Source organism: Siphateles boraxobius, unplaced genomic scaffold, assembly GCF_051911475.1.
Source record: "Siphateles boraxobius isolate OS27281-9 unplaced genomic scaffold, OSU_SipBor_1 15, whole genome shotgun sequence".
NCBI lineage: Eukaryota > Metazoa > Chordata > Actinopteri > Cypriniformes > Leuciscidae > Siphateles > Siphateles boraxobius.
In genome coordinates, this window is record NW_027508755.1 from 2,560,001 (window position 1) to 2,688,853 (window position 128,853).

Genomic DNA, 128,853 nt, shown 5'->3' on the forward strand with positions numbered 1-128,853 from the left:
AATGTAACACTGATCAGTGTTGGAGTTAATGAGATAATTAAGTGATTGAATAATGATTGAGCATCATTAATAAACACCTGCTGTTAACAAGCAGAATCACTGAAGAAAAGAGAAACACAAGAGCTACTTCCAGTCACAGCCTTAGATGAAATCAACTGAAGATAAAATACACGAAATCTCTCAAGATCTGATTAAACAACTCCACAAACAGCATTACCAGCTTCACTTATTACCAACCAGGTTTACTTTATGTCTGGTAGACATCTACAGAAGTTCTTATTGAAAATTAACAGAGGTTAAGATGTTGTTTATTTATTGAAAATAATAGTTTGGTTTGATGTCACTATTATGGTGATAAGTGTTTGCTTCAGTTGGGCTATTGACTTTTTAACATCAGTTTTTCTCTGCTCAGTTGTATCAGATTGTTATGTTGAGAACAGCAAGAGAAAATGCAATCAGATTCTATAAACTGTTTGATGATTAGAATATAATATTGTGTGAGCGTTTTACACGGGTGATATGTTATTCATTTTGTTTTCTTGTTGTGATTCTACAGCAAGAGGTCCAGCACATGTTTATCAGAACATCAAATGATTTTTAAAACACCATTTTCACATGTTGTACTTCTGTGTTTTTTACTCACACACAGACATCAAGAATCAGCATATGAATCTCAACAATGGTGACATGCTTCATGGTGCAATGCATTCTGGGTGCATCATACGAAACTTATCCATGGCTCCCAGAATGCATTGCACCATGAAGCATGTCACCATTGTTGAGATTCATATGGCATTGTTGAGCCCCACATGGCTGTGCTGGCTGGGAAGTGACATTGGGGATGGGACAAACCCACCCAAATCAATAGAAAAAAATATGAGAAAGCTCAACTTAACTGGTAGGTTAAAGAGTAAGGTTTTTAATGTACTTACATTATGGTAAAGGTGATTTCGCAGTCTTCAGTTTTTTTTTTCTGGTTCTTGACGGACAAACTAATTTGTCAGATGTCCTTATATACATATGTGTCTTGTCAGTTTTGGGCAAACAGGTCTGATCCGTCATTACTACAATTTGCCTGAAACATTTGGGTAAATGTGTAAGCTAGATTTATGCCTATTTTTTCACATCTTCATGGACACCACAATGATTTCCCTCGTGTGGTAATATTTTTCCTTGTTATAGTGTATGATTTGCAAAAATAAAAACTGCTGCATCTGTGTTGATAAGAGAATCAAAGTGTATGCGCGTTGTGCAAGCGCTACATTATGGCCAAGCATGCGCGCTTAAAATACCATAATGAACAACGCGCAACGTGCCACTGACTTATGCTGCGTTCACACCGGACGCGAATAGCGCGTCAGGCGTGAGTGATTTCAATGTTAAGTCATTGCAAAGACGCGTTACGCCCGTAAAAAATTCCTGCGGCGGGAATGAGGCGTGGAGCGTGGCGCGGTAGACGCGAATGCGCCTCATTCGCGCGTCAAGTTCGCGCGAATGGCGCGATTTGAGCGTCTGGTGCATTCTGTGCGCAAATGGTGCATTTTGTGCATTCACGTGTTTGACGCGAATTCGTGTCTGCCGCCCGAGTTGAAAAATCTGAACTTTGGCGTCAATTCGCGCCGCGTTAACCAATCAGGAGCCTAGCTGCCTGCTGTCACTCAGGAGGTAAAGTGACGTAAACTCCCGCTCGGAATCTTTCATTCCAAAATCACTGACAGCTATGGACGAAAAAGGGACATTCTAAAACGCTTAACGTGAAAAAGGCTTAACATGGCTTACTGTACTAAGACAGTAATATTAAAAGACCAAACTCAGTAAACATCATATTAATAAGCTATACTATGTGCAAAAAAATAAATGAGCCCAGAATATGAACTCAACGCGTTTAATTACATGTTAAACATTTTCCTCCCATAGAAAACCGTTATTAGAAAAGGCTTAACATGGCTTACTGTACTAAGACAGTAATATTAAAAGACCAAACTCAGTAAAAATCATATTAATAAGCTTTGCTATGTGCAAAAAAATAAATGAGCCCAGAATATGAACGCAACGCGTTAAATTACACGGTAAGCATTTTCCTCCAATAGAAAACTGCTATTAGAAAAGGCTTAACGTGGCTTACTGTACTAACACAGTAATATTACAAGACCAAACTCAGTAAAAATCATATTAATAAGCTATACTATGTGCAAAAAAAATGAGCCCAGAATATGAACTCAATGCGTTTATTTACACGTTAAGCATTTTCCTCCCATAGAAAACTGCTATTAGAAAAGGCTTAACGTGGCTTACTGTACTAAGACAGTGATATTAAAAGACCAAACTCAGTAAACATCATATTAATAAGCTATATTTTGTGCATTTGTGGTGCATTAATGGTGCGTTCACACCAGACGCGAATAGAGCGTCTAGCGCGAGTGATTTCAATGTTAAGTCAATGCAAAGACGCTTTACGCGCGTAAAAAATTCCTGCGGCGCGAATGAGGCGTAGAGCGCGGCGCGGTAGCGCGAATTGAGCATCTGGCGCGTTCCGCACGAAATATTTATTTAGTGCATTCACGCGTTTGATGCGAATTCGCGTCTGCCGCCCGAGTTGAAAAATATGAACTTCTGCATCAAATTCGCGCCGCGTTAACCAATCAGGAGCCAGCTTGCTGCTGTCACGTGGTGAAGTAAATATTTAACCACATAAAACCTTGATTTTAATATATGAGACATTCATTTTGTATGCTATTTATTCCATATCTTATCTAGATTATATGAAACACTATTATTATTCTAATATTAAGAGAATCAACATACTTCAGTGCAAGAACATAGTTCGTGTCTGTGTTGTGTGAGGGAAAAAAAACACAGGACAGTTTAATCACTTTTGTAGTAGCCTAGGCTGGCTCCATTTATCATCAAAACAAAAATAAATTACAGATTAGGTGGGTGAGGGCGAGGGTGATCCTCGCTCTGATGCGGGACAGCAGGTCATTGAACTGGGCGCGGGCCAGGCGGAAGTACCGCTGAAAGCGGCCCTCATCCAGGCGCAGCTCCTGGGGCAAATAGTGAAACTCGCCGAACTGGTGGACCCAAATACGGCGATGATGATCCATACGCCACTTTTCTGCTCTCCAGAGCAAATACAGAACGGTGACTCTCTCGATAAATGACCCATCAACAACAGACATCTTGTAAAAAGATTGCCGCCAACGGGGTTCGAAACTGTTGAAACTTTCGCCTCTGACGAGCGTAAATTTCGCTTCAAACTTTTGTTTTTACGCGCGTCAGTTTCACTCTTGTAGCGCAAATTAACACAAAGTGGTCAAGCGTCAAACTAGACGCGTTAGACGCGAATTTGACGCGCTATTTGCGTCCCGTGTGTACGTTTTTTTTTTGGTCAGTGGCGGAATTGTTTTCTGGAACTGCAAAATAGCACTAGGGAATGTTTGCACCGAAACACATCTCCTTTTTGCGCCGACCCGCCCAGGGAGCGCAAGTTCAATTCCTAGTTTACCGGCATGCGTATGTGGAGGGAAAAGCTTTGCGCGGGTCCAAAATAGGAATGATACATGCGTAAGTGTACAAAGTCATTTGCGCCGGGTGCAAGATAGAGCCCATAGACTTATAACCCATGTATTGTAATTATACTCTGAAAAAAAATTTTTTTGTCAGTTCAACTTAGAAAATGTACTTCATGTGGTAAGGTCTACAATTACTGGGTTTGTTTTAATGAAATACAGTAGTCAACATTCAAAGTGAATTAAAACCTTTAATCAAAGTTGTCTTAGGAAAACTTTAAAGAACTTGTTTAATCCACTTCTAATGCTGACTACTGTGTTTGATTTAAGATTAATGATCAACTAATAATTCAACAAACTTGAAAAAACAAAGTTTTACTGAAGCATAACTGTCAGTAGATATAACCTAATTTCCCAGATAAGTGAAATTAATTGTTTGTAACTTCTTTTCTGTTTTATAAAATGGCATTCCTTTTCCTTAATGGAAATAGACTCAAAACATAATTAATTACCTTTGTGTTATTGAAGACATTTTTCCTTAACAACTTAATTTAGCTTACTCCGAATTAAATGTGTAGTTTGGTCAACAGTGTCATTCAACATCATGGTCAATGTATTTAATGAACTACTAAGTAAAGACTTGAGTCAGTAATGAACGTAAATCTCTGAGTTCCCACAGTCTGAACACAAGCGCTACTCTTCAGCACAATATTGAATAACAGAAACTCCTCCAAATGTCCAACTGAACATTAAACATCGACATAAACTACCAGCATCTTTCCCTTTACTGAAAACACATAAAATGACATTTAATCCCTAAATTGTGAACTGTAGTTCCCAGCATGCTTTGCAGGAGACTGCATTAGGAGAGTAAATTTAGGGATTAACCCAGCTAACAGACCTTTGTTATAAGAACATTCTCCAAATATTCAGTGTTGGTTCTGGGAACGTAAAAAACATCCAGTTTTCTTGACTTTAGGAGAACGCGTTTTAAAAAGTTCCTCAAATGTTCTTTCAACTTAATTTTGATTAAAAAATTCAATATTTGAGAAAAGTTAATTTCTAAAATTCCAAAAAGATAAAAAGGTCAATTTCCGGAATTTTAAAGGTTAGTATGATCAAGAATCAGCATATGAATCTCAACAATGGTGCTTCATGCCGCAATGCATCCTGGGAGCCACCATAGTATTAAACTAATGACTCCCAGCATGTATTGCAACATAAATAATGTCACCATTGTTGACATTCATATGCTGAATCTTGATGTCTGTGTATTTTTTTTTTTATTCCAAAAGTGTATTTAAAAATGAAAATTAAGAATGTCTGATTGGTGCAGACAAAATATTTTTGAGGAATCTTTATTAATATCAAATAACTATTTTTGATCAGTTATGAGTTTTGTCAATAATTTTTCATCTGAACGTTTCTGTTTTGCTTTTTTGCAACAATTGATGTGCTTTTGCAAACACTGTAAAAAAAATGACATTGAAAGCAAAGAATTAAAATGCCCAACTAAAGGGAACACTGATCACCATAATGGTGATCTCATTTCCCCCCCATTTTTTTCATTAAATCAACATTAACATCTAAACCTCTGTTCATACTCAAAAATAACTGTAGACGAATGACAGAAATACATTTTGCCTAGTTTGAAGACTGTTTTAATTTCTTTTCTGCTGATTTCATCTAAGTCTGTGGCTGAAGTCAGTTGTAGTTCTTGTGTTTCTCTTTCCTTCAGTGATTCTGCAAGTTATCATCTGGTGTCTTCAATGTTGGTAATAAAAAATAAAGCGTTCTTATCTTAATTCATCTTTGATGTCTGTCTGTTAATCTAAAATATTTTTGTTAAAATTTTACTCATTTTAAATGGTTGACTTTTAAGGAATTAATTTGATTAATTCTTAATCAATTCTTATTTGCTAAATTTAATTAATAATATTGCTTGTAATCTGTTGTCACAATTTTATTCAGTACTGTCACGATTCGCCACGCACTTCCTGGGTTTACTTGGACTACATTTCCCACCTTACACCTGCACTGCACTGATTGCACACACACCTGCACTTCATTTACACACACATAAAAGCCACTTCCACACAATGCTTCTCTGCGAAGTATTGCGTTGCCCCGGCTTTAAATTCCAAGCGTTTATCTCTGTGTCTGCTGATCTGATTACTGACCAGGACTGTGTACCCCGACCTCTGATCGTTCTCTGCCTGTCTTGACTCGGATTGCTCTTTGGACTTTGCCTTTTGCTGCCTGCCCTGACCTTTGCCTGTGACCTCGTCTTGCTCTTTGCTCTCTCCGTTGGTTCTGTCTGCTGTTGATTTACCCTGCCTGTTGACCATTCTCAATAAAGCTGCAATTGGATTCCTCTGTGTCTGCGCCATCATTACAGAATACTTCGCCAAAGTGAAGTGCAGGTGTGTGTGCAATCAGTGCAGTGCAGGTGTATGGTGTTTGGTGTAATCAGTCCAGGGAGGTGTATGATGGGAAATGTAGTCCAAGTAAACCCAGGAAGTGTGTGGCTAATCATGACAAGTACATATGCATTTTAAACAAAAATAACAGACAGACGTCAAAGAAGTAATAAGTCTTTATTTTTATTGCCAACATTGAAGATACCTGATGTTAACAAGCAGAATCACTGAAGGAGAAAACTGTAAGTTTGTGTCACCATTATGGAGACTAGTTAGATTTTTTTTTGACTGATGTACCTGACTGAGTCATAACAGCCAGATGAACAAATAGAAAAGCTATTCTGATGGTGATGGTTGTTACTTATCAATCATTATTTCACAATCATTTGGCATGAATCACTGAAGTTTATTTGATCTGCAGCATGCTTTATAATTTTCACCATTGTTGAGAATCACAGGCTGATTCTTGAAAAGATGTAGTAAATTACACTCATAAAATTTAAGTACACTCAACTTAAAAAATGTATCTGGATTTAGATAATTTTATTTTGTGCAACCCCTTGACATAATAAAATTAAGTAAAGTCAACATAACATTTTTTTTCAGTGTATTGTATTATGTACTATTGTATTGAATTAGAATTTCTCGTATTTGCATTTGCATATCTCATTGATTGTTATTTTCCTGTTTATCACTGTGAAGCTGCTTTGAAATTACTGTAAAGGTATTTTGTGTAAAATTATAGCATGTTCCAGGTTAATAACTGCAGTAATTTCACAGTAGGACTTATCTTGTATTGAACTGCGCTCTCAGAAATCTGTAAAATCTACAGTACTTTACTGGCCATTTTAGTCAGGTTTATACAATTACAAAGAGCTTGGTTTTACTCTGAGTTTACAGTTTTGGAAAACACAAAAATTACTGTAAACAAACAACATCTTGTTAAGATTATTTTCCTTACCCTATAATGGCAGTTAATTTTTCTTTTTTTAAGCATAAAAACTCACTTAATTTTCATTAATTTCCCCAGAAAACAAGACTAAATATCTTATATATTCTTCTTGAGGTCACAGCTGTGGTTCAAGGTGAGGTTGTGTGTTTGCATTCGGTTAATAATTCATTAATAAACGGTGAGCTCTACGTGATGGAGCTTGAAGAATAAAGATGACAGTGTGATTTGAGGGTGTGTTCTGTGGGGAAAGTGAGAGACAGCTGAGGAAACATCAGAGATCAGGTGCTATTGTGTCGTGCTTTTCAACAGGAGCTTGTTCAGTGATGCTCGATTATGTCTGTGTGCAAACACCATTGTGGATGGACGAGAAATCAGATCAAACCACTTCAAAAATAATGTCCATGCCAAACTTCACGCTTTGATTAAATGCAATGCTTAGATGGGAAATGCTGAGAGGGAGTGCCCAAAAACACACGAAAAACATATGCAACACTGAATTCTTTGGCTATTCGTATGAATCAACCCAAATCTTAAATCTGTCATATAATATTAATGAAATACAAGTCCATACACTTTCATGACTGTTTCTTAATACACTTTTTAAAGAGTGCACTTCATAATAATGTCAAATTAAAAGTTTTATTTAAAGTGCATAGTAAATCATTATGTTTTAATAAACATTTGCCATGCTTCAAAGAAGTACAATTATTTTAATGTGTCGACAGCCGTAAAAACTAATTAGTTCAGTTTACTTAATTAAATTGTGCAAACTCGTTGCCTTAATTTAAGTAAGCATAACTTAATTACATCAAGTTCTTCTTACTTAATCTATTTAAGTTTTGTCAACTTAATTCTATCTGTGATTCGAGGAAGTGTACTCCCAGAGTGCATTGCGGCATGAATAAATTAATTGCTTTGTTTTACCATTTTTGGCTTTATTTAACCATTAAAATTGTATTTGCTTTAGTTATTGTGGTTATACTGACAAGAGACAGCAAATAAAATTGCAATGGTCTAATTAATTCATTTTAAAAAAAACTTGTTACCATTGTTGTGGTTGCGCATGCTGAATGTTGAAGTCTGTGTGTGACTTAAGCAAAATTGCAAGATATTGTCACAAATATAGAGGGGTTATATCAACCCAATTAAAAGTTTATGCCATAAGTGTTTGCAATTAAAATGTAAAAAGATCATTATTTAACATGATAATCATGTTATACATCATAAATACATTCATTAAGAACATGGAAATAATTTAAGTATAAATACTGTATATATAATATTTATTACGTCACTTCCTTTGAAATCAAATAACTGTGATTTCATGTTGCATCACTGCATCAATTGGAAGAGAATTAGAAAAATATAAATGAAGTTCCAAGTGCCCAACCAAAGGGAACACTAATCACAATAATGGTGAGGAATTTTAGGTTGATTTTAGGAAATAAACATGAATTTATGAAGTCAACTTATGTGACGTTCTCCCAAAATGTTTAGTTGTATTGACAACGACATTCAACAAGACTGGAAAATGAGCGTATGCAACTAAGAAGAATGATGACTGCAGAAGTGGAACAAATTAGTGAAAAGTCTATTAAGAATTGCCCCGCAGCAAAAACCATTTGCCCAGCAAGGTTTTTTTTGTTTGTTTTGTTTTTGTTTTTGCTTTGGCAAAATGGTACTCAAACCAGTCAAGTAATGTTTAATAGGATTTTCTGAGTAATGAAGGCATAGCATGCAAACAGTACAGATTACTAATTTTTTTTAAGTAAGTTCAACACATTGTCGGAGATTAATTAAAGTTAACTAAACAATAGTTAGTAAGAACAATGTTAGATTTTACAGTGTACTTGATTATTATTTTAAGCTGTGTTATTTTATTTTGAACACATTTAAAGTTCTATATGTACTAAATTGCAATGTCATCATTACAAATGTGTAATTGCACATTTATTTTACACATTTCAATAGAATTTACCATAAAGACTTGTCAGTACATTCAGCAGTAAACTTTAACCATATTTCAAATACTATAGAATTAATTATGAAGTTACATGTAAAAATGCACTTAAGTCAATATTAAGTTCAAAATCATTTAATAGACATTTAAACTTTTTTAATGAATTTACATTTTTAACTAATTTAAATGTTTTGCTTACATATTCTTTTAAAGTATACTATTTCTGTCATAAGCACTCTTTTTACAAAATTAAAAAATATATATATAAATGAAAAAGTGTTGATTGGGACACTTTTTCCAGTCATCTCAATAGCAAAAAAGTGTCCCGAATCAGCCTGAATTCACCCCCTAATTATTACTACTGAGGATGATGATGTGCAGAATTATATGAATATCTGCATTTCTTTGACACAGATCATTTGTGGAGCCATACACTTTTACTATTGTTGTTGTTATCATTATTATTGTTATTAATATATGATCTAGACAGTCATGCCCAGCTCCTTCACTCTCAGTCAAAGTTTGAATGAATCCACATTTATGTGCCAACATTGCTGCAATTTCCTAATTTTTATCAGACAAAATGCGTCACCATCCTGTTTTTATGACATTTGTTCATATTGCAACATGTACAGTCATACAGCCATTAACCTACAGTCATTTCAAAAAGCATTTTTTCTTTTCATTTCACTGTAAATGATTATTTGTTGCTTTCAAAGTATATTGCTCCTGTATTGCAACAATTTCTCAACAACATTACTCAAGAAACATTTATGATCATTATCAATGTTGAAAACAGTCGTGTAAATATTTTTTTTCACGATTCTTTGATGAATAGAAAGTTCAAGAGAACAGCATTTATCTAAAATAGAAAGCTTTTGTAACATTAAACACTAACGTTCAAAGTTTGGGGTCAGTAAGAATTATTATTTTTTTGGGGGGGGGGGAAAGAAATGAAGGATGAATTAAATTGATCAAATGTTAGAGTAAAGACATTTATAATGTTACAAAAGCTTCTATTTCAGATAAATGCTGTTCTTTAGAACTTTCTATTCATCAAAGAATCGTGAAAAAAAATGGTAAACAACTGTTCTCAAAATTGATAATAATAATGAATGTTTTTTGAGCATCAAATCATCATATACTGATTTCTGAAGGATCATGTGACACTGAAGACTGGAGTAATGAATCTGAAACTCAGCATTGATCACAGGAATAAATTACATTTTAAAATATATTCACATAGAAAACAGCTGTTTTACATTGTCATAATATTCAAGAATATTACCTGTTTTCTTTTTTTTCTTTTTTTTAAATCAAATAAATGCAGCCTTGGTGAGCAGAAGAGACTTCTTTAAAAACATTAAAAATCTTACCGATCCAAAACTTTTGACCGGTAGTATATATATATATTTTTAGCATATAACCATATAAAATCATTTGGGTAATACTCTAATAACAGTAGACTGACAATATAAATAATTTTTTGTAAATTATGTAAAATTAAGTACTGTAAGAAAAGACAATCTTAATTCTTTCCCCTTTTGTTACACAAATGAACTTACAAACATTCAGTTTAGTTTAATCCCGTTCTTTCTCGAGAGAATAATGCTTACATTGTCCTCATGTGAAAGGCGTATTCAAACAGCCTTAAGACGTTATTGATTGTCTGATTTAATGTGGTTTAAGAATAACAATTAGGTTTCTTTCTTTAAATGCAGTCCAAAGATACTGTTACTGCACCTCTATTTTTGCAACAATAAAGAAAATTAATGAAGTTTTACATTGTGCTGTTCTCCCTTTTGCCTTTTAAGGTTATTTTCTTCTCCAGCCTCCAGAAAGAGTTGACACATATGTAAGTCTTTTTTATTGATAAAGACTTTTGATTAAAATTGATATGTATTCATTATGTTTGATAATAATACAAATATGTTTTAATTATCTCTATGACCAAATAGACCTAGATTTATATAAGTTAAACTTTCATGGGTTCTACTGAAAAACACATAAAATAACACTTAGGGCCCTTTTTTAAGGATCGAAGCGCATGGTCCTAAGCGCACGGCACAAGTGCACACTGTAAAAAAGAATATGCTAGACAATAGTGGCATTATTTAGCTCAAGTCAGATCATTGCTGAATCAGATCAGATCAATTGTGTAAAACATTATGAAACAGGTTTAATTTAGCTATAAGCAGCTCTCCAGGAAACAAGTGCACATTATTCAGTTCAATAAGGTTGTTGAAGTTGCTAAATTCGCCAATTATGAAATAAATTCGATTCAGCTATAAAACAATAGCGTCTTTGTTCAGCTCATTTCAGTCAAATTGCTAACAATGAATATTAAGAGTTTTTTAAACCCCAACAAAGCAAACCAAAGGTGACATTGGCAAGGAACCCAAACTCCACCAAAATAGAGAATAGAAAATAGAGATAAAAGAGAAACCAGGCTTAGTCTTTCTTATCATTTGTCGGGTGCTATAATATCCGGAAAAAGCCATACCAATTCATCTCAATGGTAGCTTGCATAACCACTTGGACGTAGGCACTTCATGGATTGAGCTATATCTTCAGAATAAATAAGTTGTAAATGCCATGTGAATGCTAACGTTATCAGAACTCCTGTCAGCCAACAGAGAAAAAGCAAAAGTCTCATCGAGAGCCCTCGAATACGATCAGTCTCTGGAGAAAGATCTACTGTTATATGATGTTTGCAACCCAGGCTCATTGTAAAACCTTGCCAATTCACTGCAGTTCCCAGCTGAAATGAACACTAGATGCAATGAAACGGCAATAATTTTTATTCCTTTTCTCACAAATTATAATTGCAGGAGCAGATTATCGATTGATAAAGACAATACTCATTATGTTTATGTTTAATGTAAAATTCTGCCAGATTCACGGCCATCTGTGTAAATGCACTTTTAGTGCCAGCCACTGGAAAGTGTCACGAAGTGTGCAAGAAGCATATCATTTTGCTGGAATGTCGCAAAAGACACGTTTTTCCTATAGTTGGAATCACTGGGTTGGATTGTTTTTTTAAATAAATGGCTAATTTTAAGGCTGATGTCGAGAGAGAAAGATGATTTTCGCACCCAGGATGGTGTAATTACTCAGATAGCAAGCTACCATCGAAACGATGTTAAATCAATGTTAATGTGTCAACGTTAACTGCATGAATCAACATTACGTTTGCACCCGCAATTAATGTTAAAACAATGTTGAAATTTCATCAAGAAATCAATGGTAATGGCATTGAATAAATGTTACAATGTGATGTTGGTTCAACATCATGCTTGCACTCTCAGAAAATGAAACACAACGACTATAACAACCTGAATCAACTGTAAATAAAAGAAGACAATAAATCTCTCAAGATCTCAGCAGAAGTTATTTTTGAGAATTAACAGAGGCTTAGATATTGATGGTTTATTGAACATGTTTGGTCACTATTATGGTGATCAGTGTTTAATTTAGTAGTTCGACCCTTGGCTTTTTATGTGAGTTTGTCATCTTTTTAACAGTGTTTTCCAAAACACATAACTTGTTGCAAAGGCAGAAACAAAGATGATCAGACGATATAGTTTGCAGCACCATAAAGTAGAATAATTCACTAATCTTATCCCTGACCAAACGTGGTTATTAATTAGAATAAATACACAAACAATACTTTCTTTTTTGCCACACTCTCGACCACTGCACTCCACTAAAAAAAAAAAAAAGAGAAGAGCGTAAACACATTCACCCATTACCAATAATTATGCAATCAAGATTCCCACATTTGGAAATATATATCGAAATTGCCCCAACTGGAATGACACGTAAATATATACAAGGAAAAGTACTGTTATGTAATTTTGCAGATAAAAATTGTTTGCATACTTAACATTATTTAAAATAATCATAGTAAATGCACCTGCAAATGTGTGCAAACAGTTTTACTGTTCATTAAGTGTGTTATGTCACTGCGTTTATACTGTGTACACAAAGCTTAACAAGAGCACACACAGGGGATGAATAGCATGCTAACAAGACCCAGACTTCTAACGTTTCAAAAAGTCAAGATTGTTTTAATTCATGTCCGCCTCGTAAAATTCATTTTAACTCCCCTCGCACCATCTTACCATGTGACCTCTCCAATGTCTTTGTGGAGCCCATCTGAATAATGAACCCAAAGGTCCTGAAACGGCTCAACTCAAAGATAAGGATGCGCTACAGATAAGCACATTATCCAAATTGTACACACCCATTGACATCTTTTAAGATTGTCTAGAGATAATCCATATCATCTATGATCTGTAAACAGGATAAGATATCAAAATCATCACATATAAAAATGATTTACACCGATCAGAAGATTGGATTGAAATTCCATAAACCTGTGATAAGACTATGCAGACTAGCCAGACTATAAGATCCCTTATGTAACAAAAGTATATGGGAATATACTGCAAAATATAATGCGATATATTAAATAATACATTTTGATATATGGGAAACTAGTGCTTATATTTTTCAAAGTAGCAATATATGCATTGACCATGTGTGGCTATATTAATACATATAAAATATTTATAAATTAAGACAAAAATAGCATTATATAATAATCACTAAGGTTTATCCTTTATTGTGTACATTTATTCCATATACATGTTCCCATATAAATGTGATTGTATGTTCACACACATTCACAGAATTAGTTAAAACAGATTTCTAGTTCCCAGCATGCTTTGCTTCTGACTGTTAAAGGAGAGCAAATGTTAAAATTAAGTGTTATTTAATTTTGCTCAAAATACTTTAGTACATGCAGGTGTGCCTGTGTTTAGTTAACTTGCTTAATGTAAACTTTTATCATGTAAATAATAAAAAAAAATGTAAAAAATCTGTATTACATTATATACTTCTCTGTATACAGAATGTTTATTCTGCATGAGTAAATATATCTGCAATATATTACACATGCAGGACCATATCTGATCACATATACATCTATATATTATGAAGTGTATAACTGAATATAAAATTACATACATTATGATATATTACCATATAATATATTGATCATTCATGTATAGGGAAATATATTTTCTTTTCGTAAGGGATGGCTGATGCTATGGCTTTGGAGTCAATAAGCCAAGTCATTTTATTTGTAACACTTAACAATAAGGTTCATTAGTTAACATAAGTTAATGTATTAACTAACATGATCTAACAATAAGCAATACATTTGTTACAGTACACTGTAAGCAATTGATGTAATTGTGACAATAAATTTTACAACAACATATTGTATTCATGTTATGTATGGACAGTCCTGTAGTTGATTTTACAGCCAGCCTCAGCATTGTGGTATCGCTGCTGTCTGAATTTTGAACGGTACCGGAAATTCCATAATCAAACATTTTTGGAAGAGGGAATACACCTCAGTAATGTAACATGAAATCTTTTTATATATATATATATAAAAAAAACACATAACGGCTGTGTACAGGTAGGACATGAAACATGTGTGAGGCATACACAAGAGAAAGAACGGCTAAGACGACCTCATCCCCAAAACAGAATGTGCTACAAGGTTCTGGTGACATACAGCCGATAGTAACGCACAAGCGGAAATGTCCTGCAGCGATACTCCCCTGAACAGAGCCCAAGAGATGGCTAAGCCCCTCGTGGAATGAGCTCTGATGTCCCCTGGTGGCTGCACTCGCTTCGATTCATATACCAAAATTATAGCATGCACAAGCCAATGTGAGAGGCGTTGCTTAGATATGGGACACCTCCAATGTGAAGGAAGGGAGGCATTTCGGCATGAAGGCCGGATTAGGCTTAAAGAAAACCTTATCTCCACCAAGAGAGAATTTAGTGCATGAGAAATGGACCGAGGATGCATGTTTAGCTGATGCCAAGGCCAGGAGCAAAGCCGTCTTGAAAGACAGCAGCTTTAGGGAAATATTTCCCTGGGGCTCAAAAGGGAATTGAGACAGAGCCTCCAGCACCATGGAGAGGTCCCATTCAGGGACCATTCTTCTGATGACTGGCAAAGAGCGACGGGCACCCTTCATAAATCTGCGGATTAGAGGATGCTGCCCAACCAAACCCTAACCGCCAAAAAAACTCAGGAAAATCCATGGCGGGCAGCTGCGGAAAGGGAAACAGGTGAGAAGATGCGAGAGTGTGCGGGCGGCTCAGAAGCAAACACTGCTAAACTTTGTAGAAAAACAGCTGTCACTCCCGGCGGAGGCTGATCTGGCGATTTGTACTCCTGCAGACATGTAAGGTTAGCAGCGTAAATCCAACTGAACTGTGTAAGTGCAGAGATCGCAAGAAGCGAATGTCAGCTGGAGAACAGTAGCGCATGCAGGCGTTATATTCCCTCAGGTAAGGGGGTGGGGCCTTACCTGGCATTGGCTGCGCGCTTCTGTCTGTCTTGCCTGACTTGGTGCAATTGGATGCTTCTGCAGAGGTCAGGTACGGATGCCCTTCCCATAGGTGGATCTCAAACACGAGATGATCAAAGAGACAATAACGATAGTTCAAATAACGTTAGCCCAGATTGTAACAATAAGCATTAGCCCGGTAAGCTTCCTTGGCTCAGGTTAATATTGCATTGATTACACGTGCTACCGGACAGGCTGTTGTAACGTAATTAGGACTTCTGTTTTGCTGTCTTGTAATCGAGGGTCTTGAAGTCATGTAAGCTGTCTGTATCTAAAGTAAACTGCGAGTGCGCAACTTAAACCAACCAGCATCGTTATTATTCAGAGTGCGGCATTAAGTCAGATTCTCCTTTTAACCAACTATCCTTCTTTTTTGTTTGCCAGCCTAAGCAGCTCCATGTCTTGGACATGACGTTTGAAGGCTTTCTTTCAAGTGACCTTGCTTTGTTTATTGGTTATTTAGTTGAGGATAAACATTTATCTTCATCTCAACAGGTTCATTGATCAGTTTAAGTATCAGGGGAATGATGCCATCGACAAACCAGCTGATGTTTCACCAGGTAGCAATAAACTTACTGGACATGCAGCCCAGAACTGGTGTTTCCTTCGTTTGCTACCCCTCCTGGTGGAAGATAGGATTAAGAATCCATGTAGCAATGCTGTTTGGCAACTTGTGCTGCAGCTTAGAGAAATTGTAGAACTCATTTGTGCACCAGCAATCACAACAGATCAGGTCGCTTATCTTAAAATACTTATTGACGATTACATATACGTTTGAAGGCAGCGCTTTCCTGATCAGCCCCTAAAGCCCAAACACCATTATCTGCTTCATTATCCACAGCTCATTACAGAGTTTGTCCACCTAATTCGTCTTTGGACTCTCAGGTTTGAGAGTAAAGCAATCTTTCTTCAAGAGTTGTGCTAGAAAGTTACACAATTTCAAAAACATCTGCAAGACAGTTGCCGAGCGACACCAGCTCTTCCAAGCCTATATGAGTGCAGGCGAAATGTTCCAGACGAATGTGTTATTTGAAAAGGGCACAGCTTTCTATGTAAATTACTACAGTGACAATATCAGACAGGCTGTTGTTGGTTTGAATTTGGAATTTAAAGATACAGTAGCATCTCATGCGGTGACAGTGAAGGGCACTTCATACAAAAACGATTGCAAAGAAGAATTGGTGGTTGGCAAGATAGAGCCGGCCATTGTTCACCATAGCTCTGTGGTTTTCATCTCAGAAAAAAAAATTGTTTGTGAAGTTTGGTGTCTATTATGTATTAGGGACAGCACATGAGCAGTTTGTTTGTGTGAGGCATGATGATCTGCTTGATTATTATCCTTTGCCAGCCTATGAGATGTGTGATATGCCAATACTCTCTCTCCATCACTCATTTGTAGAAACACACTAATACAATGATTGCTGCTTCAGAGGAGATCAGCAAGACTGTCCACACCCCAGATACTTTGGCATTCTTGAAGACAGGCCTTGGTGTGCAGAGGAGAGAGGACCTCTACTATTTAAAGGAAGATGATCTTCTGATCTACCTCCATCCAATCCAGTGCAGAAGGCTCAGTTGTGCCTTTACACCAAAAGGTAATGGTAATGGTAATGGCTTAATGTAGCTACCATTCTACTATAGATCTCACTTTCTTGCAAGTTCTGACTAGCGGCATGGAAAATATTGAAATAAATGCAAAAATGAATGTAAATGTTTTTGATTCAAGTAGAAAATATCATAGTGGGTGTTAAAATACAACATTAGTGTGTCTGGATAATATTGTTCTAATGATCAATATATCTTATCCAGATTCCTCTTCAGCCCTGTCTCCTCTGGGAAGTCCAGAAATCTTGCAAGAAATGAAAAAGCAAATGCTTTTTGAGAGAGGAGGGCTCCAAAGATGACATAAACATACTTACATTCTCCAGCGCCGTGATCTCAATGCTGATCCTTCAACACAGCATATCCAAAATCAAGGACGACTGGCCATTTCTGTTTTCCCTGAAGGACCTGTTCTCTCACTTCAGGGAGCTAACTTTTATTTCCATCCTGGAAAAGCTGCCAGCAGCCGTTGAGCAAAGAAGCAAAACTATAATTGAGTACTTCAAACAACACCAGACAACAGCTGTGGGTGAAGTCTTGGAAGTGAAGAAGAGAATGGCAGCAAGGCCATCTGCATTTTACTTTGCCTACTTGCCCACTTTAAAGAGAATGGCATCTTTCATAAGGCTGATGTGAGCATAACTTGCACCTACACACACACACACACACACACACACACACACACACACACACACACACACACACACACACACACACACACACACACACACACACACACACACACACACACACACACACACACTTGCTTGTTCTCTCTTCCAACAGTTATTTTGTAAATTGCTCGTGCAGTACCATTTTGTTTGGAAATATAGTCTCTACACAGACTATCTATTCCAAATTATTCTAATATTCCATAGACAGTCTGAGCCACTATAGGGAGTTGTTAATCCGCTGGCTAGCTAACATTGTTTTACTGTTTTAGACTGTGTAGCATACCTATATTAAAAACATTAGCCGGGGTTTTTTTTTTTCATTCTGTGTTGAGTAGACCATTTTGTTTGTCTCAAATTATATGTGGCTGGCTTGCAGACTGTATTAAATATTAAAATAATAATAATAGATTTTTAATTGGTATTTGTTGTGTAATTGGTTATACATTTTGTAATGTTTACATTTTTTATTACCTAGACCTCTGCCACAGCTGCTGACATCCAGAGAGAGACCCTACCCAGCACACCTTGCTTAATTGTGCAAGGTATATTCTTATTTTGTTAAAGGAGTACTTTTAAAGGAAAATTACCCCAAGATTTACTCAACTTCAACCCATCCTAGGTATATATGACTTTCTTCTTTGAACCGAATACAATCTGAGTTAAAAAAAAAAAAACACCTTGACACTTCTGAGCTTTATAATGGCAGTGAATTGCAACCATCAGTTTGAAGCTCAAAAAAGTGCATCCATCCATCATAAAAGAACTACACACGGCTCTGGGGGGTTAATAATGGCCTTCTGAAGCGGACACAAAGTAAAATTCTAGCTTCTGGCCAAGTGGCCATATGCACTCTACTTGCATTCAAAGCACAACTTACAACTATGACGTCGGAAGTAGTGTATTGCGTCATGGTGTAGCGTAAACATCAGCATTACTCGCATAAGTTGCGATTAGGAGTAAAATCCTTAAGTCCATTTGGCCGGAAGCTAGTTATTTTACTTTGTGTAAGAAAAATACTAATATTTAAAACTTTACAAACTAATTGCTTTGCTTCAGAAGGCCTTTATTAACCCCCCGGAGCCTTGTAAAACACATTTATGATGGATAGATGCACTATTTTTGAGCTTCAAACTGATGGTTGCAATTCACTGCCATTATAAAGCTCAGAAGCATCAGGGTGTTTATTAAAGCTTGTATCAGCGATTTCAGGCCCAAAAAAGGCCCAAACATAAATGATCACATTCATCTAATCTTTCCGCTTGCTAACGATCCACCCCATAAGCAGGCCGTCAAAAAAAACGTGTCTCTGTAGGCAGCCTAGGCTCTGAGATCTGCACACAAAAACAATGGGTTTCACCAACCACTCAAAACCAAAATAAATAGGTTCCAACCAATCACCGACAGGGGGTTTTCACGCGGCTGCACGCGAAGTAAGTCGGAGCTGAAGAAGAAGTCAGCGTCTATCAACGAACAAGAGAAATTGAACATGCCTGAGTCAATCCCCAAGAGGAGGAGGAGGATTAGAGCGAGGGAATACCATCGTGTTTATTCCAAGACACGAATAGTTATCGGGAAGGCTTTTGAAAGGTGGAGAGACTTAAAGAACTGAACATTTTTAAATCGGACGCCGAGGTTGCACTGTTTCTTCTGAACAGGCGAGTAGCTGCTAGTGCTGACTTTTTTGGATGTGAACTATGTGTGAAAATATCCTTCTTGAAAAAAAATGAGTGAACCTCGACTAAACTTGTGCAGCTCTAGCTAACGTAGGCGAAACGGGAGGAAGGGGCGAGCTAACTTGGTTTGTTTGGGATCTCGCTTCAAACAGAAACAGAAGTGACGTCACCCACAATCGCTGATACAACTTTAATATTTCTGCGATTGGTAGGTCGCAGAAGTATAAATTGGGCTTGAGGGTGAGTAAATAATGGTGTAATTTTCATTTTAAAGTGAATTACTCCTTTAAGGTTTATTAAGAGGCTTAAGGTTTTCTAGCAGTGTGCCGGAAATCAGGCGCATGTCCGTTGTGATTTTTCTAAAAATAATTATGAGGTGAAATCAAAATATTGAGACTGTGAATATAAAAAGCTAAAATATACCTGATTTAATTTTGGCCACTATCCTATTTCAAGTAGTCTCCTTGTCCAGTGATCCACAGCTCCTAGTGCTTCTGCTTCAGTTGAAACACTCTCTGGAACATGTGTTATTTAAGAGTATCTAAGGCCGTGTGTCCACCAAAGCATTTTTTCACGCACCTGGCGTAAAATTCTAATTATTTCCAATGGGAGCGCCGCGTTTTTTAAACGCCATGAGCGTAACGAATCGCTGAGCGTGTATTTATCTGCGAAATCAGTTACAAGTAAACTGTGCTGCAGATATTCGGTATCATAGCAACGATTTGTCTCAACTGAAAGAACGCAGCGCTGCCAAAACGCTCTCAAGCGCCCACAGCTAGGCGTTTTCAGCAGAGCGTCTAGCGTTTTCAGCTGGCTAAAAACGCTTTGGTGGACACACGGCCTAAGCGTATCCAGTGTGCTCCAACATGACAATGCACATACTCACAGCGCGTAGAAAACCTGACATTTTCAAAAATGAAAACTGGGTCACCGTTTTGATACAGTAAGGCCCCGATCACAGCAAACGCGTTTTTTCAGGTTTGAAAACGCAAGGCGCACAGCACTGCCCCGATCACACAGAACAAGCAGTGTGCTGCGTTTTTTATGTTGCTAGGCAACCAATGAAACAGCTGTCCTGTCAGTCAAGTAAACGTTAAATTAGCCTTTTATTAACTTTATTTACTTTCTGTTAACATTGTGGTAGTTAAGGTTTGTGAAGTCGTCAAGCTATATATAGCGTTAGTATGTTCCTGCACAACCGGAGGCTGCAGTTTCAGGACCCCAGTTCTAGGACCGCAGTTTCAGGACCCTAGTTTTCCGTGACAGCGCCACCTACCGAACTGGATGATACAGCGGTGTGAGGACCGCAGTTCTAGGATCGAGGTGGTTTAGTTTGTATATAGTATCAAGATCCACCTATTATCCTGAAGTCTTTTTAGAAAAAATAAATAAAATAACAATAATATATATATATTGACAAATAAGATTATAGAATAGAAAAGCTCCTGCAGAACCGTTAGGTGGATTAGAGCAACAAGTAGCATCAAGCTATATGACACAATTTAAAAGATTAATATTACACTTTTACTTAAAGCTCACTTTAAACCACCATTGAGTATTTGTATCATAATTCTGGTCGTGGTTTAAAATGGTTTTAAGTAAAAAAAGGATGTTGAAATATGTTATATTTAGCATTTTATACGCAGTTAATGGCTATACCTTGCTTAGCAATACTGTAAACATTCTTTATTCATATGAAAATACCCAAAATCGCACGTAAATCGCACACAAACCACATATCCTCGAGATCGAATCGTGCATTTATTAGCTTCTTGCTCAGGTGAAGAGATTTGTCTTTAGCTTTGTTATCACGGAGGTCAGAATGAGGAAGTCTACACAGATCCACGTCATACAGAAGAGGCAGGATTGTGGTCACGTTGGTTGAACCACGTGAGTTGATCGACAGCTGTTCAGCGAATGAGAGAGCGCTGAGATCAACTAACGCAAATCACGAAGATGTTCGCTGTTTTATGCTGCGTTCCAGGCAGGTTTTTGAGCGCGTAAATCACGACTTCAAACTACGACTCACGACTTTGTAGCGTTCCAGGCCAGTCACGCCAAACTACCTGAGCGCAATATACATACTTGTTTCAGAGACATATAACATTGTAATACATAATCATGTGTGTATTATTATCATCATTATATCATTATTAATTTGACTGAAACATTATATTGTCCTAAAGTGTATTCTCACCGTGTACCGCCTGCAGAAACGCTGCATCCGTAGGGGCTGCCATTGTTGTTTTGTATGGTTTCGCGGGGTATGTGACGTCAGAGCTCGTAACTGGGAGTACATCGATCTAGTACGAGTTCACGGGTGGTAAGTCATGGGTTTGACTGCCGTTCCATTGCACTTTCATGGGTATAAGGTTGGAAAAACACGGGTTACAGGTTGCCTGGAACGCAGCATTATTAGCTTCAGATCGCAGTGGAAAATTGATAGAAATGTTATTCTATATGACAAAATATTTTACAAACATGTGATGATAAATCATTATTTCTACAAATATGCACACCATTGGACTTAAGAGCCCTCGCGGATGCTGTATATTGCATGTATGTGAACACAAATAAACCGGAGAAGACGTGAATGACTGCTTTATAGTTGATGATTTCTATTCAAAATAATGAACGCTACAGATTAATAATTTTGCACTCCTGTCATAAATTAAGAAATGAATGTCACTGCAAACCAGTCTTATCATAAACAGTGGTCAAATATCGAAGCTGGAGTCTTAAATCTTTCTAATGATGCTCATTTTGTCCAGATCAAATAAGTAGGGGTGTGATGTTTTAACGAGTAATGAATGTTTAATGAGTAATAAACTAATCTGGGGCCGACTGTGATCTTTGCCGCCGAAAGGGTTAAATTAGTGTTTTTGGTGACCCAGTTCTGTAGGTGGCGCTGTCACAGAAAAGTAGGGTCCATGAACTGGGGTCCTGAAACTGCAGCCTCCGGTTGTTCTGCTCGGAGTTGCTTTTTTTTCAACTGCAAAAACACGAGGCGCAGCAGGCTTTAAAACGCGAGGTGCCTGAGGCACATAAACAGCGCGCAGAATGCTCACTGCCATAGGAAAACAGTTTAAAAAGGCGCCTCTCTCACTGCAAAAACGCGTTTGGTGTGATCGGGGCCTAAAAGAGATCCAAAACACGTCTCAGATGGTGCTGCATAGGGTTAAAAAGTGAGGCTTCCAGGGAGCGTTCCAGCCGAGCCAGAAGCACTGAGAAATGTGTGTCACTGCACAAAGGGTCTACTTTAAAGGGGATAGCTGGCAAATTTAAGTGGGGTACATTTTTTGATTTTATAGGCACACTGAACTTTTTTCATTGCAATAGTTGTTACATGGATATATTTGTCAAAGAAAGGAAAGATTGGAATTTAACATGAGCCCATTGCATCCATAAAAAACCTAGTCTAAATTAGCAGAAAGCATACTATAACTTTGTCTGCCAAATTGGTAATTTCGCCTATCATGCCAACACTGCAACTCGTGCGTGTATTTAGCTTTCTAGTGCTCTTTTAGTTATCATATTATGTTAATGCATTTCAGGAGAGACACTAAGCACAGACAAATGGATGATGTTCAAGGAAGGAACAATTGTGATAGGCCCCACAACAGTCTTTTGAATGGAGTGGCTGCGACCTTCACTGCTTACTATGTGTTCAACATGCAGTATCCTAAAATCCCATCAGGGACTTTATACAAAGGTTTGTTTAAACTGTTATTACACACTAATAAAGAAAATAGATCCATCATTCTCATATGGAACGTCCCATGAATCACTACCTTTTTGTCTGTTACTGTTAGGCTCCATGATATATTCTATGCATTGATGTCAATAGACATGTTTCCATCCAATGCAAAAAATAATTTTTAAACGCATTCATAAAAAATTGGGGGAAAAATCCCTATAATTGGAGAGCTGTTATGTCTCAATTCTATACCAATTGCATTTGAGATTTGGATGAGCAACAAAAAATGCAAAGTCGTTAAACCAGTCCTCCAGACTGTATGATCTGTGGATCTGTTGATAAAAGAAAATGACTCATTTTAAGAGTTATTGCCTTTATGACGCAAGCGATGAGCAATGAGAGTCGTCTATTATAGAGTGAAGAAAAAAGGACTATGAGTGTATTGAAGGTCATTAAACAACCTGTGTTGTAAAAGAGTAAAGTGAGCTAGCCAATTAGATCATTTCTGAGAATGCCTCTGTTTGCCAGAGGCATTTAATCCCAGATTTCTAAGAACTTCGACTGACCCGAGGGTCAAAGGTGGCTTAGAAAGTAGGAGACTCACCTATAAGAAGGCATTTATTCTGTCTAGGCGTGGATTTTGACACTTGTCGACACACACGGAAGAGTTAAGTAAGTAAATATGTTCTAATTTTTTTGGTTCCGATCTCTGATGACTTAAGCCTGGTTAGAGCTAAAATGACAAATGAATGTTTAATGTTTGTTGGAATTAAGACGCGTTACTATTAATACAATTGCATAATTGAATGAGAGAACGCTCTCAAAGCAGCTGATTAATATTAATGACCCAATCACCCATCCATTTTATTGGTTTATTGTTTTAATTTTTTTTACTATTGTACTTTTTGTTTTATTGTAAAAAACACATTGGTCAACCTGGGTTGTATTTAATGGTGCTATTTGATCAAAATTGCCTTTGCCAATTCAGTGTTGATCAATATAGGGGTCAGCCAATTGGTCGTCATCCCCACATAATTTGTTTTGTCCTCAAACCTTTCTTTAATGCTAACAAACACAAACACAAAACAGTCATGGAGTAAAGCCTATGATTTAGGGTACATTTACACGACAACTATGTTCTAAACGGTACTAAAAATGTACTAAACTTTAACGGTACACAGCAAAAACTACAGTGTTAAATTAACTCTCCTGGGAGTTTATTTGACTCCACACTCAAGAGTGTTAAATTAACAATGAATCAGTGTTAAAGTTAATGAGATAATTAAGTGATTCATTGAGTGATGATTGAGCATTATTGAAGACACCTGATGTTAACAAGCATAATCACTGAAGGAGAAAAATCTAAATTTTAAGTCACCATTATGGGGATCAGTGTTTGCTTTCGTTGGTCAGTTGACCCTTACATTTTGACTGATGTTTGGCTGTTGTAACTGAGTTGTATCAGCCAGATGAACAACAAGAACAGGTGATCTGTTGATGTTGGTTAAACGAGTTAGTGAATTTGGAGAGACGTTGAGCGTAGGCTACATCGTTTGTACACTCGTTATTGCATTGCAATGTGGGATTGAATGAGTGCACTCGATAACGTCCACTATTGTTTCGGACACCACTACAAATGGATGTCCCCTCAAATAACAGGGACGATTTGGGATTCAGCCCAAGTTTCCTGCAGACTTCAGTTCCAAACCTTTTCCAGCACTTGCCTGTAATCATCAAGTTACCCTGAACAGCTTGATTAGCTGGTCCAGGTGTGTTTAATTGCTCCAGCTGAACATATACTTAAATTTAATTGATTAACCATATTGTCCCCACGGGGAAATTCTTTTCCACAACACTGCACTTTGTTTAACACACACAACGATTTAATACAAAAGACATGATACAGAGAAAAAAAAAATATAATTAATGATTACATTCATGTAATACACATGCACATGAGGTCACTGTTTTCACAAATTCACATTTTTGTAGTTTACACACTGAGACGATAACGCTATAATTTCAAAATTTCACCCTGAAACCCGTTTTCAGCAGCTTTAAAAAACAATTGTGTTTTCAGGCTTTGTTGTGTAAATGGACGGCTACAACGCATAAACAGTTTTCTGTTTTTAGTTGAAACTGGTGTCTTGTAAACGTTCCCTAAGTATGGTGTAAAACTGATTGGTGGAGAATGTTATATCTTTGCCATTGCAGGTTGCTTTTATTGAGCAAGTTACTTTGTGCATATATATAAAATGGACTCTTTAACATGACTGGATCATATGGGCATGAACACTCAAAAGGGTCTGAGGTTAAACACCTGATGATGCTGTTTCAAGAAAACAGTCGGAAAACTCGTCCAATAATCATCACTGATGTATTATCAACCTGTTGAGTCTGTGGAAAACCAGTTCAAGGTCTTGATTTTCAACATTTTGCTAGGAGGGTCCCTAAAATTGGTGCTTAATTGGTGTTTGTCCCGTAACAATAAAATAAGATTGTCCTTGAAGTATCTCACTGTAACAGATATTGTCTTATTTAAACAGATATGACAGATAGACATCAGCTATAATAGATAAAAGGCAACCGTGTTGCACGCAATGGAGTGCAGTGTTATTAAAGTGCTATTGTAATGGGATTAGACAGTGTTGATACCATGATAGCAGAAGCTGTTGATACCAACAAACACTTGATTATCTTTTGGTGTCGAGTGCGGTGATGATGATGGATGAAGATGGCTTTTTACGTGCTGTGCATTAGTGAGCCAATCAGAACTCAAGTGAGAATATCCCATTCACTTTCTACATCGAAACTGAGATTTAAGGAAATTAATAGGAATGCACAATATATCGGTCGCCATTTCGGTATCGATATATGTACAATTTTTAATGTTGTCGTCATTGGCCCGATAAGATAATTTGGCCGATAAATTAAAGTCGATAAATAATGTATTATTTCCTTCAGCTGAGACAAGAAATTTATAAAACTATAGTTGATATTCATGTTTGCTCATTTTCATCTAACTTGACATTACAGAAAAAAACTCCTGAATTCATGGAAATGTGTGATACATTTTTTATATATTTCTATATAAATGGACTCAAATTTAGAGAAATACATTTAATCAGTTGAGAGACAATGTATATAGTATCAGGGATTAAATATATAATTATTGAAGTAATGTTGAAAATCGTTGTGGTTCCCAATTTAATTTGCAATTCATTCATTAAAAGAGAGCGAATTCTTCAGATCTGAATGTTTTTATGTAACAGCTGTTCATGCTTAAGTCAAACGTGTTACAGAAATCCTTAAAACATAGACCTCTTGAAGTCCAAACTAAAGATTTACATCATGTTTGTCAGCTTTGACGTCTTTCATGTGCTGGTTATGGCTAAACGATTAAATATATGTTTTAGAAGACATACAAGCTTTTAAAATGTACAGTGGGAAAATGGGCCAAGAATATTGGGCCATACACACATTTTTGTCCAAAATACACAGCAAAGGAGACTGTGCTTCTCAAAACCTTTAGGATCTTTAAGATGTTTTTGCTAAATATTCTGTTCATCTTTTAGTAATCTAAAATAGCAAACACATTGCATAATTTATTTATTTATTTTTGGTCTCAGTTGCAATATCCTCATCAATACTGGTTTGTCTAGAAACATAATCTTGTATGTGTTTGGTGTGCTCACATGAGAAAAACAATGCACAGGGACAATAAGGGTTCTCGTTCACTGGAATAGAGATTACTAGAAAGCCGAAATGCCTTGAGCAGACTGGCAGAGAACCAGCATGTCAACACTTGGCCAATACTTTATGACTTAAACCTTTCAAGGAAGGTTTAAAGTCCCCTTGTAATCCCCCCCCCCCCCCCCCCCCCCACGTTCAAAATGAATGTCTTTTTGACAAAAAAGCATTGGTTAGAAAACATAATATCAAAAAAGTGCATTAAAATGAAAGCAATGGCTTCATACGCAATTCATTCTGCTTATGTTTCAGGCTCGTAAATAACCTACATATTGGCTGAGCTAGACTGAGTGTCTGAATTACCACGTTAAATTAAGCTTGCGTTTGTGTCTATTAGCATTCATTATATTCATAGATGTGACAAATTAGGTCAATTTGATTTGTAGAAATCACATCCCAGAGCCAGTTTCACTGGGTTCACAAGAGCAGGACAGTGTACTGATTTCTCAAAGTACCTTAAAATTAAACTTACCAGCTTAAAAAGCCTTAGACTTTTGATTGATCCGTACTATTAGCTACTATAAACCTCTTTTAAGTATATTCTCTAAATTCATAAAACCACGTGTACAATCTAACCTACTTCTGAATGTTATATTGCAGCATATCTAACACAATTTATCATTTAAGGAGTCATATTTTACTGTGCACAGATGTCATTAGTCAGTTTATGGACGGTAACATCACAATTAAATCAGGCGAACTACTGTGAGGCTTATGACAACTCAAAAAACAGTTATTAAAAATATAAAAAATAAATGTAAAAGTTATTAAAATGATTTGCAATGTAAATCAACATATTTATGATTATTCATAACGAAAATGATTGTAAATGTTAAGGTGCTTCAATACGTGTTAAATCTCCCTATTCTGCGGACGATATATTTTTAAGCACTGCCGCTATTATCACTTTTAATACTTGAGATCTTAATATATATTTCCTCAAATATTGATTATAGAAAAATCCAGCTTAGATCAGGTTCTCCAGAGCAAGAGAGACACCTGGAGACCAACTGAAGAAACACCACAAACCGAAGAAGACTTCATGATTACAATTATTATTCAGACTCATTCTCCAGTACACACAGTGTTATCTGAAATTATATATTTAATTTTAATACATACAAATTATTATCCAACAAAGAGTCACATACTGTTAGGGTAACACAACACAGTTTGACCATTTAAGCAAAAAAGAAAATCTTTTCAGTGGAAACTGAAAGAGAAATAATAATTTACCATAAGAAACGACAATGATTAGATTGAAAAGCAAGCGGACAGAATGAGGGGGAAATTCTCGCTAGTCGATAACATTCGGTCAGCCACATCACATCAGGGTCCCTGCGGTTGGTTTAATACCTGGACGAGAATCAAAAACGGTTTCAGAAATATTTATGAATGCATTATATATGGGATAGTATTTCTCTTGACCTTTTTGAAGAGCTTAACGCCAAAGTAGTTTGTTGCCATGTTCCTCAGTTTAGTTCCACCGCCGACTTTACATCTCACATATCCGTAAAGGTTAGCCCACTGCAACACAACTCCCATTATCACAACCGCCTGCTCGCTCACACACACACACACACACACACACACACACACACACACACACACACACACACACACACACACACACACACACACACACACACACACACACACGTCAGGAAGGTTACAGCTCACAGAGGTTTTTCACAGTAAAAAACGTGTGTATTTATTGAAAAAGAATTTAAAAAAAACTCACCAACCACTTTATGTTGAAGGACACAAGAGAGCTGAACACAAAGAAACCCCAAAACACCGGACACACGATCAGACCGAACCAGAAAATGCGGGAATCAGAGTTTGAGACCACTTTTTTACTGGTCTCCTATGAGAAAATACACCAAACAGGAATTAAAGAAATAGTTCACTCAAAAAGACAATTCTCTCAGTATTTATTCTCCATTATGTGTTTCAAATGTGTATTTATTTTGATGGTGGTCCTTTAGACGTTTTACGAACTAGAAGTAACTTTGCAACTGCATGTCAACTAACTCTCATTAGAGCATTAGTAGATAGTGGACTGTTTGGGTTAGTAGATTAAGTTGACATGTAGTTACTTATAGTCAATAGAAAGTCTAAAGGGGACCATCGAAATAAAGTGTTACCAAATTAATTCAAGATTTTTTTAAGAATCTTTGCACAGCTTTTTTTTCTCTCCATAAAACGATGGTTCACAATGACAAGCTCACAATGAATTACTGTATGCATGATCAGCATGTTTGAATGTGCAGATTGGAGAATAATGTTACAGATTTTTACTGTTTTATTGTTCACAGTAAATATGTATTTAAACTGTTCTCTACACAAAGCTCTCATGTGACTTCAGAACACTTTCATGGTGTTGTTTTATTCAGTTTGGTGCTTGACAGTACCCTTAACGCCCTTAACAAGTTTCCTTCAGTGTTTCATAGAACAAAGAGAGGTTTTCTAATGAATTGACTGTTCTTTTAATATTTGAACACTGTGACTCAAAAGCGGAAATTCCTCTCTTTAAAATAATTACACAACTGAAGGTGTTGTCCACTCACTAGCAGTGACAACACATGACCATTAAACTTTGATCGAGCGGTGATAGCTATGTATTAAAGTTGTACATTACCTCAGAATTGTTAGTGACAATCATAAACTTGATTTTTTATTAGGCTATATGGTTGCCTTACAGAGTTGCCAAAATGCTTAATTCCCTGCAGTGTTGTAAAGTTGTGGGTGGCGAGACTCACTGATCTGGATTCAAACATCCATTGACTGCGACCGTCTTCATCAACCTGATTCCACCATCTCAAGCCCACCAACAGCCGTCCCGTCACGTTCTCAAATAAAAACAACACACACACACACACACACACACACACACACACACACACACACACACACACACACACACACACACACACACACACACACACACTCTTAAATGAGCCACACATAGAGAAGATCAGGTTTATCATACATTCTTGAAGTCTCATCACAACCCGTTTTTCTTCTATAAACTGGTGCATTTCAATGGGACTTTTATTTTGACAGGCTAATTGTCTCCACCCATTCTGACATGATGATGTCTGAAAATTAAACAGTAATTTTGGTGAAAGATTAAGGAAGAGTAGCACTTTTTAAATTTGGAACAACATGCATAATAAGACCATGGTTATTTTTGACCGAAATTTTTTACATTTTTTATTTTTTTAATCGGAATGGTTTGAAACTTGGTAAAGGTTTTGGCACTTGCTATGTGAACACACACACACACACACACACACACAAAATGGACCTGATTCGAACAGGTTAAATGGTCATGAAAAAAGTAGTCATATTGTGCTCCTCGCGGTCATTGATTGAAAATTAATTTCATCTAGTGGAAACCTTTGGTACTGTGGCCAAACAAAATCTGACTTAAAGCTCATTTTTTTAGATATCAAGCTCAAATTTTGAACCACTTTTTTAGATTTATGGCTTTGATTTCATCACAGTTTTATAGTAAAATATGTTTTTGAAAATATATTTCATATTGAAATGGAAAATAGTATTTTTGCACATTTTTAATAACAATAAACGTAAAATTCTTTAACTTTTTTTAAGTTAACTTTTTAAAACTTGTATCACTTCAGCAATAATCTGCCAAGTATCATCTTCAAAAAGAGATCAAACTTCAGTCTGTTGCTCTAAAGCATTCAAGATTTACACAGGAAATGTAATTTTCAGGTCTATGCTCGAAAGGTGAATTCATGGATTAGAAATACAGCACAAATATAATTTAGTACCATAAAATAACCTAAAAATACGAAATATTAAATAAAAAACATTATCAAACTAAAATATAGAACATTCATTTCCAAGTTATTTTAATGAAAGAGTAACGAAGACTAGCACTTTAAATTTGGAACAACATGCATAGAAAGACCAGGAACATGCGTTAAAGGGATAGTTCACCCAAAAATTAAAATTCTGTCAGTATTTAGGCTACTCTCCCTCATGTTGATCAACCCCGTAAGACCTTCGTTCATCTTCAGAACACAAATAAAGATATTTTTGATTAAATCTGAGAGCTGGATCACTCCATAGGCTTCTAAGGGATTGACACTTGCCGGCCCCGAAAAGTTATTAAAGACATCGTTAAAATAGTCCAAGTGACTACAGTGGCTCAATCTTAAGTTTATCAAGTGACGGGAATGCTTTTTGTGCGCAAAAAAACGAAGCCTATGGAGGAGTGATCCATTTAATCAAAAATATCTTAATTCGTGTTCCGAAGATGAATGAAGGTCTTACGGGGTTGGAACAACATGAGGGAGAGTAAATACTGACAGAATTTTCATTTTTGGGTGAACTATCCCTTTAAGAAAGTAAACGTAAGATTTCATGTTGATTCCATATGCTTACCTTTACTGTCCAGAAGTCACATGACAGAAGTAAAATGATGGTAACCATGTTGGCAATAAAACTTCGGCTGAGAAACTCACAAAAGAGGTAGATCAGGACTGCACTCGTGCGGAAGAAAAGATGAAAGAAACAGGCCAGAGGGTGTCTGAGAACAACAACATATTATTATTTATGTGTTCTATGAGACCTAGATTATCACAATGTCACTTAATGTAAGTTTCTCTAGTCCATTTGTTTTCCCAAACCTAAAAACTCACTTGATATTTGATTTCTTCTCCCTAAATGCAGTTTCATCCTCATGAAATAATGGCACGTCACCCAGAGAGTCCTTCAAAACAAACGACACCAGTCCAGTTTTTTAGCACTACATCTTTTTAAGTGTCTCTGAATAAAACGTTTTTTTTGTAGTTATATTAGTGCAACGGTTATTTAGTTATCCTTCATCCACAAGTCATGCAGAAATCTGCACTTAAACTTGCAAACAGCAAATGCAAAACTCTACATGTATACGATAATTGCATTGAGGGCTCTTCAATAAAATATTTCTTTAATAGAAATATAAGTGACAACTCACCTGTCTGATCATGTTGGCGAAGTAGTCTTATTTCCTGCATACGTGTATGTAAACACAAGTGTCAGTCCACAAAACACTCTATGAGAAGCAAAAGTTACTAATATTTCATTTGAGCTTTACTTCCTATAGGAGGCGCTTGGTGGCTCAAATGAATCACTGGCAAATCTCACGAACCTTATTTCAGATATTTTATGGTAGCCTACAACGTATAATTACTTACATTTATAATATAAAAAGATTGTTACATGTAATAAAAGAAAAGGAAAACTAAAATATTTTTAAAATATTATTTCCAGTATTCAGAAACGATTGTGATTGGTCGATTATCTGACTTAGCGGTTAGAAAAACACCATACATCACGTGATAACAACGTCTGCAGTTTTCAGCTCCGGCCGGTCCTGACCAAACATAAGGTTTTTTATTTCAACTAATACAGGTACAATAAAGGTGATACGCTGTTCTGAAACTGAAGTAAAAGGTCAACAAAGCCTAAGATGAAAAGAGTTTAGCTTATATTAGTATCAGCTGTTTAAAAGTCAACATTCCCTTAAGTCCAATTTATTTGTTTTGTGCTTTTCACATCGTTTCAAATCAGCTTTAAATAATACCATGATGTTAAAGTTTACAATATCTTAATATTTCCATGCTTTATACGTTTCAGTAGAGCTGGGTGATACTGATAACATAGTTTACATTTTGCAATCAAGCACTTGAGATATGCACAGTAGGCCAATTTTCACTGTATGCATGCGGATAAAGTTGGACATAGTTAACGTTATATAATAGAATAGAATATTAAATTATGCTACAAAAAATAAAGCATTTGAGATTTGATATAGGCCTAAATTGTTTTTCAGGAGTATACTGTATTCGGATAAAGTTGGATATAAATGGTATACAACTTTATATAGAGAAGGACATTTAATATAGGGAGTATAGTTTACATTTTGGACCGATTAAAAAGAGTTTCAGTCTATAGGTAAGCTATATCTTAAAGTGAGTATTATGTATGCTGGTACAGTAGGATATCCAACCTGTAATAGTATTGCTGGGAAATCTATCTATCTATCTATCTATCTATCTATCTATCTATCTATCTATCTATCTATCTATAAACACACACACACACACACATACATATATATATATATATATATATATATATATATATATATAGTATATATCCGTGTAAGGTTGAATATACTTAGTTTTACAATTCATTATCAATTGCTAGTTGGTTAATTAATTCAAGGTAGCTATTGATTCATTATGTTGTGATAATGAGAATTCTGTAACCTGGTTTAGTTCAATTTTATAACAATTTGGTGTAGTGACACTGTTAAGTGATGTATGACAGGGTTAAAAAAATTTGATAGTATCACCAACCCCTCTATTTCTGATTATATCGCCTATCTGTGTAACAGAGGAGCTTTTTAGTGCTGAGAAATAAGCGATATTAGAGTTGTTTTTATGTACATGTCCCAGGTAGTATTAGGGTTACTTGGAGAACTAATCAATTTGCCTGTCAATCATTTTTGCATGTTTGGGTTTTCTGGCATCGAATTGGCTGTCTTGTCTTTGGTGGTTGTAGTGATGGGACTAGTCTAATTCAGTGGCTAATCTGGCGAAGTTAGCAAAATGGTGGAAATGGCTCACAGCGTCTTTCAGGACTGAAGTAGCATGGCATTGCAGTCTGGCAACATGGCTTCATTTAAGAAGAAATGAGAGAGAGAGAGAGAGAGAGAGGGGCAATGTAACAAAGCATTTTCTCTTCTTTCCTACGTCATGTTTTTATGCTAAAAGTACGCAATAGAGGTCCAACAGTTGGCCTATAAAATATTTAACAGTCATCCCAATGTGTGCCTTTATCGTCATCGTAGTAGATGTTTTACTGACAAAATAGCTCTTGTGAATTTTTCACCAAGTTATAGCTTGGACTCTCATGTGACAGTCGCACCGTTAGCGTCAGACCAAAGGTCGTTCTGTGTTTTTCTTCACACTCATTCCTCTCACGATGGCTCTTCGACACAACGTCCTGCTTTTCCTTTGCATTTTAAATCCATATGCCACTGCTCTCTACAAGCAATGGATCCCAGACACCAATTTTGAGAACGCAACCAACTGGGATAAAGGCTCTGTTCCCTGCAGAAACGACCAAGTGGTGTTTCAAGCTCAGAGGAAAGTATCAGTGTACGTGGAAACGTCTCACACTCTCACTGGGATGAGTTTGCCGGTGGACGGGCAGCTGATTCTGGCGTCTGGTTCTGGGTTTTCCGTAAGAGATGGTGGAGATCCCGGATGTGGATCTGGAGTCACGGCACAGTTTAAAGACCCTGAGTCTCTGAAATGGTTCGACCCGTCGCTATGGTTAGCTGCGACTTCTATCGACGACTTGCACAGAGGAACATATCAGTTTTCCGTCCACGAGGAGAGTGTCCCGTGCCAGTTTGACGACGTCGTGTTTCGGGAGGCGACCTCTTTCCGCGTGGATGTTTCATCTGATCATGAGGTCCCGGTGAAAAGTGTGTCCGTTCTTGGGAAGAAGTTCACCAGCAGCTCTGAGTTTTCCCAGTACTTATCATCAGATTTCGGCCAGCTCCAGTTCCACGGATCTTCACACGTTAGCGTTGGCGGATCAAGCTGCGCCGATATAACGGGATGCATCTGCGATAACTCTAAGAATCGCGACAAGATCTGCACCAACGTGAAATGCGGCCCGTTGGAGTGCAAGAAACCCCTGCATCCAGTCGGACATTGTTGCGATGTTTGCGGCGCCGTCGTGGACGTTCGCTTCTCTTCGAACTTCAACTTTGAGTCGTATCGTAATCGACTTCTGCATCTCTTTCTCAGCCAGCATAAATACGAGACTGTAAAGATGGCCGTGTCGAAAGTTTCAAAGGAGCAAAGGCTGCTAGCGTTGATTCCTCTGGGATCCACCCAGGAGATACAGGTGCTGCTTCTGGATCGGGAAACGGGTCAAGGAGCCGGGAATCTTGCTGAAAGTCTCGCTCGTGAGATAGTGAAGGATGTGCACGACCACGGATCGAACATCGGCATCACCAGTGCAGATTTCCAGGCGTCATCGGGAGCGAGTAGTGGTGAAATTGCGGGAAACAGTGCGGGAGTGGTGACTGGTGCCGTGCTGGGATCCCTGATCGGACTGGGTTTACTCGCAGGCGTTATTCTTCTCTATCGGCGTGGCTTTCTTACGATGCCCAAAATGCCTAGCATCCCCTCTTTCAGCAAATGGAGGAACAATGGTGACGTTGGGGAGCTTGGTGGCCCATTGGACCAGGGCTTCGAAAACCCCATGTTTGACAAGCCGACGATGATGCCAGAAGTACCGGGGCTGTACGGGACAGAGATGACGAACTCAGTGACCCTAACCAAGTCGGGAGTGCATTTCAATAATCCTGTTTATGATGAAACTGATTTTAATGCATAATTGGTGCGGTTTTAGCTGATGTGATGACAAAATAACCCTAATGTGACGATTTCTTAAAGATTTTTAACTATCACTGATTTTTAAATCTGCAGAATTGAATCAGTAACTAAATGAAAATGTAGGCCTACCCTAGTGAAAAAAACTATACCAAAATGTATTTAAAATACATTTATTTCACACTAAGTATACTATAAACTATTAACATATTTACTGACATATCGCTTGAGACTTACTGATATAAATATTATAATTAAACTTTATTTGGAGCACTTCTTTATTGCACAATGTGTATTTCTTAATATTAAGCCTAATATGTGTTTAAATATCACTATATCAGTCGTTAAATACAAGATATTTAAAGTGCATCTAAAGTGCATTTGCAATAGTTCCACTTTAGGACAATCAAATAACAAAAATAACCTGAATGTGACAATTTCTTAAAGATAAAGGCTTTTTACCAATCACTGATGTTTAAATCTGCTGAGTTGAATCAATAACTAAATGAAAATGCACCCTAGTGAAAATAACCTATTCCAAAATGTATTTAATATACATTTATGTCATACTAAGTATACTGCAAATTCATTAACATATTTACTGGCATGTCGCTTGAGGCATAAATATAAATATAATTAAACTTTATTTGGAGTACTTCTTTATTGCACGATGCACATTTATTAATATTATGTCAAAAATGTGTTTAATATCACTATTAGTAAGGATAGTATGATTTCTGTATAATCTAAATGCAAGATATTTAATGTATACTTTCAATAGTTTCACAATCAAATTTACTTACGTATATTTTTAGTTGGACTTCAGCACTATTTCCGGATAACTAAAGTGCAGGGTATTTATATTAAGTACAAAAATATGTAAATGTATTTGTAGTATACTTAGCATAAAATAAATGTATTTCAAATACATTTTAGTATATTTATTTTTTCACTAGGCTTGCTTTTGGTAAAAGGAAAATTCATGCAAAATTTTCGGTACCACACAACGGCATTTCCCGTGATAAAAATAAATAAAATAAAAGCATGGTTATCTGATATTTGTGTCTATAATATTGTGTTATATTACTCTTTTAAATCAGGTTTAAGATCTGTGAGTTTAACTCGAACCTGCATTTGAATGAATGAATAAATAAATAATGGGAAATTGCCAGTGTTTATATAAAACAATCCCATGTTAAGTTTGTTGCCACAACATTTATCTTCCAAGTATCAAAGAAAACTCTCCTCAGCAGAAGCCAGTTAGTACAAACAAGTTATTAATATCAGGTTAAACCTGGGATTTTGAGGTGACACCTATCATGTTTGATAGATAGTAAGACTTGCCTCTGCTTGACAAATATTATTATTCGCTATTATTACAATGCAGGCTCTTTAGCTCTGTGTTGGCGTCTAGTCCTTTAATTGTTTTTATCTGACATGCTCAGTTGAGTTCATTAGACTCTCCTAAAGCACTAATGATCTGAATCTGGTCAAATTGTTAAATGAGTCAGACATACAGATACAACATGTTCAGAGCTGTGGGTCCCCAGGAATAGGATTAAAAATCCCTATAAATCACCAGTACAAAGATGGTTTTCTAAAGAACTAGAGAATAAAATAATACCCTGTTTAGCTCTTATTAGGAGTGTAGTTCTGATTGGTGACGTCTCTATATTATATACTGTATATTTAGCATAATTATTATCCTGTAGGGATCATTGAAGTTATTGCTCATTGCAAATTTGTTCGTTAATACAGTCATGACATTTTACAGCCTTTTCGTTCGGGAGGCATTCATACTGTAATATGAAACAAAAGAAAAAGTTCATTAATACACAAAACTACTATTTTCCACTTTAAAGGTTAATACATTAATCACATCTCTATCTCAACAGACAAACAAAACCACACTGCAAGTTATGAATTTGTTTAATAGTTACATACCAGCAAATGTCATTATAAATAAAGTTATAAAACATGGCTGTAAATATTGCAGGAAGACATATCATGTAATAATTCAATCACATGGACTTTAAAGAACCTGCTGTACTGCAGACCTGTGCATGAACCGTACAGTTCACTGACAATATACTTCAGTTCAACAAAAAACTGCGGTTGTGATAAGCGACACGACCCGTGGTAATGAGTTCTGCAAGATAAAGCTCCAGGATCGACAAAGGACTCTCTGTGTAAGCTAACTCAACCATGAATCACACAACTCATCTAATTACTCGTGTTTCAAAAAACGTGTTATGGCCAGATACATGTAAACATTATGTGTAACATAATGTGAGGGTGCAGACATACGCTTTTATCCCATACAGTCCCCACAACAGCAACACTCACATCCGATTCTGTTAATGCATGTATTCAAATCTCCCTGTGTGTAAATAAAAACAATAGCAAAGCTACAATTACCACCATGTAGTGTAGCACGTACTGATCTTTGCGTGTCTAACAAAGAATTATGAAACATTTGTCAAATTATGTCTTAAATGACATTTTGTATAGAAATGTGTAGGCACTGAGAAATATGCCCCATGGGGGCAGAAATATTATAAGACTAAGAGTGCGTGTAATGAGATGTGACCTCATTTTCACTCTCTTCATTTGCCACATAACATGTGATAACCATTCAATTTGAACTTAATTACCATTTTTTATGCATATTGCGCTATTTGTGTCAGGCACAAAGGTAATATAGTCTTTCAGCTATTTCAACATTGATCCACGATAAACCTTAACTAGAAAAGTTTTATTGCATTATTACAAGAGACTCTTTCTTCATACCACAGGCTGTTTTTTATATTTCTGGTTGATTTTGAGTTGATTTAGGCCAAGGGTGTTCAATCCTGCTCCATTTCCCTAATTAAACATACCTGAAGTAGCTTAAATCAGTTGGGATCACTAGAAACTTCCGGACAGGTGTTTTCAGGTGTATCCTGATCTTTCGATAGAAACAGTTTCGTGTTAGTGGCCCCTAAGTTAATAACTAATGATCTTTCCAACAGAAGTGAATCAATCAAAACTAACTTTAGCTGGATAATAACTTTATTCTAGAGCTGCTGTAAAGCCAAAACAATCTCTGTTACTGTAATTTCCTATTTTCACTGTAAAGCTGCTTTGAAACAATCTACATTGCGCTATATAAATGAAAGTGACTTGACTTTTGGTGCAAAAGGTTTTTAGGATCCTTGTTAGCACGCCCGCCTCCCATGCCAGAGACGCCGGTTCGAAAACCGCTTGAATTGGGTCGAGTAAGACCGGTTACATTGGTGAGAGTCCAAGAGCAGGATTGACCACTCTAAGGGTCTGTTTACACGATACCGTTTTCAACTAAAAACGTAAAACCTTTTATGCGTTTTGGCCATTCGTTTACACGTCAGCCAGTGCCTGAAACGCAAACTTTTGAAAACGGGTTTCAAAGTGCAAGTTTTTGAAAATGGTCTGCATGTAAACAACAAAAACATGAATCTCTGAAGACGGTGACATCATGCACATGCGTATTACGTGTTCAGTCTACAGTGTTTCATCGCCATCTAGTGGCCTGGCAGCAGAATACAGCGTTTTTAGCCGTTTTCCGTGTGAATGGGGATCGTTTTGAAAATAGTGTCGTCTATACGCGGAAAACTCATAGTAAAAACTTCTCATTAATAAGCATATCATTGTCATGTAAACGCACCCTTAGTTTAGGCTTCTGTTTCTTTAGCATATCTGCTACATTGTTTCTTCATTGGCCAAATGTTGACAAAGTAACTTTTCCCATCTTTAAAGAAAAAAAATGGTACAATGGTTCTGTAAACTCTTACCAATTCTTCAACTTTAAACATTCATTGAGGTAAAAACAGACTGTAATGGAAGAACTTCACAACTCAGTGTCTTCTATACAACCTGGCTCCTCAATGGCCTCCAGTCGGCACTGGCATGCCTCTATGATCTTCTTTCGGGGTCCCAACGGGATGTGAATGCTCTTGAGGTCGGCATCGGAGCACAGCAACAAGGCATCCAGGTCGATCTTTTCTCTTTTGAAGATGGGAATGAACTCGTTCATGTTCTGTGTGGCCAGGAACACTTCCAGTGGGCTTGTTTCCCGCTCGTCATCGTCATCCAGTCCAAGCTCAACCTCGTCCCAAGGCAGCTCTTGCACGTTCCTCTCTTGCAAGCTATGGGCGCTACCAATGCTATCGTCATCTAAACTGGGTGCGCGACGCATTCGACTGCGAAGGCGCACATTATCGACCCGATCGCTGCCTGCAAGACTGCCTTCATCTCTTCTACCAATGCCAAAAAGACCACCGCTAACATAGTTTCGCCGGAAAACCATGGTTCCCAAACCGGGACGGTTAAAGAGCGAGTCGTGTCCCGAGTCGGTGCTGATCTCTGAGTAGTCCACATCTTGACCATGCAGGTCGGGTTCACTGATGGCACGTGAGACGGCATCGTCGCTGTCGTTGGGGAACATGTCACGTATGTTGCGACGAGACCGGTCCTTAGGGTTGACGTACGTGCCCTGCTTCAGAAACATGACGTCGTTGCCTAGTTGCAGGCCGGACAGAGAGCGGACACTCTTCCTGCCGTCTTCGTAAATCTTGAATGTCCCGTCCCCTTGCTTCTTCTTGTCAAGCTTCCTCTGGATTTTAGTTTTGCCCCTGGCTGTGGCATGGAGAGTAGCCTAGAGCGAAAAAGTTGGCAAAAGGGTTAAAAATCTACTTCATTGACTGTGGCTTGTAACTAACATCAAATATTCATAGTCCCCCTGTAGTCAATAATCTTATCCCTTAAAACTCATCTTTGATCACCAAAATGACATATTTAAACGTTTTTTCCTGAGAAAAAAAAATCTTAATGCCTTCAAATAGCTTGAATGTAACTCTACACCCTTCCCTCATTTAGTATGTGCGGTTTTATGAATATGCAAATTAGCCCAACACACTGAGGTAAACGGTGCACAATGGTGTTGCTCTTTACAACGTCGGAAAAATAACGGCAATTAATATGATTAGTCTTTTCTTTGACTATATTATCAAACAGCTAATAATGTGTTGCAAATGTTACACAAACCATGTTCCCGTTCGCATCTCAGAGTCTTTAGAAACGCTTTGAACAACTCAGAACGTCAGTGGAGAAAGACATAGTTCATCATAACATATACATCATACACCCATATTGCTAAATCTACCCGATTTTTCATATCAACAGAACAATATACCAGGATAACCTAGCTTCTCTCTAGACTCCCCTGCTAGTTCACTGTTAATGATATGCAAAAGCCCACCAGCACGTTGATCTGATTGGTTACAAGGTAGTTTGTGACGTCAGAGACACCAGCGATTTCAAACCGTGTTTTTGAGACTGTCTTTGGTTCTCTGCAGTTTTGAGGAGAAAATACTCAGCAATGCTGTCGACTTATGAATTTACACATGGTTTGTTTGAAAGCATATTAAAAACACTGCATAGACATATAAACAACATTAAAAACTAAAGACTTTGAGATCTTCCCTCCCGGTACTTCTAGATGTTTTTGTTTTGGTAAAAGTAAAACCGAATGTTTGCGTTAAACCGAAAGCTACGGCTTTTTACACAATTCATTCAGCTTATGTTTCAGGCTGATAAATACATATTGCCTGAGATAAACTGAGTGTCTGAATTACGTCATTAAATCAAATTAAGCTGGCGTTGTTGTCTAATAGCATTGCATATTCATAAATGTGACAGAATAGGTCAATTCGATGAATACTCTATGTAGAAATCACATGATCTGTTTCACTGGGTTTCAGCCAATGGCACATTGGTTACAAGGTAGTTTGTGACGTCAGAAACACCAGCGATTTCAAACCGTGTTTTTGAGACTGTCTTTGGTTCACTGCAGTTTTAAGGAGAAAATACTCAGCAATGCTGTCGACTTGAATCACTTCTTAAAGCACATTAAAAACTCCACATAGACGTATAAACATTAAAAACTTCATTTGATTGATTGACTTGATTGATCATCACAGGGGGACTCTTTAAGTATTGAAAATCGATAGCCTAGAGCGACAAAGTTTGCAAAAGGGTAAAAATCTGCTTCTGTGACTAGCTATTATCAATAACTATCGAAGAGCAATCTGAGAGTCTCTGACCTGGGAGTATGGCACGTTAGTGGCAGTGTTGAAGTGGTGTAACTTGCGACTCAAGGTGCTGCTGGCGTAGCTGGAGAAGCTCATGGCGTCCGAGACTGATGCTTCGTTGGTCTCTCTCTGAAACTTGCGCTCCATACGCCGCCGGTGCTTCTGCTGCAGTTTAACACACTCCTTGATGCGCCGTTCGGCATCACGGAAAGCCCGGTCCTTCAGTTTGCTCACCAGCTTGGGGTTGAGGGCCGTCTGCTTGGCAGCGATGGAGTCCAGATAGCGCACACTATCCATGTGGTTCTTGGTGGCGGCCATATCCAAAGGCGTGTGGTAATCGTTGTCCAGGCACCACACATTGGCACCAAACGACACCAGGAAGGACAGGCAGTTGAGATGGCCCTTGGAGGCGGCCAGGTGGAGTGGCGTGTTCCCCCATATGTCACACTTGTCTGGGTTCCCCCTGAAAGTAGAGCAGTGATAGAGATCCATATCAGGTGTGGCATTTAACCGTGACCTTTATGAAACTAGTAATCCTGTTACTGGAGATCTACCTTCCTGCCAAGTTCAGCTCCAACCCTGATCAAGCACAACTGAACCAGATAATTAAGATCTTCGGGAGCGCTTGATAATTACAGACAGGTGTGTGGGATCTGAACTCTGCTGGATAGTTAGATCTCCAGGAACAGGATTGGGCACCAATGACCTTATAATATAGGTTATGTACAGGGCTTGAAATTACCTTTTCCAGTCACCGGACAATTTGGCTACTTAATTTTTAAGTTACCGGCCATTCAGAACTTCTACTAGCCAAAAAAAAAAAAAAAAAGTAATGAACCAGATTAACTACGTCACAGCTTATATCTACAGTCAAACCAAAATTTATTGAGACGACTTCAACATTTCTCACATTATCACAGTTTATTCACTATAGTTTAGAAAATGTTAATAAAATATGTCAAGAACTCTCCTTCTGTTAGACTGTCTCACAGATGAATTTATTTTGAATATCTGTCAGCTGTTAAATTTAACTACACAATTAGATAATACCAGTTTAGATCAACCAATTACCAAGCAATGCTTCATTCTGTTCAGTCTGTGGTGTAAAAAGGTCAAATTAGCAATTAAAGAAAAAACAATTCAGCAAAACATGGTCAGGTCAAAGTGTCGGAATAATTTTTGCTCCTAAATTTGTATAAATGTTACTTAAAGTGAAGAACTTTTGGGTATAATATCACAGTTTACTTTATTTTGCTCTCCTCATTTACACAAATTAACTATAGTGTCCTGCACACAATAGTAAAAAGAATATCAAAAATTATATCTGGCGTCTGAATAATATTTGGTTTGACCGTAGGTTATATAATCTGAGTTATATTTCATACATTACATGGCAACATAATTCACACATTTTAATGTGTTAGGTGAAACTGGATAAGGCTGTCATTGTCATATACCCCAAGAATAGCTGAGACCACACTGGCAATCCCATCATTTTTTGATTATGTTTTCAGCACTGGCTCGTCATCCATGAATCCCAGTAAATGCATTGGTCTATGAAACCGAAACAACCTGCTCAGCACATTTGGCATCTAAAATCATCAAATGTCATAAAATGGCAAACAGGTGTGTTATATAACGCAACACAATCTCATAAAGCAAATCTTAGTATGTTTTCTTATATAAGCCAGTAATCTTCTCCGCTAATGTCGACCCAGAGCACTGGATCTGTAATACGATCTCCTGCCTGAATAAGAGTAACTCACTAGGTGTCTCCTTACGAGGCAGAATGATAGTTGCTCAGGTGATGTCACACTAAATTCCTGCATAACCACACAGGTCTGATCAACAAACAAGCTGATTTCTGAATTAATGTCACAGCGTGCCATACGTTGACTGCTAGAAACTACATACTATTCACTATTGATTCCAGAAAATGCATTTTAACCACACAATTATTCAAATCTGGTTGAAATATTGACAACCACATACAGAGTACGACTGTATAAAAAGATAAGGTCTCAATTTGATGTGATCACACATTTCCATTAACATAGGTCGGCATGGATGTAATAAGTACTTGCTATACGATTCACTTTGCATTACGACTCGATACAATCGGATGCATTACGATATGATAATTGGATTGCTTGATCCTAAACTCAGATTGAAACTTTTTTTTGCTTTACATTTGGGCTGTAAAACTCCTCTGCACTTAAAAATGCTGGTTTTAGAGTTTGAGTCGTTGTATTTCTTCCTCTTTAACTGCGTTTTTGAAAATTATACGAATGAAGCACACAAATACATTTTGAATATATTATTTTAATAAAGTATCAATGCAACATAGTGAAAACTCAAATCATCATAATATAATATAATACCATAATATATGATTTGTGGAGGCCTAATTTTTACAATGCAGTAAAACTGTATCTCTCTGTTTTCTACACCTAGTGCTGGCTGAGCCTCATTAATATTTAATGGCTGACAGGTGAAGCCTTGCAGTGATGCATTATGGATGAGAAAAGCTGCAAGGTTTTCACAGTTAGCAACGGCAGCTGTGCGCTGTACTGGGTCAAGCCAGAATTCGGATTATGACCCGCTAACCTGCTTGACCTTGATTTTCTGCATGCCAAAACGTCTATCACTTATTTTATCACATACATGTATTGTCCTATAAAATAATAGACCCCTATAGATATCCAAAACAATCAGACATGTACTCTTATGTGAGTTATGAACTGTCAGTTTCACCCCACTAATACTGTCAGATAATACGATGTATGACTGTCAGAACATTGTAAACGTACTGGAACTATTGCATAATATGCTATATCTTAGGATCACTCATAAATGTCATTACTATTTTTACCATAATTGTACTGTCCCTATTTATTAGCAACTTCTGATGGCATGAATCTTTATGAGTCACACTGTGTTCTCACGTACTGTAATGCACTAACGACCTTTTTTTCTGGGCATTATCGTGGGAATTCACGCTTCAGGGATCCATGCGGTGCTGTGACTTAATCACTACAGAGAAGAATCACACAAATGAATGGATTAACTACTGAAGCCCTATGTGTACATGGGCATAAGTTGGCTCTAATACAGAAATGTGATGCTTGCATAGCTTTATGTGGAGATCACAGTGGCTTTCAGCGGTCAAAGAGTCCGATTATCCATTCAGGACGGGGAGAACTTCTGACAATTAAGAGCTTTTATAAAGGGCCACTAGCAAACCAGGTCAGCTCTAATGAAAGCTTTTGTGTGTTTTGCTTTTATCTGCCTTCTATCGGCACTAACAGAGTGGCCTTCATCAAATCATGTAGAATTGTTAATGCATCCTTAGTGATAAAACAACTCAAATGACACTGCAAACAAATAAGGGCCACAAAGAAGTAGCATGCAAGGGCAGTATATCCGTCTTAAGGTGCATTCAAGGTATACATTTTTAATCAGCCCATACATTAACAGGGAATCGAACCTATGACCTTGGTGTTGCTAATGGCATGCTCTTCCAGTCGAGCTACAGGAACTCAAAAACTTGAGGAAAAAAACAACAACAAATAAATACCAGTGCAAAAACGGATCACTAGAACAACAGGAACTTAAAAACATCAAAAACTGCACAAAAAAAAAAATGCTAGTAAAAAACAGATTCCCAGCTGAAAAAAAAGAAAAAAAAATACCAATACAAAAACAGATCATTAGAGCTACAGGAACTCAAAAACACGAAACCGGCAGAAAATACCTCTATCTGACTCTTAAACCTGGCGTTTGTTGATGTAATCAAATTGTGTTGAGATTCAGTTTTACATCATGTTTTAGACTTGAATAAAACCACTTAGTTTATATGTAACCAGAAGTACGTTTTGTGTGGGTAACTGTAACACTTTGCAATAAGGTTAATTAGTTAACATTAGTTAATGTATTAACTAACATGAACTAACCATAAGTAATACATTTGTAACAGTATTTATTAATATTTTTTAACATCAGTTAATAAAAATACAGCTGCTCATTGTGTTCATTAGTTCACAGTGCATCAACTATGCTAACAAGATAATATCAAAGTATTAGTAAATCTTGAAATTCACAATGATTAATAAATGCTGTATAAGTGCAGTTCATTATTACTTAATGCTAACTAATGCAGTTCATTAATGTTAACAAATAAACCTTGCTGTAAAGTGAATCTGCCTAACCATGTATGGTGTCATGTTAATTTGGCCTCAGTAATGGCTTCTGTAAACTGAAATGTTACATAAAACCACCATAAACATCACGACGAGTACAGATTTAAGGAAGTAGATTACAGATTGAGAAATGCACACCCAGTTCGCTCAATAAAAGCATCAAGCGAACAATGTGAAGAATCATATTATGTGATGATAATAGTATGACTGTGGCCAATAATGCAAGCACGCAAACATGCGGGTTAAAGGCTGAAGTTAGAGCAAATCCAGCTCGTGAATGCGACTGTAAACGCGGGGCATGACGCGCAGGCTTACCCTCTCGCGACGATCATCCGCAGCGCGTCTAGGTTGCCGTGGTACGCGGCCCAAAGCGTGGGCGTCATGCCATCCTCGTCCGGCGCGTTGAGGTCCTTGCGCGTCGCTTCCTTCAGCAGGTCGAGGTAGCCATCCCGAGCTGCCTTGTGGTATTTGTCATTCATGGTGATCTCGAACCTCAGCCTCCATCACTCTTCCTCGCGCGCGCTGTGCTTCAGGACTGAACCCGTGTTGCGCGCTCGAGACGCGCGGAGTTTCCAAGGACACGTCGGACGCGCGCGCGCTGCTCGTGAAGGTGTGGCTTTGGATCAGTCCTCGCAAAAAATGCAATCTTTCCCTCATTTGGGGATTCAAAATAATACATTATATGATGACAGAAAGACTTTCGGTAACACTTTATTTTTATGGTCCCTTAGCTTTGAACATTCTGTTGACTTTGTAACTTTGCATTTACATGCCAATTAACTCTCATTAGAGTATTAGTCTGCTTAATATCTGCTAAATCTTTATTGTGATGCTCCTCCATCAGACATTATATTGACTATAAGAAACTTTGCAAGTGCATGTCAACTTATTCTAACCCAAACCCTACCAGTTACTCTACTAATACTCTAATGAGAGTTAATAAACATGAAGGTGCGACGCTACTTATAGTCAACGGAATGTGTTAAAGGGACCATCTAAATAAAGTTAACCAGACTTTCTTGCAAAAAAAACCCCCCTACTCCCAAAACATACACACATATATTCATAAGCCACATTAAGCAAAAATATTATGTTGTTTAATAGATTATTAGTGTAATTAAAGTGGCCCCCAAAACGTAAGAAGTGCAAATGTTGCATCAAACCACGTGATATCTGCAAAAATATGCTAGTTGTATCATGTTTTAGTTTAAACTGCCTTCTCTCTTCTGCGCCATTTTTTGCAATGACTAGTTTTAGTGATTTTTGGTGGACACATGAAGTCTAGTTCATCATAATATTTATTTTATATTAGCCTATAATATTTTGGGGCGTGGCTTCGGCTCTTTCCTCACAAAAACAATCTTTCTCCCATCTTGAGATTCAAAATAAAACATTATCTGATAAAAGAAAGCTTACGGCTCTCAAAACATACACACATATTCATAAACAGCATTAAGCAAAACTATTATGCTGTTTAAGTCAAGTTAAGTCACCTTTATTTATATAGTGCTTTCTACAATATAGAATGTTTCAAAGAAGCTTTGCAGAGATAAGAGGAAAATAATGCAACAAAGTTTGTTTCCAGAAGGAAAATCCAGCATGTTTAAAAGTTAAAAACTGCCTTTTCTCGTCCGAGCCATTTTTGCAATGACTAGTTTTAGTCTAGTTTTAGTCTAGTTTTAGACATCATGGACACATGAAGTTCATCATAATATTCATCAAGAATATCCTTAACTATTAACATGATCCACTAATGTTTGACAATCACAGTGAGTTTAAATGCTTTATCAATTATATTTCAATATATATGAACCCACTTTTCAGGACACACAAACAAACATTTTGCGCACACAAAAAAAGGTTTGAAATATATATGTATTTTATATTTCAAACTTTTTTTGTGTTTAAAATGGGTTCATGCTTTTGCTTTGATATTTTATTATGAAAATATTGTTTTCATATCTTTAATTCGTAGCTTTAGCGACCAAATATTCACTGAATATTCATGTTTTAACATGAAATACTGATGCACATTAAATTAGACGTCATTTTCTTCATTTTAATGTTGTTCTAGTTCTATTAAATGTAAGGGATTATTATTATATAACCTCTGTGAGTTACTACCAGGCATTGGCACCTGAATTAATACTTGCATAATGTTATTTATGGGAGTTATATATGCATGGCATTTATTTCACGATGTCCCATTACTGTGGCATTATCATACACAGCTCCACTGATGTTTGAAGATTTATTATTTCATTTCACATTGTATCCTAGATGTTCCTTTTTTTCTAATAATTTGTGTACTGTTTGTTGTCTCTGACAGGTTACATGTCCTTCAGCGTTACTACAGTAAATCTTTGTGTCGGGTAGTGAATATATATATATAACCATGAAGTGGGACGCTCCTCAGAAGGCCAGGGGTTTCTACTCGTGGTAAGTGAAGGACACTAAAATAATAACTTTTGTTAAACTACTCTCTTGTAAATGCTTTTTTTTTGAATGCATGCAAATTCAATTAATTTTTCTGCCAAATAATCTTTAGCTTTTGCATTGTAAAAAAAGCTACAAAGTAAGCTAAAAAGTACAATCAACTTGGATGTTTAAGTCCTTTCAACTTAAAATACAATAATCTGACTTAAATAAAATTGAGTTGAATCTTTTAAAAAATGTGAAAATTGCAAACTTGTTTTGATGAGTTAAAGCAATGTAAAACCGGTAACACTTTACAGTAAGGTTAATTTGTTAACATTATTTAATGTATTAACTAACATGAACTAACAATGAGCAAAAAGCATTTGAAAATTAACTATTAATTATTATTCAATTTGTTGAAATTAACATTAACTAAGATTAATAAATGCTGTAGAAGTATTGTTCATTTATCATTGTTAGTTAATGTTAACTAATGAACCTTATTGTAAAGTGTTACTGTAATTTCCTATAATCACTGTAAAGCTGCTTTGAAACAATCTATACTGTTAAAAGCGCTATATAAATGAAGGTGACTTGACCGCAAAAACATGCTCATATCATTTGTTTACAGTGTGAACAATGTTTACTCTTGAAATGCTTACGGATCTACTAAAATTGTTAAGTCGCTTAGAATAAAAGTGCCTGTTAAATGATTAAATGTGAATATATAAATACCCACTACCTAAGCATGAATAATAACACTGCTTTAAATATTGCTGCATATTGTTAACATTAATAAGCGCCATTAATGCATAGCACTCATAGGTCACAAAAGAAACAATGGCTTAAATAATCTCAAATTGTGCAACGCACTCAGACATTTACAATGCAATTGGGTGAGGCTCAATATCGCAAGGATCCCGAAAAGCCGAGTAAATAAAGGCTTAATATTTTGAAAACAGATACGGCTGAGGTAAATAAAAGTGTGATATTTGTTGATGACTCAGAGCTGAGGGTGTCTGATCAGAACTTCACGTTTCCTCCGTCACCAAACACACTGAGAGAGTGGAGGTAGTACAGGTACCGCTCTTGTTAAACACTGTTATCACAATAGCTGAGGTTCATTGGCTGGCCCTGGTCCAGTGCAAGCAAAGGTGAAATCTCTTTTCCAATATTGTCAAGTCAGATTTGAGGATGCAGGTCTCCTTCAGATGAGGGACCGACGCAGGACTAGACGTAAGCGGAAGAGAGGGGAGGAGATCGGTTAGACGCGGGTTCGAGTATATATACAGCTCGAGGAAGCTAGACTTCTTCTAATTATTTGGCTTGACGACTGGTCTTCACATGCGAATACTCCAGAAGACTCAACTGCAACTTGTGTTTTCTTGTGGACAGCTCTTCTAACTCAATCAACATGACGACCAAGGAAGACCTTGAAGCCATCGAGAACCAGATATCCACCATCCAGGTTAGGACCAATGATCGGGATTTTTACAGTAAAAATGCTACGGTGAAAAACTGTTAATTGTCTAACAGAAAGTTTCCGTACTATATATACGGTGAACAACTGTGATAGATCTAACCGTACATTTAATGTAATTTTTACGGAAAAATATCATTAAATGTACAGTTTTCGGAAGTGAAAAAGAAAAAGTCATTGTACAATTTACAGTAAAAAGAAAACGTACAATTTCCTGCGTTACACTTCACTTTTGATGTATTTTTGTTGAAATTAACTTCTAATAGTTTTTTTCTAATCAGTTGTGTACATTAGGGTTTTATCTTACATGTAATGTCGTTAAATTATTGTTTATTCCATGATGTTGTTTAGTGTTTGTGTGAATGACACTGTGCAGTTTCTATATTAGTATTAACTTTCTCAGCGTGTGGAAAAGCTGCTTGTGATGAGCTTTGATTGATCATGTGATTCGCATCACCGCTGTGATTGGTGGTTGTCAGTGTAAAACAGATATTAGTACTTCAATGGATGTGTAAATTAATATTATGAAATACGTTTTTTTACTGTAAATTTAAGTCTGTAAAACCTAAAATGTTGCTACCGTATTTTTTACGGTAAATTTCTGACAGCCGTTTTTTTTTACTGTAAATTTAACGGGATTTTTTTTTACAGTGCCATGGAGAGACGTCACTTTACCACACCGGGCCGGTTCTTGCCCATGACAGGTTAAAATCAGTAGAGAAGGGGCGAAACTGGGGATGGCTTCTGACTGGGTTCCTCGCCCTTAATATCCTACTCCTGGGAATCGCCATCGTGAGCGGAAGTGTCTTCAACCAGATCCAGATCTCTTCTTCTCATCTTCTGATTTTCCTCATCTTACTCGTCATCCTCACCACCGTATGGATGGTTTACTACAGACTCCACACTTCTCGGGTGTATCGAGCAGTGCTGTATAAAGACAGTCATGCTGGACCGGTTTGGCTGAGAGGTAAGACTTCATTCGTACCATCAAATCGGCTTCTGAATGAATCAAATTCAATTGAATCAAATATTTCAGAAAGTTATCAGATCAGTTGATATTTCACTGGTTTTGTCCGTCCTTCTGTTAGACTGTCTCACACATGACTTATGTTGAATATCTGTCAGCTGTTAAATTTAACTAGACAATTAGATAATACCAGTTTAGGTTAAGCGATTACCAAGCAATGCTTCAGTCTGTTCAGTCTGTGGTGTAAAAAGGTCGAATTAAAGAAAAAACACTTCAGCAAAACATGGTCAGCTCAAAGTGTCTGAATAATATTTGGTCCCAAATTTGTATAAATGTTACTGGTAGTCACTGTATGAAGAATTTTTGGGTATAATATGTCGCAGTTTACTTTATTTTGCTCTCCTCACCTACATAAATGAACTATAGTGTCCTGCATCCACTAGTAAAAAAAAAATCACAAATATTATATCTGGTGTCTGAATACTTTTTTGGTTTGACTGTATATTCTCAAGTGCTTATATTGTGCTTGTGTGTTCATCAGCTGGACTGGTTCTGTTTGGCTTCTGCAGTGTAATCATGGATATTTTCAAGATCATTTATTACGCGGGTCGAATCCACTGCGATTCGCCTGTGAAGATCGCCTTCCCTGCTGTGCAAACTCTGTTTGTCATTGTCCAGGTATGAAGAACTGTTCCTGCTCTTTTAGGTTATTCATTCTTATGTTTATAGATCATTTAAATATACTCTCTTCCATATTCCAGACATACGTCCTCTGGATCCACGCAAAAGACTGCATACAGATAAAGCAAAACATCACACGGTGAGTCCTTGCACTGACCACAAATTACTTGTAGGATTTACTTGATAAAACAATTTGCACTAACACATTTATAAACATACATTTTACTGATGTTCTGTGTAACCTGTAATTATCAAGTAAAACATACTTACTATTGAACTTAACATTCATTTGACATTTAAATGAAGTAATTAAGTTAATATAACTTAATTATATTTAAAACATTTCATTTCACATATAGAATTAAGTAACATCTACTTAACTAACAAAATTTACTTTTTACTCAAACAATATAACACTGAATTGTACAATGAAGGTACAATTCGATAGATAGTTTTTGAGTATCAACCTTATTAATTATTCATGCCCCAGTGCATGATGGGAAGTATTACAAAAAGTTGAGTAGGTTTTACTTAATTTTATATCGTTGATATTTGCGCTTTAATTTCTACAAGCTTGAATTGAGTACTAATATAGGTTACTCGATTAGATTAGATTTACTTTTTTATTACTATTATTATTAACTAACTTTTTCATGTAGAAATTACATTCGTTTTTTTCCGTAGCATTTACTTCACCAAAGAATAATTTTTATCAGTGTGGTTTCAAGATAAAGTTTGGGTTGTTATATGGTTTAGTCATTTTATTTCCTTGTCTGTTGCCATCGTTACCTCATCATGTAGTCAGGAAGGGAAATTAATGGGAAATTCTGACAAATGATCACACCCTTTCAGACCCGTGAAGGAAACGATCTGTTTGTTACCGACACTTCAAGGCAAGCCCATTGACTGTAGACTTGTGTGAAGCAATGAGCACACATTTTTTTAAAGTTAGCTCAAGGAAATGTTTGGTTTTGATAGGAAACCTATACTCTTGTATGCTTCTATTGAAGAGGGACGCTTAAACATACATACGCGTACAGTAGTGTTACTGTATAGTAATATTTATTCTCTCTCTTGTTGTAGATGTGGCCTGATGTTGACCTTGTCTACGAACCTCATTGTGTGGATGATGGCTGTGACAGAAGAGTCGCTCCATCAAACAGGGGCTCCAACTGACCCTTCGTCCAACGAGTCCTCAAACAACGGCCACAGCTTCAACGTCACCATACAAGGTGCTTGACATCAGCAAATGCACACTTGCGTAGTTATGTGCTATTATTAGAAAGAGCATCCAAAGTACACGGTAAAAAAAAAAAACGGTTAAATTTACGGTAAAAAAAAAAACGGCTGCCAGAAATTTAACGTAAAAAAATACGGTAGCAACATTTTAGGTTTTTACAGACTTAACTTAAATTCACAGAAAAAAAAAGTATTGCATTATCTGATATAATGTTAATTTACAGATCTATTGAAGTACTAATATCTGTTTTGTACCATTGTAATACACTGACAACCACCAATCACAGCGGTGATGAGAGTCACATGATCAATCAAAGCTCATCACAAGCAGCTTTTCACACGCTGAGAGAGTTAATACTAATATATAGAAGCTGCACAGTGTCATTTACACAAACACTGAACACCATCATGGAATAAACATTAATTTAACGACATTACATGTAACATAAAACCCTAATGTACACAACTGATTAGAAAAAACTATGAAGAAACATAATTATTTCAACAAAAATACATCAAACGTGAAGTGTCACGCAGGAAATTTTGCGAATGTCAATTTACGTTTTTTCACTGTTAATCAAACAATGACTTGTTCTTTTTCACTTCTAACAATGGTATTTTACTGTAAAACGTATGGTTAGATTATCACAGTTATTGACCGTATATATTTCTGTTAACCAATTAACAGTTTTTCACCGTAGCATTTTTACAGTCTTTTACCGTTAAAATCACGATCATTTCAGTTTCATCACAGGCTTCCAAGCAATTCTCAATCAAATCTCATTCATTGCCCAGACATCAACTTAGTGTCGGCCCAGATCCGGCATATGCATGAAATCCACACGGCCCAGATGTGGCCCGGATCTGGGCCTGACTGTCTGATTGATATGCTTAATTTGTCTAAACGTAGAGCATCCTTTTGACGTTCTCTGTTTTCTTGCTTTTTCAGGCCGCGCTGAAGACGGCAAATGCCAGTGCAGCCATGGCATGTGTGATGTTTTCGAGAATGGCTTTTACTACCTGTACCCCTTCAACATCGAGTACAGCCTCTTCGCCTCCGCTATTGTCTACGTCATGTGGAAGAACGTGGGCCGCAAGATGGATGAACACCACAGTCACAAGCTGCGCTTCAGCCCGTGGGACGTCCTTGTCGGGCCAGTGGCGGGTCTGATCATCCTAGTGGCGGGTCTGGTGACATTCGTGGTTTACGAGGTGGACGTGGCCGAAGGAGACCCGAAAAAGACGGAGAGAGCGTTAATAATGCATTATATAATGAACACAGTCACCATCCTTCTCATGTCCATCGCATGCCTAATCGGTTGTGTGATTTTCCGCATGGATAAGAGGGAGCAAGTGTCGGGGAAGAACCCAACGAGGAGTCTGGATGTTGGGCTACTTGTAGGAGCGTCTTTAGGACAGTTCCTCATCTGTTACTTCATTATCGTCGCGGTTCTGGCGTCAGGTGTTATGGGGAACACGAACGGGCTCAACCTGGCCTGCGCTGTCCTTACCGTGATACAGCTAAGTCTACAGAACGCCTTCCTCATCAAGGGCCTCCACCGGGAGCCGTTTAAGGAGACGGAGACCAGCACCGTCTTCGCAAACGTCATGGCCGTGAGAGAGAGAGACCCGGAGAGGAGGAGCAGCTCGATCGTCCCGGGTCACACACTACCCATCCCGCTGGGGATCCTTCAGGGTCAACTCCCCTGGAAGAGGAGGGTCCTTAAGGAGATCTGCGCATTCCTGTTGTTCTGCAACGTCATTGTGAGTATCTGACCCTTCATACTTTTTATTGAGTTAGGGGGTGTACACATGTTTATTCTTTAAAGTCCCACTGAAGTGTCTTGGATTGTTTGATGTGGAAACAGGAAGCAAAGGCGGGACATATTAAATGGCTCCTCCCCCTTTTCAAACAGCCAATAGCGTTTGGTTTCCCTCGAACTTGACAGCATCATGGAAGCGAATCCGAGCGCTGATGATATGTTGGATGGGGGGGATACACATTTTTTCATTCTTTTACATCATAATTTATTTGTTACACAAAGCTTAAATTTAGGACCTGTTTACACCTGGGATTAAGATGTGTTTTGGTCGATGGGATCACAAGCAGGATGACATTAAATACAGGTGTAGCGAAACAGGGTCTAAAGCGGTTTGAGCTTGTCCTCTTTCGACCACTTCCAGAGGGAGTTGAAAACAAATTGATGGCTGTACTCTATTTTTGTCTTATTTGCCTTAATTCTGACACGCTCTAAAGCCCTTGCGTTTTGTTCGTTCTGAATGCATCCTAGACTTAAAAAACATCAGTCCGATCAGTTTTATATTGTAACTCTGTACATTGCATGTGTGTTTTGTAGCTCTGGATCATGCCTGCCTTCGGAGCCCGGCCTCAGTTCGACAACACCGTCGGATCGGACGTTTACCAGTTTCAAACGTGGGCGGTTGTAATGAACATCGGGATGCCGTTCGGGATCTTCTACCGGCTGCACTCAGTGGCCAGTCTGTTTGAGGTGTGCCTCGCCTCGTAAACCAACCAAGCTCATGAACTGTACGCGCAAATGCACATGTAATATATATATATATATATATTTTTTATAGTATATTTTTGTTTAGGTGAAAGTGAAATTTTGTACTACATTATTATTGGATAACACAACAATGTGTATGTGTTAGTGTGTGTGTGGAGATCTATACCATGTTCAACTGAAGTCCTTTTTTAATATGTGGATAAATATTTTCTGAAATATGGCCCCTGTTACAGGTGTTAGTAATGCAGTGAAATCCTCGGGAAGTAATCCCAGAGATCTTGTCTTCTCATTCCCCCAGTTTTTGTATGTGCTGGTCACTATGTACCCAGATTAAAACGAGCACACACATTGCTGTACTCCCCCTGTTTATATGCTCTTCTTCATTGTGAATAAATGAGGTCTGAACACAAAAACGTGACACAGTGAGAAGCGTGTTTGTTTTTGTACTGTATATCCTCTCAATATATTGGGACACATTTTGCACAAATACACAAACATTAAAACACAAGTACAGTTGCAATGTCTTGATCTGCTCCACAAGCTCTCTTATAAATACTTCCACAAATCAAGATAAAAATTCAATATGCACTTTAAACAATATGATGATCATATGCAGAAATTCAAGAACCACAAGCTAATATTTCTGCCTTTTGACAACATTTGATTGTTTATCACATTTGTCATATATGTAGCCAGTAGATCTACTTCAAACATCAAGCGATATTTACACGATCTCATTAGCAAAACTGACATGCAGACAAAAATAGAGATATTAATATACCATCAAACAACTGCTATATAATACTTTGGAAACAACATTTTTTTCGTACATGTTCATGATATATAAATGAATACTTGTGGAATTCATCTAAACCAGTTTTTGATTTTCCTCCAGTTATTCGTCATTCCAGACTAGACTAGTGAAAATTTGGAGTAATATATGTTCCAACAAGTAACAAAAAAAGAGGATTCAGCAATATCGACTCTTGTGGTGATATTAATACAATCTTTGTCAATGCGTAACTTCTAACAGCATCCTAGAAATTATTCACAAGGTTTCCGATGCTATAAATAGCATTCCCTCTTATAATAAGCACTTTTATTTCTATAAAAACCACAGTGAGAGAGAGTTTCACATGTCTGGGCTGCTGAGCACAGTATGCTTGTACTATCGGAGGGTATGGTTTATATATAGACGTGTTATCATCTGAACAGCAGCCAGAGCTAGCGGGTCGACTGGCACCTTTAATGGAGTCTCACAGTCAAGGAGGATTCGCCTCTCCTCTGGGGAACGGGAACGGGTTCAAGCACAGGGACAAGGCCAGATGAGGTGTTACAGATCATTTCTACATCCTCTGGATCTCAAAGAGACGCACGTCGGTGTCGTACCAGATCGGAGGATCCACGTTACTGAAGTGAGAGGAGAAACCATATCAAACTCACTTGTTGAACACTTGTTCTTACTCCAAAATCAACAGAAAAAAATGTACCCTCTAATAAAATAAAAATAAAATGAAATCAAATTTAAATTAAATAAAATACAATTTAAATACATTTAAAATAAAATAAAAATAATTATATATATATATATATATATATTAGCATTTTATGATTCTTTTGAGGAGCATTATTTTGAGTTGAAATGTAACCAAACCAAAACTCTGTCAAATAAAAAAGTTTGTGCTAGTCTCTTTTAATTGATTTTATCCGTCTGGACTGTATTGGACATGTTGGGGGTGAAATGAGCTATTATATTTTGTATTTTCCTCTATATTCATGTGCATTTGATTGGATTGTGGAAAAAAAGGACATTCGATATATTATACTGTTTAATATTATTCCCAAGGTTGTTTTCCTCCATTCTGTCACCTGATGGAGTTTGTGTTCTTGTCACTGTCGCCTCTGGCTTGCTTAGTTGGGGACACTTAATATTCAACAATATTATCGATCTGACTGTACTGACGCTGTTATATGAGAACTGAACTGAGCTGGACGATGACATCACTGTTTTCTGCAGAAATCATGCTTTATCGGTGAAATGAACTCATTCGATGATCGATGATCTTCACAACGGAGATGAATCAACACTGAACTGACTTGAGCTGAACCATTTCACTGTTTTCTTTTAGAGCTGCTGTACAGCCGAAATTAACTCTGTTTGAAATGAACACCCGCCAAATGCGGGAAAACAATCAACTGTGGCGGGAAACGCTGTCAAATCATGAGCCAATTTGGCGTTACTTGTTATGTTACCATAGCAGATCCGTACAGGTGGAGCTGGGCAGGGAGGAGGGTTTCTGAAAGCGTTCTGCAACTGCTACAGCAAATGCTGGCCAGTTTTTGAAGGATGAGCAGCGAGGAACCAATCAGCAGTGCCCTATAGAGTTTTATGACAGAGCTCTGTACATTATGAAAATAATTTTTTATCCACCTTATGTCAGGGTTCTGCCCTGGCAGGCTTGTCTGTTTTTTTGTGGTTTCATGTTTCTGTGTTTGTCTTGTGTTTGAGCACATGGCTGTGTCTTGGTCTGTGTTTGCCATGTGCTCCTCATGTCCCGCCTCCTTGTTTCCTGTTACCACGCCCCCTTGTTTAGTCCACGTCTTGTCCTCGTTTCGTTAATTGTGCTCACCTGATCCTCATGTGCTCCGGTCCCTTCATATCGTACCTCTTTCCCTCATGTCTTTGCTGGTTTGTTGTGTGTTGTGAGTATACACATGTCAGTGTTTTCTGGTTTGTGATTTTGAAATTATCCTAGTGTTTACACAGGTTTGTTATCATTGTTACTATTTTGCTTAAGCTTTAGCACTTGTGCTTGGTAATCTAGTTAGTTTTCTTTTGTGTAGAATTATATTTTTTAGTTATTTTGGTTGGTTCTTCTTTTCCCTGTCAAGTGGAAGTCTTGCTTCTCTTTAGTTACTCCAGTTTTTTGTCTTAGTAGTTTTCATTTAGTTTGCTTTTTATATATTTATTTCTCTACTTTTTGTTTCTCTTTTCATTGATCTTGTCAGTTTAGTTTTTTTTTATCTTTATCGTTGCCTAATCTTGTCTGTCTTGTCTTGTGTGTTTCTGTCCTGTATCCTGAGTTCCCTGGCCACTGACTCTCAGCTGCCTGACTGGTGCAGCTAACCCCTGTGTCGAGCTTCTGGTTCTGTGAGCCTCTACCCGGTGGCAAGACTGGAGCTACATCTGAGATCTACATCAAGCTGCATGTTCCTAGTGTTCCTGTCTGGTCTTTCCTTCAAGGCGGTCTCTATTGCACTCACGTCATCGCCATCTTGCTGACGGTCTCAGTGGTCATCCATCCTGCCTGTTGTTATCGTCTGCCTTGCCCTACTGTTTTTACTGTGATTCACGCTTCACTGTCTACTGCTGTCTTCAGTCCTGTTAATAAAAACCTTGTCTGCTCATTTGCGTCTGGGTCCTAAATCTTGCAGAATCCTAACACCTTATTCCTATGCCCCATGACGCTTTGCACGAATTATGGGTGTAACTTCCGTTAAGCTGTAAACAATCGCTCGCTTCATGAATGCAAAAAATATGTTTTTTTTTAAACTGTATAATGAGATTGTTCTTCAACTCTCCCTTCAACCATCGAACATTAAAAGGACATTTAAAAGTGTAAAAGCATCAACATGGTACTTTCAACAGACCATGAATAACCCCAAGGCACGATTCTTTTAACAGCTAATATGTATCTCTGTATTATCTAACATACATTGCTTTACTCAAAAATATTCTTTAACTTCAGCGTTGCGTGATACTATTTCAAAGTGAAATCCGTCATTTTTACAGATAATAAATTGTATTTACATGTGAAAACAAACCAGGAAAGAGACGTAAGGATTTGAGGAGAATAACTAGAGTTTTTCTTAATGAGATATAATGTAAATTAAATCGGGAGAACAGACCATAAATCTGCAGTAGATGTTGTCCTTTTTCATACTCTTAAAGCGGAATGCCAAGGGAAAAAAGAAAATAATCGCGACTGAAAGGAGATCTTGCCATAGTAGATATTCTTGTCACGTTTTTCTCATGATGTCTGAACATAACACATGAAGGAAAATTGACAGCTCATCCAGTCAAACTGACGGATCAGCGTTATTTGTAGGGCAACCTTATGATTTGAAATGATTCGTTTCAGTCTTTTTGAACTAAAGTTCCCCCCACCCATAATTGAAAGCACAGTACTCTCGTCAGGAATAAGGTGGATAGTATGTTTTCATGCCCGGAAAACCGACCACAGACTGTAATGTCATACTAACCGCAAGTAAATGACTCCCCACATGTACGTGCGAAACCACATGGCAGTTCCCGCATTGGCCTGGTATTTCCGGATGAGAATGGGATGGGGAACGGGAAGCAGACCCACTAGAGTGCCATGCTGGAGAAACTTCAGGATCTCCGATTCATCCGTCAGACCCCTGATGAAAGAACATGCCGTCATATTTGCACATCAAACCACATGCACCTATCAATGACTAACTCTCTTCTTACTTGTCAATGCAGATTTTCTCCACCTGTGGCACCAGTACTTGTAACAAGCGCATGATGGTTTGCAATGGGAGTTTACTCTTCCAGGACAGGACCTGTGATTTCAGTGCAAATTAAATTAAAATAGCTTAAATACTCGATGAAACTAAAGCATCGACACATCTTTTCTTCCTCATTGTGATATGTGATACGCAAAAGGTTTTTGACAAAGAAAAAAATCTAAGGCCGTGACTGTTCACCTGTTTTTGATTGGATAAATTACAAAAAAATAAAAAACAAACAGCTCAATGTTTATTGTGATGTCTTATTAAAACATGCATAATATGTTCTGTTATATAGCGACAAAAAAACTAAAACAATGGCTAGTAAAGCTAGCCAGTTTGTGTTCTGCACATCAACACTGATGTCAAACAAAAATACGAAATACTTGATTTTTTTTTCTATGGGGAGTGTTATGTGCTTTTAGACAAACTGAACAAAACAAGTTTAAACCAATATAAAAACAGTATGTTTGATTACACCAATATAAACATTCACTTCAAATAAATGACATGGCGGTTTCATATTTTTCAGGGAGGTAAAATGTGGGTTGCTAAAACAAACAGACAAAAAAAGACCAAATCATCAATTCTTTCTATAAGGAAGGAAAAATTAAATGCTAACCAAAAGAAACGAAAAAAAAAAAAAAACTGACGATATGGCAAATGTGCCAAAGAACCTTATAACAAACTGTTCATGAAACAGGTAACAGGCTTGTTACACATTGTACTTAAGGAATAATTGACTCAGAGCCTTTGAATTATTAGAAAAATAAGGCACACCTGAGGTGGTAATGCAGTCACGATGCAAAGCATTATTTTCTAATGATAATTCACTTTCCTGACTCTGCGGGAAAGTGGCCCTCCAGGAGCAGGATTGGACATTCCTGCTCTACGGTTACCAAGACGTTGCTCAGATGTTTTATTTCAAGACATTTGTCAGGTTTTTATGCTAAAAAACCCTCTAGTGTGTAGGACTACTTTATCTGTGCGTTTACTGGAAAATAACTGCACACTGTAGTGTGTTCGTCAACCAATCAGAATCAAGCATTCAACAGCCCCGTAGTTTAATCAATGTCATTAACCGGTTATATATGCAATTCAGAAGAGTATTCCATAAACATAAAATAAGATGATTATGTTAAAGGACTAAGATCACCCAAAATGAAAACTCTGCTATTATTTTACTCACTCTAATGTGTAGTTCCAGGTTTTTCCCATGGGACACAAAGGAAACAATCTTTATTTAGCCCCATTTTTCAAACTGTTTCTTTTGTGTTCACTGAAACATACAGGTTTGGAATAATGTAAAGGGCACGTAAAAAAAATAAAATAATAATAATAATTTCTGGGCGAATGGTTTCTTTAAAAGTGATAGATGCACTTTTATGGACTTCAAAACAGAAACAGCCATTTACTCCCATTATAAAGCTTGGATGAGCCAGGGCATTTTTTAATATAACTTTATTGTATTCTTCTGAAAGTAGAGTGTCATATACACATAGGATGGCTTGAGGGTGAGTAAATCATGGGCTAATTTTCATTTTTGGGTGAACTATCCCTTTAACTCAGGGGTTAAAAATGACACTTGCTTAACAATTTCCAGTTTAAAATCATTCGGTAGGACACTTATCCTAAAGGCAGTGATGATGAAGTCATCTTACCCAGTCGGGTTTGGGATTCCAGTGGCTGACGGATGATGAAGAGCTGGACAGACGTCTCCTCGCCATCTCTGCCTCGGTGTAGAAGACATCCTAGCAAGAGAATCACTGTTATCACCTTGGTTTGAAGAGCGAGTAGTGAACGTGACTGTGCATCTGCTCCTCTGACCTCAGTGTCTCGTCCTGAGATGGACTCGGTGTCGCTGGTTCCCGCCACCGCGCTGTGTTCAGGGGTTTGTGGGTATTCGGCCTGTGGCACTGCTATCATAGTACCGTCTTCTGAAACCTGGGACTTCTCCGTCAGTTTATCGATGTCTGAAGAGAGTTAGCCTGTCTTACATGAAGTGCCACTATCTCATGGTCTTCACTAACACCACTAACACACGGGATGTTACTTTTAAGGTGCGTTTACATGACAACGATATGCTTAAGACAGAGAAGTTTTTCCTTTGAGTTTTCCGCGTATAGACGACACCATTGTCAAAACGATCCCCATTCACACGGAAAACGGCTAAAAATGCTGTATTCTGTGACCAGGCCAGTAGATGGCGATGAAACACTATAGACTGAACACGTAATACGCATGTGCATGACGTCATCGTCTTCAGAGATTCACGTTTTTGCTGTTTACACAGAGACTGTTTACAAAAAATGTCAAAACTTTGAAACTCGTTTTCAAAACTTTGCGTTTTCAGGCGCCCAAAATGCATGTCGTGTAAACGAACGGTCAAAACGGATAAAAAGTTGCACGTTTTTAGTTGAAAACGGTCTCCGTGTAAACAGCAAAAAAGCAAATCTCTGAAGACGATGAGGTCATGCACATGCGTATTACGTGTTCAGTCTATAGTGTTTCATCGCCATCTACTGGCCTGGTCACAGAATACACCGTTTTTAGTTGTTTTCGCGGATATGTGTGAATGGGGATCATTTTAACAATGATGTCGTCTGTACATGGAAAACTCAAAGGAAAAACGTATTTTAAGCGTAAAACATTTTAAGCATATCGTTGTCGTGTAAACGTACTCTTAAAAGTAATGCGTTACAATATTGCGTTACTCCCCAAAAAAGTTACTTGTGTTACTTTTTATGGAAAGTAATGTGTTGCATTACGTTAGCGTTACTTTTTCTCACTTTTTCTGGGCTTGCTGGGTTTTTAATAACAAAAAAAGTTATATTTTTGGCAAATGTAAAGGCCCTTTCACATCAAAAGTTGAAATGAATCAGGCTGAAGGAACTGCCCATTCACTCCTGTACAGAAGAGGGCGCTGCTCAAACAAACCTTTCAGCTGTTCTGCCATTCTGAACCACAGAAGAAAAGGACGCAGGAGAAGTACAATGCTCTTAATTCAGCAATAAAAATTTAAAAAATCAAACACAAATGTGATATTAAACTTCAGTTTTTGTTATTAGTATGGTTGACTTGGATCATCGAAGGTCGCCAGTAAAGACATTGTTAATAAAGTGAGATTAAATACATAAAGCATATTTGTGCTATTTAACATTTAATTACAGCAGGTTTGTGTAATATTCTGAGTTAGCATTTCACTGTTTTTATTCATTTTGAGGAATACTGAATCTGTGCTAGTGAGATGAGTAAAGGCATGCGCACATTTAGTCTAGATCTACAGTAACCGTCATGTTCACACACAACGCCTCTGCACTTACTCACGATTTCTCTCATCATGGGGACTGAAGAAGTGTCAATCAAATCAAATTTGGGAAAACAAAGTAACTTGCGTTACTTATTTGAAAAAGTAGCAGATATTTTGCTGTTAAATTTAAAAGTAATGCATTACTTTACTAGTTACTTGAAAAAAGTAATCTCACGTTACTTGTAATAAGTTACTCCAAACGCTGGCTAATACTACTATATAATTTAGAGTCAAACCAAAAAGTATTCAGACACCAGATATAATTTGTGATTGTCTTTTACTAATGGATGCAGGACACTATAGTTCATTTATGTGAGTGTGGAGAGCAAAATAAAGTAAACTGTGACATATTACACCCAAAAATGTACAGTGACTACCAATAACATTTATACAAATTTGGGACCAAAAATGATTCAGACACTTTGACCTGACGATGTTTTGCTGAAGTGTTTTTCCTTTAATTGCTGATGCAACCTTTTTACACCACAGACTGAACAGAATGAAGCATTGCTTGGTAATTGGTTGAGCTAAACTGGTATTATCTAATTGTGTAGTTAAATTTAACAGCTGACAGATATTCAACATAATTCATCGGTGAGACAGTCTAACGGAAGGACGGACAAAACCAGTGAAATATCAACTGATTCAAAGTCATATTTTATTACCATTTTCTAACTATAGCGAGTAAACGGTGATAATGTGAAAAATGTTGAAGGTGTCTGAATACATGTTGGTTTGACTGTGTATGATCCAGTAAACACAGCATTAAGCAGATCTACCTGGTATGGCCACGAGACTGGCCTTCAGTGTCCCGGGCTCCGCGGGAACAGCCGGTCTCGATCCCTCCATGGACACAGTCTCCTGGGAGCTGGTCCGGGATATAGCGTTCGGAGATTTCCTCTTCCTCTGCAAGGCCTTCTGGATGGTGGCCGGGTCGCTGGGCAGGTTGGCCAGCTGGTGGAAGACGTTGCGTTTCCGAATGATGGCGTACACCAAATTACAGTTACCTGATCAAAACAGCATCAGAGTTGGGGTCAGGGGGGGAAATCAATGGGGGCTTGGGGCAAATATGCCACCAAAATGATTGAAATGAAAAAATTATTAAAAAAGATAAGAGAGCAAAAAATTCCCCTGCACAATTACTGTAAATAAATCTATGACTGTCTCGATTAAAGTGATATGTGAAAATGAATGAAAAGTGTCGATTGCATTACATTTAGATCTGATCACGTTGCATCAGATTTCTTTTTACACATTTTTTGCAGCGTTGAGCATTATAACCAATCACACATTTCTGTTAAGCTATGAATGCAATGGCCAATCAGAGGCGTTTAGATTAGCCTCAGCTGAAAAAGCCGAAGTTTGTTTCAATAAAGCGGCAACCTTCCTGTCTCTCTCTCTTGAATGCAACACTGAAGTGACTTAAACTGCAATTCATCGACTGGCCTCTAGAGACAGGCTCCAGAAGAGAGTCAATCCCATAGACCCCCATGTTAAAATGCCCAACTTTACAGCAGAAAAAAAACATGTTTACAGCCTGGTGCAAAAAGTGGTTTAGGTCTATAAAGCTAATTTTGCCCTTCACGACAACTGTGAGGTGGGTGAATTTTTTTATTACTCATCCGTTTAAATTATATTAAGCCTTAAAGTTGTGCATAATTAAGGGCGTGGCCACTTGAGTGACAGGTGGATTGTCGCTGATGTCACTACTAGCCGTTTGTCAGCTGTCTGTTAGCGTCACGTCTCGCCAGCTGATCCGCCTCGCTGCACATTTTCGGTTATCCAAGATGACGACGGCCGGCTCCGCCCACTTTGGGCTTCAAAAATGCTCTTCAGAAACATACGGGTGACGTCACAAACACTAAGTCCATATTTGTCTACAGTCTATGGTTTCAACACACGTTTGCTGGCTGAATCCTTTCATCATAAACAATAAAATGCATATATGATGCAAGTAAGAGATTAATTTCACAGTTTTGACAGCTTTAGTGATTTTAACCAGAGTTAAAAGAGAGCAGAACTCATGCTAGACAGAATTCATGGAGCACTTCAGTGAAGGGGAACGCTGTTGGCTTGCTTTATGTGTATAATTTATATAATAAAACTTTAGACAGACTTCTAACTATAAGTAACTTTATAACTACATGTCAACTAACTCTAGATTATAAGTAAACTGTTAGGTTAGGGTTAGTTGTTAGGGTCAGGTTAGTAAAATAAGTTGACATGTAGTTGCAGAGTTACTTATAGTCAGTAGAATGTCTAAAGTGGACTATCGAAATAAAGTGTAACCACAGTTTTTATATCCTTTATGTAGGTTATTTACATTATGCAATTGTACAAGTATTGTGTAAGTAAGCAGTCTGTGTAAATAAACATAAATGCCATGTCAGATGCAGCTTCTGTTCCAGCTTTGCAGTGTAATGAAGGCTTTTTTATGATGGTGATAAACATTTTATTGGTAGCAATTGGCTAAATTTAAGTATCTGAAATAAAAGACAACACAAATGCATTAAATGAGGTCATTCTTTAAAAACTTACGAAGGTTTAAAATGCCCTGGAAATGATTTTGCAGGGGGGCAAATATTGGCCCTTATTGGAAAAGGAAATTTCTGACCCTGGTCATCTTTATGTAACGTTTTAGTAGAAGTAATACCACAGTTTGAACAAGAGTTTCCACAAGGACTTCTATTAACAGAGTTGGCAGAACAGTAAGAGAATATCTAAAAGCCTCCTTTCAAAATTGGCAAAGATAAACGAGAGTGTGGATCTCACCATCAAACTGGTACTGAATGATGTTATTGAAGGCCTCCAGCAGAAAGAAGGACAGATGGTGGTTCTGAGGAGCAGAAAACAGGAACCAGTTTGTGGAGAACGCCTCCAGGAGATGCAGGAGCTTGTTGGCCGCAACCATGGAGAGACTTTTCAGGTACGGAGACACTAAGGACACAATGTTATGTGAACGCAAAGAACACAACATGCACCAAACTATACATGCACTAACACAACAAACAAAAATATTTTATGGATTCGAGGAGTTTTGTGGTTGAAATGTGAAAAAGTAACAAATCCTTCGCTCGCGGGTCAATTTGACCCTTTTATGAATGAATATAATGCAAGGAATGCTTCAGGACACATAGAAAATCCTAAAAATGCTCAAACTTTACCAGCATTTATTTTTATAATGTCTACATGTGTATCTGAATGCATCTGAAGAGAACCTGAATTTAGGACCCAGAGGAACAGCTCATTTGCTCCATATAGAGATATAAGGCCATCTAAAGTCATGAAATATCATCTTATATTATTATTTTTCCACAAGAGGTCGACAAAGACACCCGATGTAAGATATTTTGAGCTGAATTACAGGGTTATGCATGAAATTGTGAGTTATTTTGAATTTAATTTGAAAGAATGTGAGGAATGTGCTTAAATTACTATTTATTTATTATTTATTGATCAAATCTAGTAATTTAAAGGTAAATAAAATAAAAAACAACAAAAAATCGTAAAAAAAAATTTAATTAAAAAAAGAAAAAATATTATAAAAATGAAATAAAATTAGCTTTCTGGACAAAAAAAAAGAAAGAAAAGAATTAAGTATAATTTTCGGGCTTCGGGTCATTTTGACCCGCAAGGGAAAGATGTGTCACAAAATGCAAGGGAAGGATGAAGGTTTCGATTTTTTAGTCTCATAGCACATAAAAAAAGTAAAAAGTGTCACCTTCAGTTTTTTGTGACATAACAAATGGTGAAATGTAAATCCAGGTAAAGCCCTGTGCAAACCCACACACTGTTATTACTCACCGTTCACCACAATAGTGAGCAGGCAGTCATAGAGAGGCTGTAAACGCTGATGGCCACTGGTTATTATTTTGTGGAAAACCTGCAGACATAACCAGGTTTTAGAGATTTAAAAACACCTCATATGTTTCTAATCAAACAAGCCGCAAAACCAACATATTAAACCTTTTGAGTGAATTGAAAGAAAGATTACGCGCCTACGCACATATATAATTCAAACGCGCATACCTGTAGACCAAAATATAAATGAATATATGAAGGTGTATAAATGAAGGTGACTAGACTTGAGTGTCCGGTATGTGTCTCACCACGATGAGCAGGTCTGCGTGTGTGCCGGTGAACACTGGGATGTCCATGGGGACGTGAAGCGAGTACGGTTTGTTCAGACGCACACCGAAGTTCCTCTCTCCGCTCAGCAGGAGCAGAATGAACACGCCGATGTGCATGAGCCCGACCCGTGCTGGAGATCAACACACACACACACACACTCATCAAGCATGACAACAGTCATCTACTAGAGACCCTTACAGGCACAGACACAGCCTGTTTACATCCAAGGGACAGAAAAGGTCAAAACTCTCATTTAAACTGGTGGACTTCCCCCTTAACGGGACAGTTCACCCAAAAATTGAACAATACATATATCGCAATGCAATTTTTTTTATTACAAAAGCACTGGAGAAAACGGTTCTCAATCAACTCAATCTCAAATTCTTTGAAACTTTCCAGTCTGGCTTTAAGCCTCTGCACAGCACCACCGAGTCTGCTTTATTACGGGTTTATAATGATAAACTGTTAGCGACTGACTCTGTGATCCTAATACTGTTAGACCTAACCTCGGCTTTTCATACAGTTGATCATAAAATTCTCTTATGACGACTAGAATGTTCTGTGGGCATCCAGGGAACTGTCCTCAGCTGGTTTAAATCATATTTAATGAATAGAAGTTTCTCTGTTAGACTGGGTCATTTTTCTTCCTCGTCAGCCCAACTCTCCTGTGGAGTGCCACAGGGGTCTATTCTCGCACCCATTCTTTTGTCCCTGTATTTACTTCCTCTGTTGCTCCATTTTCAGAAAGCATGGTGTATCATTTTCACTGCTATGCAGATGATATCCAAATTTATTTGCCTCTGAAACGCAACAAACATGCTGATCTGAAGTCTCTTTTTGCATGCCTAGATGAAGTGAAAATGTGGTTTTCTCAAAATTTCTTATTTCTGAATGAATCTAAAATCGAGGTTATAGTCTTTGACCTGGATTACCTTTTTCCTTCTACTTCATCTTGCATTAAGAACCGGTGCTTTCTGGGATCAGAACTTCAAATTTGAAAAACAAATAAATGCGGTGATTAGCTCTTGTTTTTTCCAGCTACGTCTTCTCTCTAAGGCTATGGTAATTATGGTAAATACCAAAAGCCGACGTGGAAAATGCACATGAACACCCCCTCATGTGGTATTTTCCACTGGGCAGCTCGTAGAATATTTTGATGCACGAGTTGCCGAGATGAGATAACCTTTGACCTTTTCAAAATGGCGGAGAGCAATGCGAGAGTCGGGAATGCTAAAAATATGTACTATTCATAATCTAGAAAATATACAGCATTTTATTTACCGTTTGAGATTTGATAAATCATCTTCTTGCTGTAGCAGATGACTTAAGCAATCTAAAATAGTTTAAGTTAAATAACAGGTCTGGATCTCCATCTTTTTACCACATTACGACAACAAAAGCACTTGAACGCAACACACTGGTAAATACCAGTTCACAAGTGGAAAAGATCATATTTTCCATAGCACGTGGAACACACCATAAGGTCAAATCCTCTCTCTCTGAGAAAACATTAGAGATTGCTAATGAGGTGTTACAAATTTATTAAAAGTTTAATTTAGGTTCAACAGTATTTTAACTGAGAAAGTTCACACAAGTGTTTACCATCTTGAGGCATAGATGATGTTTGTTACTTCTATCTTATCAGGTTTGAGGAATCTCCGGGAACGGGCTGACTTCTGTCTTTTATTTACATGCTTTGTTTCAGAGGCTCTGAGTTACACTGTCATGCTGATGTTTCAGAGTGTCTCCACCTCTATGTAAATCCCTCCCCCTTGAAAGATATAAACACTGTGTTTGAGCTATTGAGTTTAGACTTGGACGAATTAGACTACAGCGCTGTGAGTCTTGATGACTGCAGCTACCAACAGCTCGTGTTCTCAATAAAGGAACCTGCTTGAAAGATATCCCAACGTCTCCTGGTCTCTGAAGGAAAAAGTTTCCAACAATATCCATGCGCTCATTACATTGCGTTTGGATTATTGCAACTCTCTCTACTATGGCATGCCCAAATATTCTATTACTCGTCTCCAGTTAGTACAGGACGCTGCTGCAAAACTCCTCAAAAGAAAACGTAGATGATTCGATCATGTTTCTCCTATCTACAAATCGCTGCATTGGCTACCTGTGCATTTTAGAATTGAGTTTATAATTCTTCTCTTTGTTTTAAATCTTTAAATAATCTGGCACCAAACTATTTGTCTGAGCTACTATCCCCAGATCACGGTTAAAGCACGGAGGAGATCGAGCCGGCCCTAGGTTTACAGGTTCCGGTTTACAACAGATCGGCACAGTCTTTAACTGTTTTTAAATCTTCTCTTAAAACCTACTTTTTTTCTTTAGCTTTTAACTCATTGTGAGTTTGTCTTGAATGTGTGGTTGTTATTGTCTTTTTATCTTGTGTTATGTTCAGCACTTTGGTCAGGCATGTTTGCTGTTTTTAAATGTTTGCTTGATTCATCAAAAAAACGAGATTTGTTCTCGCGTGGTTAGGCTTACGTTTAACATATTTAATTAAGTTTTTTTAATTACATTTCTTTTTTTAAAAGAAGTATCTTATGCTCATCATTGCTGGAAAAATTGGTTCCCTTTCAGTCGATAACGTCGGACGTAGTCGACGCGACTGAAATGGGATCACGCTAGGGAGCCTATCATCTTCGAGTACTATTGAACGAGCCAATGTAATTGGGCGTGCGTGATTCGCATCACACACTCCGCCCCCGCGGCGCGGGTATAAATACGGAAGTGGATGCACGCACTAGTTGCCTTTCGCTTCGGAGCCGATCGTTTGATGTCTCTGAGAGTGCTGTTGTCTACAACGAGCGAGTGTGTCGGTGTTCTTCAGGAAGACTCTCCCAGTGCTGGTGTTCTACAGCGCGAGTGCAGCGGTGATCGCGAGCTTTGAGCTCTCAACTGCTGTTTTAACAGCAACAAATTTCTAAATGTTTGTGTGTGTTGATGGCTGGTTAGAGGGCGGAAAAGTGAGTGCTTCACTGTTTCAGTTCTCTGTTCAGTGTTGCCGCGGTCATTCCCCTGTGTGCTCCGGCACTGGTGACGGTCCTATTTTCTGAAAGAGCAACACGGGTGCGTTTGCGTCTTTTTCAAGATGTCATTCCGCCCGTGCGTTTCTGGGTGCGGTCGTTCCCTGTCTCTCTCTGATGGTCACAACTGTTGTGTCACGTGTTTGGCTTACAGCACGCTGAGACAGCTTTTGTGGACAGCTCATGTTTTCACTGTGGGAACATGACTGTCGCAGTGTTGAGGGCGAGACTCGCCTTCGTTCGCGGAGAGCGAGTCCCCATCACCATGCCCCACCCTCGGGTGCTGTGTGGGATGGGTGACCGGAGGATAGTGTTGGATGTCCCGCCCGGTAACCATTCCCTGTGGGCTCCTCACTCCTCCCTTCCACTGCAACCACTGGAGCCTCCTGTGTTGTCTGCTGGTCCATCTGTAATGGGTGGGCCAGCGGTTTCACTCGGGGCTCCCCTGGAGGACAGGACGCCGATTGCAGCATCGGAGGGTGAGCTGACTTCTAGAGATGATGACTCGGCTACATTGTCTCCCTCCGGGAGTTCAATGTTGCCCGAGCCGGATCCAGAATTATCAGCTATGCGGAAACGGGCCGCCGAGGCTGCCGGGCTCGAGTGGAACCTCCACCGTGTCCCGTTCAGTCTCGGTTGGAATCTGGAGTTTGGTATCTTGGGGCGGGCCGCGCTGGTTCTCAGCTCGCCGCCCCAGTGCCTTTCTTTCCCGAAATGCATGGAGAGCTTATCAGGTGGTGAACAGCATCTTTCTCTGCCAGAAACTGCCTGAATAGTTTTTCCCCCTCATTACCCTTGATGGAGGAACGGTGAAGGGTTGCGAGGTGTCCCTCCATTGGAGCGGTCTGTCGACACAGGTGCACCTGTGTCCGGCGGCCGCTGCCTTTTGGGGGGATCCTCGTCTCCCCCCTAAGGCCTGTGAGTTTCGTCCGTTCCGACGGGCAGAGCTTACAAAGCCTGTGGGCAAGCCCCTTCCTCTTGCGTGCCATGGCGTTGCTGCAGGCTAGGGCACCCATGGCATGCACGAGGGTAATCCAGACCGTGTGCTCATAGGTGAGCACCGCACTGCATCCGACCTCACCCTCCGGGGTACGGGCGTCGTAGCGTGCGTGATCGGTCTGGCGATGTCCACCTTGGTGGTCCAGTAGCGCCTTCGTTGGCTCAGCCTGGTTGGTATGGCGGATGCGGACAAGGTTCGGTTCCTGGTCTCCCCAATTTCCCAGGTTGGGCTGGTCGGCGACGCGGTGGAGAACTGCATCAAACAGTTCTCTGCCGCTCAAGCGCAGACGGAGGTCATCCGGCACATCCTGCCCCGGTGGCCAGCTGCTGCCTCCACCCGCCGCCGGTGGCAGCTCCTCCGCCTGCTCGTCGCCGTGGGCGTTCTCCAGCCGCCGCTCCTGCTGGCCCTCCGCAGCAGCCTCCACCCAGGCCTCAGCAGGGAGCCGGCCGCAGTAGAGACGCCCAGCCCGCTCCAGGCGCTGCCAAGCCAGGTGGCAAGCGACAGCGAAAGCATTCCGGAGCGGGCCGCCCAGGAATGGATGAGATGCTCTTGGAGTGGCACGATCACTCCCTCCCCCCGGGTGAGGGCCGGGTGGAGCCTTTGTTTGTGTGAGTGTCTGTTCCGCCGCTGGCTCCCTAAAAAAAAAAAAAAAAAAACAAAGCGGAGCAAGCGGTACCCACGCTTCAAAGAGAGAGCAATTTCATCTGTTCCTGGGTCCCAAGAGGGCCAGTCTGGCGGGTGTGACCCTGTATAGCCTTACACCCCTCAGCTCCCCCTTGGTCGCCAGCAGGCAGCTTGGTGCGTTCGAGGACCCGGTCATCCGCCTTCTCACGCGCCCCCTGCCGCTTGTGGAGACAGGTAAGTGTTGCACAGCACACTAACACCACTCTCTCTACTTTGCTGCCCCACCTCAGGCTCGGCTACCCCGCTCAAGTCAGTGATAGTCATCACATTAGGTGTTGAGCAGACGTGCTCCTGAAAATTCAGTGATATTCATCACACCGAGTGTTGAGCAGTGCTCCTGACTTGTGCGTGCTTATCTTATCCTGCTGGCGAAGGATTTGGTATAGCCGCTCCTCCAGCCGGTACGAAGGCCAGTTGTAAACTCGTTCTTCGTGCTACTAGGTGGTGGGTCGTGACCATCTTGGCCCAAGATTGGTCTGCAGCTTTGACCTGAAAGACATGTGCTTCAGATCTCTACCTCCCGCACCGCAGGCCATCCTGTGTGTTGCGTCTAAGGGTGGAGTATCAGTACAGTGTCCTTCCCCTCGAGTGCTCCAGAGCCCGTTGGGTCTTCAGGTCAACTGGAAGAGAGTAATCTCGCCCACGGGCTGAGTATCTCTTTTCTAGTTTTGGAGAGGTACTCGGTCCAACATGTCTCTCCAATGAGAATGTGTTCAGCTGGTGTTGAAGTGAGAAAGGGTCCCACTGAAAGAACTTTCAGAGGCTCCTGGGGTATATGGTAGTCGCAGCCTTTGGCTCCCTCCATATGTGACCACTTCAGCGCTAGCTTCACGATCGAGTCCCGAGGTGACCGTGGCAGAGCAGCTCACCCTGTGTGACTATAGTTCATCCCGGTCTGCTGCCAAACCCTCTTCAACAGAGGGGCCATGTACAAAGGGCGTGTTTTAACGGGGGCCTGGGCGACCCCCGACTACACGGGCATTCGTGCCTCGAGTTGTTAGACATTGCGACCGTTGCGCAAGCTTCCCCTGCATGTCACAAACTCACCCGTCACCTCCTCCTTGGAGTCAGACGCTTCTGAGGGCGCCTTGTTCCACTCCTCCCGCTTACTCAATCGTGCCGCCATCGAGCCTCACGACAGTTATAGCCAGGGCAAGTGGAGACTCCATCCCCTGGTTCCGGCTGGGTCATGACCATTCCGGGGCCGCTCAGTTGCCCCCCCGGTTTTATTTTTCCGCCAGTGTTTGGGTAAACCGAGCGGACTACCCTTGGACAAACACTGGGACTCAGCTGCCCCAGGGGCCCGCAGAAATGCGTTTAGCCCCAGTGAGCCTTCTAAAAGTGACTGCGACTCATGGTCGCCTTGCGCCTGCAAGTCAGTGAAATCATCACTCTTCATGTTGAGCAGAAATGCTCCTGGTGCTCAGTGAAGTTCCTCGCACTCAAGTGTTGAGCAGAAATGCTCCTGAAGCTCAGTGAGTTTATCACACTCAGGTGTTGAGCAGTAATGCTCCTGAAGCTCAGTGAACTTGTCACACTCAAGTGCTGAGCAGAAATGCTCCTGTCGTTCAGTGAAATTCTTCGCACTCAAGTGTTGAGCAGAAATGCTCCTGAAACTCAGTGAGTTTATCACACTCAGGTGTTGAGCAGGAATGCTCCTGAAGTTCAGTGAACTTGTCACACTCAAGTGCTGAGCAGAAATGCTCCTGTCGCTCAGTGAGGTTCTTCGTACTCAAGTGTTGAGCAGAAATGCTCCTGAAGCTCGGTGAGTTTATCACACTCAGGTGTTGAGCAGGAATGCTCCTGAAGCTCAGTGAACTTGTCACACCCAAGTGCTGAGCAGAAAATGCTCCTGAAGCCCAGTGATCTTCACATGTTGTGTTGAGCAATGCTCCTGTCTTTTGCGCCCGTCACTTGCACCTACGTGCCATGTCAGGAGAGGAACAGGTCTTCATAGTTGCCCCTTATTGGCCCAACTAGACCTGGTTCCCTTCAACAGCCTTCCTGACTTCCCCTGGAAACTCTTTCGGGGACGGGGCACGATGGCACACGCGTTCTTCCCCCGGAGGTTCCGGGCGGTCTTACATCTGAACGCGGAGGTTCAGGTGGCTATCACAAGAACATGTGATAGTTACCATCACTTCTGCGAGCACCCCCTAGAATGGGGTAGCGTGCTTACGCCTTTAGAAGTGGAACCTAGTCGTTGAGTGCGTCTTCTCTCCTGAGGAGATCCTGAAAGCTTTCGATCACTTCAGTGCTCTCTTTCCTGCAAAATGGGTTGCAGTAGGCTGTTTTCCTAAATCACCCTCAAAATGATGTTGCCTCGGTGTTTAAACGACGCTCATCGTGTTGCAGAAGTATGCAGAAGCACGTTCTGGTCGTCAGGTTCCTGAGGAGCAAGGTCTTGTAAATCCTTGTGTCCCTCTTTATCCTCTTGGGCCTTGTCCCTGGTGCGATGCACTGCAGAGACCGCCCCTGAGCCACTGCAGGTAGTGAGTTAAAAATTCTGTTATATCAGTTCTCCTGCTCGCGTGGTCTCTACTAGAGGGTAGGGACTTGCTCGCTTTCGGTCAACGTATTGTGCCTGGAGTCTGGGCCGGCTAACTCTCACAAGCTGAGACCCCGGCTCGGATTGTGCCCAAGGTTCCTACCTCTCCCGTAATAGGAGCAGGTGGTGAGCCTGCAAGCGCTGCCCTGGAGGAGGCAGATCCAGCCCTGGCTTCTCTGTCCGTTCGCTTGGACGTGTACAGAATGCAAGTCATAGACCTCAGACCAGCTCTTCAAATATCTGTTGGAATTCAGCAGAGAGGGAAGGCTGTTTCCATGCAAAGTTGCACTTAGTGCTTGCCTTCATTTCGGCAAAGATCCGAGATGCAACATGTCCACTTAGGTGTTGAGCTCCTCTATGATGAGTGTAAAGTGCTCCGCCTGGGCGTTGACGATATACTTTGCTAAACAGATTCTAGAGTTGGGGGCTGGACGACACCTGGTTGAACCGCTGCTTCCCGTGGGCTCCCTTCTCATGAAGCCAGTTTCACCGTGAGCCCGGTTCAAGTGTCGGCTTGCTGCGCCATTCCCCTCCTATGGACTGGATACGTGCGCCTTTCTACTCCAGTTGAGTTCCCTTAAAATTGAACCCTGTTGAGTTCCTCCACACCCCTCCGACGTCGGACGTGCGGAACGTCTGGTGTTAGGCCTACCACTCGTAAGCAGTGTGGAACCTGTGTTAGGCTGGGTCCATATGTTGCGGTCCCTTCGGTGACCCCATATGTGTATTCTTCCACGATACGGCTCCCTGCGGTGAGCCCGTGTCTTCCCTTGCCAGAGTCTCTCTGCCGTCACTGTCCGGTGTGTCTCCCCCCGTCTTAGGCTGGAGCCACCCCAGTGACATTCCATATGTTAGACTGCCCGGTTTCCGCCCAGTTCATATGTGTATTCTCCACATTACCTCCCTCTGGGTTGGATGTGGCTTCCGCAGCGTCCCTTCCTTCCAACGTACGGGGAACGCTTTCCCAGTGGTCCTGTAGGAACAGCAGTGACTTCCCTGGCCTAAGCCCTGTCCTTCCCCGCCTTAAGTTTGCGGGGGCATCAGGAGGCTTTGGTTTAGGCACTGGAAGGTGGCAGCGTTAGTGGCGTGTTCAATGGTTGATCCCATTTCAGTCGCGTCGACTACGTCCGACGTTATCGACTGAAAGGGAACGTCCTGGTTGCGTATGCAACCCACCGTTCCCTGAAGGAGGGAACGGAGGACGTAGTCCCCTTGCCACTACCGCTGGACCACCGCTGACCCCGGGTTACTCTCGGCTCCTCAGCGAAAAGCAACTAGTGCGTGCATCCACTTCCGTATTTATACCCGCGCCGCGGGGGCGGAGTGTGTGATGCGAATCACGCACGCCAATTACATTGGCTCGTTCAATAGTACTCGAAGATGATAGGCTCCCTAGCGTGATCCCATTTCAGTCGCGTCGACTACGTCCTCCGTTCCCTCCTTCAGGGAACGGTGGGTTACATACGCAACCAGGACGTTTCTTTTAATACAATTTATTCCTGTGATCAAAGCTGTATTTTCAGCATCATTTCTCCAGTCTTCAATGTCACATGATCCTTCAGAAATCACTCTGAAATGATGATGCTCAAGAAACATTTATTATTATTATTATTATTATTATTATTATTATTATTATTATTATTATTATTATTATTATCAATGTTGAAAACAGTTAATGCTGCTAAACATTTTTGTGGAAACAATGAAACCATTCAAACATTGGTGATAAGATTTTTAAAAAAAAATTAATACTTGTATTCATCAAGGATGCATTAGATTGCTCAAATGTGACAGTGAAGACATTTATAATTTAGCAAAATATTTCTATTTAATAAATGCATTAATAAATGTAATAAATCAATCAAAAGAAATCTGAAAAAATGTATCACGGTTTTCACAAAATTATGATATAAATACTCGTACATGTTTCTTGAGCATCAAATCATCATATTAGAATGATTTCCTAAGGATCATGTGATCTGAAGACTGGAGTAATGATGCTGAACATTCAACTTTGATCACAGGAATAAGAACAAAAACAGCTGTTTTAATTTGTCATAATATTTCACAATATTACAGTTTTTACTGTATATTTGAATAAAAGCCCAAATTAAATATGCATATCATATAAAGCAATTGTGTCTCTTCAGACAACTTGGATTAAACCACTCGATCCACTTTTACAATGTAATTTTACACTTTTTAATGCGTGAATGATTTGCTTGCGTGGACCTACAATAGATGGGCAAGAGAATATTAAAAACATCTTAATTCGTTTTAGACTCAAAAAATTTATTTTTGCCTCTCGTTAAATTTAATTAAATTAATTAAAATAAGCAAAAGTAACACAATTGTTTAATATTTTGTCACAACTTAATTTAATTGTGTTCAATCAACCAAATATTTAAAACTGAAGACTTTCTGTAAGGTTTTTGAATTTTGTGGTTACCATTATTCAGAAGAGTGGCGACTGTGTTTATGCTGTGGGCACTCATTATTCACTACTTATGCATTAAACCTCACTCACAGACCTGCATAAGTCATATCTAATATTTCTATGTAAAAAGCTGTTTTAATTAAATTGAACACTAGTAGCTTCTATCAATGGAAGTACCTGTAGAGTCAAATTAGCTAAAATTATAATGTTGGGCGATTTTAGGCAGGAGAATAATTAAATCTAGGTAACTTTATCTAGTAGGAATGACAATATTTTTAGTAGTCTTGACTAAATGAATTTAAGTTCATACTAGGGATGCTAAGCGATGACCGTTTGACCGATGGTTGACCGTATCAACGTTAACCGATCAAAGTTGTCGGTAAAAAAAAAAAGGTGATCTCTAAATTAGGCTATTATAGACAGTGGACTAAACGCTACTACAGTTAGCCCTCTCATTCCAAGATATTTTTGTGTGAAGTGAACAAATCCCTCACACTCAATTTTTCATAACTCTCCTGTTTGTACTTAATAAACCAATAAAAACATTTGGCGCGCGGTCACAGCGTTTGGGTTCGCGCGCTCACAAGGTTTGCGAAAAGTAAAGGCTACAGGCTAAAACACTGGAGGTTAGAGCCAGGGCAGACCACAGGATGAAGCGTGTAAAGTAGCGTTTCTCAACGGGGGCGGTACCGCCCCCTTGGGGGCGTTTGGACAGTGTCGGGGGGCGTTGGGAACGAGGCAGCTGAGAGGGGGGCACTCAGGCACAAATGGGGGGCGTTATGTCTGACTGTGGCACTATATACTCACTGTTATTATCACAACTTTTTTAAGCCTCTGACAACACATACAATGTTAATTTGAATGCATGGGCGTTTTAGGTACAGCATTGATTTCCACGCTGCTGCTCAAATCCATTCCACCTTCATTCGGAGTCCCACCAGGCCAGACGATCCAATACGCACGTGCAGTCCCAAGCGCGAGTCTCAGGTTCCTATGAGAATATTAATATAAAATATCATATCGTAGAACATGTAGCCTACCGGTATATGAAATAGTAGCCTAGGCGTCATTTAGCCTACAGGGCGGTTTTGAAACACTTTTAAAACATCTCGCGGCACGGATGTACCAATACAAATAAAACATATCCAGTTAACTAGCAGCATTCGTTTCATTCGTTTGTTAAATAAGAGACGATCTAGCGCTGAAATGTGTTGTCTTCACTCGGACGCGCACTTCAGTCCGTTACGGAAAGTGAAAGTCGGCTGAAAACCTCTCCATCTCCGCTGTAAAGCGGATGCGCCTTTAGAGAGAAATGCACCTTTCATACGGGTATTTGCTTTCGATCAGATTTTTTTGTTTAAAAGTGGACATTTCAATATAGGTAGGCTATATTTTGTTTGTTCATATTTGAGACGCGCTCCAGTTCATCAAAGTGCGCCTGATAGTTTGATTTTATTTACAAAAGCACATTTTCTTGTTATTGTGAGTTTAAATAAAAGTTGCAAATTATGTTTTTTTTTTTTTTTTGTATGACCAGAAATTATATAGCTAGTATTTTCAGTTGTTTCCACTGTTGATAGGAAAATGCACGTGATCGTGCCTGCATGCAGCAAGCGCCACACTCCGCACACACACTTGGATATGCGTAAACATCTTGTGTTTATTTGTGATAATCTTACTACTAACTACTAACTTGTATTGTGAGAGACATTTGAAGAATTGCTTTGTTGTTCTTCTTTTTTTTTTGGATAAAAGCGTCTTCTACATAGCCCAAATGTAATAATAATAATGGTAATAATGGTAATTATTATTATTTGCGTTTATAACTATAAATTAGTTAACTGAAGACATAATATGTTAACCGACGCCTCGGTTGAAAACATCTCAACTTTTCAGAATGCCGCAAGTGCACAGCAAGTCATAATGACAAAACCCATCTGATCAGCTTCGGCCTTTCCGTAACAACATCGAACGCTCGGCCGGACAGCTGATCATAGCTGTACAGGGCAGGTTTTTTTTCTCTCATCTCCATAAATATATCTACTAGTAAAGCTAATGCAAGGGCTAGAAATCAATCAATCCTTTGTATCAAATGCAATGAATCCTCGTCATCATGTCATGGAGAGCGCAGTTCATGCTTTCTTAGCAACAACAGACGGGAGCGCAAGCGCTTGTGGAAAGGAGAAAACGATGCGGCCCTTATGTACACTTATTAGGTGTACTTTAGTAATTCAGAATAAGACAAAAGCACGGTTTTGAAAATGGATATACTGACTCAATACATAAATGTTTCACAATTTAAATACTTAAAGTTACGGATTTCATAATAATAATAATAATAATGATAATTATAATTTTAAGAAGAAAATAAGGACGTCAATCATACACATTATTATTGTTTTTATTATTATTATTATAACAGAATGATAATCAGCATACATTCAATAAAGACATTTAGCCCTTTTTTGGTGGTGGTGGGGGGCGGTCAGGGTTCTGGATCTTGGAAAGGGGGCGCTGGGCCAAAAAAGGTTGAGAACCACTGGTGTAAAGAAACGTAGTGTGTGGGACCATTTCACCAAAAAGAATGGCACAGATGTAAGTTGCAACTTGTGTAATACAGTGCTTAAACAGTAGTAGCACATCATCTATGATGTATCACCTGAAAATACTACACCCGCATTAGACTTGGAAATACATTACATCTACATTTCAGTGGTAACAGATAAGGTGATGCTGATCATCATCTTTCTTTATTATTGTTAGCACTACCTCAAACTAAAGCGGCGTCTCTTCGGAGCTGTCATTTTCTTAAATGAGCCGCGGCAATGTTTCAAATGAGCTTCTAACGCTAGACTAACGCCTTTATTTTCAACGCGATCACCTTGTACCCAAACCATTTCGAAACTAAGGAGCCATTTGTCCTCCGATTACATACAAGCTCCTCGGCGCCGCGTTTGCGGGACTCATGTTTCGCGCTGTAGGGGATTTAAAAAAAGTGGCGTGAGCGGAAGGGCGGCGCCGGGGCGGAGTGTGTGTGTGTGTGTGTGTGTGTGTGTGTGTGTGTGTGTGTGTGTGTGTGTGTGTGTGTGTGTGTGTGTGTGTGTGTGTGTGCTGGAGGCAGAGAGAGATGCGACAGAGTTGCGAAATTGCAGGCGCGGCTCGAAATGGCTGTTATTTCAAATAGCGTGGCCTATTTTAAACTAATCGGTTAACCGGTTTCAACCGGCTAATGAGGCTCGGTGGTCGGTCAATAAAATTTTCCGTTTTCGCCATCCCTAGTTCATACAACAAGATTACAACAAATCATTTCAAACAAATTGGATTTTGTTGGAAAAATGTAATTCAATTTCGTGGAAATGTTTTCCTTAATTTAATTAAGTTTGTTCAACAGCTTATTTTTTTGGAACGACCCGTGGGTGAGTAAATGATGACAGACACTCACATTGGTCGGCTCGGGCATCGTTCAGGTAGAACAGAATAGGCACTAATATGTCCAACACATCGCTGCTCTTCAGCACAAAGAACAGGAATTTCTGGAACAGAAAACGCAGGGATTACGTGCGATGTTTGGGATCTGGGCTGCAGTAAAGCACCCGATCTCTTACCTTGTTGAAGTCGCAGAGTTTCCAGAAAAGCACCAGCAGCTCCTGGTGGAACTGGATCTTCTTGGTGGAGTTGGGCAGGTATGTCTGAGTGAGCGGGTTGGTCAGCAGGCGCGCCAAACCTTTCAGCACAAAGTCGTAATCCTGCAGAAAAACACGCGGGGAAAAACAGATCGCACACATCAACAGAACAACGCTGTGTATTCCCTTGACGTGCCGTAAGAGTTTGTCCGTACCTCCTCCCTGTGGATTCTGGACAGGTAGTTCACGAAGAGGTTATTCGGACCCACGGACTGTGAAACGAGAGAAAAGAGAAGGTGTAGATCACACAATAATCAGCAGAACTTTTTTGGTGAGACTTTATTTTACAGTGTCCTTGTTACACGTGTAGACTACCGGTCAAAGGTTTGGACTGGTAAGATTTTTTTTATGTTTTTAAAAGAAGTCTCTTCTGCTCACCAGGGCTGCATTTATTTGATAAAAAATAAAAAATAAAAATAAAAAGTACTATTGTGAAATATTATTACAATTTAAAATAACTGTTTTCTATTTTACTATATTTTAAAGTGTAATTTATTCCTGTGAATAAAAAAATGAATGTTCAGCATCATTACTCCAGTCTTCAGTGTCACATGATCCTTCAGAAATCATTCTAATATGATGTTTTGATGATCAAGAAAGCTTTATCATTAATATTAATGTTGAAAACATTACAACAACAGTACGTAACATTTGATTAACAGAAAGGAACAGCATTTATCTGAAACTATAATCTTTTGTAACAGTATAAATGTATTTACTGTCACTTTTGATCAATTTAATTCATCCTTGATAAATAAAAGTATTGATTTATTTTATTTATTTCCCCCAAAAAATAAAATAGAAATTCTTACTGACCACAAACTTTTGAACGTTAGTGTTTAATGTTACAAAAGCTTCTATTTCAAATAAATGCTGTTCTTTTGAACCTTCTATTCATCAAAGAATCCTGAAATAAAAATGTAAATAACTGTTTTCAACATTGATAATAATCATAAATGTTTCTTGAGCATCAATTCATCATATTATACTGATTTCTGAAGGATCATGTGACACTGAAGACTGGAGTAATGATGCTGAAAATTCAGCTTTGATCACAGGAATAAATTACACTTTACTATTTATTCACATAGAAAACAGCTGTTTTACATTGTCATAATATTTCACTATATTACTGTTTTTTTGTTGTTTTTTTCATCAAATAAATGCAGCCTTGGTGAGCAGATTATCATTTTGTTCACTGAAGTATACTAACACAGACACCGTAAAATAAAGTGTAAGCACATTTTCTTTGATTTAGCCTGTCTCTCCAAGCGGATGTGTTGAGTGTGTGTTGTGTGCATTGTGGGGTGTGTGTTGCTCACGTCCTGCTCCTCCATGCGTGCGGGCGAGGGGGGGCGGCCCTCGTGCTCCAGGCTCACGATCAGGATCTGCATGGCCTGCTCCACCAGCTGCTCCCGGTAGTCGGAGAACAGCAGGTGGTTGTAGGGGATCCCGTAGCCCACGGGGTCGTAAGCGCACACCACGTTCAGCAGAGAGGTGAAGAGAGGCAGAGCGTGCCTGAGAGAGAGAGAGAGAGAGAGAGAGAGAGAGAGAGAGAGAGAGAGAGAGAGACTCACACTGTTTACTGCACTTTTATATCGCTGATGCTTTAACAGCAATGCAAGGTGGTTCCTAAGGTGTTCTGGATGGTTGTTAGGGAGTCGCTATGCAGTTATTAGAGAGTTCTGGATGGTTGTTAGGGAGTTGCTATGCAGTTACTAGAGAGTTCTGGATGGTTGTTAGGGAGCCACTATGCAGTTACTAGAGAGTTCTGGATGGTTGTTTGGGTGTTGCTAGGTAGTTACTAGAGAGTTCTGGATGGTTGTTAGGGAGCCACTATGCAGTTATTAGAGAGTTCTGGATGGTTGTTAGGGAGTTGCTATGCAGTTACTAGAGAGTTCTGGATGGTTGTTAGGGAGCCACTATGCAGTTATTAGAGAGTTCTGGATGGTTGTTAGGGAGTTGCTAGGTAGGTATTGCTATGCAGTTACTAGAGAGTTCTGGATGGTTGTTGGGGTGTTGCTAGTTAAATGCTAAGGTGTTAAAAATGCTACAAAAAATTTGTTCTTATTTTCCAGTACAAATATCTAAATATTGTTAAATCAAGATACATTTGAGAAGCACAATAGCTTTGTTTTCATCCATCTATTTTGATGCAAATTTTGGGCAATTGCATATTTAAAAAATCCCACCGGATGGAAACGCCAAGATGCAAATAAATTCTAAAAATGCACACAAAAAAACAAGAATGTGCTCAATTGAGGCAGATAAATGTTTTATCCGATAAGAAGACATTCGCATAAACTATAATGATCAACTCATTTACGATGGAGGATAAAAGAGCCACAGTTTCTTCTTTGATTGCAGAAACTTCCATTTTTATTACTGATATTTTGCACCAATTTCCAGGAAGTGGCCGTTTTGCTCTCTTGAACACATCGGATGGAAACACCACTTTATTCGCAAATGTTTTATGAAATATTCTTTAGATGACTTTAGATGGAAATTTGTGTCAGCAAAAACCTTCTTTTGGCCTTTAAAACTACTGTCAGTATTTACTAAAGACACGCAGTGAAAAATCAGTGATGAAACAATTATTTTTTGAAGCTGCTCTAGTCAATTTAGTGGCTTTTGTGTCCATTATTTAACACTGAAAAAGCCATTTTGCACTTGACATGCTACGCTAATTTGCCCAGATCTGGTTGTGTCTGTGTCTTTTAGCCATGTATGATGGCGTTTGATTAAGTATGATACCGTTTGAAGTGGAGTAAATACGTTTAACAATGAAACCTTTATGCTATGCAAAATTTTAATACCTACCTTGACATCACACCCATTTCATTCTATTTGGTGTGGTTTCTAAAGACTAGTCACAATAGGAGCATCCAACTCTGGCCCTTAAGGGCCTCTTTCTTCAAACTCACCAGCCTGGTTTCTTACAAGCCCAGATCAAACGAACCCACAATGAAGATTACGTGCAGTTTAATGCTTAGGATTGGAGGCTTGACTAAGCAAACACACTGGTATGTCTGCAGGTGTTTGACTGGGGAGTGTTGTGTTTGTCTTGTGTGTGTGTCGAGGAGCCTGACCTGTTCTCAGCGGAGCAGAAGAAGGAGACCCAGGGGTTGAGGAGACTGTTTTCTGCTGTCGGCGGCAGGTACATGGCCTCTGAGAAACAGGTGAGCAGTAACCTCAGCAGCTCAGACCTATAAACACACACACACACACTAGAGGCTGACATTTTTTCGAGAATCCTGTGGGTCAAACAAAATCACTATTAATCACATGATTGGGACGGGACAAGAAAAAATGTCAGTGGGTACCCAACATTATACACAAAAATGCTGTTTATATATATATATATATATAAAAAAAACTATAGTCAATTCTAGTTGCCCTGTCTCTTTTCTGCTCTCCTGTTTGCTTTGGTGTGACTGATTAAGTGAATGGTGTGCTCCACCCGTAACAACCAGCTATAATATATAGCAGAAGAAGGCTTCCCAGTGCACTTTGTAGCCGCGATCAAAATAATCAAATAATCAAAATGGAGTCAGACATGAAAGCCACGCTGCAACGTTTACTGTCGGAAAATATACCTCAGTTGTGCTCACCGACATTTCTGGCCAGTCTGAAGTAACCGAAAAATGTTTACGAGTTGAGAAAGACGGCGTAATGTGTGTGTGTGTATGTGTGTGTGTGCCTGAATCTGTGTATGTTTGCATGGATGATTTACATGAAATTTAATTTATGTGCATTGTTTAAGCTGGCTTTCAGTTCAATAAAATAACAAATTGCATTTTTAATCAACTACGGTGTGCATGCTGTGAACTGGTGTGTATTTTTTACAGTAACTTACAGATTCCGGCCAAAAAAACACAACCCGGGAGTGGGAGCCATTCTTCTGGGATTGGGACGGGACAGGATTTTTTTTTTTTTGTGGGAGTGGAACGGGAGAGGTTTGAAAACCCTCTAACACACACACGTTGTAATACCAGTGTATTTTCCTACAGAGGAGGAACACTGGAGAGTGTGTAGACTAATCTGATCATCCGTTTGTGTGGAAAAACAGATCCGGGCTTTTAGACGTCTTGTGTGGTTACTGATTAAAAGGCCCCCATGGAAACTCAAACACACACACACACACACACACACACGTGTGGGCCTGGGAAAGGACTCGGGCTCCTCACTCACGCTCACCTGTTGAGGTCGTGGATGTAGTTGAGCGGGGGGGACTGAGCGAAGCCCACGCCGGCCTCCCAGATGTACTCGCAGCTGTCCAGCGCCTGCATGTCCTCCACCGACTCCTGCGCACGACACAAGCTCAGTCTGAGACTCGACTCAATGTGGAGCAGACCCAGCAAATCAACTACTGGCATTTCATTAAATCGCTGACATATTCACACAGGGTTCCCGCTCTTTTTCAGAGATCATTTGCCAGGATGTCTCTTGATGATGGCAATGAAAGACAAGGATCACAGATTCACGGCCTAAAGTAATATATTCCTCTCTCCAGAAGTCTTAAAAAAAACATGCAATCTATGGCTATGACACACACACACCGAGCTTCTGAAGTTAAACTCTGAAACCGTTATACCGACTGCCTTCTCGTCAGGCTTTCCCTTCCCTCTTCCCCCAACTGCAGCCCCAACAAAATAAAGGCATTATAAAACAAAATGTCTGCAAAAAGCTTCTGTATTAATAGAATAATAGGGGGACATTCATAAAATGTAGAAACATAATACAATGTACCCAAAAAACTTTGAGCTCACGTGTCAAAACTCAGCATCCCTGAACAGATGGTTTCTGTTGCTAACGTTAATTGTTTCGACCGATTCTTTAATTATCAAGAACATTTAAAAAATAATTTTCCAGGACAACAAGATTTTTCCAGGATAATTTATGTTTTCTCTCATTTTCCATGTGTTCTCCAGGGGTGGATAATTGGTCAATAATATTCCAGGTTTTCCAGGACCCGTGGGAACCCTTACGATACCGTTTGAACTGGAGTAAATAAGTTTAACACTGAAACGTTTATTTGAATACCATACAATGATTTCTAAAATGATTTTTTTCAACCTTGGCCTTTAAAGTCCACTTTTCTTGCAGAGTTTAGCTCCAACCTTGATCAAACTCTCTACTTGTGTCTTTCTAGTAATCCTGAAGACCTTGATTAACTTGTTCAAGTGTATTGATCGAGGTTGGAGGTAAACTCTGCAAGAAAAGTGGACCTTTGAAGGGCCAGAGTTGAGAGACACTTGATTATTGGTAAATGCTAAAGACTGGATAAATGATAAAGACCAGAGCTGATGATGAAGATGATGATGATGATGATGATGATGATGATGATGATGTCATGGGAACACTGATTGGCTGATGGCACCACATGAACACAAACACAGTCTAAAAAAGCCCTTCACTATACACTTGAAAAATATATATTTAGGCCTAAATTTGAGATTTATGTATTAGAATTGTGTATCAAATTTCCATCCATTTGGATTACATCGATTAAGGAAAATTATTAAACTTATTGTGATGCATATTTGTCAGTCATGCATAAATGAAAAAGGTAAAATACTTTTAAAGTCCCCCTGTGGTGAAAATCAAGTTTTTAATTTTGTTTATACGTCTATGTGGTGTTTTTAATATGCTTTAAGACAACAATAAGTCGACAGCATTGCTGAGTATTTTCTCCTCAAAACTGCAGTGAAACAAAGACAGTCTCAAAAACACGGTTTGATATCGCTGGTGTTTCTGACGTCACAAACTACCTTGTAACCAATCAGATCAACGTGTGATCGTCAACGAGTGGATCTCTGAGCTGAGTGAGTGAGTGGAGGCGGGGCTAATTTGCATATTCATAGAACCGCGCATACTAAATGATGCAAAGGTGTCGAGTTACATTCAAGATATTTTAAAGGACAATTCCGGCCAAAAATGAACCTAGGGCTAAATAACACATGGGTACCGAGTCGACCGTTTTCTGGGATGCGTTTTCATAATAATCGAATGTACCCAGTTTCAACATTATTTTTAGTTTAACCACAGATTAGCTTATAACGCTAGTGTACGGGGCATCGAATAAGTACGAATAAAATCGCTAGTTAATACCACGAACGCCGTGCTACGTGAGCTGAACTGTGACTATCGACCAGCATGTAACACGGCGTTCGTGGTTCGACTGGTCGAGACTGTTTTCCAAAGATGGCTCCTGCCTATATACGCGAAGTGTACTGTCTTTATAAAGTATCTTCTTATTAAACAAAGCTCTCAATGCTTCGGTTTGCAGGTAGAGACCCTAATTATACCATTGTTAGTGCGGGGCTATTTTGAGCCTTGTCAGTGGAATTAACTAGCGATTTTTATTCGTACTTACTCGATAACTGATAACGGTCAGATAAGTATGATTTAAACCATGCTAATGCAATTCCACTAATGGCAACATCATTTTCAAGTCTAATTAAAAGAATGTGGTGGTCAATGGTATCAAATACAGCACTAAGATGGAGAGCACTAATTGAGAGATACAACCACAATCGGATGATAAGAGCAAATCATTGGTGACTCTAATGAGATCCGTCTCAGTATTATGATACGGTCTAAATCCTGACTGGAAATCCTCACTGTCTGAAACACAACTTGTACAGATGATGAGCTACAAATTTAACAGTGTTGAACTCACAGGTTTTCCTCTCTTGTGGCTTTGAACGGTGAATTCTGGACAGAAAAGCAAGTCAGCAAGAGCCAGTAAGAGAGACTCGGCCAGCGGACGGGCCCCTTCATCCTCATCCTCCATATCATCCATCTATTCAGAGAAGAAAAGATAATACTGTACTTTAACCGGTTTACTTTACTTATTACTTAGAGTGTACTTGTGTTTTTACCTATAATATATGACTATAATGTATCTGTTTACTATAATGTATCTGTTAATAACAGCCCTTTGGTCATAATATTTGAAATCTGATATGTAAAATAGGTTGAAATTGATTTTTAGGAAGTAAGATTTCTCCTAGAGCAAATAACCAATCACAACTAAGACTAGGGATGCACAATATATCGGTCGCCATATCGGTATCGGCCGATATATGTACATTTTTAATGTTATCGTTATCGGCCTGATTAGAAAATTAGTCTGATATATTAAAGACGATAAATAATGTATTATTTTCTTCAGATGTGCACTGTTCATCATGATGGTTTTGGATTGCTTGAAATATGATTGATATCTCTTCAAAAAAGGAAAATATAGGCGAGTTAAGTGCATCACAAGTCTGTCATATCGGCTACATAAAATTATCATGAGAACATCATTACAGTTGTGTGTTTGGGACATGGATCTTAATGGGGAGACTTTTGTTTTTGTAATCAGCTCTCAAAAATTATGCAAAAACTTGGATTTAGATTTATCGGCCAATATATCGGTTATCGGCTTTCAAATATAAAGATTTATCGGTGTCGGCAAAAATGTTCATATCGGCGCATCCCTAACTAAGACACAATGAAAATGCATAAATGTGCTTGTGTGAATGTACTGTATCCTGAGAGACATTGATTTGAGAGCGTTTCATAATCCTACACTGCTATTTCTGAATGCACTTAAATACAGGTTTGAATTTACATGGATGAATATCGGTTTCTGTGTAAGCACTAAAAGGGTTATTATTCATATCCTCATCATCATCGTGCTCCTCCTCACCCCCGCTCTGCCAGCGCCAGGGATGGTGGACCAGAAGAAGCCTCTCCAGTCCTGGTCCTCGAAGATGTAGGGCAGGATTCGAGTGAGCATTCGACTGCAGTTCAGCACCATCTGCTTCTCCTTCTCTGAGGGACAACCGGACTCAGCGCCCTGGACCAGCTTCTCCACCGCCTGTGACCACACACACACACACACACACACACACACACACTCATGTCAGAATATATAGAAAGCTAGTATGACCCGCTACATCCACATACACACACTGAGGTGCCGAGACATGCAGTCAGACTAAAGCCCTATTGTGACGGGGCTAGTTTAACATGGAGAGGAGGGGTCAAGTAATTATTACCACCAGAGCTTCTCTGTGATTTTAGTCCCGTCCGAATGTGGATCTCAGTAATCATTACAGACAATGTTAGTAAAGATTACGACGACTTTTACCTTCTGGAAAAAGGTCCGGAAAAATTATCTCAGGTAATACTAATCGCATGCGAATAGACCCGCTGTAAATATGTACGTAAATATCCCGTCATTTCCTGGTTAAAAGGAGTTTTCCGCGGTTTTTCAAGTGTGGAGACGCTTGAAAAAGCATTCAGTTGCGGTCTAGACGCTGGGACAAACTCAAGTGTTTTACACACACCGTTCAGATCAAAAAGAAGATGGAAAACACTTGATAGAGGCAAGACACTTCTTTTAGCGTTAGATAAGTGCCTGTTACCACCAACTTAATACAATCTAAATTTATTTAATACATCCGACCAGACCTAACTGTTTTATATGTAGAAATATAGGTCATATATATGTGTTTGTGCACATGTTATCAGGAAGCAGTGTAATACACACTCGACAGGAAGGCGACTGCGGTGTGTAAATCGAGTTACCCATCCCACTTCTACTAGTTTTACTGAGATCTCTATCCCGTGCAAAATGGCTATTATTATTACAGACGTCCTGTGGTAAAATTACATTACCCCACGTCTCCATGTTAAACTAGCCCTGTGCGAATAGGGCTTAAAACTACCAAATCAATTCAATTCATGTTTATTTGTATGCCGCTTTTCACAATACACATCATTCGGAGCAGCTTTATAGAAAGTGCACGAGTCCACATTACACTTTAGAGTGATCTGTCATGAATACGTGTTTGTTAACACATGATTATGACAATGTAACTGTATTAGATAACTACACATCAAAGCAATAAAGTGTTATTTTGCTTTTATTTGCATATTTTTGGCTTTTATGTTTATTTTAGTGATTTTAGTGATTTCATTATGGGCTTTTATGTGTCATTGTATTTTATTCGTTATATTGCTATTTAGGTTTTATTTAGGTAATAATTTTAGTTAATTAATTTAGTTAACTAATTAAGTTAATTAATAATTTTAGTGCTTTAGCTTAAACTTATTTCAGTTTATTGCCAAATTAACATTTCTAATTTTCATTTAGTTTAAGTTTTTCAACTAATATATATATTTTATTTTATTTCAGCTTTATTTATTTAACACAGATGTTTTTATTGGTTTTAGCTAATAATAGCCCTGAATCAATATCTTAATTTTTTTTTTTAAGAAATAACTTTTTAGTCGATTTTAGTCGATGTCCCAGCAACTATGATCCAACAACATTCGATAAACACAATACATTCAAACAGTTCCACTGTGAAATATTATTACAATCAGTGTTGGTTAAGTTATCTGCAAAATTACTTGATATCTATTGAATCACATGATTATGACAATGTAACTGTATTAGATAACTACACATCAAAGCAATAGAGTATTATTTAGCTTTTATTTTCATATTTTTAGCTTTTATGTTTATTTTAGTGATTTCATTCTGTGCTTTTATGTGTCATTTTATTTTATTAGTTATATTGCTATTTAGGTTTCATTTATTTTTGATTTATTTCCAGTTAATAATTTTAGTGCTTTAGCTTAAACTTATTTCAGTTTATTGCCAAATTAACATTTCAAATTTTCATTTAGTTTAAGTTTTTTAACTAATATATATATTTTATTTTATTTCAGCTTTATTTATTTAACACAGATGTTTTTATTGGTTATAGCTAATAATAGCCCTGGATCAATATCTTAATTTTTTTTTTTTTTTTAAGAAATACATTTTTCGTCGATTTTAGTCGATGTCCCAGCAAGCACGGGTTAAGATCATCACATTTACTATAATCCAACAACATTCGACAAACAACATAGATTCAAACAGTTCCACTGTGAAATATTATTACAATCAGTGTTGGTTAAGTTATCTGCAAAATTACTTGATACATTTTAATATTTATTATTAATTACTTATTAAATCCTTTCTATCAAGCTCGACCAGTTGAACAATACAATGATAGACATGAAACAGCTCTTTTAACTATTTCAAATAAATGATATAAAATTGCAGAAATTGCTCTTAAAGGGAAAAGTTATTAAATTACAGTATATTAATTACTTAGTAATACATTAAACCACAAAATTTTGTACAAATTAAAACAGCTGTTTCCTGAATTTATTCCTGCGATCAAAGCTGAATTTTCAGCATCATTACTCCAGTCTTCAGTGTCACATGATCCTTCAGAAATCAGTATAATACGATGATTTGATGTTCAAGAAACATTTATGATTACTATCAATGTTGAAATCAGTAGAGCATCTTCATATTTTTGTGGAAACAATTATACTTTTTTTCCATGATTAATTGATGAATAGAAAGTCCAAAAGAACAGCATTAATTTGAAATATTATCTTAAATGTCTTTACTGTCTGCTTTAATCAATATAATGCATATCATATTTATTAAATGTTTTATTTTTAAATATTACTGACCCCAAGCTTTTAAAAAGCAGACTATACTAAACCATATTATACATAAAGCTTTTTTGTGAAATGTTTTGTTCAAAATTTGTGTTTGGTGCACTTTTCTGACATGGCATGCACTTCTACCTGTCCATGATGTCATATACTAATAAAAACGTGTATTTGTTAAAAAAATATACCTTTATATTGTTCCTCTGACAAGATATTATTACAGCATACCATAGCTGTAGTTGTGTATAAAGACCTCTACTTCACATTTATATCTAAACGTCAAATTGTCATATAGTGTGACTGTCTAATATGACAATATATCTCAGCATCAAGTATAAATAATTGATAGCTTTACAGTTTAAGTAACAGAATTGGGCGTTTTTAATGGACACAGAAAGTGTTGATTTTAAAGCAAGTTCGGCCCAAATACATTTTGTCCGTAAAATGGGCGTCGTCATAATTCCTTCAGTAACACTTCCACTTACATGTAATCATTTAGCAGACGCTTTTATCCAAAGCGACTTACAACTGAGGAGAACAATAGAAGTTAACACTTCTCTCTCGTCCGCCAGCATGAGAGCCTGAAGATTATGAAGATTTCTAATCATGTTTTCCCTCTGATGGGCATTCTCAAACAGGAAGTGCAAGGATTGAGACAGGAAGGGGAAAGTAAAGCTGTTTCCTAATGTTTTAGATTCTCACAGTCACTGCCTAATATCGATGTGGCACATTCTCTAATGACGCTAACACTTTATTTTGTAGTGTCCTTGTTACACTTGTTACATGTAATAACTGTGCCAGGTGATCTGTTACAACAAAGTTTTTAAGTTAAGAAATTAAAAGTTTAAGTAAGCAGAACTTGCAGATTTGTATTTTGTACTCATGCATTGTAATTGCTCTTAAGCTAATTTATAGGCTACACATAACTTAAAATTATCATCTCAATTGAAATATTTTAGTAGTTGCTAGGTTTAACTAGCTTATTCAGTAAATGCTACCTTTCTAATTGGTAACACAATGCTTTGATAGCATTAGCATAGAAATTGCTGAATGAGTACAACAATATAAAACATTTAACATTTATCTGTTCACATAATCCACTCGACAACATGATGGAAACCCCTCAAAAAACCCAATAACAGAAACTCTTCTAAATTAGCATAGCAAAACATTAAACACTACTAAATCTGCCACTTAACATTAATCTTGCACACACACACAAAAAAAAAACATTATAAAACACTTAGCTTAATTTTAGCATTTATTCTCCCTTTCGAGTGTCATGGCAAAGCATGCTGGGAGATAGAAATCCCAGCCCAGAGTCAGTTACATTTAAGTTTGTCTACATTAAAAGACTCAAGTTCATAAAACAATTCCGATTACTTAAAATGAGTCAGTTTTGTGAACTCAAAAGAAAAAAAAAGTTCTAAATACTCATAAAAGTTCATTTGATTGAACTAATTAGTTTAATTTGAGTTGGCTCTACTCAAACCAGTTAATTATTTTGTAAACAGTAGTAATTTTAAAGTATGCATAATTATATGCAACTAACCTAACAAAACCTAATCCTAACCCTATAGTAAGTGCATGCAGTTAATTATTATTACTCATGTTTAATTACAGGGTTTGTACAGACACTGTAAAATGAAACTCCAGGACTTTTAAGGACTTTTCAAACACAATCAGAGCGAATCTCATCAAACAACATCTTTATTATCTTTCAACTTCTTAAAACGGTAAATAGATCAACAAAATAAATAAAACTAAATGGTACAAATAAAGTCCAACACAAGCAATGACTGGTAACTTTAACCTATGAAAGGACACTATGACAAAGATACCGCTTTCATTATTCAAACTGATTGTTTCTCCCATGAATATATGATTGACCTGAAGATTGAAAGATGCATCATATACGTTGATATTTATATGAGCAATATCACGCTCATAGCCATGATATCTATATCAGACCGGCTGCAGCATTGACTTTGTGTAAAAAGATTGTTTTAATCAATCAAACTAAACACTAATTTCACATACTGTATGTCGTCTTTCAATAATTCAAGTACCTGTTTATAAACATTGCTGTCTTCAAGGCTTTTCCAGGACTTACATTTTTACGTCAAATTCAAGCACTTTAAGCACCCAGTAAATTACACTGTAAATACACCTTGAGATAAAGTGTGACAGCATGTTAAAGGGTTAGTTCACACAAAAATGTTAATTCTGTCTTGAGGACACTAATTAAGATATTTTTGATGAAATCTGAGAGCTGGCTCACTCCTTCATAGGCTTCTGGGAAATTTCATCCTGCCGGCCCAGAAAGGTTATTAAAGACATCGTTAAAATAGTCCAAGTGACTACAGTGGCTCAATCTTAAGTTTATCAAGCGACGAGAATACTTTCTGTGCGCAAAAAAACAACAAAAATAACGACTTTATTCAACTATTGATTTTCTTCCGTTTGGGCCTTGAGTGAGTTCACGAGAAGAGGACGCTCACGATCATTTAATGGGAAAGTGTGAAAGGTAAGCCATTCATTTTGCTGCATTGGTAAAGCATTTTTACGCTGGTTTCTCCGGGAAACGCACACTTCAGAACCGTTTTAAACACGACATCGAGACCCGTCACACTGAAGAAAATCAATAGTTGAATAAAGTCGTTATTTTTGTTTTTTTGCGCACAAAAAGTATTCTCGTCACTTGATAAACTAAAGGTTGAGCCACTGTAGTCACTTGGACTATTTTAATGATGTCTTTAATGACTTTTCTGATAATGAAATTGCCTAGCAGCCTAATGAAGGAGTGATCCAGCTCTCAGATTTCATCAAAAATATCTTAATTAGTGTCCCGAAGATGAACGAAGGTCTTACGGGGTTGGAACAACTTGAGGGAGAGATATTTAATATCAGAATTTAAATTTTTGTGTGAACTATCCCTTTAACATGCTGTCATCAGGGTCACACTTTATTTCAAGGTGTCCATGTTCCAGTGTAATTACTGGGTTTGTGCAAAGTGCTTAAAGTGCTTGAATTTAATTTTAAATGTAAGTCCTGGAAAACCCTAGCATGGAAAAACCCAGACGAACTTCCGTCAAATTTAGATTTGCTCTGCAAGTTAGTCTGGCGAAGAGCCCATTCGAGCTCATTTCCAATCTTTCCAAATCGAGGGACCAATCACAAACGCTGAGGCGGGCTTTACAAGATGACGATCGATCTGATTGGTTTTAGGTCTATCCAATTGCGCACAGAGGCATTAGAGCGACGTCCGTTGGTGACGCCCCTTTGGAAATGAGCCGTCAATGAACCTTCCCCAGACCCTAACTCAGTTACGACTGAGAAGGGTCTGGTTTTAACCAGGCTAGGAAAACCCTTGAAGACAGCCATATTTATAAACAGGTTATAAATTAAAAACACTGAAATTAGTGTTTAATTTTATTGATAAAACAATCTTTTTACACAAAATCAATGCCGCAGCCGGTCTGATATAGACATAGAGCCATTTCGCATGGCTATGAGTGTGATATTGCTCACATCACATGTATATGATACATATACTCAGTTGTGTGTAACCCTTTAATGTGGCAGTGTAAGAGGTGTGGTGTGTACCTTGTAGCAGAGCGTTGCCAGATTGGAGGGCGACTCCTCTCGCACGGCTCTGATCTCAGCGGCCGGCACCAGGGCGAACACGTCCTGGACACTGGTGGCGCTGTCCGCCCAGAACTGATCCCAGAACGCATCGTCTGTGGCCTCCACGGGCTGAGGACGAGGAACACACCGCTTTAAAGGGCTGGTTTCACTTTTCTAACTTAAGCTAGTGTGTAATGTTGCTGTTTGAGGATAAACAACATCTGCAAAGTTACGACGCTCAAAGTTCAAAGCAAAGGGAGATATTTGCTTTTACAGAATTAGCTTTTTAAGGACTACAACAAACGGCTGGTAGGGACTACAATGAGCTTCTTCACGGGTTAGTGACATCACAACCCTAGAATTTACATAAGCCCCGCCCCCAGGAACCCGACTTATATATTATCATGGCAGAATAAATTCAAAAAATTCATCAACTAACCATTCAGAAATGTTGTTTACATGTTGTCACTTCTTCTTGAGTCTCACCATCTTTGTCTGACTCCGGTTTGAACATAAAAGGCTAAAAGTTTTCAGGACACAAGCTCTTGTAGCTCCGCCCCCTGTGCCGGGAGCAGCAGCTCATTTGCATTTAAAGGGACACACACATAAAATTGGTTCGTTTTTGCTCACCCTGTAAAAGTGACAATTTTAACATGCTATATAAAAATATATGTGTGGTATTTTCAGCTAAAACTTCACACACACACACACTCTGGGCACATCAGAGCATCAGAGACGTATTTTACATCTTGTGAAAAGGACATTATACCACCCCTTTTAATACCCATGCAAATTCTTTCAGACTGAAGCAACAGCTGGGCTGAGCCAAACAATGAGCTCAGAAACCACATCAATATTTGATTAACAGTTCAAAATAATGATGCAATCACTGGAAGAAGAAACAGCTGATTATTTCACACGCTCAGGTTATGAACAGTAAAGCTTCGACACGTCAAGTCTCGTGCTGTGACGTTCTCATCAAAACGCTGTTTTAAACAAACTTAATACAAAAGATAGGGTTGGAAATCGAATACTTGAGTTCAGGAAACGGATCCTTGTTATAAAATTAAAATTTTTAATTCCCCTTATTGATTCCTTCGTGAGCATTTCAATGTGATGTTACACAATTCAAGCGTGAGGCGACTGCATGCGTGTGTATCAGTATATTGGATCCGTGCAGCTCTTAAAGTGACAGCACTAATATTCCTGCCGCCGTCTCTATAACAACACTAATCAAACAACAAAACACAGAGAGAAAATTCACTCGTTCTTTACTGAATAACTTTTGCGACTATATTTGTAATGTATATTTTATTTATAAAGTGCAGTGTTATTTTACACTTGATTACAGTTTCTGTATCCGAATCTGTAAGAAAATCTAAAAACACTGTTTATTTCAATCGAAATGTATACATATATTAGTTAGCTTAGTAGTTTTTCTACGGTATTTTTAAACCACAGGCAAACGTTCCTTGTGTAAGTGTTCTTCAGTCTTTTTGTTCATGATACTCAGCTACAATTAAATGTTTTGCAATAATACTAAATGTGAACGATATCTACGTTTTTTTGTTTTTGTTTGTTTTTTTACCTTATTGGAATCGAAATTAGGTATTATAAGGAATCGATAAGCAGAATTGAAATCAGGAATCGTTGAAATGCAGAAGAAACCCAACCCTTTTCCAGCGCTGCTGCTTCCGGAAGGATTTTTCCCATCGGGATTTGAAAAAAGTCTTCATTAAAGAGTAGTAAGCCATGAATCAACCCAACCAGCTACAATGTGAATCATAACATTATAACATTACAAACTTTGATTTGAAGCAAACAAGTATTTGAAAATCGGACAAAGGTACAAGACTGTGAACTAAACGGCTTTAGTGATGGAAAAGAACTACAATCCCATGAAGCTTTGCCAACACCATAATCGAATAAAAAACAATGGAGAAATATAAAACCAGCCAACTCATTTATAAATACATTATATTTCAATTTTATTAAGTATATTGAGAATGTAGGAAGATCGACTCGATTACGTCATTCGCAGTGATTCATGGGAGTGGGCGGGGCTAACGTGATATTTTGGAGCTGTTGCTTGTTTCGACTCTCTGATTGGTGGAATTTTCTGTGCAGCATTATGGGTAATGTAGTTTTTCACCAGGAATTCTGCTGTTAAACCCGATAGTTTTAAAACTAAGTTGAAATAATGCAGGCTGACAGCTTCAAGAAGCAAATACTATCGCTTAACAAGCTCACAATGAATTGTCATTAAAGCTTTATTATAAGTTATCCTTAAAAATCAATTTCCCTGTGGAGAAAAGTTTTACTTCCAGAACCCGACTGCAAAAACACTGCGTTTTCATGCACTGGTCAGTTTTGAGATTTTGGGCTATTTGGGTTTTCATAACATGTAGTTTCAGATTAATGGGGGAAAAAACATCCAAAATACACTTTTAACTGTTTATTTTATTGCATTTGATCTGTTTGATTCTGTAGATTTGCACTTTAAAGGTTGTTTTCTCAAACTGAGTTTTCAGCAATCTTCACTCACTCACTAAACTTTACAGTTTTATTCCTATCATTATTCAGAGGGGGTTTGTTCATATTGAACATGTTCTTAATTTGCCTGATTTTAATCAACATTTTATTCCAAATCATAGTGATTTTTTTTCTGTCTGTTTCCAGTCATTTCTGAATTATTTCCAAAACATCCCCTTTGTAAAAACCTTTGAGACTGGTTTCATCGGACGTTCAGATTTATGTTCTGGTAATATATGCAAATTAGTGCCTATGTAATTAGATAATGCCTAATTTGCATATCTAAACATAATTTCAGAAAACTCGTAATACAAAAACGAGGGAAGTATTGTGATACCTATTATTAGTTAAAAATTAGGCTATCCTATTATTGGGGTATTTTGCCTTAATATTAAAATATCTTTGGATGACTGGCAGTTAAAAAACTAAAGACGTCACGACAGTATTTGGGGCGGGGTCTAACATACGTCATCCATTTTTCCCCGACATAAAACAAAACTTATATTAAAAAAACAATCTAAAATAGATTAGATAAATATTTAGCATTCATTTACCAATTTGTATGCTTAAAACTGAAAAAAACGACAAAAAAACAGTTATCATGTAATTTAGCGCAACGCAGATTTATCTTTGAAAAATGTCTAGCGGTTAGATTTTTTTATAATTTTATAATACTGTTTTGCAATACATTTAAATATTTGACAAAGTTCAATATGAATGAGCGACAGAATGCAGATATTGACATAAATAAACACATGACACCTGTCACAAGCACCATTATTCTGAATGAAACGCCAGTGCATCCCTACACATATAAATATATAAATGCTGCATTAAGGTGCGTTATATGTAAATAATAATTTTCTGTGAGGTCTCGCGGTCCATCTGGAAACAAACACGCACGCGCGCGCGCTCCTAATAAACGCCTCGAATAACAGCAGCAACGACACAAACCTGTGTTTTTGTGGTCAGCTGTATCACCGCCTTCCTGAAATTTAGCTTCGAGTCCGTATTTCCCATTTTCTCCTGATATGTAGGTATAATGATGAGGCGCAGCTCTAATCCCCGTCACCTCCTCCTCTCTCTCTCTATCTCTCTGTGTTGTGTGTCATTTGCGGAGGCGGCGGGGCTGCGCTAAACACACACACTTCCGGCACGAGCATTTCATATTCCTACTATGGGAAGCATTTTCTCATGCATATTAATCAGGAGGAGGTTTCGTAAGGCCTTTAGGCGTAACTGATTGGTTAAAACGCAGGCCCTGAGTCAGCTGACTCCTGAATAATAACGTTGATTTGTTTACGTAACTGGACGCCCCAGAAAGGTTACTAAGCAACGTCAGTCGGCTCTAATTCATATTCATAAGCCAGGCCTCTGCCTGAATAGCCATAGTAGGATTAATAAATTCCAAACGCACTAGGCAGTTGCTAGGAAAACACTGTTTGGCAAATTTCCCTTTGAATCTTTTACTTTTTCACAAGCATCGCAACCCATTTTCCAAATACAGTACATAACGTAATCGAAGTAACACAATTTTCGTGTGTATAAAAAACTGTACAGAAAACATTATATAAAAAAAAACTTGCCTTCCGATAAAGGAGATTCTAAAAAAAAAATCCGTTTATTCTCGTTGAAAAAGAACGCATGTTTACATTTGAATACACGTCTGGAGTTAAGAAAACAGTGCATCAGCTGTTATAAATGTGATCACGTGCGTCACGCAAATGTACCCGACCCCAATATTTTGAAAATGTCCTTATATATCGTTATAACTGCATGGATAAAGTCATAAAATACAAATTTGTTCTTAAATAAATTAGCTCAAGATGAGGAGAGAAACGCTCGTGCACACATGACATGATGTCATCACGCGATCAGCCAATCGCGCTACGACCTCGTGTTTTACAGGCTTGAGTTGCGCGCATGCGCAGTGGCATGTAAATAACAGCATCCGCGGTGGTGTTTTTGTGTCGCGCAGGCTCACTAAATAGACGAATTGCCGGTTTATATTCACAAAGAACCTTATTATATATGCTACTTCTATAAAAGTAGGACTCCAAGAAGAATGCAGCGTTAAATTAGTCGACGATCCCGCGATGTTTTACAGCTGCTAAGTTAGTGAAGTGTTAATTAGCACAAAGCTATGATAGAGACTAGCCGGATGAGTTTGAGTCTGACACGTTTATGACGGCAGAATTGATCAAATACGACCTTCGCTTGTTTTCTTACATGTAATTTAGTGATTTGAACGCCATCGAGCCGCTTTGAGCCGAACATGTCGTGTGTATCAGTGTGTTAAGCTGTTAGCAGAGGTGTGATGAAGTGTTGAGTGTAGCATGACAAGGCAGGCTGTTGATCAGAGCTGATCCAAGAGCTCAATAAAACACGCAAAGATACGAGATCGTGGCATTCACAGACATGCTGACCGAAAACAGGTGAGAGAGGACACATTCACTGTGCTTTATTATTGCATGAAAATAACACGACATGTCTAGTAACGTTAATCCCAGAGGGGCAGATCTGTCTCTCTTTTTTTTCTGGGTCATACATCTTGATTCACACAAACTCAGAGAGAGGGATATTATGCTAGATTGTAGCATTCATATCAGAATTGAGAAAGTTAATATGCAATTTGGCATTATACAAATACATATAATCTAGAATATACAGTCAACCCAAAAATTATTCAGACGCCAGATATAATTTTTGATTTCTCTACTAGTGTGTGCAGGACACTATAGTTCATTTATGTAAGTGAGGATTGCAAAATAAAGTAAACTGTGACATATATACCTAAAAATTCTTCATACAGTGACTATCAGTAATTTTGATGATAAATTTGGGAGCAAAAATGATTCCCGACACTTTGACCTGACCATGTTTTTCTGAAGTGTTTTTTCTTTAATTACTAATGCGACCTTTTTACACCACAGACTGAACAGAATGAAGCATTGCTTAGTATTTGGTTGATCTAAACTGGTATTATCTAATTGTGTAGTTAAATTTAACAGCTGACAGATATTCAACATAATTCATCTGTGAGACAGTCTAACAGAAGGACGGACAAAACCAGTGAAATATCAACTGATCTGATAACTCTTGTTATATTTTATTACCATTTTCTAACTATAGCGAGTAAACCGTGATAATGTGAGAAATGTTGAAGGTGTCTGAATAAATTTAAGTTTGACCATATGTGAAATATACAAGTATGTTTAATAAAACGGATCAATTACTAACGTGCTATTGCTGATCGTCTGTTACGATGCTGTGAAGGAAACGCCAGCGCGCTGAAGGTGATGATGAAGATGCTCAGATGCCTCAGGCCAAAAGACTGAGTTCGGCCCTCCAGAGCCCTGAGACGGGCAGGGAATCATGGGAGTCTGAGGTAAGAAGTGACATCAACAACACGTCATCACGACGGTCATGTTTTGATATGATGTTATCATAATAATGCATCCAAAATATGCAGACTTCTCCACTTTACTGCAACAGATTTAAAGTTGAGGCCCGTTCCATCCTGCTTTAAAGACCGCTAGCATTCAGACAACAAAATTATGGCACACACTCAAAATAAACACTATATTATCCATAATAATATAGTTATCGCTCATGGTGTGAGCGGGCCTTGATTCAGCGCTGAGGTCATGGCGTATCGATCTTCTATAAGTCATGCTAGCAACTGCGGGGGTTTGTGAGTGGATGTAAAGCTAATAATGAGTTAAATCCTTAAATTTAGGATGCAATATTCAATATTTTTTTATATCATGGTCTGCATGAATACTCGATTCTGATCCGACCTATTAATGCACAGGTAGTTCCAGTCAGTTTGATCACCGTTCTGTATTAATGTGCCGTTTTCATTGCGTGTGTGTGTGTGTGTGTGTGTGTGTGTGTGTGTGTGTGTGTGTGTGTGTGTGTGTGTGTGTGTGTGTGTGTGTGTGTGTGCGCGAGCGAGCGAGCGCCACAAAGTCAGAAATGGACCTCAGAGCAAATAACTTAGGAAAACAAAATGTATGTTTAAATATTAGATTTTAAAAACTGCCTTTGGCTTGTAATGTAATACAGTTGAGAAAGTAAAGTGTAGGAATGGCATCGGGACATGAAACTTGAACCAAAGACTACAGAATAACACAACACACACGTCACTCGTATGGTTTTGAATGGGGAAAAGTGCAACGCTCAATATGGCGTAGTAACTCCCGCCTTCTCAATAAGAGCCAATCGCAGATTAGTAAAGTCATCGCAAAAAAAAAAGTTGTTTTCTGTCATGATTCGAGCGTTTAGAAACAAAAATTATGAGACCGTTGTTGTCAGATTTAATTGGTGATTTCAAATATGAGATTTAATCGGAACATTTTCGGAGAATTTGATGTTTCCCCATTCAAAGAGATATGAGCTGCACTTGCGTTTCAAAGAAGTGAAATGACTCGTGTTAAAGGGACTTTGGTAATATTCTTACGCCACAAGATATAGTCCCCGATAAAGTTCTTAAAGGGACTTTGGTAATATTCTTACGCCACAAGATATAGTCCCCGATAAAGTTCTTAAAGGGACTTTGGTAATATTCTTACGCCACAAGATATAGTCCCCGATAAAGTTCTTAAAGGGACTTTGGTAATATTCTTACGCCACAAGATATAGTCCCCGATAAGGTTCTTAAAGGGACTTTGGTAATATTCTTACGCCACAAGATATAGTCCCCGATAAGGTTCTTAAAGGGACTTTGGTAATATTCTTACGCCACAAGATATAGTCCCCGATAAAGTTCTTAAAGGGACTTTGGTAATATTCTTATGCCACAAGATATAGTCCCCGATAAGGTTCTTAAAGGGATTTTGGTAATATTCTTACGCCACAAGATATAGTCCCCGATAAGGTTCTTAAAGGGACTTTGGTAATATTCTTACACCACAAGATATAGTCCCCGATAAGGTTCTTAAAGGGACTTTGGTAATATTCTTACGCCACAAGATATAGTCCCCGATAAGGTTCTTAAAGGGACTTTGGTAATATTCTTACGCCACAAGATATAGTCCCCGATAAGGTTCTTAAAGGGATTTTGGTAATATTCTTACACCACAAGATATAGTCCCCGATAAGGTTCTTAAAGGGACTTTGGTAATATTCTTACGCCACAAGATATAGTCCCCGATAAGGTTCTTAAAGGGATTTTGGTAATATTCTTACACCACAAGATATAGTCCCCGATAAGGTTCTTAAAGGGACTTTGGTAATATTCTTACACCACAAGATATAGTCCCCGATAAGGTTCTTAAAGGGACTTTGGTAATATTCTTACACCACAAGATATAGTCCCCGATAAGGTTCTTAAAGGGACTTTGGTAATATTCTTACGCCAAAAGATATAGTCCCCGATAAGGTTCTTAAAGGGACTTTGGTAATATTCTTACGCCACAAGATATAGTCCCCGATAAGGTTCTTAAAGGGACTTTGGTAATATTCTTACACCACAAGATATAGTCCCCGATAAGGTTCTTAAAGGGACTTTGGTAATATTCTTACGCCACAAGATATAGTCCCCGATAAGGTTCTTAAAGGGACTTTGGTAATATTCTTACACCACAAGATATAGTCCCCGATAAGGTTCTTAAAGGGACTTTGGTAATATTCTTACGCCACAAGATATAGTCCCCGATAAGGTTCTTAAAGGGACTTTGGTAATATTCTTACGCCACAAGATATAGTCCCCGATAAGGTTCTTAAAGGGACTTTGGTAATATTCTTACGCCACAAGATATAGTCCCCGATAAGGTTCTTAAAGGGACTTTGGTAATATTCTTACGCCACAAGATATAGTCCCCGATAAGGTTCTTAAAGGGACTTTGGTAATATTCTTACGCCACAAGATATAGTCCCCGATAAGGTTCTTAAAGGGACTTTGGTAATATTCTTACACCACAAGATATAGTCCCCGATAAGGTTCTTAAAGGGACTTTGGTAATATTCTTACACCACAAGATATAGTCCCCGATAAGGTTCTTAAAGGGACTTTGGTAATATTCTTACACCACAAGATATAGTCCCCGATAAGGTTCTTAAAGGGACTTTGGTAATATTCTTACGCCACAAGATATAGTCCCCGATAAGGTTCTTAAAGGGACTTTGGTAATATTCTTACGCCACAAGATATAGTCCCCGATAAGGTTCTTAAAGGGACTTTGGTAATATTCTTACGCCACAAGATATAGTCCCCGATAAGGTTCTTAAAGGGACTTTGGTAATATTCTTACGCCACAAGATATAGTCCCCGATAAGGTTCTTAAAGGGACTTTGGTAATATTCTTACGCCACAAGATATAGTCCCCGATAAGGTTCTTAAAGGGACTTTGGTAATATTCTTACGCCACAAGATATAGTCCCCGATAAGGTTCTTAAAGGGACTTTGGTAATATTCTTACACCACAAGATATAGTCCCCGATAAGGTTCTTAAAGGGACTTTGGTAATATTCTTACGCCACAAGATATAGTCCCCGATAAGGTTCTTAAAGGGACTTTGGTAATATTCTTACGCCACAAGATATAGTCCCCGATAAGGTTCTTAAAGGGACTTTGGTAATATTCTTACGCCACAAGATATAGTCCCCGATAAGGTTCTTAAAGGAACTTTGGTAATATTCTTACGCCACAAGATATAGTCCCCGATAAGGTTCTTAAAGGGGCCACATTTCCCAGAGATCTCTGTTATGTACGTGTGGCTTTGATAAGGATGGGATGTTGCTGACCCAATCTTGCGGTTCTTCTTCTTCTTCACAGTCGTCCAGTAGCGAGAGCTGGATCAGCAGTCCGGATCAATCCGCCACCGGGAGCAACAGTGGCCCCATTAGTCCCATTAGTGCCTCCAAGCAGTCGGGACACCTGGACCCGCTGTCCTACCAGCACATCAACCGAGTCCTGCGGGAAGCCCACTTCCACAGCTTACAGAGCCGACAGGCCAAGCACAGATGACTTTCAGGAAAACACCACCCCACAGTGGGCTCAGAAGTACTGACTTCGGCACCGAGTCGGCACTGACATTTTAAACATGTGACGCTTTGAGCGTGATCATAAACACCTCTGATTGGCTATTGTGTTCATGAGCTCATCGAATGTGTCTGTGATTGGCTGCAATGATCAATGCGCGGGAGTGTTTGAGCAGGACCGGTCCACTGATAGACGCCTGTTTTCAAACGCACGCGTGTGTATGTGTGCAAGCGCTCGCTGAAGAACGTCATTGATGTACGTTCACAACATGTTTTTGAAGCGCTGATCATCGTAGCCAATCACAGACATCTTTGAAGAGCGTGTGAGTACAATGTCCAATAAGAGGTGTTTATGATTGCGCTCAAAGCGTCACATGTTTAAAATTTCAGTATCGACTCGGTGCCGAAGTCAGTACTTTAGGCAACACAACAATCCCAGTAGCGACAGGGTAGAACCTCTTCATCTCCATCCTCATTCAAACCTGCTTTCCTAGATCTCTCTCTCTCTCTCTCTCTCTCTCTCTCTCTCTCTCTCTCTCTCTCTCTCTCTCTCTCTCTCTCTGTTATGTTGAAATGTCATCGGATGGAAAACACGCCCTGGTACTGTACGCTCTCTGACTAACTAGAGCGCAAAAGTGTTCATTGTAAGCAATAACGGCTTGACTATGATGCAAACTTTTGTGACTTTCACACTGTGTGTTTTTTTTTTTTTTGGAGGATAAAGGAACATTTTAGTGAGGGGATTTGCACTTGTTGATCAAAAAATCTTGATTCGGACCACATTTTGAGATGGGAGGCATATAAACTTGGCCGGGTATTGCGTTGATTAGTTTGCAGTGCTGTAACGAATGCGTGCAGAAGGGATTTCCTGCTAATCTCGACAGCGTTCTGCAGGATCTCTCGCCTCACAACCATCAGTAAAGCTGGTTGCTCATCCAGGCGTCAGGCCTTCGAGACCCTGCCGAGGTTTTCTTGCGTGCTGTTCGAACTCAGATTGCATTTTAAAAGATTGTTGTTTATTTTTAACTATACCTTTTTGTATGGAAAGATGTACATTTACATTTTACATTCAGATCATCTACATTTCTAAATAAAGATGGATGTTCTTAAGCAAACCTGTGTTGAACTCTTTATTTTTGCCATTAAAGAATTAAAAATTCCTGATAATAATTTACTCTCCCCCACTTCATCCAAGATGTTCATGTCTTTTTTTTTTCTTCAGTGGAAAAGAAATTAAGGTTTTTGAGGGAAACGTTCCAGGGTTTTTCTCCATGTAATGACTTCAATGCGGTCCAACGGGTTGAAGGTCCAAATGTGAGTTTGTGCAGCTTCAAAGTCTCCACACGATCCCAGACGAGGAATAAGAGTCTTATCTAGACAAACTAGCAGACATTTTATAAATAAAAAAATTAACATTTTAACAATTTTTGACCACAAATGCTCGTCTTGCAATAGCTGTGATGCGCCGTCTAATAAGGGGAGAACTGTCACTCTCAGTAACTTCTCATTTTCAAGGGGGTCCTGCATCTATATATACATGTACAGACACAAAAGACAACCACACAGCATCCACATAAGAAAAACACAGATACACATACAAAACATCAACCCGCTCAACTGCCCTTGACCCCACAAATAACATAGAACACTTAATAAAGTATATTAACCAAAATCAGCCAAATACATTAAACAACTAATGCGTCATTTACCAGTATGGATTATACAAAATGTAACATGCAGTATAACGTCACATCTCACACAGAAATGTCAGAGAAAAACCATAAAAGAAAAGATGTATACAACTATATGTTTTCTACATAGATGATTAAATGAAATACCAATGTGGTCCCTAATTACAAGAACATGTAGTTTTAAGAAAAGAAAAAAGTGATGATTTGAATAAACCAATTGAAGAGATAGACCTCAAATAAAGAGGAAGGTTATTCCAGTCATGAAGGGCTTTATAATGAAATGCTCTCCTACCAGCTACAGAAAGTGACCTTGGAACCTTAAAAAATGTTGGACATTGGAGGTGTCTCGGTGAGTATGTTGAGCAATAGGGTATTAAATGCTGTTTAAGATATTCAGGACAATTGAAATGAACACATTTGAAGATAAATAAAATCCAGTGGTAGTCCCTTCGTTGTTAAGGTTGCAACCAGTTTAATGAATCATACATAAAACAATGGTGAGTTTTAAATGGACATTTCAATATAAATCTGCAAAAAGAGTTGAATACAACATTAATAGGTTTGAGATTTGACTCAAAGGTATTAGTGTAAACTATGTCTGCATAATCAATAATTGGTATTACCAGTTGAGAAATATTTTTTTTTTCTAACTTGAATTGAAAAACAATTAATTGATCTGTACAAAGTGTTAAGACATCCGTATACTTTCCTAATGATATTATCAATGTGTATCTTAAAGGTAAGATTGGAGTCGAGCCAAAGGCCCAAATATTTAAATTCCTCAACAATCTGCATAAGGGACCCATCTAAAACTTTATTTCAAAACCTGAAGCACAACGAAGATTTTGTATTGTGGGAAATACCATGCAGCAGGACTTCTTCATGTTCAAAAGAAGTTTATTAATGAACAACCACTGTTGTACTTTATCAAAGTCAGATTGAAGAGTTCTTTGAACGTGCAACAAATCCCGATCAGAGGCGTAGACAACAGTATCATCATCATAGAGCTCTAATTCACAATGAGAACAAACTTGTGCAAGGTCATTGATAAAGATTGAAAAAAGTAAGGGGCCTAAAGTTGAGCCTTGAGGAACACCTTTATCAACAATTAAGTAATCTGACTGGAATCCTTGATAAACAACTCATTGACGTCTATTATGCAAATAAGAGTTGAACCAAAGCAGAGCATTTTTGTTCAAACCAATAGAGTAAAGCTTATCCAGTAGAAGATATGGTCAAAGGCCTTTGAAAGATCAATGAAAGCAGCACCAATGAAATTACCTTTATCAAAACCCGAGAAGACATCATTTGTAAATTTTACGAGAGCAGTTGAAGTAGAAAAATTGGCTCTAAAGCCAAATTGATGTGGAGATAAGATATTATAGTTATTAATGTACACAGTTCATTGATTCAAAATTAATTTCTCAAATATTTTAGCAACTACACAAATGATGGAAATCGGGTGATAATTATTCACATCCGATTGGTCTCCACCTTTAAAAAGAGGTGTCACTCTGGCATCTTTCCAAATTTGTGGCACAGTACAAGTAGTTAGTGATGAGTTAAAAACATCTGCAAGAGGAAAGATCAATATGTGAGCAGCAATTTTGATAAACTTAGCTTCCAGCTCATCTGGTCCTGCACTTCAATTTAATTTAAGGTCCTGTAATACATTAAAGACATCAGTAGGCATAATCTTTTTAAATGAAAAAGAGCCAGCAGGCATAGAAGAATAAGAAGACCATGCCAAACCATCAGAGCAAACAGATTTTGAACTACATAAAGACGAAAAATGATGATTAAAGGCATGAGCTATATGCAAAGGATCAGTTAAAGTGTCATTACCCTTGCATATTCGCTTCACAAATGTTTTTTTTATTTTTGTTAAGAATGTTATTTAAATGATTCCAGAATTGCCCAGGGTTAATGAAATCGCGAGAGAAACAGTCTCTGTAATAATTCGATTTGGCATTCCTAGTTTCAGTTTTACATTTATTCCTTAACTGCCTGTAAATTGACCCATCCAATTCATCTTTTGAGAGACGATATTTAACCCAAGCTTTATCTCTTTGTTTGAATAGTTGAAGTAAATTAGAATTTATCCATGGTAAATGCCTACCTTTGACCTTAATCGTTCTCACAGGAGCATGTTTATCAATTATGGTTTTTACTTCAGTATGGACGAAATTCCATGCCTCTTCTACAAGTGGAATTAGTTGAAGCCTGTCCCATCTAATATCTAATATATCCCTTATGAAGTAATCAATATTAATGTTTTTACATTGCCTTATTGTGATATATTTATATGGGGAACTCTGTATTTTAATTTTCCAGATGCAGTATATTATAGAATGGTCACCAAAGCAGTTTGATAAAACACCCGATTTAATAATCCTATCTGGATTGGAAACAAGAATCCAATCAAGCAATGTAGCAGAACGGCCAACAACTCTCGTGGGTTCTTCTAAATATCTCTGGTCATAATCAGTACTTCACTGACCAATCAGCGTTCATTAGCAGAATGCTAGCGTGTAATGGGCAACAACAACTCAACCTGTAAGAAATCGAAAGGACATAAGTACTCGTTCATTAAACTTTCGACCTATAACCCATGCTGAACTTGCAAAATCTACAATCAAATCTGAGATTTTTGCGTCGCTCGCCTCAAACCATAGACAGTAAAAGAAATGGACACAGCGACCCCATTGATTTCAACGGAGAAAACTGAAGCCCGATTATTGCACTTCCTGTCTGATGGCTGAGCGACTGCGCAGGCTCAAACTGAGCGTGACGACAGTCTGACAGTTGTAAATCTTCTAGTAGCTGTGCCAAGACAAATCTGAATCACCTAATTCCTCAAAAACGTTGTTGAAATATTTTGTCCCGTTGTTTTTATGGACTCTCTATCGATGGGCTTCTCCCTTGACTTTATGCCTCTATGTCCCCCCGATTGCCTCATAGACAGTTAAAGATTGCCTGCGAGCTTCTCCTCCTGACTATATGCTAATTTCTCTACTGTGCGACAGAGAGTCGCTTGGTTATGACGCAATCGTTAACCTGTTTTTAACAAAAACGGCTTCTACAGGGCCATAACGTAAGATATAATGTAATGGAGCCTTTTATACTTTGTCGTGTTTCTTTAGAAATAAATAATGGACAAATGAAGTCTTTGGACGCCTCAGATGTAAAGTTATTCGCTGTCAAAGTGACGCCTAAATGAATGGGAGTCAATGGAATGCTAACAGCAGGTGAAGTTCTGCTACAATGGCGGCTCCCGCGAGGCTTCAGTTTCCGGCTGATGGATTACCCATAGACATCATGATATCTATGGGATTACCCATAGACGTCTCTATATGATATCTACGGGATTACCCCCTTGCCTCAAACCCGTCTTCAAACTCCCGCTAATGACGTATGGTCTCTCTAACTGTCCAATGACAGTGCGTGTTACATTTACAAGTTGGAGACAGGCGAAAGGTGAATGGTTGCTCCCACGTGTGTACTGTCGAATGGCATTTTTTAACTCGATTGACAAATGGATAAAGAAAAGCATTTGGCAAATAGATAGAGAAATGGTTTGCCAAATGCTTTAAAAAAAGCGATTTAACATGAGCCTTTAAAATTATTTATTGAAGTACTTTTTATTGTTTTATTAATCTACGTTTAAAAACATGAATTAAATAAACAATTTTAAATGTGTCTATTTATTTATACATTTGAAATGTTTTTATTTATTTATTGTTTTATGGTTTTATTGCAATACATTTAAAAACACTAATTAAATAAACAACTTTAAAAATGTTGAGGCTTTTTCTGGATGTGTAGTGAATTATATCTCAGTGCCAGACCAGGCACTAATGAGGGATGAACTGTGCTTCGAGGAGTTTTGGGAAAAGGTCACTTTAATTAGAGCACTACACGTCCTTGTCTTGTCACATTGGGCTGCATAACAGATTACATATATTATATATTAATTTGCCTCTGGTAAGTTCGGCTCCCCGTCTCTGCGTCCTCATTACAGATCCTGCTGAAAACACAGGGCTTCCTTCCTCCTAATCTGCAAGCACATGGTAGATGTGTAGGTACACCGTGTAAAAAAAAAAAAAAAAAAAAAAACGTTTAACCCAACCGTTGGGTTACATATATTAGGTCACTATGTTGGGTCATTTTTAAAATCGTTTGGTAATTTCTAGTTATAACCCGGCTGTTGGGTTAAATACGTATGTTGTATGTACACGTGTATTTTGAATTTTAAGTACATTATTTACATTAAAATCTAGTTTCCCCAATATTTAGTGTGTCATTTAAATATATATTTGTTAAGAGACATTTATTGTTTTATACAAATAAACAATCTGCATTTGAAAAAGTGTATTTCATTTATTAAAATAATGTCAAAAATAAATAAAAAATAGTGTTAACTTAATTGTTGGATTACTTTTAACCCAATGCATTGCTGAGTATTTTCTCCTAATGGTGCGTTCACACCGGATGCGAATAGAGCGTCTAGTGCGAGTGATTTCAATGTTAAGTCAATGCAAAGACGCGTTACGCGCGTAAAAAATTCCTGCGGCGCGAGTGAAGCTGCGTTCACACTACACGCCACCAAGTGACAAGATACCATTCATTTTCAATGTTGAGCGGGCGACTTCCGGCGACACGCGCGGTCGCGACCGTTGGCTACCGGATGGGGCGTGTCTGGCGACGCGACAAATTTGAGATCTGTTTAACTTTATGTAAAAAAAAGAGCGACTTTCGGAAGCGACAACCATTAGGAGCGGAGCGCGCATGATCCTTCTCCACATCATTGGATGTCATTCATAAAGGCAACGAGTAGTGGGAACGCCCACTAGCGACCTCATCGCCAGCCACTGGCGACATGCAGCGACAAATTGGCTTGTAGTGTGAACGGGGCTTGAGGCGTAGAGCGCGGCGCGGTAGACGCGAATTCGCCTCATTCGCCTGTCAAGTTCACGCGAATGGCGCGAGTTTAGCGTCTGGCGCGTTCCGCGCAAAATTATTTATTTAGTGCTTTTTGTGCATTCACGCGTTTGACGCGAATTCGCGTCTGCCGCCCGAGTTGAAAAATCTGAACTTCTGCGTCAAATTCGCGCCGCGTTAACCAATCAGGAGCCAGCTTGCTGCTGTCACGTGGTGAAGTAAATATTTTACCACATAAAAACTTGATTTTAATATATGAGAGATTCATTTTGTATGCTATTTATTCCATATCTGATCTAGATTATATTAAACATTATTATTATTCTAATATTAAGAGAACCAACATACTTCAGTGCTAAAACATAGTTCGTGTCTGTGTTGTGTGAGGGGAAAAAAAACACAGGACAGTTTAATCACTTTTGTAGTAGCCTAGGCTGGCTCCATTTATCATCAAAACAAAAATAAATTACAGATTAGGTGGGTGAGGGCGAGGGCGAGGGTGATCCTCGGTCTGATGCGGCACAGCAGGTCATTGAACTGGGCGCGGGCCAGGCGGAAGTACCGCTGAAAGCGGCCCTCATCCAGACGCAGCTCCTGGAGCAAAAGGTGAAACTCGCCGAACAGGGTTCGCCTCCGAAGGGTCTGGTGGACCCAAATACAGCGATGATGATCCCTATGCCGCTGTTCTGCTCTCAGGGGCAAATACAGAGCGGTGACTCTCTCGATAAATGACCCATCAACAACAGACATCTTGTAAAAAGATGGCCGCCAACGGGGTTCAAAACTTTTGAAACTTTCGCCTCTGACGCGCGTGACGTGCGTAAATTTCGCTTCAAACTTTTGTTTTTTGTCGCGCGAATTAACACAAAGTGGTCAAGCGTCAAACTAGACGTGGTAGATGCAAATTTGACGTGCTATCCGCGTCCGGTGTGAACGCACAGTAACTGCAGTGAACCAAAGACAGTCTCAAAAACACGGTTTGAAATCGCTGGTGTTTCTGACGTCACAAACTACCTTGTAACCAAACCAGAACCACGCTGGTGTGATCGTCAACGAGTGGATCTCTGAGCTGAGTGAGTGAGTGGAGGCGGGGCTCATTTGGATATTCATAGAATATGAATAGCATGCCGCGCATACTAAATGAAGCAAGGGTGTCGAGTTACATTCAAGATATTTTAAGGCATGTTCGTATTTTCAAGGAAAAAAACGCTTAAATGTGTCATTTTGTTGATCAATGATGAGTTTTAAGCGATACAATTTTTGACTACAAGTGTGAACAAGCCAAATTATTATCATCTCAAGTCATAGTTCATAATATGTCCTTTACACAGCTTTTATATCCCCCCAGATAAATTATGACTTTGGCATAACATGATATCCCCTCCATTTACTCTCAGGCTGTGTGTGTTATAGTGCTCATTCATTTAGACAATCCATAAAGGGCCTACCACAAAGAACCTTATTTACAGAAAAGTATCGTTCGGTAGTGACATTTGTAATTGGGAGGAATCTTTAATAGACACATTAAAGGAGCACAGTGGACAAAACACAGTCACATGTGAGCAGCAGATTAATGAATTCATAGCTTGTCTTTCACTAGAACTGAACAATGTGCACAGACTTTAGTCTAAACTTTAACGGTATAAATCAAGGGTTTTATCATAGGCTACTTCCCTTCTTAAAGCATTATATGGGACACCAATAGATGGCAGCAAACTCTAAAAATCCAATGAGCAAGTGACATTTTGCACAGCAGTTGTCATTTCAAGCCAAAATTTTACATTTACAAAATTTTACAAATTTATACAATTTTTCGATTTTACATTTTGCTACCTATATTAAATAACTTTGCAACTACATGTCAACTGTCAGTCATTAGAGTTAGACTTTTTAATATCGAATAACTCTTTATTTTGATGATACTCAACAGAGTTTCTATTGTATAAGTAACTTTACAATTACATCTCAACTTACCTGACCCAACCAGTCTACTTATAGTCAATAGTTATAGTCTACTTATAGTCGAGTCACCTTTATTTATATAGTGCTTTTTTTACAATATTAATTGTTTCAAAAGCAGCTTTACAGAGATAATAGCAAAATAATGCAACTAAGTTTGTTTCCAAAAGAAAATAGCATCTTATATATATATATATATATATATATATATATATATATATATATATATATATATATATATATATATAGCCGCTCTGTAGAAAACCAGCTCAGTTCAGTTCTCATGTAATGGTGTCAATGCAGGCAGATCAATACTATTGTTGAATATTTTTCTAATTTTCTAATGAGAGTTAGTTGATGAGTTACTTATATTTAGTAGAATGACAAAAGTGGACCATCAAAATAAAGTGTAACCAGACTCTTACTTGATCTGTAATATTAAGCAAGAAAACAGGAATCACTTGTGATAAGTGAAGATGTGTCTAATGCTAATGCTAATGCTACACGTGTGTTCTGGTAACGCGTACAGGGGGGAGAGAGTTAACTCAGCTGTCCTTGTTCAGTGTGTCTTATTTTTACCATCCACCTCTGAAATCTGGGTTACACTCGAGTCCCGTCCTGAACTGAGAGCCAGGATATATGACTTTAGCAGTTTATAAGGCCTGCATGCATATTCAGATCTGTGCCGTTTCAAGTCAACATGACCCCACTAAACATTGGATGTCCGATAGACGGATAGACCAATTCTGGACATCTGTTCTACGTCTAAACTAGGTCCACTATTTGGACGTCCAACCATGACCCAACTTGGACGTCATGTTGACTTTCAACATTTGACCGTTGAACTGGGTCATTTTTTTGGACCTCATTTGGACGTCTATTACAGGTGCAGGAAATGTACATGATTGATATGCAATCTTTTTTTTATTTACAAATTTCAACATAGTTGTTATCAACATGATTAATACATATGAATACACATTATTTATAATCATTTAAGATAATTTTCCAAAAACTCCATTTGATTGTCTCAGCAGCAGGTGATAACTGGAGACGCATACAAAGGTGTAATGCAGTAGCTCAAACAGTAGAGCTGGCGCTTGCAACACCAAGATCATGGGTTCGATTCCCAGGGAAAGTAAGAACTGATAGGAATGTAAATATGTAAGTCAATGTGAATAAAAGCATCTGCCAAATGCGTAAATGTAAATACATGGTACAGAAAACATGTCCTCCACCCTTTTAAAACACGGGACTATAGTTATAGAAGTTGTATAGAAACGACGTCTAAAATTAGTCTAAATTTGATTTTGAAAAGATGTCCACAAACGACCACATTTGGTCCAACGGACGTCAACATTAGACGTGCAGTAGGCGTCGAATAAAGACGTCGCCTGGCGTTAGAAAACAACCCCAGTGGACCGAAATTGGACATCCAAAAATTACATAGAAAAGACGTCACTCCGACGTCACATTGCGCAGTGGGACATCAACATGTGATTATTTACTTTCTTAATACTCAGTCTTGCTCTTACAGTAAACTTCAATGCACAGTATTTTAAAGTCAACACCTCTGAAACGACTTTCTCTTTCGCTGATGTCTTGTACTTTTCACCATAATTCACTCATTTTGATATCACTCCTTGTTGAATATCTATAAGTAAAATGCGTTCTAAATGTTTAATTTCATTCACACATGATCTGTTAACTGGTAACATAACTAGTAATTTTCCAGTAAAGATTGTATGTGTGAAAGGGTAAGGTAAAAACTTTTTTTAAATAAAACATATGTATTCATAAATAAGAATGACATGCATTTATAAAATATATAGGGTGAATTTTTATTTCATGCCGACTTAAAAGTCAAAACAAGAAAGAAAATTAAAAGTAATAGATTTGTTCTCCATAAATTCAGTTTAGCTCTAGTACACACATTTTTTCTTCCCTAATAATGGCACTGTATATATGGCAGTAAACTGTATTCTCAGGCTGTATAGCTGGTGTGAAGCTGGCACAGGGTCTGCTGGTCTTCAGTCGTAACCCAACACTAACATCTGCTGCATCAGTGTAAAACAGCTCTCCACGGCCTCTTCCACCCAACACTCCCGCTAATGACCCAACACTCCTGCCATTAAAGACACATTACCTAATCCGACTCCATGCAGAGAGGAGAGGAAACCCTGGAGAAGCCCAGGGGAGAGAGGTGCACATGCAGTGTACTGTTAGATGGACACATTAATGGCGGGATGTTCTGATTGGGATGACTATATTTCCGTATCCAATGAATTGTTTAGGACATCTCGCAGAACGCAAACACAATTACTAACATCAGCTCGCTGGAGGATATATTAATCCTCCAATAAGGCTGAAACTCATGAGACACACAAAATCAGACTCACTGTATTTATTTTTATTTTTTTGTTGTTGTTGTTATTTTTGTAATTTTAATGGGAAAAGGATGTAATGTGATTAGAACAGATACTTGGGAAACACTTCACTTGTTTCATTACTGGATGAATCAGCATTTTTAAACGAATCTGTTGAATGAATGATTCAATGGCTCACTCGTAAATACTTCACTTTTTTCCATACTGGATGAATCAGTGTTTTTAAACAAATCTGTTGAATGAATGATTCGAAGACGCACTCATAAATACTTCACTTGCTTCATTACTGGATGAATCAGTGTTTTTAAACGAATCTGTTGAATGAATGATTCAATGACTCACTCCTAAATATGTCACTTGCTTCATGAATCAGTGTTTTTAAATGAATCTGTTGAATGGATGATTCAATGGCTCACTCGTAAATACTTCACTTGTTTCCTTACTGGAGGAATCAGTGTTTTTAAACAAATCTGTTGAATGAATGATTCGAAGACGCACTCATAAATACTTCACTTGCTTCATTACTGGATGAATCAGTGTTTTTAAACGAATCTGTTGAATGAATGATTCAATGACTCACTCCTAAATATGTCACTTGCTTCATGAATCAGTGTTTTTAAATGAATCTGTTGAATGGATGATTCAATGGCTCACTCGTAAATACTTCACTTGTTTCCTTACTGGAGGAATCAGTGTTTTTAAACAAATCTGTTGAATGAATGATTCGAAGACGCACTCATAAATACTTCACTTGCTTCATTACTGGATGAATCAGTGTTTTTAAACGAATCTGTTGAATGAATGATTCAATGACTCACTCCTAAATATGTCACTTGCTTCATGAATCAGTGTTTTTAAATGAATCTGTTGAATGGATGATTCAATGGCTCACTCGTAAATACTTCACTTGTTTCCTTACTGGAGGAATCAGTGTTTTTAAACAAATCTGTTGAATGAATGATTCGAAGACGCACTCATAAATACTTCACTTGCTTCATTACTGGATGAATCAGTGTTTTTAAACGAATCTGTTGAATGAATGATTCAATGACTCACTCCTAAATATGTCACTTGCTTCATGAATCAGTGTTTTTAAATGAATCTGTTGAATGGATGATTCAATGGCTCACTCGTAAATACTTCACTTGTTTCCTTACTGGAGGAATCAGTGTTTTTAAACAAATCTGTTGAATGAATGATTCGAAGACGCACTCATAAATACTTCACTTGCTTCATTACTGGATGAATCAGCGTTTTTAAACGAATCTGTTGAATGAATGATTCAATGACTCACTCCTAAATATGTCACTTGCTTCATGAATCAGTGTTTTTAAATGAATCTGTTGAATGGATGATTCAATGACTCTCTCCTAAAGACTTCACTTGCTTCATTAAAGGATGAATCAGCGTTTTTAAATGAATCTGTTGAATAAATGATTCAATGATTCACTCCTAAATACTTAATTTGCTTCATTACTGGGTGAATCAGCGTTTTTTAAAACAAATCTGTTGAATAAATGATTCAACAACACTCCTAAATACTTCACTTGCTTCATTACTGGATGAATCAGCGTTTTTAAACAAATCTGTTGAATGAATGATTCAATGACAATTAAGAAATTATATCAGTCACTTGTCGCCACCTACTGGTGTAACGATATGATCGATATAATCGTTATTTGAAGCGCCATTTGATTTATTTGATTTACTATCAAAAAGTGCTTGGCTTTATTTTGATTTCTACCGAAGACATCAGTGTTTTTATTCCAGAACTTCTGTGATTAATGTCAATATTTGTAACTGTGTATAAATACTGTGTGGTTGAAAAGACTGTTTGTAAAGCTGTTTCATACCTAAACTGTACATCTCTCTAGATCAGCGGCAGCACCAACACGGATCTGAATGTTCACTGAATGTTCACATAGATATGTAGCCTATACGAGAGCACCACGGCGCACGCGCATTGTGTTAAGTTGAGAGCAAACTTTGCGTGAACGTGTGTTGGAGATTAATATTTTGGAAATAAAATGGTAAATTAGGATTGTGAGAAACAACCCAGTTCGACCAAAGTGTCACAGTGTCTGGTTTGCGTTTGTGGTTTTCACAAGAGGTTTCTTTCCCTGATCGTCACCCTTATCATGAACTGCATTTCCCATAACCCTTTGCCTGAACTCATCACTGATCATTGCACACAGCTGTTTCCCATCACCTTGTTAGTATCTGTGTTGGTATATATACCCTGTTTGTTTCAGTGTTTGTCACGTAGTTGTTGTTATTTGTCACCACACTTCCGAAGGTCTGTCTGCTTGTTTCTTGTTTCTTGTTTTATTCTTGTTTTTGGACTGACTTGTATGGAATTTGACCCTTGCCTAGACTGGATAACGTTTTACGGATTACTCAATAAATACTGCAATTGGATCTAAAGGGTTGTCAATCCGCGTTCATGAGTCCGCTGACGTAAGACGAGCTGACGTGTGTCTGGTGCGCCCGAGCTTCGTTTACAGTCTGAGGGAGACGCACGCTGTAAACAAAACAATCTTTGCAAACATGTCTAAGGATTTCGACACAGGGGAAGACTTGCATTTTATTTTAACCAGACATATTTATTTGAACCCGAATACACGGACACACCAGATACACGTCAGCAGCGTCTTACGTCAGCAGCGTCACTGGCCTCGTGAACGCGGATTGACAACAGAACCGGAAGAGAATACAATGCTGAATAAAGTCGTCGTTTTTGTTATTTTTGGAACAAAATGTATTTTCGATGCTTCAAAAAATTCTAACTAACCCGCTGAGGTCACATGGACTACTTTGATGATGTCTTTATTGCCTTTCTGGACAAGGACAGTATACCGTTCATACATTTTTAATGGAGGGAAAGAAAACTCTCGGACTAAATCTAAAATATCTTAAACTGTGTTCTGAAGATGAACGGAGGTCTTACGGGCTTGGAACGACATGAGGGTGAGTCATTAATGACATCATTTTCATTTTTGGGTGAACTAACCCTTTAAGTATAGTGGTTATCAGTATATTTTAAAGTCCAAAGCATATTGTTGAAGTGTGTTAAAATTATAGTGAAATAATTGAAATTTCTGGAAAACATAAGATAGATTTTTTTGGTTTTAACAGTTTTAAACGTATGGTCGAGTGCAGTTCTAAGACTCTTTTCTAGTATTCTCTTTCTCATATCATCTCGTCTTTTATAACACTCTCCAAAAACAACCCTCGAACCCCTCTGTTGTTGAAAGATTGGGTCATCCACCAGCCCAGCATGAAGTCTCAGGCATGGTGAAAACTTAAGGGACATCAAAGGAAGAGAGGCTATTAGAGAGGGCCAAACACAGCAGCTGTTAGACTGTCTCAATGTCTTCTCTGTAGTTACGTTACCAACGATCATTTCACTCAGTGGCATCTTAGAAACGCAAGTGCAGCTCTATCTCTTTGAAGGGGGAAACATAACATTTATCATATTTGAAATCACAAATGAAACCTGACAACAACTGTCTCATACATTTTGTTTCTAAACGCTCGAATCATGACGGAAAACAAAATTATTCACGCTGGATCAAGCTAAAAAGGATCGCGTCTGACTGTTTCTATGGGAACCGGAGCTTCTAGCTGCAGTGATGCGATGAATTTACCGATCAGCGATTGGCTCTTAGTTAGAAGGCGGGAGTTATTCCGCCATATTGAGCGTTGCACTTTTTTATTTGTCAAAATTTAACGTTAGTGGGTTTTTGCTTAAAACAAGCTAAATGATCTACCAATGGGGTAAGAAAAATAATCTTAATTCAAATGGAAAACAAGTTTATTTTTCTTACCATTTTTTCTTATCATTTCTTATGTCATTCAACGTATCTAGTAAACGCTTCTTGATTTTTACAATTTCTAGATATTTGGACTGGAAACAAGACAAAAACTCTAAGTAAGAAAAGCAGTGTACACATTGTTCACTAAAAACAGCCTTTTTTGAGTAAATTTTATTGTCAATTACACTTGCTCATGGTGCTTCCGTTCTTATTTAGCTTCTTGTTCTCATAGGAATCAGAGAGATAATTCAGAGGGTTTACAGTTACAGTCATTTGCATTTGCATTTACATTTATAAATAGTCATTTACAGTATCTGTCATCCCTCTTACATTAATCAATCAGGTACATACATAATCAATTAGTGAGTGAGACAAATCTGACAAAAGATTTGTAGAAGATAGAAAAAAACAGTCGGTGGGAGTGAAATCCCAGAACAAAATTGACTTTTTGATTTGGCCAGTAAGACGCCGCCAGAATAACCAAAGTTACTTTGGATAAAAGTGTCTGCTAAATGAATAAATGTAAATGTAAATAACAAAACATAAATAAATGTTAATGTCTGACTATACAAGACCATCTACATTTTACATTTACTGTACATTTTGCATGTATAATATATAAAATAAGGAAAATTATATATTAACAAACCATTCGGTTAAAACCTTCAGATAGATACGAATAAAACTGTAGAGTTAGGTGTTTGTAAGTGCTATAATGAAGTGGCGATAAAGTGCTCTAAAAGATACAGTTAAAAGTGTATTTTTGGATGTTTTCTTTCCACTACTCTAAAAAAAAAAAAAAAAAAAAAAATATGAAAAGCCAAAAAGCCCAAAATTGACAGAAGCATGAAAAAACACTGTTTTTGCCTGTACAGCGTCTCGCCTTAAATAACCCAGAACCCAAATCAGGTGAACTGAAGGATCTATAAGGGACTGTACAGTCAAAAGAGGCTCTTGAAAAGAAGGATCTGTGAAGACGCACATCAACAGGCTCATGTTCAGATGCAGATCGGGTGTGTGTGTGTGTCCCATCTGTGCTCATTCCTGCGCTTCACACTGGCGGCAGACAAGGTGCAATTTGTTCCATTTGGACTATAACTGTCAGGAAGAGATATACCCCCACTTAAATAGCAGCCCATAATCTCCTCCACTCCCCGTATTATCCTAATTGAACCCATGGGCTGCCAACCCCATCAATAGCTGAGCTCATCTCCAAATTAATAAAACATAGGCCCCTGAAGTACGGCCACATTACAGCCGAAGGCACATGGATACAGGGGCGGAGAATGGGCTTTCGTCAGAAAAACTAAATCTTGGACCGCAGCAACCTGATTATCTTGGTGTCACAATTCTGCAATAAATAGGACCCAAAGTCAGGCGGTTAAGAGTCCGTGGCAGGGAACTCGGGACACAGGGCATGAACACACAGAAGAACAGACTAGATATAGCAACAATAAAGAGAACCAAAACTAAACTGGTAAGATCAATGACTAGAGAAACGAAAAGTAGAGAAATAAATATAAAAAAGCAAACTAATGAAAAAAACTTTAAAAAAACTTTAAAAACCTAAGATCTGAGATAAAAAAAACTGGATTTGCTAAAGAAAAGCAGGACTTCCACTTGACAGGGAAATAAAATATAATACAAATAAAATTCTAAAACAAGAGAACTCAAACTAGATTATAAAGCACAACAGCTAAAGCTAAGCAAAACAAAATAGCAACAAGGATAATCTGATACTGGGAATAGGACAAAAAATAATAATAAAACAGCATAAGCGTTAGGATAATTTCAAGAGCACAAACCGCAAAGTACATACACAAACCGAACCAGCAAAGATATGAGGGTAGAGGCACAATATAAAGGGACCAGAGCACACGAGGATCACGACGATCACAAAATTATCGAGATTTTAACGGTAAAAGTGCTACGGTGAAAAAAACTTTTAATCGGTTAACAGAAAGTTTACGGTGAATAACTGTGAAAGATTTAACCGTACATTTTTATGTAATTTTACAGTAACATACCGTAAAATTTACAGTTTTTGGAAGTGGTCTGCAAGTGAAAAAGAACAAGTCATTGTATAATTTACACTGTGCAGTTTCTATATATTAGTATTAACTCTCTCAGCGTGTGGAAAAGCTGCTTGTGATGAGCTTTGATTGATCATGTGACTCTCATCACCACTGTGATCGGTGGGTGTCAGTGTATTACAATTCAAATTACTGTATTACAATGGTACAAAACAGATATTAGTACTTCAATAGGTTGGTAAATTAACATTGTATCAGATAATGAAATACGTTTTTTTACTGCACATTCAAGTCAAGTCTGTAAAACCTAAAATGTCGCCATTGCATTTTTTTTTTTTTACGGTAAATATCTGGCAGCCGTTTTTTTACCGTAAATTTGTTCTTACAGTGTATGAGCAGGTTTTGAAGAGATGTTTTGCTAATTCGTTATCATTTCACCAGTCCAGAAAGAGAAGAAATCTCTTGCCAACAACACATGAAAACCCATTGGCATTGACATGTATTGTTCTTTTAAAAAAGACTGCTAACAACGCAGCGTTCGACACGTGTATCGTCGGTACAAGCCTTTATTAAATACATTCATCATGTAGCAGTTACAGTCAGTATTTTAATAAGCGAGAGACCCAAACTCATGCCGAGAGCAAAACTCACACACACACAAACACAGCATCTCTGCTATTTCTCTCTGTGCTTCACAGCACTGGCTTCTTTCCTGGCAGTGAATACAAAACAATACATTTCCAGGGAGTCTGATCGCACATCTCTATCAGGTTTTGTACCCTTGATTTCTCCTGTCTAAAACAGACAATGCTGTGTGTAGAGAAACCCAAGGCAGTGGGTCCTTGAGCGCTCCTCAAATGCTCCAGCTATTCAGCGTCGACATGAGCGGCACAAAGGAAAAAATCAAGACAATGTTATAGTTCCTCAAGGCTAGAATCTCAAAACTGTCCTGTCCTGCTTCCCAACACACAACCTTGGGTGAAATGAGTCTCCAAGTTGACTACTGATAAATCGATTACAAGGTCAAAATCAAGTTTTCAAGATCAAAATCCAGCTTTTAATGTTGTTAATGTGTCTATGTGGTGTTTTTAATATGCTTTAAGACAAACCATGTGTAAATTCATAAGTCGACAGCATTGCTGAGTATTTTCTCCTTAAAACTGCAGTGAACCAAAGACAGTCTCAAAAACACGGTTTGAAATCGCTGGTGTTTCTGACGTCACAAACTACCTTGTAACCAATCAGATCATCGTGTGATCGTCAACGAGTGGATCTCTGAGCTCTAAAGTTAAAAACTGTCTATGTGTACAACTATCTATTAGAATAATTACATATGTGTTAGTCCAACACAACTGCAGATCAAACTGAATCTTGTTATGATGGTAGTTTGAAAACACTGTCGTTTTTTCGCTAATGCCCACTTATACAGAGCCCCTTTTGCAACTGTGTACTTGTGTGGCAGTATATTTTTTGTTCTGACAAATTAACACAACGGTGCATGAAATTGAGCTTGTGTTGGCTAGAAGTAACAGCGTTCATGTACCTGAGGATTAGTTTCGAGCCATAAAAAAACCCTGTTCTTGAGACCAGACAAGATAGGTTCAATAAAACAGCAGACGTCTGGTAGACAGTCGTCTGAGCTAAAGCTGTATTTACACTTCACTGTTGTTTTTCGGTAATTTGAGTTATGTAAGAAATGGTTAGAGTTTGTTGCGACAATAAACGTTTGATCTTTCAGTAAAACACGCTCGCTTATCATCTGAAACAACACATTAAACGTCTGACCTCGAGGACACTAACTAGAGAATTTACAACCGCTGTATATTAGAGAGGCACAAGACCTTATGAAGTCCTTCAAGCAGTGTTAGTTTTCGCTCTCCGTCTCGCTCTGTTGGTTTTCTCCCCTGTTGCTTCGGAGTGCAATAGCTCTCTGCCTTTATTTTCATTGGCGTTTAAAGAGTGAATGTGCTTCTTAATGCTGGTGCTTTCAGAGATCAGTATGAAACCATTTCTCCCTGTAAACGCATGTCGTGGAGGGGGCAGTAATTGATCGGTTTGGTTCCTTGTCTCCTTTGTGTTTTCTGCTTGCCACAGAATTCCTTGAAACGTTCAGGCTGAGCTTGTGATGCATGATATATCAGCCACCGTATCGGTATCGGCCGATATACGTTCATTTTTAATGTGATCTAATAATGTCTAATGTTATTATTTGTCGTTGATAATGGTATATGTCTGTTTTGTGTTCATTAAAGTATCTGTATTTCACACTTAGAGTTTGTATATATATATATTCTTACTTCACATGGACTCCACACGGTCCAGATGTGGGCCGGATCTGGGCCGACACTATGTTGGGAAACGCCTGGAAACAGGTGAGGTTACTGGAGACTTTTCTTACTTCAACAAAAGCCTCAGTTTGCTCTCCATCTAATCTTCTTGTTCTCTCCCTCATTCTTCCCTCAGGTCATTTTGACACGAAACCCTAAAAATTGTAAAATTGGGTCTTCATCAGAGGGGTTAAAGACCCTGGGACTTTTGTTGCACTTGAACCATGAACACACCATTTTTTTTTTTAATTTTAAAAAGTATATATATATATATATATACATTTGGTCTTGGAAGAATTTTGACGTTTGAGTTTATATGAAAGATTTTATATTCTACAACCTCCCCATTCTCATTAAATTAAGTAAGTTAATAAAAAAAAGAGATAAAATATATTACTGGAACTGATTAATATCATGGGATTTTTTATGTAAATTATTGAGAATCATCACCAAAAATAATGTTGCACAAAAGGGGTCTTAATGTTTTCCTGAGACAAATCTGAGCACACGCTAAGACTTCCTTGATCTCTTCTGATCCAGACAGCAACATAGCGTCGGCCCAGATCCGGCCCACATCCGGTACACATGGACTCCACACGGTCCAGATGTGGGCCGGATCTGGGCCGACACTATGTTGGGAAACGTCTGGAAACAGGTGAGGTTACTGGAGACTTTTCTTACTTCAACAAAAGCCTCAGTTTGCTCTGGATATAATCTCCTTGTTCTCTCCCTCATTCTTCCCTCAGGTCATTTTGACACGAAACCCTAAAAATTGTAAAATTGGGTGTTCATCAGAGGGGTTCAAGACCCTGGGACTTTTGTTGCACTTGAACCATGAATACACAATTTTTTTTATTTTTTTTATTTTAAAAAGTAACTTTTTCAATTTGACCCCCTTAGGAATTAATGTAATGCAATCTAAAACTTTACCAAAAGAAATATTTTTATAATGTCTACATGTGTATCTGAATGCATCTGTAGAGAAACTGACTTTAGGACCCAGAGGAACAGCTCATTTGCTCCATATAGAGATATAAGCCCATCTAGAGACATGAAATATCATGTTATATTATTATTTCCCTTTCAAGGGAACTTCGAGCTGCGTCAAACGCTGCGGGAACGCCCCTGCGTTGTGCGTCATGAAGCACGTATGGAATCAGCCCAATGGAGAGATGAAACGTCATAGGCGGGTGACGTCATCGACCAGGAAACTATAAAGCACCCCAAAAACACAAGCGCATTAGCTTCTGTGCTTTCAGTCGCGCTACATGTGAATCTGTCCCTGTGTGATATTGTCTGTCTTACATACCCTGCACCACACAAACAATTTATCCCTATATATATATATATTGAGAGATTATGGCGGACGAACAGCAGTTTAGAAAGTGTGTTCCTCCCTGCTCGCGTTATTTAACGAGCGGGGATACACATGATCTTTGTGTTGTTTGTTTGGGAGTTCAGCATGCCCAGTTTGCTCTCGAGGGAGCAGACTGTGAGCATTGCGAGCGTTTGCCGTTAAGGACGCTCCGCTCCCGCCGATCGCTCTTTGAGGAGAGCGGTTCGGTGCGCGCTCCCCGCGGTTCGGGTCCCGCTTCTGCCGAGGCAGAGCGGCGGCGCTTATCGTGGGGATCGCAGATGGATCTCACAGCGGGGTTTGAGACGGGCTCTGCCTTATCTCTCCCTTCACCTGTGAGATCCAGTGCCTCAGTCCCGGGTTCGGAAGCACGCGCTGCGGTTTCTTCCGCTCGGGCTGAGGCACCAATGCTGCAGCTATCCAGTTCTGAGGAACTTGATGTTGTTAGTGTTGAGGGAGATGTGGAGGATTCGCCACCCCACACTCCTGAGTGTGATGAGCTTATGGAGGTGTTAACAAGAGCTGTTGAAAAACTTAATATTGAATGGCCAGTGACTAGACAGGAGTCTGTTTCTAAATCAAAGTTGGATGAGAGATTTTTGCCGTCACGTGTGCAGCCTCCACGCCGGTGCCTGCCGTTTTTCCATGATCTCCACACCGAGGTGTCGAAATCATGGAGAAAACCGGTGTCATATAGAGTGTTTAGTCCCCAGACTTCAACATACGCTAATATTATGGGAGCCAAGGCTCATGGTTATGGTGCTTTGCCTCGTGTGGAAGAGACGCTTGCGAGCCATCTCTCCCCCGAAGCAGCATCATCTTTTAAGGCACCGGCATTACCCACCAAGCCTTTAAGAAACACTTCGGCTTTGGTGGGTAAAGCATATTCGGCAGCAGGTCAGGCTGCGTCATGTCTGCATACTATGTCAATCTTGCAGGCATACCAGGCTGATCTGCTAAGGGACATGAGTGAGAGTGAGGAGGTCAGTACTGACGTAGTTCGCGAACTGCGTCAGGCTGCTGATTTATCCCTGCGTGCCACCAGAGAATCGGCCAAATTAATGGGTCGTTCTATGGCAGCTCTGGTGGCCGCAGAAAGACATTTGTGGTTAAATCAGACTAATATTAAAGAGAGAGAAAAAGCTTTTCTTTTAGATGCTCCTCTTTCTCCCATGGGGTTGTTTGGTGATTCTGTGAATTCAGTTATCGATAAATTTCAAGAAGAAAAGAAACAAACTGCAGCTTTTAAAAAGTTTCTTCCCCTTAAAGTTCATGTCCCTGGGGCTGCTGGGCGGGAGCAGCCCCGGCCGTCTTCGAGCTCATCACATAGAGCGCAGCAGAGGCAGAGTGTCGCGTCTCGTGCTCCCCCTGCTGGACAGTGGGCTCAGCCGCGACACTCTCAGCCGAAGCCTTCTCCCAGTAGAACTGATCTGAGGACAGTTATATTGGCTAAGAAGGCTTCGGCTAAGAAGAAGTCCTGACGCCAAGCAGTTCAGGATGCTGAGGGTGGTCCCCACCGAGGCGGAAAGGTGTTCACCTCTTTTTACGGTGCCCATTCCTCCTCGGTGCCCTCAGGGGCTCGTTCTGCCAACCCCGCCTTTATGCCGGGGCACAGACGATCCCAGCGAGCGCTTTCCCGAGGGACGCTCGCTCCCTCTGAGGAGGGTCTCAGAGCGGTCAGACCAGTTGTTCCCTGCCGGTGCGCCGTTACAGGGCGCTGCGTCTGCTGCTCAAGTTACACCAGAGGCCAGTCTCGAGAGGCTGGTACCCTTAGTAGAATTTCTGGCAGAGTGGAAAAGCCTTCCAAAAATATCTCATTGGGTCCTGCAGACAGTAGAAAAGGGTTATGCTATCCAGTTCAGGTGTCGTCCACCAAAATTCAGAGGGGTTCTGCACACAGTGGTGGGCCCCGAGCAGGCTCTGGTATTGGAACAAGAGGTGAAAACGCTCCTTCAAAAAGAGGCTATAGAACGGGTTCCTCCTCCCAGTTTGGAGTCAGGTTATTACAGCCGATATTTCATCGTTCCAAAGAAGGATGGGGGGTTGCGTCCAATTTTAGACCTGCGCATATTGAATCGCTCGGTAGGGAAGCTAAAATTCAAGATGCTCACTATCAAGCAGATCGTGTCTCAAATCAGGTCCGAGGACTGGTTTGTCACGATAGATCTGAAGGACGCATACTTCCATGTGTCCATCCTTCCACAACACAGGAAGTTCCTGAGGTTCGCCTTCGGGGGCGAGGCGTACCAGTACAGGGTTCTTCCGTTTGGCCTAGCTTTATCTCCCCGCACTTTCACGAAATGCATGGATGCAGCACTAGTGCCTCTGAGGCTTCAGGGCATTCGTATTCTCAATTACATCGACGATTGGTTGATTTTAGCTCAGACCGAGCAGATGGCGGTTCGGCATCGAGATGTCGTCCTCGCTCATATCAGAAAGTTGGGGTTGAGGCTGAACGCAAAGAAAAGTGTATTATCTCCTTCCCAGAAGACCACTTTTCTGGGTGTCGTTTGGGATTCGGTATCGATGCGGGCGCGACTCTCTCCGACCCGCATCGCTTCGATTCTCTCAGCTGTGAAACAAGTGAAGCTAGGCCAGCTACTCACTGTCAAGCAGTTTCAGAGACTGTTGGGTCTGATGGCAGCAGCGTCCAACGTTATACCTTGCGGCCTGTTGTACATGAGACCGCTACAGTGGTGGCTCAGGACCAAGGGATTCTCCCCGAGGGGAAATCCGCTCCGCACGTTCAAAGTCACGCGGCGCTGCCTTCGTGCTCTGGTCATGTGGAGAGAAACTTGGTTCCTATCCAAAGGTCCTGTGCTGGGGGCTCTTTGTCGTCGCATAACGCTAACGACGGATGCTTCCCTCACAGGGTGGGGGGCGGTCATGAGTGGTCGCCCAGCCCAAGGTCTGTGGCAGGATCATCATCTTTCGTGGCACATAAATTGTCTAGAGATGTTGGCTGTGTTTCAGGCTCTGAAACACTTCCTAACAGACCTGAGAGGCCATCATGTGTTAGTTCAATCAGACAACACGTCGGTGGTCTCTTATATAAATCATCAGGGGGGCCTGCGGTCTCGCCGGCTTTACAAGTTGGCCCGTCAGATCCTCCTGTGGTCCCAAGGGAAGCTACTATCTCTGAGAGCAATGTATCTCCCTGGGTATTTGAATGTGGTAGCAGACTCCCTGTCGAGGCAGGGGCCGAGGCCAGGGGAATGGAGACTCCACCCCGAGGTGGTGGAGCTCCTTTGGTTGAGTTTCGGTCGCGCCGAGGTGGACCTATTCGCTTCCAAGGAGACCACTCATTGTCATCGGTGGTTCTCCATCACTCTTCCAGCCCCCCTGGGGTTGGATGCTATGGTGCAGCCGTGGCCGAGGTCACGTCTGTACGCCTTTCCCCCGATTGCTCTGTTACCAGGAGTTCTGGAGAGGGTCCGCCGGGACGGGGTCAGTCTACTACTAGTAGCCCCGTTCTGGCCGGCCCGAGTATGGTTTGCGGACCTGATTTCTCTCCTGGACGGTTCTCCTTTGGAGCTCCCGGTCAGGAGGGATCTACTCTCCCAGGCGGGGGGCACGATACTTCACCCCCGCCCAGAATTGTGGAAACTGTGGGCTTGGCCTCTGAGGGGGCCCAGCTCATAGACTCCGGTCTCTCAACCGAGGTTGTTGAGACCATTCTTAACTCCAGAGCTCCATCCACGAGGAAGCTTTATGCCTTGAAGTGGAAACTTTTCACTTCTTGGTGTGGAGAACACCTGCAGGACCCAGTTAACTGCCCAGTGGGTGCAGTGCTGGAATTCCTGCAGGAGCGCTTCTCCACAGGGTTATCCCCCTCCACACTAAAGGTGTATGTGGCGGCACTAGCTGCTTACCACGTCCCTTTCAGTGGAGTTTCTCTTGGGAGACACCCGCTTATAACTCGTTTCCTCCGTGGCACTTTGAGGCTGAGGCCAGCAGTTCGTACGAGGGTGCCGACTTGGGATCTGGCCATTGTATTAGAAGGTCTTTCCCTAGCTCCTTTTGAACCTATCGAAGAAGTTCCCGAGAAGTTTCTCACTTTTAAGACTATCTTTTTGCTTGCTATCTCTTCACTAAAAAGAATCGGAGATTTGCAGGCTCTGTCGGTTTCACCCTCGTGCCTGGAATTTGCACCTGGCATGGTTAAAGCTTTTCTGCATCCTAGACCAGGTTACGTTCCTAAGGTTCCTACTAATATTGTTAGACCTACGGTTCTGCAGGCTTTCTGTCCTCCTCCATTTATGTCATCGGACCAGGAGAAACTTAATTCACTCTGCCCTGTTAGGGCATTAGACGCTTATGTCCACAGAGCTGCCCTGTGGAGGAAATCAGAACAACTTTTTGTATGTTTCGGGCCACCCAGGAAAGGGTGTCCGGCGTCTAAACAGAGAATGAGCAAGTGGGTGGTTGAGGCTATCTCACTTGCTTATGAGTCGGCTGGCCAGCCTTCACCTTTGGTTGTCCGAGCTCACTCTACCAGGAGTATGGCTGCTTCTAAAGCTCTTTTGTCGGGGGTTTCCCTGAGTGATGTTTGTGATGCGGCTGGATGGTCTTCACCGCATACTTTTATTAAGTTCTATG

At 38.8% G+C, this 128,853-nt stretch overlaps 6 protein-coding genes and 1 long non-coding RNA gene across 11 annotated transcripts; 4 read left to right on the plus strand and 3 right to left on the minus strand.

Moving 5' to 3' along the window:
* Positions 1 to 17,411: 17,411 nt before the first annotated feature.
* LOC143738567 (uncharacterized) lies at positions 17,412 to 22,904 on the plus strand. The gene is made up of 3 exons (XR_013203908.1): positions 17,412 to 17,512; positions 18,030 to 18,096; positions 22,782 to 22,904. It is a non-coding gene; the product is annotated as an uncharacterized LOC143738567 (long non-coding RNA).
* Positions 22,905 to 27,708: 4,804 nt separating this feature from the next.
* LOC143738624 (Golgi apparatus membrane protein TVP23 homolog B) lies at positions 27,709 to 31,779 on the minus strand. 3 transcript variants are annotated; one of them, XM_077230641.1, is made up of 7 exons: positions 31,665 to 31,779; positions 31,348 to 31,418; positions 31,091 to 31,235; positions 29,437 to 29,526; positions 28,416 to 28,541; positions 28,103 to 28,231; positions 27,709 to 28,030 (listed from the first exon to the last, which is right to left on the minus strand). In XM_077230641.1, exons 1-7 carry the CDS (start codon positions 31,674 to 31,676, stop codon positions 28,004 to 28,006), a joined length of 600 nt encoding a protein of 199 aa, XP_077086756.1. In that variant the 5' UTR covers positions 31,677 to 31,779; the 3' UTR covers positions 27,709 to 28,003. The 3 variants fall into 3 exon arrangements, with proteins under 3 accessions (XP_077086756.1, XP_077086758.1, XP_077086759.1); XM_077230643.1 differs by lacking the exon at positions 29,437 to 29,526; XM_077230644.1 differs by lacking the exon at positions 27,709 to 28,030 and having other exon boundaries at positions 28,125 to 28,231; positions 28,420 to 28,541.
* Positions 31,780 to 33,622: 1,843 nt separating this feature from the next.
* amn (amnion associated transmembrane protein) lies at positions 33,623 to 35,246 on the plus strand. The gene has a single exon (XM_077230645.1). The coding sequence runs from the start codon at positions 33,680 to 33,682 to the stop codon at positions 35,108 to 35,110; it is 1,431 nt and encodes a 476-aa protein (XP_077086760.1). The 5' UTR covers positions 33,623 to 33,679; the 3' UTR covers positions 35,111 to 35,246.
* A 1,771-nt stretch (positions 35,247 to 37,017) lies between these two features.
* Positions 37,018 to 46,024, minus strand: ush1ga (Usher syndrome 1Ga (autosomal recessive)). The gene is made up of 3 exons (XM_077230668.1): positions 45,728 to 46,024; positions 41,226 to 41,676; positions 37,018 to 39,778 (listed from the first exon to the last, which is right to left on the minus strand). Exons 1-3 carry the CDS (start codon positions 45,889 to 45,891, stop codon positions 38,972 to 38,974), a joined length of 1,422 nt encoding a protein of 473 aa, XP_077086783.1. The 5' UTR covers positions 45,892 to 46,024; the 3' UTR covers positions 37,018 to 38,971.
* On the plus strand, positions 45,936 to 54,725 carry otop2 (otopetrin 2). The gene is made up of 9 exons (XM_077230666.1): positions 45,936 to 46,022; positions 47,742 to 47,851; positions 49,226 to 49,298; positions 49,962 to 50,277; positions 50,819 to 50,955; positions 51,039 to 51,097; positions 52,042 to 52,190; positions 53,147 to 53,961; positions 54,555 to 54,725. The coding sequence occupies exons 2-9, from the start codon at positions 47,808 to 47,810 to the stop codon at positions 54,723 to 54,725; spliced, it is 1,764 nt and encodes a 587-aa protein (XP_077086781.1). The 5' UTR covers positions 45,936 to 46,022; positions 47,742 to 47,807.
* A 434-nt stretch (positions 54,726 to 55,159) lies between these two features.
* Positions 55,160 to 97,942, minus strand: hid1a (HID1 domain containing a). Of its 3 annotated transcripts, none has more exons than XM_077230662.1 (20): positions 97,718 to 97,900; positions 94,211 to 94,360; positions 87,789 to 87,959; positions 86,772 to 86,894; positions 84,287 to 84,393; positions 83,179 to 83,295; positions 81,412 to 81,607; positions 80,245 to 80,301; positions 80,012 to 80,152; positions 79,849 to 79,939; positions 66,678 to 66,829; positions 66,373 to 66,451; positions 65,341 to 65,505; positions 63,348 to 63,575; positions 62,582 to 62,605; positions 61,086 to 61,231; positions 60,920 to 61,009; positions 59,221 to 59,312; positions 58,989 to 59,147; positions 55,160 to 56,135 (listed from the first exon to the last, which is right to left on the minus strand). In XM_077230662.1, exons 1-20 carry the CDS (start codon positions 97,781 to 97,783, stop codon positions 56,072 to 56,074), a joined length of 2,418 nt encoding a protein of 805 aa, XP_077086777.1. In that variant the 5' UTR covers positions 97,784 to 97,900; the 3' UTR covers positions 55,160 to 56,071. The 3 variants fall into 3 exon arrangements, with proteins under 3 accessions (XP_077086777.1, XP_077086780.1, XP_077086779.1); XM_077230665.1 differs by lacking the exon at positions 97,718 to 97,900 and adding an exon at positions 94,671 to 94,894; XM_077230664.1 differs by lacking the exon at positions 62,582 to 62,605 and having other exon boundaries at positions 97,718 to 97,942.
* Positions 97,943 to 98,669: 727 nt separating this feature from the next.
* LOC143738639 (uncharacterized) lies at positions 98,670 to 104,862 on the plus strand. The gene is made up of 3 exons (XM_077230671.1): positions 98,670 to 99,198; positions 100,040 to 100,151; positions 103,542 to 104,862. The coding sequence occupies exons 1-3, from the start codon at positions 99,182 to 99,184 to the stop codon at positions 103,731 to 103,733; spliced, it is 321 nt and encodes a 106-aa protein (XP_077086786.1). The 5' UTR covers positions 98,670 to 99,181; the 3' UTR covers positions 103,734 to 104,862.
* The last annotated feature ends 23,991 nt before the right edge of the window (positions 104,863 to 128,853 follow it).

Bases quoted from the DNA above. Each gene is read 5' to 3' on its own strand.
- hid1a (XM_077230662.1), bottom strand. From the start codon at position 97,783: ATGGGAAATACGGACTCGAAGCTAAATTTCAGGAAGGCGGTGATACAG. The intron at 66,830-79,848 runs GTGAGTGTCTGT...GTTGATCTCCAG, and splicing joins CGATGCCCGAGCCGACCAAT to CACGGGTCGGGCTCATGCAC. The intron at 66,452-66,677 runs GTGAGACACATA...TTATGTCTGCAG, and splicing joins ACGCAGACCTGCTCATCGTG to GTTTTCCACAAAATAATAAC.
- otop2 (XM_077230666.1), top strand. From the start codon at position 47,808: ATGAAGTGGGACGCTCCTCAGAAGGCCAGGGGTTTCTACTCGTG. The intron at 50,956-51,038 runs GTATGAAGAACT...TCCATATTCCAG, and splicing joins CTCTGTTTGTCATTGTCCAG to ACATACGTCCTCTGGATCCA. The intron at 51,098-52,041 runs GTGAGTCCTTGC...CTCTTGTTGTAG, and splicing joins ATAAAGCAAAACATCACACG to ATGTGGCCTGATGTTGACCT.
- ush1ga (XM_077230668.1), bottom strand. From the start codon at position 45,891: ATGAATGACAAATACCACAAGGCAGCTCGGGATGGCTACCTCGACCTG. The intron at 41,677-45,727 runs GTAAGCCTGCGC...CTCTACTTTCAG, and splicing joins CGGATGATCGTCGCGAGAGG to GGGGAACCCAGACAAGTGTG. The intron at 39,779-41,225 runs GTCAGAGACTCT...TTTTCGCTCTAG, and splicing joins CTAACGTGCCATACTCCCAG to GCTACTCTCCATGCCACAGC.
- LOC143738639 (XM_077230671.1), top strand. The intron at 100,152-103,541 runs GTAAGAAGTGAC...TCTTCTTCACAG, and splicing joins GGGAATCATGGGAGTCTGAG to TCGTCCAGTAGCGAGAGCTG.
- amn (XM_077230645.1), top strand. From the start codon at position 33,680: ATGGCTCTTCGACACAACGTCCTGCTTTTCCTTTGCATTTTAAATCCA.
- LOC143738624 (XM_077230641.1), bottom strand. The intron at 31,236-31,347 runs GTGAGTTTTTAG...TGTTGTTCTCAG, and splicing joins GAGAAGAAATCAAATATCAA to ACACCCTCTGGCCTGTTTCT. The intron at 28,031-28,102 runs GTCAAGAGAAAT...ATTCTCGTCCAG, and splicing joins GCGTTAAGCTCTTCAAAAAG to GTATTAAACCAACCGCAGGG.